Source organism: Pelobates fuscus, chromosome 4, assembly GCF_036172605.1.
Source record: "Pelobates fuscus isolate aPelFus1 chromosome 4, aPelFus1.pri, whole genome shotgun sequence".
NCBI classification, from domain to species: Eukaryota; Metazoa; Chordata; class Amphibia; order Anura; family Pelobatidae; genus Pelobates; species Pelobates fuscus.
This window is the reverse complement of record NC_086320.1, coordinates 206,470,865-206,615,043: the sequence shown is the minus strand read 5'-3', so window position 1 is coordinate 206,615,043 and position 144,179 is coordinate 206,470,865.

Here is a 144,179-nt window from a genome sequence, read left to right as displayed (position 1 = left end):
TCTCCTCTTTTGTACTTGCCACATAAATAATAATTGGATCTATAAATGTTTTATCATTTTTCCATTCCATAGATATGTTACACTCATTACTTGTGACCCAATATAGCCACATCACAATCCCTTGTCATATGGTTAAGGTATGCAAATCATGTTTAGGCTTGATTAGAAGATTATGCTTGTCCAATTCTAAATACAATAAAAATGAGGCTTAATTATTATTCTTTTGGTAAGTAGTAACGTTTCTTTTGGATATGATACTTGAACACAAAGCTAATGATCAAAGATTATCAAATAAATTAACTCATCAATTAAGAGGTACAGGCCATATGGTGGAAGTCAGTTAGTTTACATTGGAACTAAACATCCAGGCATTTAGTGTAGCATTTCACACCTTTCAAAGCCTTTGATTAATCAAAGGATCAATCCATGTTGTAAACCATCTACCCCTTTACACATTCATATACCTATTCTGTCATCTGATCTCTACCAAGTGGCCAATATATATGCAATACACAAATCACATTAAATGGCAAAATTCTATTGTGCAACAATGAATTAAGCACCCTTGGCGTGACACAAGGTATTCAAAATGGGGTATGTCCAGTCTTTTTTAGTAGCCACTTTGGTCAGTAACAAACACTGGCCAAAGTTACCATTCATTTTAGTTTTTTTGCCTTTTTCATACAAAAGAATTGCTATTCTTGTTTTAATTCAGCTATTTTCACTAAATTTGGTCCATGTCTGTAAATATACCTGAGGGCTTAAAAAAATACTCCAGACCATATATGAAACCCCAAAAGAGTAGAAATGTAAACGCAATGCCCATAAGTCTCTTCAAAAAGTTGACTGACTGTTCGTATTACAGAGAAGTAATTTCCCAAGCATGCATACTGAAATATCATGGAATATGCATGCATTAAGGCAGAAGTTCAGAAAATCTTTAGACAAAAGTAACGGTTATTTAATAATGACATAGTGAATCAAAATTAAAGGTAGAAATTCATACTTGTTTCTCTTGCAACTATGCCTCCATCATTGATTAGTGGCAATCTTTGTTATATGCTGTATCCTTTTGTACCTGGCAGTCACCATAGAGAAAACATACAGAATAAGGAGAAACTGCACAGTGGGCATTATACATAAGAAGTGTTGTGTTCTAAAAAGTGGTCTAAAGTACTAAAAGTGAGGCAATCACAATGCAAACCAGTGAAACCAGTTGGTACGTGTGTAGTGGGAAAATATTCATATTTTCTGAACTGGATTGTAATATAAATTGTTAAATATTCATGATACATTTATTTAAAAAATGAGCATCACTTGAAAGGGATTAACACACGTTTTAGCAGATTTTTCAAACAATGGTGTTATTTCCACCGAAGGGATGGGGTTCTCTTAAAATCAAGAATGAGCTCCATCTTTCAGTTGACCAAAAGACTTTATGTGGCATTGGCTTGACATATGGTTTCACTATGTATATCCACCAAAGCTATTTTTGGCTAAATGTGTTTGTACTAACACAAATGTTTGCTAGAAGAGGATGTTGTATTGCTTATGCAGATTTACTTAAACGCTATGTTGCATTAATCAGATGGTCTCTGTGTGACCACTGATTAAAATCGCAGACTTTTACTCAAGTATTTCATGGGAACGCCTCTAGTGGCTGTCATACTGACAGCAAATAGTAGCAGGTTAATCCTGCAAAGAAAACATTGCAGTCAGGAAGGGGTGCTAAGAAGAAGAGAGATTTAATTTAGGAAGGTAAAAGTGCTAGAAAGTGAAATTCCCAAAATAAACAGAACGCATGTTTGCAAAGAATGAGTACAGGAAGTGAGCATATGAAGGGAGTGGGGAAGCCAGATGGAAAGAGCTAGATGAAAAGAAGGCTCAGTTTGATGGGCATGTTTGAAGAAGACATAATCTTGATATATCAGCAGTGGGTGGAGTTTTAGAAGGGGGTCCTATGGAATAAGTCCTACACATAGGCGTGCGCACGGGGTGTGCCGGGTGTGCCTGCACGCCGTTCCTGCAGGCACTCAACGCAACTTAATGTCCCCCTTCCTCCCCCTGTGTCCCCCCTGTCCTTATCAGCCTCTCTCTCCATATCAGCCGCGGCGAGGGAGCTGTGAGCTGTGTGCTATCTGCTCCCTCTCGCCGCGCGCTGTTTGCTGATGCTGGGAGCCGGAATATGACGTCATATTCCGGCTCCCAGCTACTGTAGACAGCCCGCGCGGCGAGAGGGAGCAGAGAGCACACAGCTCACAGCTCCCTCGCCGCGGCTGATATGGATAGAGAGGCTGATATGTAGAGAGGCGCCTGCCCCACTGGACCCCAGGGACAAGTCCATGCCAGCACTCCAGGTAGGGAGGCTGGGTGGACAATTTTTTTTTTTTTTTATTAAAAAAATAATAATTTGTGAATGTGTGTCTGTGAATGTATGTGTGTGTGTGTGTCTGTGAGTGTGTGTGTGTGTCTGTCTGTCTGTCTGTATGTGTGAGTGTATGTGTGTGTGTGTGTGTGAGTGTATGTGTGAATGTGTGTGTGTGTCTGTGAATGTGTGTGTGTGAGTGTATGTGAGTGTGTGTGTGTGTCTGTTAATGTCTGTGAGTGTATGTGTGTGTGTCCGTGAGTGTATGTGTTTGTAAGTGTGTATGTGTCTGTGAATATATGTGTGTGTCTGTAAGTGTGTGTGTGTGTCTGTGAATGTATGTGTGTGTGTGCCTGTAAGTGTGTGTGTGTGTGTGTGTGTCTGTGAATGTATGTGTGAGTGTATGTAATTGTGTGTATGTGTCTGTGAATATATGTGTGTGAGTGTATGTGTGTGTACGCGTATATATATATATATATATATATATACACACACACAAGTGTATATTATTTTTTTTGAGGGGGTGGGAATCTTGGGAGAGATCCCACATATTATTCCCCAGGACTTGACCCCTGCCGGCAGGGGAGATCTCCAGATCTCCCCTGTCGGCTCATGCAGAGCTGGCGCTATCTGAGTGCCGGCTCTGCTCTTAGCCTCCATGGGCCGGCGGGGAGATCAACGATGTACCTCACCAGCCACAGCAGCATGGAGGGAGGAAGGAGAGGACCCGGGGAGCTCTAGACAGAAGCTCCGCCAGGTTCCTCTCGCGAGATCTGAGCTTTGCCGCGGCAATGCTCAGATCTCGTGAGAGTGAACTCTAGCCCCGCAGGCTAGAGTTCACTCTCCCTTGGACAGCAAGGATCCACCCTCCCTACATAAGGTAAGAAGGGAGTGGGGTTATTTACTAATCTGCCCCCACCTTCACAATCCCTCCAAACATACAGCACCCACACACACATACAGCACCCACACACACACACAGCACCTACACACATACAGCACCCTAACACAAACAGCGCGCGCACACGGCACCCTCACATACACAGCACACAAACAGCACCCTCACACACACAGCACACAAACAGCACCCACACACATACAGCACCCACACACACAGCACACATACAGCACCCTCACACACAGAGCATCTTCACACACACACACACACACACAGCACACTAAGAGCACCCTCACAAACACACACACACAGCACCCTTACAAACACACAGCACACTAACAGCACCCTCACAAACACATACAGCACCCTCACACAAACAGCACACTCACACACAGCACACTAACAGCACCCTCACAAATACACGACACAAACTGCACCCTCACAAATACACGACACAAACAGCACCCTCACACACACATATCACACAAACAGCACCCTCACACACAGCACACTACCAGCACCCTCACCCACATAGCACACTACAAACACCCTCTCTCTCACACACACACACACACACACACAGCACCCTTACAAACACACAGCACACTAACAGCACCCTCACAAACACATACAGCACCCTCACACAAACAGCACACTCACACACAGCACACTAACAGCACCCTCACAAATACACGACACAAACAGCACCCTCACACACACATATCACACAAACAGCACCCTCACACACAGCACACTACAAACACCCTCTCACACACACACACACACACACACATCAGTATATGTATGTGTGTGTATGTATATATATATATATATATATATATATATATATATATACATGCGCCGTGTGTTTGTGCTTTAGGGTGCACACCCTAATGTAATTGGCTGCGCACGCCTATGGTCCTACAATAAAGTGTGTGTGAGATATGTAGTCCTAAGACTGAAGGGTGGGTATTAGGAGTCAGAGGGGGCAATATAATATCCACTGCTTTAACCTCTATGACTCAAAGTCAGATTGAGGATAGTAATCTTCAGGGCTTCATATATATCCAGTTCTACAAGAGCCTGAGATATAAGGGGGAGCAAATACAATGTTCAAGTATTTATAGTAGCAGTTAAGTTTATGACATCACAGCATGACATCACCTATTTATGATTACACTGCTAAGGAGCAATTTTCTTGAGGGGAGTGGGGGAGGAGTATACTTATAGAAAATATGAAAGGGGACTTTGACAAAAATGTTAAATAATCAATATACATGTAATATCAAACTAAAGGGAAATACTGCAACCACAATAATTTTCTCACCTTTTCGTAACATTTGATTTTAATTCTATATTAACATGCATGCCTGTATTTGCAACAAAATACCAATACACTGTTCCACCATAAATTAAAACTTTGTAGCAATAATTGAGAATAATTGCTTTTAACCCATACCAGATCCCATCCGACTCCATCCAAATACAACCAACTAATTTCTCAAATGAGACACAAGTATTTATGCATGTTATTATTAAGTACATTTCAAATCATTTGTCAGTTTGCAGTTTCTGATGGATGAGAGGGAACTTCCATCAGAAACTGCAAATTAGAAATTAAAAAAAATATATATATATAAAAAAGTATATACGCCCACCAAAACCTGCATGCATGTAATAAACAACTTGCCTATTCCTTGTTTACAACCATTTTACATACTTCTCAATGCAGCTCAGAGAGAAGTATTTGCAAGGCAGGTCCTCTAAGCAATTGCTGCCTCTGGAGTTTTGCTCCACTGAACTAAACAAAACAGTTGTCTGACAGCTAGGGGGTGTAACAAGGCTAATTTAAAAATGTAAGTGAAACACAAAAATATACAAACAAAGTGGGATTAAGTGTGGTGGCAATAAATGCCACAGATCACCTGAGTGGAAACCCCTTACACCACTCTATAAAATACAAACATAAAATACATACAATGTAGGAGATGATTCACACTTCTAGAATGGTTCTGTAATATAAAAAGCAATATAGTGTAATATGCTAGTACAATTGTATCAATCGAAATGAGCGTCAGGTACTCACAAGCCTAGAGCCAAATTTCTGCATATGGCTCTCATGGATAGCGCTGTGGGACTTTTCAGGATGTCCCTCTCCTATTCCCAGATCACTTATATGATGCTCCGGTTGGGTAATAATCCAGGTTCCACAACTTGACTTGAATTTTTCAGGAGAAAACTTTATTGCTCCCCAATGTGGAGTAAAACATGGATAAAATTGAAATTTCGATAAAATAAATAAAAGATAGAGTAACTGTATATAGTCCTGCCAATTGGCAAAAGTCCAAATGTCCGAAACGCGTTTCGCCCCGTATCAGGGGCTTTTTCAATTGGTGTATGGGCTTCCTTCTCTGTTTGGCGTCTTCTTAATCCCCTTGTGTCTTTTCACTTCCGGGTTCCGGCTATCGCACGTATGGAACGCAACGTGCGTTCCACCGCTGACGGCATGCGTTCCACTTTCAAATGGCGCCGTCGCTATCAACTGACGTCACTGGAACGCATGTCGAGCGTATCGTGCGTTCCATTTCGGAATTAATGGGAATTTAGATAGCTTTAGTGGCATAACATAAAAGTGCTCAATTAATAGGAATTTGAATAGCATTAGTAGCATAGCATTAAAGTGCTGGTGTTATTAGCATAGCATTAAAGTGCTGGTGTTATTAATGGGAATTTAAATAGCATTAGTAGCATAACATTAAAGTGCTTAATTAAACATTAAAATGCTGATGTTGTGCAAAAAGTGATAATAGCCTTTAACTTAGATAATATTGATCACATTGAAAAAAACATCATATGCTGACATATTATATTAAAGTGCTAGTGTTGTGCCAATGGTGATAATCATTCTTAATCTTAATACTGGTATCTTTAAGGTGCTTATAGTTGTAGGGTATTGTTAACTTTCATTATAATATTAAATATTCATCACACAGGTGTCTCTAGGTGGATAACGAAGTGCTTTCCGTTTTAGAGGATTGCAAGTATATCAAATACTTTTAAAAGCCTGCTCTATGTAGTAGAAGGTGACAGCATTTTCCTGATATTATTCAATTTTATTCTAGCATAAAGATGTTTCTTACAAATAGGCATTTAGAAGAAATGACAGACCTCGAAGTCTGAATTTAATCCGTGGGGTATTAGAGTGTTAAAGTTATAGATGAATTTCATTTCTTCTATTCCGATTTTTTTGTTAAAGTCACCTCCCCTCCAATCTTTTTCTACAAGTTTAAGTGGGCAAAAAAATAGGTTCTCAGGTTCCTGGTTATGGTGGGTTTTAAAGTGCTTTGATAAACTGTGTGTCTCTAGACCTTTCTTTATGTTGCGCACGTGTTCCGAAATTCTTATGTGCAGGCATCTTATGGTTCTGCCTATGTATAATAGGCCACAGGGGCATTTTATCACATAAATGACTCCTTTTGAGAAGCATGTAAGTTGTTCCTTAATGGTAAATTCCTTATTGATGAAATCTTTAATATCGGTCAGGTGTCTCTTTTTGCTTTTGGTGGTCCTGCACGCCAGGCAGGTCCCACAACCATAGAAACCTTTATTATAGTTTAGAAAATGTTTTATTTTGGCTGGGTCTTCACTACTTCGAACTAGGGTTTTTTTCATATTAGTGGCACCTCTATAAATTATACGTGGTTGGGTCGGTAAAATAGTTTTTAAAACAGGATCTTCTTGTAAGATATACCAGTATTTCCTGATGGCTCTATTTATTTGTTTGTGGTTACCATTAAAATTGCAAATAAAAGGAATATTCTGGGTATACGTAGATTGTGTGTTTTTGGGTTTGTAGGTTAGTAAATCTTTCCTTGATGTGTTCATTACTTCTTCCATAGCTATGTTCAATTCAGTTTCTTCGTATCCTTTTTCTTTAAATTGTTCTCTTATTCTCCCTGCTTGTGTCTTAAAGTCTTCGTCATTAGTGCAGTTACGCCTTATCCTCAAAAATAACACCAGCACTTTAATGCTATGCTACTAATGCTATTCAAATTCCTATTAATTGAGCACTTTTATGTTATGCCACTAAAGCTATCTAAATTCCCATTAATTCCGAAATGGAACGCACGATACGCTCGACATGCGTTCCAGTGACGTCAGTTGATAGCGACGGCGCCATTTGAAAGTGGAACGCATGCCGTCAGCGGTGGAACGCACGTTGCGTTCCATACGTGCGATAGCCGGAACCCGGAAGTGAAAAGACACAAGGGGATTAAGAAGACGCCAAACAGAGAAGGAAGCCCATACACCGATTGAAAAAGCCCCTGATACGGGGCGAAACGCGTTTCGGACATTTGGACTTTTGCCAATTGGCAGGACTATATACAGTTACTCTATCTTTTATTTATTTTATCGAAATTTCAATTTTATCCATGTTTTACTCCACATTGGGGAGCAATAAAGTTTTCTCCTGAAAAATTCAAGTCAAGTTGTGGAACCTGGATTATTACCCAACCGGAGCATCATATAAGTGATCTGGGAATAGGAGAGGGACATCCTGAAAAGTCCCACAGCGCTATCCATGAGAGCCATATGCAGAAATTTGGCTCTAGGCTTGTGAGTACCTGACGCTCATTTCGATTGATACAATTGTACTAGCATATTACACTATATTGCTTTTTATATTACAGAACCATTCTAGAAGTGTGAATCATCTCCTACATTGTATGTATTTTATGTTTGTAATTTAAAAATGTGTCAAAATCTACTGAAATCTGCAATTTTTCTAAAATGAAAAAAAGAAAAACACTTTTTTACACACTTTAGCAAGAGCATGCTTCCCCAAACTCTGTCCCTCTAGATGTTGCTGAACTTCAACCCCCATGATTCTCAGCTTATTTGTTTTATTCATAGAATCATGGGAGTTGTAGTTCAGCAACATCTGTTGGGCTGGAGTTTGGGGAAGTCTGGTTTGGAGTATCTCGTCTGGTTTGGAGTATCTCTTTCAGGCCAAAACATATCTATCTTCATTATTATGACAAACGGATCAATAGAAAAAATGAGAGATAGTATACAGATAGAGGGAAAAATGCCTAGTATGCAACATTAATTTTAGTCTTTCATCATCGACCTCATGCTCATTGACTAAACACTAGATTGTGCTGTCCAAATGGAAATGCCCCTAGAAAAATGATTTTCACAAATCCAGACTGGAGGCATTTAGACTTTAATAAATAACCCTGACTATGCTTTATTTGCTGCAGAATTCTAAGTACTTTCTTGCACTTATCTATTAGTAATGTTCTAAATGTGCAATACACATAGTGTAAAAGTAAGTCCATCCCTAAAACAAGTATAAAAGGATGGATAAATATTAAACAGGTAGCTATGCAAAATATAACATCCACATCTTCAACATAGTTGCATAGTAACAAAAAAACTAATTTGTAGCCATTTCCAATTATGCCACAAAAAGGGGGAAAAGGTTCCTTCTTGACTATTTAACCCCTTAAGGACGGATGATGGACCTAGACCATCATGCTGGGGAAGCACTTAACGACGGATGTCGGACCAGGTCCGTCATGCGCTAAAATTAACCCCAGATCGCCGCAGTACAGCCAGTCAAAGCGGTCACAATGCTGCTGAGATTTTTGATCCGCCTTCCTCCACCTCTGTTGTATTTGTGAAGTGGAGAGAGATGGATTTTTGTTACTTTGTGTCCCTGAAGAGAATACATTTTGTGAAGAGATTCCAAATCCCCTTTACCCTGTGCTTTTAAAAAAAAAAAAATAACCCTTTCCCTGCTGACTGATCACTGCCAGCAGTGATCAAAATACAGATCATCGTACTTTTTTTTTTACCCTCAGTGGTTACATTTTTTTTTTTAAATAACCCTGAGGGGTTACATTTTAATATTTTATTTCATCAATTTGTGATTTATTTAGTTGGGGTGGGTAGAATTTAGTGCGAATTGGGGAATTTAGTGAAAAGCTATTTGCCACCAGATACTCTAATTTATATATGGCGAGCTGGGAAACTAAGTATATATATGACTACCAGGCATGGGGGACAAACTTGGTCTCCTACTGTAGATACATTGATGACTTGTTTTTTATATGGAAAGGATTAGAAGTACTTTTAAAATAATTTTTAGAGTCTTTAAATATTAATGAATGGGGAATAAGCCTTACAAGTGATTTTAGCACTTCAAATATAAATTTTCTAGATCTAAATATTTATGTGGAAAATTGTATTTTAAAAACAAAGATTTTTTTTTTTTTTTTTAAAGTAGACGCCAATAGTTATGTTATGTACAACAGCGGTCACTACACAGCTTGGCTTAATAACATCCCAAAAGGTCAATTTAGAAGGGTCAGAAGAAACTGAACAGAGGTGGATGTTTTTAAAAATCAGGTGAATATCTTAAAAGGAAAATTTATAGATAAAAAATACCCCACTAAACTTATAGAGGAAGCTTATGGAGATGCTTTAAAATATAATCACAAGGATCTAATTGTGAACAGAGCGAAAAATGCTGACTTAAAACAAAATAAAGTCCCCTTGGTATTTGATTACAATAGAGATTGTAATAAGATTAAATCAATTGCTAAGAAGCATTGGCTGTAACGGATCACCAGGCACCCCGACTGGGTACCTCCGTTGAAGGATGCTCCTAGCGCTTCCTGATGGCTCCAAGCACTCCAGCCGACACCATAACCACCGTAGACTCCTTCAGAGAGCAAGACAGGAACCAGCTCTTAAAAGAGCTTAGAAGTGATTATCCAAGGGAGCATGCAGAGCATAGCAATCCCTTGTAGTGATATAGCAATTCCCCCAATAAGAGACAGGACTCTAGATTGAGGGTGAAGAAATCTGGTTTAATGACACACACTCTGCTTTTATGCAATTCTCCCATGCAAGGGAGATGCCCACAGACAATCATACATTAGCCAATCAAACAATGGTTACAACCCACACATCTCCTCCCCTTAGCCTGAGAGGTAACACAATTAGCCGTACAGTTTAAAACATACTTTTTACCCAACTGTCATAACTCTAAAACTATACATCCAATATTAGTAAATAGTCACATATTATTAACCAGCACATTTCAAATACAAACATACCCAAAAATCATTCAAATCCATTCAGCCGTTCGGGAGATAGATATAAGACTTTTGACCGACCGCAAGCACATTTTCATGCCCAAAACAGTTCCATGAGTTACACTGAGAAAATGACTAAGTCCCATTCGAACAAGCGTTCGAATCTTCGAACGGGACTTAGTCTCCAGCCGCAGTGTCGAAGTAGAGTAGAAGGTACGGGTCAGCAGTGTTCGTGCAATTGGGTTGCCGGAAACAGTTCCATAGATTTGGCTGCACACACCGCTGACCGCGTTCGAATAAGTTAAAATGGCCGCCACCACGTGTTCGGTTTTCGAATGGCTGCCACTTTGACGACTTCGGCACTTCGACTGCATCCGAAGTGCCAGTTTAAAAGTACAAATCTTTTTTTCTGGGAATTAAAGAGCCAGAAACAGCATTCTAGAAATCCATTATGCCCAAATCAGTTCCTAGAAGGGCAATACATCCCAGGGCCATAGTCGCGGGGCAGGAGGCTTGCAAACAGGCCCCTTCAAAAACCAGTGGCGAGGTCACTTTCGCCACATAGGCATATTACAAAAAAAAGATAATTAAATCTTTGTGTACTTCCAGACACACCTTTCATTACTTTTAGAGGAGCGCCGAATTTTAAAAAAAGATGTTGAGTTTCAACCACCCCAGAAAAGAGTTTAAAAAAACTTTTTTAAATGAGAAGAAAGGTTTTTATTCATGTGGCTTATATATGGGTTGTAAATGTAGTAAAAATAGAACCCTAAAGGGTGTAAGCAAATTTATGACGAAATACACAAATGAGGATTAGTGATGTCCCGAACGGTTCGCTGGCGAATAGTTCCTGGCGAACATCGCTTGTTCGCATTCGCCACGGATGGCGAACATATGCGCTGTTCGGTCCGCCCCCTATTCGTCATCATTGAGTAAACTTTGACCCTGTACCTCACAGTCAGCAGACACATTCCAGTCAATCAGCAGCAGACCCTCCCTCCCAGACCCTCCCACCTCCTGGACAGCATCCATTTTACATTCATTGTGAAGCTGCATTCTTAGTGAGAGGAGGGACAGTGTAGCTGCTGCTGATTTGATAGTGAAATTGATAGCTAGGCTAGTGTATTCAGTGTCCACTTAAGTCCTGAAGGACTGATCTGATCTCTGCTGTAAGGACAGCACCCCAAAAAGCCCTTTCAGTCTGCTTTTTTTTTCTGTGTAATGTAATTGCAGTTGCCTGCCTGCCAGCCTGTGTGTCAGGCTCACAACATATACTGTGCCCACTTGCCCAGTGCCACCACTCACTCATTGGTGTCACAATAGCTTGCATTTAAAAAAAAAAAAACTTTTTTGACTGTAATATAACAGCAGTCAGTTTCCTTCACTAGTGTGCGTTTCAGGGCCTGCCCAGTTCCACCACTCACTCACTGGTGTCACAATAGCTTGCATTTAAAAAAAAACAAACTTTTTTGACTGTAATATAATAGCAGTCAGTTTCCTTCATGCGTGTGAGTTTCAGGGCCTGCCAGGGCACCGTTTCACACCAGTGCAACTCATATCTGGTGTAACAGTAGTGAACATTTAAAAAAAAAAAAACAATTTTGACTGTAATAGACTGAATAGCAGTTAGTTGTCTGCAAGCGTGTGTGTCAGGCCTACAGCGTCTACTCTGCCAACTTCTGCCAGTGCACAGTGCCACTCATATCTGTTGTCACAGTAGCTTGCATGCATAGTATCACTAATCGAAAAAAAAATGACAGGCAGAGGCAGGCCACCCCGCAGGGGCTGTCATGGTCGTGGTTCTGTGATTCCCTTTGGCCCTAGAATAATGCCCAGTGTTCAGAGGCCACGTACCCTGAACTCGAAAAGTTCTGAGGACATAGTTGACTGGCTAACACAGGACACCCAATCTTCTACAGCTTACGCTCGGAACCTTGACGCACCATCCTCCTCCAGCTTAGCTTCGGGCACCTCTCAAGTTACCACTCGCCCGCTTGCCGCCAGCACCAACACTAGCACCACAGCCGCTTCACTTGATCTGTCAGAGGAGTTATTTACACATCAGTTGGAAGAAATGAGTGATGCGCAACCATTATTGCCAGAGGATGTAGATAACAGGGATATGTCTCAGTCAGGCAGCATTACACACATGGACGTACGGTGTGATGATGATGTCATCAGTGAGGACAAGGAACGGGCCATGGCTAGCTTGGTATCCAACCTTGTGCAAATGGGGAGTTTGTGGTTGTGCAAATGGACTGTTTGCGGTTGTTTGTGGTGCGTTAATCGGGGAGTTTGGTCTGTCACTGGGAAGCGGGCGTAACCCTTACACTACCTGATCGATACAACATCATATCTGATGTTTTAAAGCACGTTATTCCAAACAATTTAGGAATGTTAGGTGATTTATGCCCTTTATGGCTTAAAACCAGACTCTGCATCAACTATGTAATTTTCCATGGGAGTTTTGCCATGGATCCCCCTCCGGCATGCCACAGTCCAGGTGTAAGTCCCCTTGAAACAACTTTTCCATCACTATTGTGGCCAAAAAGAGTCCCTGTGAGTTTTAAAATTCGCCTGCCTATTGAAGTCTATGGCAGTTCGCCCGGTTCGCCCGTTCACGAACATTTGCGGAAGTTTGCGTTTGCCGTTCGCGAAGGGAAAATTTTATGTTCGCGACATCTCTATTCAGGGGTTCAGAAATTCTATGGAAGTCATTTATTTGACCGACAGCAGACATGGTCCCATGCCCAAAACAGTTCCAGAGAATCAGGGCTTGCAGTCGGTCTAGTTCAGGGATAGGCAACCTTCGGCTCTCAAGATGATGTGGACTACATCCCCCATAATGCTCTTACACACATAATGCTGGCAAAGCATCATGGGAGGTGTAGTCCAAAACATCTGGAGAGCCGAAGGTTCCCCACCCCTGGTCTAGTTCGGTAGTTTGAAATCCAACAAACTGCCGAACAGAGTCAATAGTCTTACCCTTAACCACCGAACAGTGCTCTTCTAACTTGTATAGTACTTGTACAGTAACTTGTATAGTACTGAACGCAGGCAATGATGGAAGTCCAGCGCTGTTCGGGAGTTTCTGTAGCCGATTTTAGTGCCAGGAGATTCAAGCTCAAACACCGCTCTCTGCGTTTATGTGAACAAGATGGCCACCACCTAGTGGTTGTCCATAGGAATTGCAGCCACCCAGACAAACAATTAGAACACAGCGGTGAGAAACGTTTCAAGTTGTTAATAGGTGTTAACAAGCTCCAGGGTGGTCTCGGTTTGTGCGGTTGCTCGGTAAACAAACCATATAATCCCAATTGTACGAAGAGAGAACTTTACATTATTTTTTACAGGGTCCATAGTCTGTGGGCAGGAGGCTGGCAAATTCAGTTAAAAAGGGCAGTTTGTCACAACGACTCCTTCCAGTTTCGAGGCAGGGGACAATGGAGGCTGAACGGATCTCTCCTCTCTGACAACACCTTCACACAAAAAATAGTGGAAGCATTAAAAGACTACTTCCAATTAAACTATACTACAGACTCACCTGACCACATGGTATGGTTGGCCAATAAAGCAATGATCAGGGGCCTTTTCATCCAACACTCTGCTTACATCAAGAAAACATTACTGATGACCCTAACAGAATGTCACAAAAACAGTGCATTGTCCTCCAACCAAAACAAACGAATCACCTCTCCGGAATTAGCCACTCAACCTTATATATAAACAACTCACAGAGTTAAACGCAGCTAAAATTGGCTGCCAAATGTCCAAACTAAGGACACAGTATACCATACTAGCGGGAAAGCAAAAACACAACTAGCTTTACGGCTTAGACATAAAATGGCATTGTCTAAAATAAGCTACCTGACAAGCGACAATGGCTAAAAAAAAGTTAGGTCCACAGGGCATAATGTCACAGGGGTCGGTACGGATACCGGGACCCCTAAATGCCTAATGAGATTATAGGAGTCTCAGCGTGGAAAGGACTATCAGGGCCTGGTACAGGGTAACCACATGCCCCCTGGTTTTGAGCACCAGCGTTTGTGCGGCCACATACCAGGGCCCTGATGCAGCTCTGCGGATCCCAAGGGCTAGGTGATAATATGCAGACCTCCCAGAATATGGATAGGGAGGCTCTGCAGCAGATATGTATCCAGTACAGAAATAAAGCAAGACTAGAACAGGCACCTAACAAGAAAACAAGACAAGACTAGAAGAACTCAGAACCGGAGCAGGACAGAAAGCAGAAGCCAGGACATGTACACAAGACATGAGGGAAACATGAACAGGGCAGGACAGGACTGCACATGAACTGGGAAGAGAGAATAAAACAAGACAAGAGATGCAAGGCAAAACAAGAGGAGACATAACTAAGTACTATATATGTAAAACATTGGAGATTTAGACAAAAATAAATAGCCAAGATATATGCAGCCAAAGTACTCCAATTACAGTGGGTCCTAACTGCCTAGAAATGCATGACTAAATAAATAATAAACACACACACAGTACTTACCTGCAAAGAAAGGAGCAGAGGTACCACTGCTTGCAGGACCAGATTGAAAAAAAAAAAAGAAGATTAAATGGCAAAGGAACGGGTGTGGCAACAAAAAACAAACATTTAAAGGAATCCAGGAGACTGGGAATTCCAGGAACAGAGTAAAGGAATGAACCCAGAAAACCCAGCATAATGAAAACCAGACATAGAATAGAAACCAGAAAAAACAAGAAAAACAAAACAAGAATTGTAAAAAGAGTACTGGACACCAGATGCCAAGACCAGATATCTCCGCAGAACAGAACAGGATGTGACATATAAGCAGTGAATTTGCTAATTACTACTCAAAACTGTATAACCTAGCATCAGACGCTCAGATACACAACCCATCAATCCACAAAATTGACAGCTGTCTAGATAGGTGTGGCTCCCCACACTAGACTTAGAGGTCTTAGGGTCTTCCACAGGGCGACCGAATTGGATTCACTGCCACCTGAAATGTTGTTGGCAACTGTCATCACTATCCCCAAACCAGACAAAACTCCTGATATTTGTAAAGATTTCTCCCGCATCCCTCTTTTAAAAATGAACGCTAAACTCTATGCCAAGATCCTGGCCAATAGAATAGGTCCACTCCTCCCACAGCTGTTCCACAATGACCAAACTGGGTTCAGTAAGGGAAGAAAGGAGCAAGATAACACCCGTAAAATGTTTCTACTAATGTATAGAATGAGGGAAGTTATCCATGGAGGCCTGCTATTAGCACTGGATGCTGAAAAAGCATTCAACAGGCTCGCCTGGTCTTTCTTAGAGAGGGTACTAGACAAATAAGGGTTCGGTCCCCAGGTTACAAGACAAGTATTGGTCCTTTACTCCAAGTCAAGAGCACAAGTGCAGCAATCAGGCTTTCTATCCCCCCACTTTCCCAGTCACTAATGGTACAAGACAGGGGTGTCCACTGTCCCTGCTCCTCTATGTCTTGGCCCTGGAGCCCCTCTTACGATATATTAGAGATTACACCACCATTCGGGGTGTCAAAGTGCAAGGCAGAGAGATTAAGATCAGCGTGTTTGCGGACGACATCCTATACTTAACACAATCATGACAATCCCTGACTAGATTGATGTCCCTGATCACTGATTATGGGAAAGTGTTTTATTATTCACTTAATGCAACCAAGACACAAGCTCTGTGTATAGTAGGGATGTGCATGGGCAAAAAATTGGTTCGGTTCGGGACTTCCGAAATTCGGGAATTCGGTTGGTTCGGAACTTCTGAAATTCGGGACTTCGGCAATTCAGGACTTCGGCATTTCAGTTCGGTTTGGCACTTCCGGAATTCGGCAATTCAAGACTTCGGCAATTTGGCACTTCTTGACTTCGGCACTTTGGCAATTCGGGACTTCAGCAATTCCTTAACCCTAATCCCTACCACTAACCCTACCCCTAACCCCAACCCCGACCCCAACCCTACCCCTAACCCTACCCCCAACCCCAACACTAATCTTACACCTTTGCCCTACCACTAACCCCAACCCTAACCCTACCACGATCCCCATACCTAACACTACCCATAACCCTACCCCCAAACCCATTCCTAAACCCATCTCCAACCCTAACCTTACCCTTGTCAGGATTACTAGTTGATCCAGCACGTAGAATTGTGTCACACAGATGACTAATAGGTAATGTATTACCGGGCCTTAGAATGGCCGGACTTAATGTACCAAAGAGCAGTCAGGATACTTGCCGAGGTCAGGGGATACAGAAAGAGACACAACGATAAGGTAAAGCCAGAAGTCAGGGATACCAGGGAAGTCAAAATCAAAGCCAAAGTAAAAAAACAGAAGAAACTTGAATCAGGAACGCGCTCTCGGACAACCACTAGGGGAACCATGACAGGGCACTGAGCAGGATGAGAACTGGGCCTAAATACCCCTCCTCTGGATCTGATAGGCTGTAATCGGCCTTTAACCCCAAAGGCAGTTATCAGGTTCCCATTTGCATTACTGCTGCTCAGCACAAATCCTCATGTGAATTTGATTGCTGCTCGGCACAACTTTTTAGGGTCAGTGTGATGGTTAGATTCTTGTCATTATTCCCGTAATTTTCCCTCCCTCTCATGTTTTGCCATTTTTCAGAAATCCGAAGCACTTCGGCACTTCTGAAATTCGGCAATTCGGTTTGGTTCGGCAATTCATCAAAATTTACATTCGGAACGAAACAAATTGCACATGTCTAGTGTATAGGGATCCCATCCCAGACTCAAACAATACTCCAACAAACCTTTGCAATCGTGTGGTGTAAAGACACCATAAAGTACTTGGATTTAACAATCACAAAGAACCCTGCTGACCTGTTTCCAGCAAACTAGGGTAAAGTGTGGAAACAATGCACCCAAATACTCTTGAGGTGAAAGCCGCTATTGCTATCCTGGACTGAACGCATTTTAGCTTTTAAAATGTCAGTATTACCGAGAATTCAATATCTCTTTTGCACTCTTCCGCTACAGATACCAAATTCCTTCTTTAAAGGCATGCACAAAGACCTCTCGCCCTTCATTTGGGTGAACAGCAGGTCCAGAGTAGCTCGAGGTGTACTGTGGGAACCGATTAAAGAGGGGGATTGGCTGTTTCCCTTTACACTAACCCTATTACTCTCAGTGTGGGACAAACATAAATCACATTTAACCCAATCAACAAACTTGACTATTGCGACATCGATACTGGCCCTCCCTTATCTTATCCCTACGTTCCATGCCACACCGTGGCATAAAGAAGGGGTGACCCACCTGTACCACCTCTTTCAGGGGGAAACGCTGTTACAGTTTTACCACCTAAGAATATGAAACGACATACCCAAAACCTCACAATTTTCCTATCTACAATTAGGATCATACTTGAATAGATAATACAGGGGGGTGACACTCTTGGGTTGTCGACACCCTCCATTATGGCTTGGGAACAAATGTGCATTAACAAAAGACTGCCACCCTCCAAAGCAAACCTATCTCTCTATGCTACAAAATATTATCAGAATACATTACATATGCAGATTCGCCATAGGCGAAACAGTGGGAGAGGGAGTTGACAAGCCTGATAACCACCTACCAGTGGAAATCTATAGCAAATGCAACAAAAGGCCTGATAAAGTTCTCTGCCTATTATGAACAACACTGAAAATTATTATACAGATGGTATATGGTACCAGACAAATTACATAGCTTGTACCAAACCACCTCCCCGATATACTGGAGGTGCAGTAAAGAGCGGGGCACGATGCTGCATGTGTGGTGGCTGAAATACAACATGGCATGAGAGACATTCAGTAATGAGCATGATACAATAGCAAAGACATTAAGATCTCATAACGTAAATCCACTCGTTTTTTATTTTTGTGGCTAGGGTTGCCTCTCCTGTCAGTGCACGTCTAAGTGGTCTGTATCTAACAGGTTGCTGGTATGAGGCTTAAAGCGCCATGCAGCTTGTCTTCACAACGCTGTTAAACATGGGCTCATCTAAGGCATCTATGGGGTGAGTAATGGGCTTATTAGCCTTTAATATTTACGAGACACCACATGAGGAACAATTACTTGTTCGGAAGGCCTAGGTCATGGGGTATAGGAAAATAATCAATGGGTCTTATGCATCATAAAACATTAGTAGTGTCTTTTCTGCCGGTATACCTAGGGACTGGAGGAAAGCTGGTGCTTCAGAAAGGTGTGACATCATGTGTGTCTTGCCGGCCATATCGACCAGGATTTGGCATTGGCCTCACTTGTAGGGGATAGAATGCTTCTGCAGTAGCTGGGTAACATGCTTAAGGGAGCTTTGCCATACCCGGGTATCTCTGGAAAAGTCCAGAAAAAATATTAGCTGTGCCCCTTCAAATAACACAGTGGGAGAGCCTCTCATGGCCCCCATCATTACCCCATGGTCAGATTCCCGATTTAATTCCAGCAGAACATCTCTGGATGTGTCTTGGGCTGCATTGGAAGCCTTGGTAAGTCGGAAACAGGAGTCTACCACTATTTGTTTTGCCTGCTTGGGCATTAGCATTGTGGCAATGAGCCTACGAAAGTAATGAGGGAGTTCAGCTCCTGCAATGATTTCCGGTACTCCCCAAATTCTTAAATTTCGTGCTCTGGCCCTGTCCTCCATGGTGGCTATCTGTGCCTGTTGGTCTGTGCATTGTTTCTGTAGCGCACCTATAGCAGCATCAGTGGCCAATTGTGCTAGCTTGGTGCCCTCCATACCTTCCTTCTGTCACGATTCCGGGGAACCCAACACGCTAACACACACACAGACACACACACAGAAAGTGTGCAGTACCGGTCCTTAGAGTGGCCGGGCTAAGCACACACAGAATAGTCAGGAGACAAGCCGAGTAAGGGGAACCAGAAAACAGAATAACGAGAAACAAGCCGAGGTAAAAGGGTAGGAGAAAGTCACAAAGTCAGTATAACAAGCCAGAGAGTACGTAACCAGAAAGCACACGTTCACAATCAATACTATAAAGCAAAGACCACAACAGGGCACTGAGAGGCAGGAAAGGTAAGTATAAATATCCTAGCCTTAATTCTGATTGGATAACTTCCAATCAGAATTAACAAACACACGTGATTTTTGTACTGTTGCTTTAACGCCGGGTCACGTGAGTGACCCCGGCATATTGATATGGGTGCCGGCTCCCAGCGTGCAGCGTTAGACATGCTGCCACTGGGGGAAAGAGGAGAAGACACCGCTCGCCGAACGGTAAGAGGAGGGGGGACCGTGGGCAGCGACGGACCGAGGGTGAGTGCTGCAAGCGGATTGCAGCCTCCCCTCACCGCTGCCCGCGGAGCCCTGACACCTTCACTGCCTGCACTTTGTCAGTTAGCTTAGATACCGCCTTGCTGACTGGTGCCATGTCCGCATTAAACATAATCTTGATTTCCATCAAAAGTGCCTTGATATCTGCTTTAGTAGATGAAGCAGAGTCCTCCAGCTCTGCAGCTGTCTGTGGTGATGAGCGTGGGAGGGAAGAAGTCACCGATAGCACTGTCATCATCCGACGACATTGAGGTGTAGGCCCTAGCCGGCACCATCTTTGCCAATTCAGGCCCTGGGGTTGTGTGTAGGAAGTCCCCTACATCTCGGGATTCCAAGCCTATCTGTATCTTTTTCATTTTTCCCATATAGCTGGGCATCTGACGTGTACACTCTGAGTGAGTGTCACGACTACTAGTGTGGTCCAGCACGCAGAAACTATGTAAACATATACATAGACAAGAAAAGGAAAATAAAAGGACAGAGCGTAAACCGGACCTTAGAATGGCCGGACTAATATGCTAGAGACAGAGAATAGTCAAAGGGAAAGCCGAGGTCAAGGAAGCCAGAAAATACACAATACCATTTACACAAGCCAAGTCAGGGAAACCAGAATTCAGAATAACCAGGGAAAAGCCAAGATCAGGATACCAGGAAATCAGATTCACAAATATAAAGCACTCTCAGGAAACCAGGAACAGAAAAAAACAACAGGGCAAGGTACTGGAGTGAGCTAGGGATTTAAATATCCCTCTCAAAGGTCTGATTGGTCAGAGAGCGACCTCTGACCCCAGAACGTGTGTGGGCGTCGACGTCGTGACGTCACGCGCACGTCCGTATAAACTTCGGGGGCGGAGCTGAGTTTAGGCGCGACCATGCGGTCAGCGCCATTTTGGATCTGGGCACGACGGTCGGAGGATGCGGAGAAGCGGCTGTCGGCTCGCCGGTGAGCAGGTAAGCTTGTAAGCTTGTGCCGTCGGCTAGACTGTGCCGGTCGGGCACAGCTTTGCCACGCGGCGAGCCGGCAACCGCAACAGTGAGATAGCGGGGCCGATGATGGTTATTAGCCCGGTATATCGCAGAGGTGTCTCGATGTACATCCAGCTCAGGCAGGTGCTGGCTCCACCCCCGATTGGATAAACTAACACTTGAAAAAGTTTACTTTAAAATAACTTGGAAGGGATAATTTAAATCCATTATCATTACTATCTTTACTAACATTTACCTTTACTTCTTAACCCTTTTTGTGGTGACTTGTTAATATAATATATCTTAAAATAAAAGTAGAATTGCCCAAATGTTACCTAAACATTTGTTCTGACCAATCTGAATGCACTAGTACACTTGTTCAACTAACAATGGGCCATACTGCCAAGAACCTCTCATCCCTAGTTCATGTCTTACAAATTAATCACAACAAAAACAAGTTACATCAGATACCATCATATTTAGAAACCTATTTTCCCTAGTCCATACTTTTATAGACTTAGGTCACACATAATTGTGTACTATATTGTATAGTTAATATTATTTAATATAGCCAGCCAGCCATTAGCCTTTCTTTACAAGTAATATTTTTTTTATTGCTGATTTAATTTATATTTTGTTTGCTTTAATATTTCTCTAATCCAATATTTCTCTAATCCAATCTTTCTGTTGGATTCCTCTCCAACAGAGATTAACAATTGACCAAAATGAATTACTTAAATGAAAATTTCAAACATTAAACTTAACAAAATAAATAAATAAATTATCTATGATCCAACATTGTCTACTTTGATACCTCAAGCTTTAACATGCCCAACTCTTCCAGGTGACCCAATCCACAATCACAAAGCAGAAGTGAGAAAATAATCTTGGCTCTCCCACAAGACTTGCCTAGTAACATCCCCACTTGAATTGAACTTTAAGGTAGAACTGAAGGCTGCATATATGCATCACTACCTTTACTGTAGCCTCCCAGCAGCAAAGAACAGAACCAGTGAACTATAGCAATCAACCAAAATGACTGAGGAAATATGACCCTTCCCAGGCTCCTCCTACATCCTCATGTCTGGAGAGTTGATAACCTCAGAAAACCTTCAATACACACTAAGGAGTTGCTTGCGTTCCAAGCTTAGTTGCCTAAGTCCGTGCATGCGTTCCCTTTCCACTATTCGCGCCTGCATGTCCATATCTTTAGACCTATTTCCGGCACATGTGTTCAGCGCGCCAGTGTTCTGTCAATATTACAGGCTCTTCAGATTTCCATACTACACGTGACCTTTGGTGGCAGGGATCAGCTGTTCCCTATGTTGCACATGCATGCTAGCACTACTGAGGGATATGGAAATCTGACGGAGGCAACTCCTCCACAGCCAGACCCTGGAAGGTACCGTATTTTTCGCTCCATAAGACACACCTAGTTTTTAGAGGAAGAAACCCAGAAAAAAATATTCTGAACAAACTGTCCCATAGTGTTTCTTACTATGGGACAGTTTGTTCAGAATATTTTTTTTCTCCCCTGTCCCATAGTGTCCCCCCCTCCCATAGTCTTCATCCCCCCTCCCCATAGTCTTCATCCCCCCTCCCCATAGTCTTCATCCACCCCCTCCCCATAGTCTTCATCCACCCCCTCCCCATAGTCTTCATCCACCCCCTCCCCATAGTCTTCACCCACCCCCTCCCCATAGTCTTCACCCACCCCCTCCCCATAGTCTTCACCCACCCCCTCCCCATAGTCTTCACCCACCCCCTCCCCATAGTCTTCACCCACCCTCCCCATAGACTTCATCTCTCCCCCCTCCCCATAGACTTCATCTCTCCCCCCCTCCCCATAGACTTCATCTCTCCCCCCATAGACTTCATCTCTCCCCCCCTCCCCATAGACTTCATCTCTCCCCCCCATAGACTTCATCTCTCCCCCCCATAGACTTCATCTCTCCCCCCCTCCCCATAGACTTCATCTCTCCCCCCCATAGACTTCATCTCTCCCCCCCTCCCCATATACTTCAGCTCCCCCCCTCCCCATAGACTTCATTCCCCCCCTCCATAGACTTCATCCCCCTCCCCATATTCTTCTCTTCTATCCCATATTCTCCTCTCCCATACTGTCCCCCTCCCCTTGTCCCATAATTACTTACCTGTCTTGTAGCGTTGGCCGACAGCACAGGGCGCACCGCGGTACTGGAACTTGAATTTCAGGTTCCGGTTTCCGGCGGGACTGAAAGGAAGTGCGCACTCAGCTTGTGCGCACTTCCTTTCAGTCCCGCCGAAAACCGGAACCTGAAATTCAAGTTCCAGTACCGCGGTGCGCCCTGTGCTGCCGGCCAACGCTACAAGACAGGTAAGTAAAGCTTCATATTCACTCCATAAGACGCACAGACATTTCCCCTCACTTTTGAGGGGAAAAAAAGTGCATCTTATGGAGCGAAAAATACAGTAAGTAAAGCATATAATGTCTCACACTGACATTGTAGTTTGTGCATTCACTAAGCACAGGAAATGGGACATTTAAGGTTAAAATTAGGGTTTGATTTAGGGGGTAATTTTTTATTTAAAGATTAGTGTCATATAAGGATAAAACATTAAATTTAGAATCGTTTTGAGGGTTAATTTTATCACATGACAGGAGGCTTCATTTTTGCATTAACTTCCTTTACTACTCCAATAGCAGCAAAGAACGGTGCACTCACAAAGTGAGTGTAATGTGCCCAGGAGGCTCTCCTGCCCATTAGTTTGTGCAGCAACGTTTATTCGGGCCATAATTTTGAGAAAGCCACATAGGTGAAATGCGTATTTGGATGTTTTGTATTTACTTTTACTACTGACTGAATAAAGGAATTCTTTTGGACAAATAGACCTGGTTTGTGCCAATTTCCTTTAGATTTTATTTACCATTTTAAAATATATTGATAATATAATATATTCCCTTTACTACTTGGCTTTTTACTACTAATCAAAAGAAATCCGAGGTAGGGATTATACCACCAGAGCTGATACAATCGAACAGTAAGTCTGCCCTACACTGTTACTCCAAGTAAATCTGAGGTGGGGATCATACCACCAACGTTATATCAATAGAGCAGTGTTTCTGCTCTACACTTGTGAGTATTACTCTTATCACTCTTTTATATTCTATTTTATCACAATTGAGAGCACTATTGTTGCCTTTTATCTTCCCTTTGGAGCTTTGGATTACCAGACGGTGCTGACGGATACATCTTCCGACATCCCATAAACATGGAATATACTGCTGTATGCTCTTCACACCAGAGTGGGCCATAGCTCTTTAAAATGTGAGTTCTCTACCTGTTGTTACTTACTACACTTTTGGACTCTAGACGTACTGCACTATTGGTTGCTTTCTGCTTCTTCTCTGTTTCATATATACAAACTAACACCCTGAGACGTATCCACTCCAATTGAAGAGATTACGTCTTATCAAGTTTCCCTTATTATCTACTGCTACTCTAGCGATACCGCCTACCATCTCTAAGACTTTTCTTCCCTTGGGTTGCTGCCCATTCTGCATATATATTGTGTGTTGATTAGCGCTGAATTCCTGCTGTTTTCTGTGTGTTCGCCTATACCTACATGTCGAGCACGACTAAACACATGACGTTCGACAGATGGTTTCCCTTGGGTTTGAATGTTTGCCGCGAACAGTTGTAATGCCAATAGAAAAAAGAAGAAGAGTATACTGGCGCTACGAATGTAAATATATGCAAATGTATACAGTGCTATGCACAAAATATTTACAACAATAGCTGCACCAAGTGTAATCGCTCCATATACACCCAACAAATATACAAATAAACCAAAAGGTGTAGATATAGATATAGATATAAGTCAGTACATAAAAAAATACTTGACCTAGTATAGTACAGTAGTGCTGGTAGATATCGGCAGAAATGCCATAAAATAAATAAAACTCCAATAGTGTAAAACTAATATAAAAGTTGAGAGGTTGAAACTGTATTAAGAACCACTCACATTCTCCTGAGCTATAGACCTAACTCAGGGATGAAACGCCAACAGGTTCGTTTAGGCGACCTTCCCCTTCTTAATACAGCTTTCTGGTAGTCCTAAACTTGGACTTAAGCAGAAGACATATATGGTGCAATATTGTCTCTACCATAAAGTTGAGTAAAATATCTGTATATAATATACTCTCAAAGATGGAGCCGTCACTAGGCTCAATCACAGCGTATTGTGTAGATAAGAACTACACGCTTATAAGCAGGAACCAGTAGCCCAGAAATATATATATAATATACTTTTTATTAATAGGGTATATAACTCCAATTTAAACTGTAGTGTCCGATAAAAATCTTTAGAAACCAAACAAAAAATACAAAAATACAAAAAATAAATGATAAAATTGTAACGGATCACCTGGCACCCCGACTTGGTACCTCCGTTAATGGATGCTCCTAGTGCTTCCTGAGGACTCCAAGCACTCTGGCAGACACCACAATCACCGAATCCGAGAAACCTTTAAATTCTCCCAAGCGTATGAATGCTGTAGACCATTGAATAGGAACCATACGAATAGGCTTGTACTCCTAGCAGTCAACTGGAACAGCATGCAATAAATCCTTCCCCCAATAATGAGACGACACATCACTTTGAGGGTAAAACAGGAACTCTGGACTGGCTCATCCAGCCTGGCTTTTATTACAATAATACACATACAGTCCACACCCAGGGGGAGGCATAAAATAACCAATCACATACATGGTTCAGACCACACATCCCCTCCCCTCAGATAACATTAAACTCAATTATCCGGTACACTTTTTCAGCCAAGTTCTGGATGTACCCCAAAACCCGGGGGTACACCTTTAAATCCAGCATCGCTGGATAGCCCTTATTCAGGGGGACAACATATCCAAAATTCAAGTCATTCGGATGAACAGTTCGGGAGATATGGGGTTCCAAAGATTTGACCGACCGCATGGGTAAAGTATCCGAAAACAGTTCCATGCATTTTGGCCCTGCGGTCGGTCACAAACAAGGGAATGAAAACAGGCGAATTGCCTGTGTTATAGAGCCTGGAGAGGGTTTGAATGAATTCCCTTGTTTATGGGGTTCTTTCTACCGAACGGCGGGTCATTCGGTAGTTTCCATACGAATTTCTGGAAGTATGGAGGTCTCAGCGGTGTTTGCCTAGTCAAGTGTCCGATTTTAGTTCCAGACACTCGACGGCAAAACACCGCTGTTCGGTAGTTTAAGATGGCCGCCGCCACGTGTTTGTTTCCCGAATGGCGGCCACCCAGAGGACAAAGAATACATTACACTGATTGCCAATTACCCGTTTGCAACATTGTTGCAAACTGTAATTGGAGGCACACTTATTCCTGGGTCTGGTTGTTCGGTAGTTTCACTCAATATAATAAATGGAGTGATTCTACCGAACAATCAGATGAATGCTGCATACATATCCCAGGTTAAACTTAATACACATATAATATTACAGGCAGTACACTAGAATATGTATCACAGTCTTAAAGGGACAGTAGTCCCAAAAGTCCCAATATGTCCATAGATGCTGTTAAAAGGGCCAGTAGCAGCAATATACAGTACAATATGCCCCAAATAACCCAGGGGCCATAGTCAGCAGGTAGGAGGCTAGCAAACAGGCTTCTCCAGGGCCCAGTGGCGAGGTTGGTTTCGCCACATTTCTCCCCTTTTCCAAACAGACTAACAGGGTACCTGACCTCTTGCCGGTCAGTGCCCTTGTTAGTCCAGCAGCCCACCCACAAAACAGAAACAGCAGTACAGCCCACCCACAATAAATGGTTACTACACCTGAGTAAGAGAAAAACTTGTCCAGGTCCAGGTGCCTCACCATGGCTGTGTGGGGGACTGGTAGGCTGTTTTGGTGGGTTGCTGAGTGGGCAGAGCCCAGCGGTACTCTGCCCTGGTGCCAGCACTACCCCGGGAGTAGTCTGGTTGGAGCCTTGCTGGAGACCGACTGCCTCCCCTTTAGCTGCGCAGCTCTGCTGCTGGAGACCGACTGTCTCCCCTTGAGTTACACAGCTCTGCTGCTGGAGACCGACTGTCTCCCCTTTAGTTACACAGCTCTGCTGCTGGAGACAGACTGTCTCCCCTTTGGCTAAACAGCCCTGTTGTGGGGGGGCAGGACCGACCGTCCCTACCCCCTGTGCTGGAAGTGCAGAGACCACGGTCCCATCTGCACAGGTGTGGGGCTTACAGTCTCCCCCTGGTACATTAAGCTGTCGCTGGGGAGAGGTGGTAACCAGCTCCTCTCCCATTAGAACACTCTGCCCATCGATGATCCGTCGCTGGGGAGAGGTGGTAACAATCTCCTCTCCCATGCCTACTTTCAATCTTTGTGGAGGGAGACCGACTGTCTCTCCTCCCAATTCAGTGTCCTGCTGCTGGGGAATAGAGACTGGGCTCTCTATTCCCAAACAATCATGCTGCTGCTGGGGGGTAGGACCAACTACCTCTGCCCCCTGTAACTCAGCCTTCCGCTGGGGAGGGAGGACGCTGCTCTCCTCTCCCTGCACTTCACACTGCCTTCCCGGCATATCACTCTGCTGCTGGGGGTAAGGACCAACTACCTCTGCCCCCTGTAACTCAGCCTGCCGCTGGGGAATGGAGACTGGGCTCCCAATTCCCTGTGATTCACACTGCCACTGGGGAATGGAGACTGGGCTCCCAATTCCCAACAAATCACACTACCGCTGGGGAGGGAGGACGGCCCCTTCAGCTCCCTGTAACTTGGGCGCAGAGACCACGGTCCCATCTGCGCTGGTGAGGGGTTTTCTGTCTCCCCTTGGTGGGTTAGGTTGTCGGTGGGGAGAGGGGGTATCAGGCACCTCTCCCTGCACTGTAGACTGCCGCTGGGGATCAGGGCTGACCCTCTGTACTCCCTGTAGGCAGGGCGCAGAGACCACAGTCCCATCTGCGCTGGTGAGGGGCTTACTGTCTCCCCTTGGTGAGCTGTGCTGCCGCTGGGGAGAGGTAATAACAGGCTCCTCTCCCTGAACCGTAGACTGCCGCTGGGGATCTGGGCCAACTGCCCAGCATCCCTGTAGGGCTGGTAGAGAGATCTCGGTCCCATCTTCACCTGCCATCTGTGGGTCTCTCCAGGACCAGTCTATGAGGTCCCCAACTTCTGCAGCTGTAATGAAGCTGGGGGTACCTCAGCCACCTTTTCCCAGCTGTAGGCTAGCAGGTCTGGGTCTGCCACCCAGTTTTCCCGGTCTGCGTCCCTGCTCTGCGGCTGGCAGGAATTTAATAGTTCTTCATAGTCCATCTCCAGCTCTCGTTCCATGGCAGCGAAACGGCGGAGGTCTTGTCCCAGTCCAATAGATCTCGGGCCCTGTATCATCTCACCTCGGTAATGAAAGATAGCCCAGTACCGTGACTCTGCTGGACTGCCGAAGTCGACATCCTCCACTAAGGCTTTCCACAACAGGCCAGGGCTCGTGTAGTTCTCCCCCTCTGGCTGGATGCCCTCTGCCCTCCACGTCTCTGGCTGGACAGTGCACCACCACAGTGCCCGGTATGAGGTGTCCAAGCTCAGTTCCCTTTCCACGAGGTACTCGAGTTGTCTTACCCGCTGCCCTCCAGGTTGGTCACCCAGAAGCGGCATCCGCCAGGCCATTTGTTCCTCCAACCGGTATGCGACACCAGGAAGGCGCTGCTGCCGTTGATACTGGACTTCCTCCAGGGCATCGTACCATAATTCTATCCGGGCATTATCTCTCCATTCTAATTCACTCTCTTCCTCAGGTGTGTGTGTTGCCCAGGGGTCTACGAACCCCATTTTCCCAAATCTTTATGTAAACAGGGACGCTGTATGCACACCAGCGTCGCCCTCAATTGTAAATCCAAACGCACTGTGTCTCCGAGCTGCTTTACCTCGCACTAGGACGCCATCCCACCGCTGCCACCAATGTAACGGATCACCTGGCACCCCGACTTGGTACCTCCGTTAATGGATGCTCCTAGTGCTTCCTGAGGACTCCAAGCACTCTGGCAGACACCACAATCACCGAATCCGAGAAACCTTTAAATTCTCCCAAGCGTATGAATGCTGTAGACCATTGAATAGGAACCATACGAATAGGCTTGTACTCCTAGCAGTCAACTGGAACAGCATGCAATAAATCCTTCCCCCAATAATGAGACGACACATCACTTTGAGGGTAAAACAGGAACTCTGGACTGGCTCATCCAGCCTGGCTTTTATTACAATAATACACATACAGTCCACACCCAGGGGGAGGCATAAAATAACCAATCACATACATGGTTCAGACCACACATCCCCTCCCCTCAGATAACATTAAACTCAATTATCCGGTACACTTTTTCAGCCAAGTTCTGGATGTACCCCAAAACCCGGGGGTACACCTTTAAATCCAGCATCGCTGGATAGCCCTTATTCAGGGGGACAACATATCCAAAATTCAAGTCATTCGGATGAACAGTTCGGGAGATATGGGGTTCCAAAGATTTGACCGACCGCATGGGTAAAGTATCCGAAAACAGTTCCATGCATTTTGGCCCTGCGGTCGGTCACAAACAAGGGAATGAAAACAGGCGAATTGCCTGTGTTATAGAGCCTGGAGAGGGTTTGAATGAATTCCCTTGTTTATGGGGTTCTTTCTACCGAACGGCGGGTCATTCGGTAGTTTCCATACGAATTTCTGGAAGTATGGAGGTCTCAGCGGTGTTTGCCTAGCCAAGTGTTCCAGACACTCGACGGCAAAACACCGCTGTTCGGTAGTTTAAGATGGCCGCCGCCACGTGTTTGTTTCCCGAATGGCGGCCACCCAGAGGACAAAGAATACATTACACTGATTGCCAATTACCCGTTTGCAACATTGTTGCAAACTGTAATTGGAGGCACACTTATTCCTGGGTGGTCTGGTTGTTCGGTAGTTTCACTCAATATAATAAATGGAGTGATTCTACCGAACAATCAGATGAATGCTGCATACATATCCCAGGTTAAACTTAATACACATATAATATTACAGGCAGTACACTAGAATATGTATCACAGTCTTAAAGGGACAGTAGTCCCAAAAGTCCCAATATGTCCATAGATGCTGTTAAAAGGGCCAGTAGCAGCAATATACAGTACAATATGCCCCAAATAACCCAGGGGCCATAGTCAGCAGGTAGGAGGCTAGCAAACAGGCTTCTCCAGGGCCCAGTGGCGAGGTTGGTTTCGCCACAAAAATACACTATAAACAAGGGCATAAAGGTGATCTAGAAATCTTAACTGTCCCCAGGACGCATTTCGTCAAGTTTCTCTTTGGTTCCTCAGCTGGGTGAAATCTCTCTATGTGATCCTCCATGTATAGGGAGTCCTGCTTAAATACCTTCCAGTTGATGAGAACACGCTGTGTAGTTTAAAGTGTGCGTGCCAATTTTCTGGAGTGTGCGTTTCAAGCCTCTTTTTCACTGTCGGGCTCAGTTACTTCTGCATATGACGTAATTGCTTTTGCTTTGCCTTGCCGATCTCGTTTTTCAGTGCACCTTATCTTATCTTTTAATTGCAACTTGTCCATACTCAAATCATTTAATAACTTCCTCGGTCTTAAATGTGATCATTCTTCTTTTTTTGTTACCCGTTCTTTTGCAGGCCAAACACATCCAAAAAAATCCTCTCTCTTTATTCAGGAAGGTTTCAGACACATTTGTTTTTTTAATAAAACTCGCAGTTAAAATATTACGTAAATTCCTAACTCCTCTGTGGCGAAACCGACCTCGCCACGTGTCCTTGGAGGGGGCTGCTTGCCTGCCTCTTGCCTTTGGACTATGGACCCGACTTTATGTGAATGTGTTAACCCAGATAGCTATGCCATAGAGCCCATTCGTGTAGTTAAAGACTTCGGCTCCATGGCAATTGAACTGTGTGAATAGGATCTGAGCGCTATTCGGTAGTTTTGTGTGCTCAGATCCCAGCTATCTGGGGATATGTGAAATGTCTGTGTGTTATGTGTAAAAGGTGACTTTATGTATTTTAAAGTGTTTTACTGTCTTTGTGTCCCCATGTGCATAATGGAGTCTGGTCTCTGTCCTGGGAGGTAATTGGATTACTTCTCCATTATCTCCAGGATGGAAGACTCTGAAACCAGTTTGAGCCAGATAGCCATGTGCCAGACAGGGCCCATAATATATTTTACTAACTTCTGAACCCCTGGTCTGATTCATGCCATTTGTTGATATGTTGTTCCCCTGAATGGATTGATTGTGAATATGTAAGGTGAATTGGATGTATGGTTTTAGAGTTATGAATGTTGGTTAAAAAGTATGTTTTAAAATGTATGTATAATTGGATTACCTCCCAAGGGGAGGGAATCTGTGGGATGTAACCATTGTGTGATTGGTGTATTGTAAATCCCTCCCTTGCATGGGAGAATCCTTTATAAGACAGTGTGTGAATAAATCTGTTGTTCCTGCTTAACCCTCAAAGCGATGTGTCGTCTCGTTCTTTGGGGGAATTTGAATGTATGCCGATTGCCAGGAGTGTAAGCTGTTTTATGGCTTTTCCTGTTCGGCTGTTTCCAGTGTTCGTATGATTCCAGTTCGGGAGATTGGGTAATTCATGTATGTGCAGTTGGGAGTTGGTGAATTCGTGTAGTCTGCAGTTCGGAAGATTGGTGCTTACAGTAGCTGCCTGTGTATCTGGAAAGAGGAATATCGCCTAAACGTTTTTTATCCTCTTGTGGGCGAAACGGTCCGTTTCATCCTCTATGAATGAATCGAGGTTACTCTGACAGAACCCTTTCTAAAGCTGGGTCTTGAAGTAAAATCAGCCAAAACTGTTTGATAATTTTTCTAATTCTATAGTTATCTGTACTATAGTCGCAAATAAAAGGCACTCCTTCCATATTTTGCTTCCATAAATTGCAGAAATTTTCACTGATCCCTTCGTGAGTTTCCCTGCAAATCCTATATATGGTTTTGCAGGCTTTTCATGCATCGTGAGAGTCCCGGTGGCCTTTTTAAACACTGAGTGTGATTCAGAGTTTGTGCTGTGTGGACATATTCCCTCAGTGTGCTGTACTACATGTATTTTTTCCTCAAATATCTTGCTATTGCTGTGTTTACTGCCGGTTTCACGGACCTGCTACAGGTTAGTGAAAACCTTTAAGGGTGGGTCAGGTTCTTATACATATTACTCTGGGTTGGGGGGAGCCCCAATTTTTATTGGTGGTGCTAAGTGGAACTGTGCAGGCAGTCTCCTTTATTTCTAGATGAGCCCTAGAATTTGTCTGCCTATACAGGAAACAGCCATATATACTATAGGCAATTAAAATCCTCCTAGTGGTCCCTTCTGACGATCTACTGTAAGTGCCTATCCACCTTATAACTACAATACTAATTTGGGAAACCCAGAGTGTGTACTGAAATGGAAGATTCCCAAACGCCAGCAAACCTACATGCTCTTATTAATGCGGCTGTAGACTCTTCAGTTGAAAAGGCCTTAGCTAAGGCGCTACCGGTTACCCAAGAACTGCCAAAACCGCCCCCCAAGCACTCTCAAAGAGAGACAAGAGAGATGTCGGATGATTCAGATTTATCCTCTAAAGGGCTATTACGCCCGGCGAAACGCCACTGGAAGGGCGAAGGGTCGAAACAAAAGCCTAACAAAGGCATAGCAGCCTTAAAGAAGAAGAAACATGTACAAGCCGTGCCCCAGATGGCATACACCACTTCCTCGGATGAGGAGCGTGACATTCCCCCCTCATTGTCTGTCGGATGACGAGACTTGGGGTCACAACTCCTTAGTTAAGGAGACATTCGTGGGTGAGCCCCAGCAACAGGAGGACGCAGACAAAGTGGAGGTCTCTGAACAAACCATATGAAATTTATGCACGTCTGGTTAAGGAAGACACTGGACAAGGAGGTCCGCAAAAGACTATGTGCCGAATGCCCCGGACCTTCATTGCCTGACAAAGGTGCGCTCGCACCGGAGTTCGACCAGCTCATGCTGGCCTTCATGGTGAAAGGGGGCAGAGACCCCAGAAAAGGGGTTGAGAAAGACTTTAAGGGAGCCCAAGACAAGCTCCTAGATTCCATAGGGTTCACTGGCCTGTGTAATGATGCTGGCAGATGAAGCTTATGCACAGGCAGATTCCTTCACGGCAGATATGGTGCGTGACTGGGCGCGCAACATTCGTGAGTGAACCCAAAGATGCTTCTGCTTTGTGGAGAGAAGCCGAGTAGTGCTTTCTAGAATTGAATTGGTGGATCTTGGGGCCAAGGAACTAGGCCTACAGGCACACGACATACTTCGTCGAACCTTTTATGAAGGAGCTTATTGAATAAGTCGCAAACTTCAATGCACAGAGTATTTTGAGGTAATACCCCAAGAGGGGATTTGGCAGGGCTTGCCGTCAGAGGGGTTGTGCCGGCAGCGGATTCTGGCCATCAGGCCACCGATATCCATGGTCACAACCGTTCTACCCGGACGTTAGCGGACGTCAACAATTCCAACACTCACGGAGTTCCAACAGGGGCCGCGGAGGCCGTGGACATGGTCGTGGACACTTCTTGACAGGTAAGACACCGTTACACAACCATAATACCTTCTGTCTCAACTACAGCACCCCCAGTGGGTTGCCTTTCTTAATTTCTACAGAACTGGGTAGAACTAGCCACAGATGCATGGGTGCTACAGACAATACAGGGCTACCACATACAGTTTGAGGTCACTTTGACTCAAACCTTGCCACCTCGTCCACTCTTCGGACACCAGTCTTATAGATCTGGAACTAACAGATCTACGAACGAAAGGGGCCATACAACTGGCCACCTCCCCGGGATGTTTCTTCAGCAATATGTTCCTCATACGGAAAAAGACTGTGGAATACTGTCCGTTAAGCAATCTTCGAGACCTGAATGTACACTTTACCTACCACCATTTCAAAATGGAAGGTATACACATATTAAGAGATCTTCTCCAAAAAGGAGATTGGTTCATCCGCCTATGGAAAGTAACACCTTTGCAATTCAATTGCCTTCCATTTGGACTAAGCTCACCACTGTGGTGCTTTACTAAGATTGTGAAACCAGTGATGGCCCACCTTCGAGGATTGGGCATTCAATGCATAGTGTATCTAGACGACATACTTCTGTTCAGTCAGATACGACATCCAATGGTGTCACAGATGACATACTCTGTGAAGGTGTTCGAATCCCTGTTTTTCATCATAAACCGCATGAAGTCTGCAATGACTCCAGCTCAATGTGTACAATTCCTGGGCTTCGATATTGAATCAAGGTCTTGTACACTTTGACAGCAACAAAGGTCTCGGCAATCCGAAAGGATCCTGCATTGGGAATCGATACTGCTCCGTATGTTGGCACGTATTGTGGGCCTCCTATCCTCCTCCATTCAGGCGATCTTCCCGTGACGGCTGCATTATCGCGCCATGCAACACTTGAAAATATGTTTCCTCAGACGAAATCCCACCTATGATCAACCCGTCCCCGTGACGGAAGAAGTCCGACAGAAACTTCAATGGTGGCTAGATTGCATGCAAGCCTGGAATGGACAGGCCATCTTTGGCACACGTCCAGATTTGGTACTGGAATTGGACGCCAGCCGATGGACAATTAGCCACAGGTGGAGTGTGGATGGCGGACGAACTTGCTCTCCATATTAACTCCCTGGAACTGTTGGCAGATGCCTTCGCAATTCGAAGTCTAATGAAAGGCAAAACCGATTGCTGTATCCTACTGCACTTGGACAACGTCTCTGCAGTTCGATATATCAACCATCTAGGAGGCACCCGCTCCCAAACACTGGCAGACTTCATGAAGGAAATCTTTGAGTACTGTCTTCCATGCAACATAACGTTGATGGCGGAACATATACCGGGGATACCAACCTAACTGTGAACTGGTTCTCCTGGCACTGGCGGGACAGCAGTGACTGGCAATTGGATCCACGCATATATGCGGAGCTGAACGAATGGAGAAGCCCATTCGAGGTAGTTCTCTTTGCGTCTCGCACCAACCTCCAGCTACCAACCTTCTACAGCTGGTTCCCGGACCCAGAGAGTTCAGCGGTGGACCGCATCCTGCAGAATTGGCCAGCCAGAGAGGCGTACACCTTCACGCCCTTTGCTATGATCATAAGAGTACTCAACCACATCAGGATCCAAGTAGTGACAGTTCTCCTGTTGACACCTCTATGGCCGAGTCAACCATGGTTCCTGGACCTTCTCGCACTGTCATGCGTGGACCCTCTCCTCCTGCCAGTCAAATGGATGATGCTCAGAGACCCCATGAGGAACCCACATCTGATGCTCCAAGACGGGTGCCTGTCTTTGGTAGCCTGCACTCTTCCAGGGGTTCATGGTGCACCGAGGAGTTATCGGCAGAGGCTAGAGACATCCCCTGGGAGTCGTGGGCTCCTAGAACTAGGAGATGTTACCTCTCGGCCTGGCACTCATGGTCTAATTGGTGAGTGGGACAGAATCTCGATCTGTTTACGGCCTCTGTCTCCTCCATGTTGAATTTCCTGGCATCTTTGTTTTCGGAAGGTAACCGCTCTATTAACGTGGTTCGATCATGCTATATCAGCGGCTCATACTCCAGTCCAAGGGAAACCTATAGAGCAGGATCCTCTGATTTGTCGCCTACGTCGGCACATATGGATGTAGCCCAAGTCCTATACTACCTAAAAGAATGGCCTTCTAATGAGAACACTAAATAAAATAATGGCCTTCTAATGAGAACCTGTCTCTGAGACAGCTGTCGGACAAATTGACTCATCTCTTCTGTTTAGTCTCCTTCCACCGGGTGTCGGACGTTTGGGCTTTTGATGCAGATGCCTTTTCCTTTTCTCCACAGGGCGTCAGATTCCAGGTATCGAGACGTACAAAATCAATCTCGACGTTGGTTTTCTACCCCTTTTTTCCCATCGGAAACCCAGATCTGTGCGGTACAAACTCTTCATGATTATTTAGAGGCTGCGGCCATGATACGGCCTAGATCCTCTCATTAACTGTTAATCTCTTATGTTAAGCCACACGGTCCGGTTTCAGTTACCACCTTGTCGAGATTGGTGAGGTGGCTTTTATCTTTATCTGGTATTGACACTCTGTTTGGGGCACATTCAGTTCGGTGTGCGGTGGTGTCATCCACCTTTGAATGTCAAACATTCTAGCACCAGCGGATTGGTCGCTGGAGTCCACCTTTCGGACCTTTTACTTTCGTCCTCCTCCAAATGCCGCGCTCTCTCAGTTGCAGTAATGTTAAAATTGCAAAATATGAAGCCTCCTGTCATATGATAAAATTTAAGATTATGTTAGCTTTAGTGTACTAATAATCTTAATTTTAATAGTGACAGGAGGCGAGTATTTCCCCCCATGTCTTTCTCTTCCCCCCCCTGGGATTTAGGTTTTAGATCTGGCTCATTTGCTTTTTCCTTGCTAAATTGTTTAGTTGACTTTCACTGCCAAATGTATTCACATGTATGCAATGCATTTCTGGTGTATGTCTATTATTATTATCTTGTAGTATGCTATCGATGTGTTAGTCAGTTAGACTATATTGGATATTCAGTACATTTAACAAGTATTTAACAAGTAATGTTGCTAGCTAGCTAGACTGTGGTTGCTCAGGTTTTTACAAGGTTTTGGCTATACCACTAGAATGTTCTCGCTCTCATTTCAGCTTAATGCTTAACACCGCAAATTCAAAGTATTCATGAGAAGAGATTTCTACATTCCGGCTGTCATTTGGATTTTAAGAGGACAATACTTATTTGTTAGGACTTGTTGGACGTTTCCTGATTCGGAGTTATGATTCGTTTTGACTTGTGATGTCGCTATTTCGAGAGGAAGTGCCTCTCTTATTGGTCATTTATGTTTCTACGTTCTTTGCTGCAATTGGAGTAGTAAAGGAAGTTAATGCAAAATACTCGCCTCCTGTCATTATTAAAATTAAGATTATTAGTACACTAAATCTTCAATTTGCCCTTTACCCCAAGGGTTACGGTAAGGAGTGAGAGGGTTAAATTAGTTTACCTAAGTTGAGCACAAATGTAAAAGGGAGAGTCACCTATGGAATGTGCCTGCTGATTTCACTAATTTTCATGGTGATTTCCCAACCTTTTGTAATCTAGGCTGCTTTTTTCAAGACAAACACTTTGATACATCTCCCCAACAGTTATTGTGTCTCCTCCAATGTAGTAGAGGCCCTGGCTGTGCCTGGACTGAACTGAGTCCAGGAATATTGACATAATATGCACTGTGGTAGATTTCAGACAATTGCCACTTAGAAAAAAAAATGCAAAAATGTAAATAGATATAGTCAATAATATGTCAAGATTTGTTTTGGAATACCAGTTACAGCTGCTATATGTAAACAAGATGCCTCATATTATTCTGTTGGGTATTCAAAGGACCACTCTAGGCACCCAGACCTCTTCAGCTTAATGAAGTGGTCTGGGTGCCTGGTCCCTCTAGGATTAACCTATTTTTTTTATAAACATAGCAGTTTCAGAGAAACTGCTATGTTTATACTGAGGGTTAATCCAGCTTTCGGAGCCTCTAGTGGCTGTCTCATTGACAGCCGCTAGAGGCGCTTGCATGCTTCTCACTGTGAAAATCACAGTGAGAAGACGCCAGCGTCCATAGGAAAGCATTGTGAATGCTTTCCTATGAAACCGGCTGAATGCGCGCGCGGCTCCTGACGCGCATGCGCATTCAGCCGATGATGTCGCGAGGAAGGAGTAGAGGAGGAGGAAAGCTCCCCGCCCGGCGCTGGAGAAAGGTAAGTGTTTAACCCCTTCCTCTCTCCAGAGCTCGGCGAGTATGTTTTCCTGGCACTATAGTGGTCATTTAATCAAGTGACTGAATTCATACATCATAGGAATGTAAGGTAATTTAAAAGATGTTTTAAAACTATTGTATATAATTAAATACCTAAATCTAAAGCAAAGGTTAATACAAATTTGCTATTTGTAGGCACACATGCCTATACATTATTACTAAATTCACTCATGTCAGACTTTTATAGCTAGCAAGACCATGCTCAGATCAATACAAAGCAATACACTTATTTACACCCTTCCAAGGGTGATTGCTTCTTAATTTGTATGCTACTTAAAGATTCTAGCTAGTCAGCAATATACACTGTGTAAGTCACTTCACTGTTACACAGTCCTTAAAATGCTACATTTAATAAATAGAACACATTTTATACGTTTCATAACTGATGCTTTATTGAAAATATTGTAGAGTTAGTAGTTGTCAAAATATGTTTTTGCATACATATTTATTAAATTAAACAATCAAAAGAGATCATTATAATAAATCTGCATAAGACATATTTATAACAACATGATGACAAGTAATGCAAATAGCGGGAAGACAATTCTAACTCCTATTCAATTTATTAATATAGCGACAACATATTCCGCAGCATTGCAAATAGGTAAAATTATTCCAACAAAATACAATTGACATATGGGCAAATTAAATGAAGAGAGCACTGCCCAAAAAACTGACAATGTAAAAGGATGAGGGACAAATACACAGAAGGAAAGGGGGGAATCAAATGATCTGAATACACCTTAAAGAATGGGAGGTGTGTTTTGGAAGAGAGAGCACAGTAGTTGGAATGCAGTAGAAGGAGGTTGGTAAGGATGAGGAGTTATGGGGGCAGACTGATAGGTTTCTCTAAAGAAGGGTGTTTTTAATTTTTCGTTGTTTTTTTTTCATTCGGAAGCAAGCATCCTACTTCAAGAAATATCCAGTATTAACATATTGAAGGATGCTTTCCATACTGCTTATTATGGCTTATATTGTGACTCAGAAGTATGTGAACTGATAACTGTGTGCCGTTCCACTTTGATTTATACTTTTTGACATACTACTCTATGATTTTCCAATTTTAGGCTTTCTATTTAAGATTCATTTTAACAGGAGGGTAATGTTGTTTTATCTTGTTTATTGGCATTGGTTAACTATGATGCTTTGCCAGCCTGTAGAATTAATGGTTTTAGTTTTTAAGAACCCCTGCTGTATTGTCTTGGGCAACAGAAGCTGGCAGCAGGCAATGATTTCAAAATTACAAATATTTTAGTAAATATAAAAATAAAATAGTGTATGCCTTCTAGTGTGACTTGTATGAGCTATTATAATTTTATAATTCAATGGTATAACATTATCAACAAAATATCTAAATCCTTATATTTGCATGTTAGTGTGCTCTCCCTGAATATACATTGTATTGTGTGTGTATAGTAAAAGCAATTGAAGCTGACGTGTCACAGATAGATCTAATGCAGTTCCATGAGCATTGTTTTTGTGGATACGTTCTATAAAATATATCATAATTGACTAAGACAGTTTAACAATCCTTCCCAGAGGTGCAGTGATTTAAGAGTCTAATTCCTGAACTTGATGATGCATTTATAATAGAAATAAATTGTGATGACACACTTGGCACAAGAATAAATCATATTTTTCTATAGAAGGCCAAACAGGAGCTAGCGTTAGTGAGTGAATACATATATTTCCTCTTAGTGCATTGCCGTGTGTACAATATTTTGTTTATTTATAAGATGTTTTAGTATGAAAGATACACTCCCTAGCTTTCAAGTATGAGACCTCCCTAGCTTTCAAGTATGTACAAGACAGCCTATACAAATACATATATTACACATTTAGCAGGAGACACATACAATTGCTTTCAAGGTCAACATTCCATAATGACATGGTGCTTAGAGCTGCTGAAGCCAACTCCTTTTTTTTATGAAGTTCTGGAAGTGGAACAGATGGAGCTCATGGGCACTGGGGACATTAGAGGTGACCATACTTCTGTGCTAAAGAGGGATCATTCCAGATGAAGGGTATTCACATAGCCAAGAAAGATGTAGTTCAGACATGAATAAAAAAATAATTCTTTAAACATATGTTTAAAACACAAAGATGCATAGAATATTATACAGGGTGATGTATACATGATTATGATAGTATATCTTTCAATTGGATTTGACCACTGACAGTTAAAGTATTAATTTCCAAAATGTTACTTTAGCATCACATATAATAGTTACAGTGTACTGTTTTTACAGGCTTTGTAAAGGTTTCCTGAAGCCGATAAACCTGCACATTCATCATGTATACTAGGTAAACATTTGGTCCACCTTTCATGGAAATCCTCTTGAGCATTGAACAGATGATTACAGAAAAAATTTAGCCTTCGGACATAGTTACAACATAAATTAGTTAAAGGGACACTGTAGGCAACCAGCTTTGTCTCCTATTGGTCGGCACAGACTTCCAGGTGGCCAGCGGGACCACTGTAGCTGTGTAGCCAACTCACAGCCCCAGGGATCCCTCTGGGTCTCGCGCCTCTCTCCAGTGGCTACCTCCACTTAGGCAGCCTTGCCTCGTAGCTCCCGGGTGGGGAGGACAATGACTATAGCTCGGTTAGGACCTGAAACCAAGTAGTCATGCCAGTTTGGGATACGAATGCTTCCCCTGGTTGGCGTTTGGCTATACGAACCTGTGGCCACCCAGGGGAGCATTCGTTAATGATTTACCTTAGGTTTCAGAACGTTCTAATGAGCGTTCTAAATGGGAAATCAGGGTGAACCCGTTCAGGAGATGAACGGGTTCTGTTCATATGAGCTCTCCCGAACAGGCAAAACACACGAAATACATACAGATACAAGTGAAAAACACAGGATACAAGAGTACAACACACGAATAAGGGGTGGGCATGGTACTTAGTGACGGTGGTCCACCACAGGGTGACTGTGTGGTTCCTGGACAACTTGATTCACAGTTTTGAACCACTTTGAAATTCGCCAGGAGAGTGCTTTTTGGAGGAAGGTGCCTGAGACTAAGGGGAACAAACGCTACCTAAGAACCAGGTGGAGCACCCCGTATTGCGGTCACAGGAGTTCCTGAAAGTCCACTGGCAAAAGCATCAAAAGCCCTGGAACTATTTTTGTCATAGGACCACGTGCGGGCCGGTCAGAACTTTAACACGGTGGCGTTTCCCCTATACTCAGTGGCGTACACATAACCCATGGTGCCCGGTGCGAAAACTGATCCATGGGCCCCCCCGCGCTTACTCTGTGGGAGAGCTGAGGGGATTTCCTGGGGTTCAGTGGGGCTGCCCGGCGGCCGGTCACCGGGCTGGCTGGCTGGCGGGCGCGCGAGGGAGCACTCTCCCCTGAGTGCTTCCTGTTCAGCTCCCTCGCACGCTGCGTACTGATGCCGGAGCCGGAAGATGACGTCATATTCCGGCTCCGGTATCAGTGCGGTGCACGAGGGAGCTGAAGAGGAAGCACTCAGGGGAGAGTGCTCCCTCACGCGCCCGCCAGCCTGCCCGCCCGGTGACACCAGGAGAAGAGGCTGCCCACACTGGGTACATACCGGGTCGCAGGGCAGCCGGGCCCCCTAGTGGGGGCCGCGACCCCTGCGACCCCGGTATGTACGCCAGTGCTTATACTGCATGGATCTGAGCACTATTTGGAGAACTTGGGCGCTCAGATCAGGGCTATTTAAAGATATATTATTTGTGGGGTTATTAGATATTTTTATGATGTTTTGGGGTACTTTTATGTTTTTATATTTTTGTGTTTGGCTCTCTGTTCCTGGGAGATAATTAGCTTACCAGTCTTTAACGCAAGTATATCCCATGCCCAGAGATTCCTGGGAGGGGCTTGGGCTGAATACAATGGAGACCCCCTGCTGGGGGCTGTGCATAAAAGGCTGAGTTTGGCTCATTAAAATCAGTTGTACTCCCAGAACTTTGTGTCGTCTAGTTACTGGGAGGGGAAGGGCTATAATCACTGCTCAGCACCTTGTTCCAGCTCGTGGATGATTCAGCGGGGAAAGTTCTTGTAAGGACTAGAGCTCCCAGGACTGTGTTTTGTCCAGTCCCTGGGAGGGAATAGGATGGAGAGGCTCCAGGAGGACCCCCTGTCAAGCCACGGCGACTAGGGCAGAAGCGCTGAGGTTTTCCCCTGTTCCAGCTAGGAGCAGTCTTTGGCGGAGGTACCCAGCCTGGGTACAGGGGGCTCTGCTACACTGATACAATGCCTAGACCTTAGTTCTGAAAACAGTGTTGCTGTTCCGTTCCTCAAAATCAGTCTTAAATAGGTTGGCATAGGAAGGCACCGTATTTGTACTTATCGCATTGACTTTAACCCATTCCTGGATGTTAGTGAGGTACCCAAAATAATTCCTTTTTAGACAATTTTTAGAAGGGTGGTAACAAATAAACAGTTTCTCATCAAGCAAAACATTATACAGTTTATGTTGGACAATATTGAGACCATCCAGAGCGAGCAGTCAATATGGTATCTGAAGTAATTGTACAAATCTTTAATTTTGACCAGAAAATCCTTGGTGTAATTTATATATGATGATTAAGTTTGAACAAACTAGTGGCTGTAAGAACTAATCACTATAGATAGCAAGGGGCTGAAATACTGAGTTGGTTCCTGTGAATATGGGACGCCCTTGTGGGTTAGTAGGATCTTTGTGAACTTTTGGGAAGGTATGGAACACTGATGTGGTAGAAAATTGACTCTGAAGGAAGTGTGGTGGAATCTCAGTAAAAATAAATTTACTAGGACAAGATTGCCACGTGGTATGTGCACTTGCATATGTTGATGTATCGGTCGGTTGGTTGCACGTAGCTAAGATACAATCAACAGTGTACTGAGCAAGTGTAGGAATACAGGATATACGAGTATTTCCCCTCCTCCATTGTGCTGGGCAAGCCATGTGGTCAAACAGGAATTTAGTCTCTATTCGGTTGATTAGATAAGAGTATGTGTAGGTTGAACTGATTATGGGAGGAGCTACATGCCTATATAAGGGACCTACACTGTATGATCAGGACTCAGATCTTGTTGTATTTTGGTGACATTAGTCCCTCTGAGTCCCGGTCGGTGAATCGAATAAAGAATATCTTCCTTCCTGAAGAAACCTGTGTCCATCTCTCTGTGCTTGGCTTCCTGTCAGGGTACCTGTTGTCTCTACCTCTGTGGAGGTGAGACACTTGGACGTTCTTCCTCGCAAAAGGGTTGAATCACTTGTTCCTCGCGGTTCCCTCGGTCGTTTACACGCCGGCCGCGAGGGATCCACTTCCTTTTATGACGCGGCATTCAGTAGCCGACGTCATGATGACAACCCAACCCGATCTGTCAATCAAGCCCCAAGCACGAATGAGGATTCGTCGGGGGCGTGATTACCTGTTTGGAACCAGGGTATATAATAGGGCTTTCTACATTTGTTCATTGCCCTGTCGTGGTTCTAGCTTGTCTAGTCACTCAGTGCTCTTGTATTCTGTTAGTTTCTTTGGTTTTGACCCGGCTTGTCTGTTCTACCTCGTTTACCTCTATTACCCTTTGACTCGGCTTGTCTCGCTTACCTGCTCTCTCGTTCCCTCGACCTCGGCTTGTCTCTAGACCATTCTTTACTTACTACTTACGTTAGTCCGGCCATTCTAAGGTCCGGTATACGTACCCTGTACCTGTTTGTACTCTGCGTGTTGGATCCCTGTCCCGATCCTGACATTACGACAGGGCCAATGGATCCTGCAGGTACAAACCCTCAGGTTGGTCCTTCCGATTCTAGATTTGATGCCATGGATCACAGAATGGACCAGATGGCTCTAGCGCTGCAAGCTTTATTATCTCGATCTAGTAATCCACCGGAAGAGATGCGAGCCACGTCCATCTCCTCTGTAAGTTCAGGTCTAGAAGTAGCCACTGTAGGTGCTTCTTCCCGTATTACACCTCCTGTACGTTATGATGGTTCTCCGGAGAAGTGCCGTGGTTTCTTAAACCAAATTGGTATTCATTTTGAATTACAACCTCGCTCTTACCCTACAGATAGGGCAAAGGTTGGATTCATTATCACACTCCTCATTGATAAGGCTCTGAGATGGGCCAATCCTCTGTGGGAGAATGATAATAATGCCTTTGTCGCTGCTTTTAGAAGAACTTTTGACCCTCCAGGTAGAAAGGTCAATGCAGCTAGATTACTATTGCGCCTTAGACAAGATAACCAAACCCTTGTGTATTATGCACTAGAGTTCAGGTCTTTGGCGGCAGAAATTAAGTGGAATGAACAGGCCTATATAGACGTATTTGTAAACGGATTATCTGATGTAATTCTAGACGAGGTGGCTACTAGAGAGCTTCCTGAAAATTTGGATGATTTAATTTCTTTTATTTCTCGTATTGACGAACGTTTAAGAGAGAGACAGAACACTCGAGATAATATTTGTAGACCTTCCTTTAAACTAGCTCCTTTATTTCAAAATCCTCAAACCACTATCCCAGTTTTATCTGAACCTATGCAGATAGGCAATACTCGCCTCTCAGAAGAAGAGAGACAGTACAGGAGAAAGGAGGGGTTGTGTATGTATTGTGGAGTAAGAGGGCACCTTCGCCTAAATTGTCCTAATCGTCCGGGAAACGCTCGCACCTAAGTTTCTCTAGAGGACAGGCCTTGGGTGTTTCTATTTTGTCCTCTATACACAATTATAAAGATCACAGGCTTCTGCTACCTGTTTCTTTAGCATGAGAGAAGGGAGTAATAAAGACTATGGCATTGATAGACTCCGGAGCTGCTGAGAGCTTTATTGACCAAGTTTTTGTTTCTAAACACTCTATCCCATCTCAGCTAAGAGACACCCCCTTGGCCGTTGAGGCCATAGATGGTAGACCATTACCTGAACCTGTGATTTCTCATGAGACTATACCTGTTATTTTGACTGTTGGTATCTTACACGAGGAGGGTATATCCCTTATGCTTATCTCTTCCCCTTCTGTTCCTATAGTTCTGGGTTATCCATGGTTAAAGAAACATAACCCTATTATTGATTGGGAGCTAGGGCAGATAACTTCATGGGGTCAGGGTTGCCAGGACAGGTGTTTACAGAAAGTCTCACCACTTTGCGTAGGTAATACACCGGTTAACTCCACCCAGTCTACAGACTTACAAATACCGTCTCGGTATATAGATCTAAAGGCAGTCTTTGACAAGAAGAATGCTGATACTTTACCTCCACACAGGTCCTTTGATTGCAAGATTAATCTCCTACCTGGTACTATGCCTCCGAGGGGCAATGTATATCCTTTATCCACTAAGGAGAACTTAGTCTTAGAGGAGTATATCCGTGAGAATCTAGACAAGGGATTCATTAGGAGATCATCCTCGCCTGCCGGGGCCGGTTTCTTTTTTGTGAATAAGAAGGATGGCACGTTAAGGCCTTGCATTGATTACCGAGGTTTGAATAAAATAACTATCAGAAATGCATACCCAATCCCTTTGATTACTGAGCTCTTTGATCGTTTAAAGGGTTCCAAGATTTTCACCAAGTTAGATCTCAGAGGGGCGTATAACTTGGTGAGAATTCAGCAGGGAGACGAGTGGAAAACAGCGTTCAATACTCGATATGGGCACTATGAGTACACGGTAATGCCTTTTGGGCTCTGTAATGCACCGGCAGTATTTCAGGATCTGATCAATGAAGTTCTTAGGGAATTTCAACAGGATTGTGTTATTGTATATTTGGATGATATACTAATACACTCTAGAGAAATTGAGACCCACCACAGACAAGTCAGAAGGGTATTGCGCAAACTCCTACAACATGGGTTGTACTGCAAATTGGAGAAATGTAGTTTTGACCAATCTCAGATAAACTTTCTTGGTTACGTGATTTCTGGGGAAGGCTTTAAAATGGATCCGGATAAACTCCAGTCTATTTTAGATTGCCCATTACCCAGGGGTCTCAAGGCCATTCAGAGGTTTATTGGATTCTCCAATTATTATAGGCGCTTCATTAAAGGATACTCTTCCATTATTGCTCCTATTACCAATATGACCAGACAGGGGGCTGACACTAAGACTTGGTCTACTGAAGCTCTCGTTGCCTTCAAGACACTTAAGGAACTTTTTGCTTCTGCACCAATTTTAGTTCACCCCGATACAACTTTACCTTTCCTACTCGAGGTCGACGCCTCAGAGACAGGTATAGGTGCCATCTTGTCTCAAAGGTTAGGCGTGGATAAACCATTACATCCATGTGGTTTTTTTTCCAAGAAACTATCTGGGACTGAAAGCAGATATGATATTGGTGACAGGGAACTACTAGCTGTTATCATGGCTTTAAAGGAGTGGAGACATTTATTGGAGGGGACCTTGCATCCTGTTACTATTCTGACGGATCACAAGAACTTGTCTTATATTGGGGAGGCCAAGCGCTTATCCGCCAGACAAGCTCGTTGGTCCTTGTTCCTCACCCATTTCAATTACGTACTCACTTATAGACCTGGTTCTAAGAACTCTAAGGCCGATGCTTTGTCTCGCCAACATGAACCTTCTACTATATCTGAGACGGTTTTGTCTTCTATAGTTCCCAAGTGCAAAATTATCGCCAACACTAGCCTCAGGATTCATTCTCCGTTGCTTGCCGAGATTATGAAGCTACAACATCTGGCTCCTAGACAGAGTCCTGAGTCACGGTATTTTTTTCCTGCTGAACTCCAACTAGAATTGCTACAATGCTTTCACAATAGTAAGGTGGCTGGGCATCCTGGCATTCGTAAGACATGCTCCTTAATAGCCAAAGATTTCTGGTGGCCCTCCTTACGTAAAGATATTAGGGATTTCGTCGAAGCATGTGAGGTCTGTATGAAGACTAAACGACCTCAGACGCTTCCATGTGGGCTTTTGCATCCCTTGGAAATTCCCGAGAAACCATGAACCTGTTTGGCTATGGACTTCATTGTCGATTTACCTGTTTCTAAAAAACAGACTGTGATTCTCATGGTGGTTGACAGGTTTACTAAGATGGCTCATTTCGTGCCCTTACCTAAACTTCCATCTTCTCCTGAATTGGCTGAGATATTCGCTAAAGAGATATTTCGTTTACATGGGATACCTTCCGAAATTGTTTCTGATAGAGGTTCCCAATTTGTTTCCCGTTTTTGGAAGTCATTCTGCTCTCAAATGGGTATCAAATTGAATTTCTCTTCTGCCTATCATCCCCAGTCTAACGGAGCTGCTGAACGCACTAATCAAAAGATCGAACAATATTTGCGTTGGTTCGTTTCCGAACACCAGGACGATTGGGTTGGTCTGATTCCTTGGGCAGAGTTCGCACACAACAATCTCGTTTGTGATTCTACTCGTTCTAGCCCCTTTTTCATGAATTATGGCTTTCATCCCTCCATTCTTCCCTCGGTTTCTCCTTCCCAAGGAGTACCGTCGGTTGATGTTCATGTTGCCAATTTGAGGAAGTTGTGGGATCAGACTCGACAAATTCTTCTGCATAATTCCATGTTGTTCAAGAAACACGCTGATAAACATAGAAGGGCGGCTCCAGTCTTTGTTCCAGGGGACAGGGTATGGTTGAGTACCAAAAATATTCGCTTGAAGGTTCCTTCTATGAAATTCGCTCCTCGTTACATTGGACCTTACAGGGTCCTGACTCAAATTAACCCAGTTGCGTATCGTCTGGCTCTTCCATCTGCCTTACGCATTCCTAACTCCTTTCATGTTTCCTTGTTAAAACCCCTAATATGTAACAAGTTTTCCTCCACTGCATCCTCTCCTCGCTCTGTTCAGGTTGAGGGACAAGAGGAGTATGAAATCAATTCCATCATCGATTCTCGTATCTCCCGGGGGAAGTTACAATATCTGGTTGATTGGAAGGGATATGGTCCTGAGGAGAGGTCTTGGATACCTCAGGAGGATGTGCATGCGCCTCGCCTCCGCAGGGCTTTTCACTCCCGTTTTCCATCTCGTCCCGGTTCCTTCCGCCCAGTGGGCGTTTCTGAGGGGGGGGGTACTGTCAGGGTACCTGTTGTCTCTACCTCTGTGGAGGTGAGACACTTGGACGTTCTTCCTCGCAAAAGGGTTGAATCACTCGTTCCTCGCGGTTCCCTCGGTTGTTTACACGCCGGCCGCGAGGGATCCACTTCCTTTTATGACGCGGCATTCAGTAGCCGACGTCATGACGACAACCCAACCCGATCTGTCAATCAAGCCCCAAGCACGAATGAGGATTCGTCGGGGGCGTGATTACCTGTTTGGAACCAGGGTATATAATAGGGCTTTCTACATTTGTTCATTGCCCTGTCGTGGTTCTAGCTTGTCTAGTCACTCAGTGCTCTTGTATTCTGTTTGTTTCTTTGGTTTTGACCCGGCTTGTCTGTTCTACCTCGTTTACCTCTATTACCCTTTGACTCGGCTTGTCTCTCGCTTACCTGCTCTCTCGTTCCCTCGACCTCGGCTTGTCTCTAGACCATTCTTTACTTACTACTTACGTTAGTCCGGCCATTCTAAGGTCCGGTATACGTACCCTGTACCTGTTTGTACTCTGCGTGTTGGATCCCTGTCCCGATCCTGACACTTCCGTCAGTTTCTCCGGTATCAGAAGGTCTGCTAGGATTCTGTCTGTGACAGTCTCAATGATTTTTCATATGTACTGGTGCGGTCACTCTGAAGGTTTTTGTAGTTGGATCTGTCAAGAATGTGACACATCACTTCAGCGAAATAATTCTCTTAGTCTTGCATTGCTAACAAGCCACGCTTGCCAATTAATGTAAGGCCTGTTTCTCTCGAAAGGACATATTGTGCGAGATGATCTAAATGTGCCAAGGTAAAAGTTCTACTTTAGTTCTATGTACATTAGAAAAGTATTGGAGCAGCATTATTTGGGACTATGTGAGAAAAATATTTTTTTATTCTGAGAAACCTCCTTGTGCCCACTGCAGTGTCATTGCCTTGTGCTGACATTTCCTTGAGGTCCTGGGTTGCTTGGTCTTCAAAAAAGATATGTAAATTAAAAGAGCAGGAGAATTTTTGCAAATCACTTGGTAGTCAAGAGTGTCGTGGTGGCATTTTCAAATTTTAATTCCTTCCAATTCCTTCTGGAATTTTGAGACACTGACAGAGAATTCCTGGGTATAGTACTGGAAATTCTCTGCTTCCACTTGTGCTGTTAGTAGGTAAAAAAATTTCAATTTTCTTTGAGGCAATCTTATCCAGCTCCACCTTTAATATTGCAACAGTTAGTTGGGTGTGGTCTAGTGTACACTTATTAACATTTGATACAAGCGTTTGGAGTGATTTGTATTATCCTAGAAGAGTGTTGGGGACAATGGAACCCTTAATCCATGAGGAATGCGCTTTACGCCTTCACCCTTAGATATACAAGTGTGGATTTATGCAGTTTATAGTTAAACTATTTTTTAGGAAGAGACTAACCGTTTTACTTGGTCCAATGGAGTAAGTTTTCCTTAAAAAAGCATTAACACTAATGATAGCTTTTGAAATTAGCTATTTCAACCTTAATCATGTAGTATATTAATCTTTTTCTCTTGAGACATCTTCGGCAAGGATCTTAAGAAAGAAAGACTATGTGCTGTTTCTTCCAGTGGTGTGGAACACTGCCTTCTACTGATATGTCTGGGATCAAATAGGATCTTACAGCTGCTTGGTATGAAGTCTAGATTGGTTTTGTTCTTGTTTGATGATTGTGTAAATCAACAAGTGAATAGTTTAATCTCTGCTTGTTGTTCACTGTGGTAGTCTAAATAGCTGTCCCAAGTGCTCATCCTTTTCTTTTTTTTTTTTTAGGTTATGATTACCCGAGTATGACCTTTGTCAAGGGTGAGAAAAAGGTTGTTTCAGATGCTTAAAGGGACTCTATAGTCACCATATAAAAGCAAGAAAGACAGGTCCCCCAGCCTTCCTTCTTGCTTTTATATGAACTTTCATTAATTAAAAATAAAAATTCGGTGGTTTTATATTAAAAACTTACCTCCGTTCCAGCGCCGAGCTCCCCGCTAGGCCGCGCCCCCTTTTTCGTCAAAATGACGAAATCGCGGGGCCCAATGGGACGGCTTCGCGCTGGACCAATCGCGTTCTTCATAGAGCGGCATTGAATGCCGCCCTATGAAGAACCTGAGCGCTTTACCGCGCATGTGCGCGGAATGCGCGTTCGCGAGCTGAGCTGTCTGACTGACAGCTCAGCTCGCTTTCTAAAATTATCAATAAGGGGGGGGACCTACTGTCCCCCCCGGCCCCCACCCCTGTGCGGCGGGTGGGGGCCCTAAAATTATCAATGAGGGGGGGGACCTACTGCCCCCCCCGGCCCCCACCCCTGAGCGGCGGGTGGGGGCCCTAAAATAATCAATAAGGGGGGGGACCTACTGTCCCCCCCCCGGCCCCCACCCCTGTGCGGCGGGTGGGGGCCCTAAAATTATCAATAAGGGGGGGACCTACTGTCCCCCCCCCGGCCCCCACCCCTGTGCGGCGGGTGGGGGCCCTAAAATTATCAATAAGGGGGGGGACCTACTGTCCCCCCCCGGCCCCCACCCCTGTGCGGCGGGTGGGGGCCCTAAAATTATCAATAAGGGGGGGGACCTACTGTCCCCCCCCGGCCCCCACCCCTGAGCGGCGGGTGGGGGCCCTACAATTATCAATAAGGGGGGGACCTACTGTCCCCCCCCGGCCCCCACCCCTGTGCGGCGGGTGGGGGCCCTAAAATTATCAATAAGGGGGGGACCTATTGTCCCCCCCCCGGCCCCCACCCCTGAGCGGTGGGTGGGGGCCCTAGTTAACCCTCCCCCCCCAAAAAAATATCTCCCTACCTACCCCCCTCACCCTAAAAATAATGAGGGGGGACCATTAACTAAAAACCTGTAAAAAAGAAAAAATTAGATAAAATCAACTTACCATTCGATGTTTTCTTTCTTCTAAAATCTTCTTTCTTCAGCCCCAAAAAAGGCCAAATAAAAATCCATAATAACCGACGCAATTAAAAAAAAAAAAAAAAAAAAACGAGCGCAAAAAAAAATAATCCATCTTCACCCATGGAGGGCTCCGCGCAGACTGAGCTCCGCAGGGTGGGGAAGGCTTATAAAGCCTTGCCCCGCCCTGCAATTAGGCTAAGAACACTCTGATTGGTGGGTTTGAGCCAATCAGAGTGCTCTTTGTCATTTTACAAGCGTGGGAAAGTTCTTTGGAATTTTCCCACGCTTGTAAAATGACACAGAGCACTGTGATTGGATGGATTTCAAGCCATCCAATCACAGTGCTCTGTGTCATTTTACAAGCGTGGGAAAGTTCTTTGGAATTTTCCCACGCTTGTAAAATGACACAGAGCACTGTGATTGGAGGGATTTCAAGCCATCCAATCACAGTGCTCTTTGTCATTTTACAAGCGTGGGAAAGTTCTTTGGAATTTCCCCACGCTTGTAAAATGACACAGAGCACTGTGATTGGATGGGTTTCAAGCCATCCAATCACAGTGCTCTGTGTCATTTTACAAGCGTGGGAAAGTTCTTTGGAATTTTCCCACGCTTGTAAAATGACACAGAGCACTGTGATTGGATGGATTTCAAGCCATCCAATCACAGTGCTCTTTGTCATTTTACAAGCGTGGGAAAGTTCTCTGGAATTTCCCCACGCTTGTAAAATGACACAGAGCACTGTGATTGGATGGGTTTCAAGCCATCCAATCACAGTGCTCTGTGTCATTTTACAAGCGTGGGAAAATTCCAAAGAACTTTCCCACGCTTGTAAAATGACACAGAGCACTGTGATTGGATGGCTTGAAATCCATCCAATCACAGTGCTCTGTGTCATTTTACAAGCGTGGGAAAATTCCAAAGAACTTTCCCACGCTTGTAAAATGACAAAGAGCACTCTGATTGGTTTAAACCCACCAATCAGAGTGTTCTTAGCCTAATTGCAGGGCGGGGCAAGGCTTTATAAGCCTTCCCCACCCTGCGGAGCTCAGTCTGCGCGGAGCCCTCCATGGGTGAAGATGGATTATTTTTTTTGCGCTCGGTTTTTTTTTTTTTTTTTTAATTGCGTCGGTTATTATGGATTTTTATTTGGCCTTTTTTGGGCTGAAGAAAGAAGATTTTAGAAGAAAGAAAACATCGAATGGTAAGTTTTTTTTATCTCTTTTTATTTATTTATTTTTTTACAGGTTTTTAGTTAATGTTCCCCCCCTCATTATTTTTAGGGTGAGGGGGGTAGGTAGGGAGATAAATTTTTTTTTTGGGGGGGGAGGGTTAACTAGGGTCCCCCCCCTTTGTATTTAGGGCCCCCACCCACCGCTCAGGGGTGGGGGCCGGGGGGGACAGTAGGTCCCCCCCTTATTGATCATTTTAGGGCCCCCACCCGCCGCACAGGGGTGGGGGCCGGGGGGGGACAGTAGGTCCCCCCCTTATTGATAATTTTAGCGCCCCCACCCGCCGCTCAGGGGTGGGGGCCGGGGGGGACAGTAGGTCCCCCCCTTATTGATCATTTTAGGGCCCCCACCCGCCGCACAGGGGTGGGGGCCGGGGGGGGACAGTAGGTCCCCCCCTTATTGATAATTTTAGGGCCCCCACCCGCCGCACAGGGGTGGGGGCCAGGGGGGGACAGTAGGTCCCCCCCTTATCGATAATTTTAGGGCCCCCACCCGCCGCACAGGGGTGGGGGCCGGTGGGGGACAGTAGGTCCCCCCCTTATTGATAATTTTAGGGCCCCCACCCGCCGCACAGGGGTGGGGGCCGGGGGGGACAGTAGGTCCCCCCCTTATTGATAATTTTAGGGCCCCTACCCGCCGCACAGGGGTGGGGGCCGGGGATAATTTTAGGGCCCCCACCCGCCGCACAGGGGTGGGGGCCGGGGGGGGGGGACAGTAGGTCCCCCCCCTTATTGATAATTTTAGGGCCCCCACCCACCGCTCAGGGGTGGGGGCCGGGGGGGGACAATAGGTCCCCCCCTTATTGATAATTTTAGGGCCCCCACCCGCCGCACAGGGGTGGGGGCCGGGGGGGGGGACAGTAGGTCCCCCCCCTTATTGATAATTTTAGGGCCCCCACCCGCCGCACAGCGGTGGGGGCCGGGGGGGGGAAGGAGAGTAGGTCTCCCCCCCCCCTTCAACCACTATTGTGGACAGTAATCGTCCCTGTGGGTTCGGGCTTCAGCTGTCAGCTGAAGCTGAAGCTGTCAGCTGAAGCCACGCCTACAGCAGTGCTGACAGGCTGTCAGCACACAAAGCGCGTTCACAGTGCTTTGTGTGCTGATAGCCCGTCTGATGCATTCACCCAGAATGCATCGGACGGGAGGCCTTTTTAGGGCCTCTGAACTCGGAAGTCCCTCTGGTGGCCGTCTGATTGACTGCAACAAGAGGTGTTCCAAGCTTCCAATGTAAACACTGCATTTTCTCAGAAAATACAGTGCTTACAAGAAAAAGGCTCCGGGTAGCTGTAGCACTCACCTGAACAACCTCATTAAGCTGAAGTTGTTCAGGTGACTATAGTGTCCCTTTAATACATTGAATGTAGAGCCTGTTCTTTCCTGAGGATCAATTCCAGGTGTGGTCAGCTTTGCCTTCCATCCTTCTTATATTAATAAAATGAGTACCGTTATACAGTTACTGATTTGGATAATGTCACCTTGAAGACAACAGAGCTATATAAAATATTTTAAATGTATTATTATTATTGTGGTCATTAAATATGTTAGAGCATATACCGTATATACTCGAGTATAAGCAGAGTTTTTCAGCACATTTTTTGTGCTGAAAAACCCCAACTCGACTTATACTCGAGTCAATGTCTGTATTATGGCAATTTACATTGCCATAATACAGACAATGGGGCTGTGGGGGCTGCAGAGCGTTTACTTACCTCTCCTGCAGCTCCTGTCAGCTCCCTCCTCCTCCGCGCCGGTCCGTTCAGCACCTCTGTCAGCTCCCAGTGTAAGTCTCGCGAGAGCCGCGGGGTCATAGTGCGGCCGCGAGACTTACACTGGGACTTACACTGGGAGCTGCACGGACCGGCGCGGAGGAGGAGGGAGCTGACAGGAGCTGCAGGAGACGTAAGCAAGAGCTCTGCCAGCCCCCTCCTACACAGTGCCCATCCACTGGACCACCAGGGAGTGAGAGCCCCCCTCCCTGCCATGTATCAAGCAGGGAGGGGGGACAAAAAAAAATTAAATAATAATAAAATAAAATAAAAAATAATTATAAAAAATAATAATTAACCCCTTAAGTCCGGCGGACGTATATTTACGTCCTTTTAAAAGCGGCTCTAAACGCCGCAGGACGTAAATATATACGCCCGCCGTTTTTTTTTTAACTTACCCGGTCGCCGGTGGTCCCACGCCGGCGATTGCGGTTGGGGGGACTCCCAGGGAGCCCCCCCGCGGCAGATCTGCCTCCTCCGGTCCCTCCCGGTCATGTGAGAGTGAGGTCCTTGCGAGGACCTCACAATCACATGGCCGGTATAGCTGGCTCAGGCATTGCCAGCAGGGGGACCAACTGTAATGACAGTTGGTCCCCCTGCTGGCTGGAAATAAAATAAAATAAAGTTAAAAGTGTAAAAAAAAATATATATATATATACTTAGATCATATATATATATTATATATATATGATCTAAGTATATATATACACATATACACACACACACATACACCGTCTAGGTGTATTTTAATATTAATATATATATAATTATATATATATATTAATATCAAATTACACGTAGACTGAAACTGATTAAATATATATATAATTATTGTTATATATATATATTTATAAATAATATAAAAAAAATAAATATGTAAATACGTAAAAAAATTAAATAAAAAAATAATTAAAAATAAAATATAAAAAAATATATAGATGTGTTTTATTTCGTTCTAACTGTATTGTGATATTAATATATATATATTTATATCAAAATACACGTAGAACGAAATAATATATATATATCTATATAAATAAATATATACGTATATATCACTATATATATACCTATATATAAATAAAAATATTAAAAAAAATAAAATATATATATATATATACGTATATATACACATATGTATATATATACATATATTAATTCTACACATATATTTATGTAATAATTTTACATAATTAGGTATCCTAATTAATTACAATTAGCGGGACCTGCCTGACAACCCATGCCGAAAGTATAAGGAGTTTAATTTGCTAGCACTATATTTAACCCTATAACTTTCCAAGACACCATAAAACATGTACATGGGGGGTACTGTTTTACTCGGGAGACTTCGCTGAACACAAATATTAGTGTTTCAAAACAGTAAAATGTATTACAACGATGATATCGCCAGTAAAAGTTACGTTTTTTGTATTTTTCACGCACAAACAGCACTTACACGGACGATATTACTGCTGCAATACTTTTTACTGTTTTGAAACACAAATATTTGTGTTCAGCGAAGTCTCCCGAGTACAACAGTACCCCTCATGTACAGGTTTTATGGTGTTTTCAAAAATTACAGCGTCAAATATAAGGCTTGTGTTTCATTTTTTTCACATTAAAATTCGCCAGATTGCTTACGTTGCCTCTATGACCCTATGGTAGCCCAAGAATGAAGATTACCCCTATGATGACATACTATTTGCAATAGTAGACAACCCAAGGTATTGCAAATGGGGTATGTCCAGTCTTTTTTAGTAGCCACTTAGTCACAAACACTGGCCAAAATTGGCGTTTTTTGCATTTTTCACACACAAACAAATACTAACGCTAACTTTGGCCAGTGTTTGTGACCAAATGGCTACTAAAAAAGACTGGACATACCCCATTTGCAATACCTTGGGTTGTCTACTATTGCAAATGGTATGCCATTATGGGTGTAAATGTATTTCCTGGGCTACTATACAGTCTCAAAGGCAACGTAACCAATCTGACAAATTTCAATTTCAAATGTAACACGCTATATTTGACCCTGTAACTTCCCAAAACACCATAAAACCTGTACATAGGGGGTACTGTTTTACACGTGAGACTTTGCTGAATACAAATATGTGTATTTTATTGCAGTTAAAGCAAACAGTATTATGACATTGACAGTTAAAATGTCATGTAGAACTAAAAAAATAAAAAAAAAATCTTATTTTCTCCCATGTTTTTCATATTAAATTATGTTTCATAGCTAAATATTTGATATTAAATGAAAGCCCTGTTTCCCCTGAATAAAATGATATATAATAAGGGGGGGTGCATTTAATATGAAAGAGGTGAATTACGGTTTGACAGACATATAGCGCAAATGCCAGGTTTTGTTTACATTTTGTTTCGTTCACAACTTGTACATTTGGCTGCGGTGTTAAGGGGTTAAATAAAATAAAAAATAACAATAAAAAGAAATTATTAAAATAATTTAAAAAACTACTAATAATAAAATTGCCCACCCCACACCAAGGCTCTGCAACACACACACACTGCATTCATACACACACACACACACACTGCATTCATACACACACTGCATTCATACACACACTGCATTCATACACACACACTGCACTCATACACACACGCTGCACTCATATACACACTGCACTCATATACACACTGCACTCATACACACACGCTGCATTCATACACACACGCTGCATTCATACACACACACACTGCATTCATTATATACACACACTGTAAATAAATATTCAATTACCGTATACACTCGAGTATAAGCCAACCCGAATATAAGCCGAGGCCCCTAATTTTACCCCAAAAAACTGGGAAAACTTATTGACTCGAGTATAAGACTAGGGTGGGAAATGCAGCAGCTACTGGTAAATTTCTAAATAAAATTAGATCCTAAAAATTATATTGAATATTTATTTACAGTGTGTGTATATATACTGAATGCAGTATGTGTGTATGAGTGCAGTGTGTGTATGAGTGCAGTGTGTGTATCAATGCAGTGTGTGTATGAGTGCAGTGTGTGTATAAGTGCAGTGTGTGTATAAGTGCAGTGTGTGTATGAGTGCAGTGTGTGTATGAGTGCAGTGTGTGTGTATGAGTGCAGTGTGTGTGTGTATGAGTGCAGTGTGTGTGTGTGTATGAATGCAGTGTGTGTGTGTATGAATGCAGTGTGTGTGTATGAATGCAGTGTGTGTGTATGAATGCAGTGTGTGTGTATGAGTGCAGTGTGAGTGTGTGTGATGCAGTGTGTGTGTTGCAGAGCCTTGGTGGGGGGTGGGCATTTTTATTATAATTTTTGTAAAATTATTTGAATAATTTTTTTTTTTTTTTTTTAATTAAATTCTTTATTTGTGACGTGCAGAAAATAAACAGATACATAGAGGTGGCCACGATAGCCGAGACAAAAATCTAGCAAGTGTACATATAAAACAATGTCGTGGCACATATAATACAATTACATTAATAGCTGCACAGTTTTCATTTGTAGTAAACATTTGAAACTAGTCAGTGGTTAGTTATAACATATGGTTAAACAGTTTAAACGTAGTAGACGAGTCAGTGGTTATTTATGATATATGATAGCAATTGTGCTGGTGTGCATTTATACAGGTGAGTTTCGTTTTATGTTAGCGGGTGATGCCTTTCCATAAGGAGGCACTGAAGGTGGACCTCTTCTCTGCCGCAGCATGGATGGGCAAGTGATGTGCTTATGTATTGCTCTATTCGGGGGGCAATCATTGGAGCTGAAGGCATATATTTGTTATCGGCTGCCCTGTGCCGGGAACGAAGTGGTAGATAGTGCTAATTTGCAGTCGGTATAAGAAAGGCACTAATTGGACCCTATAACATGCTACGACTGCCAGGAATCTCAACAGTGCCTGGGTCTACAGGCATAGTGACATATAGAACATGTGCCGTCCTAAATATATTGTTGGCAGTTAATAATTATTAAAGCCCCATCTGTATTAATGTGGAACGTATTTAGTCTTGTATGATTGGCGTTTAGTGCAGGAGGGTTAGGGAGACACTTTCTTTGCCAACCACATCCACTGGCACCAGAGTATCTTTCATGACTAAGGGTTAGATGTTTCACGTGCTGCATAGATTCCCAGGCAAGTGGGGGGATACGATCTACGCTAGTGTGTATCGCATCCTGCCCTGTTGTACATGTAGTCTTTTTTTTTGGGGGGGTAAACTGGCGATTATGCTGATGTATGTCTGTATACATGAGATTTGTTCTTTATTATCTGATTTTGCCTTCCTGGGGGGAGGCACTGGAGGTGGACCTAGTCTCTGCTGCAGCTTGGGTGAGCAAGTGAGATGTCCATAAGTTTTCTATACGGGGTACAACCCTTAATGCTGCAGACATATATCAGGTATCAGCTGCCCTGTGCCCGGAAACGGAGTAACAGACATTACTAATTTACATGCTGCATAATAAAGTATCTGAGCAAATCCAGTGTCATATCAAGGCTATTGGGAAACAAACAAAACCTGGGTCAATATGCTTAGAGGCGTCTAAAGTATATGCTATCTAGGACATATCTACATTATCTAATAGTTAAAGCCCTGGCAGCAGTTATACGCCACGTATTTTGTCACATAGCCTAAACGCTTAGTGTAAACAGGTTAGGTAAACATATTCCATACATTCAATAGCAATTGGCAAGACAGAGGCATTCAAACTTTAGGGTTAGATCGCTCATTAGTTGCCTAGATACGCAGGTAGGCTAGGAGACACTGTCTACATACGTTGACTTCTTATCATGCCCTGTAATACATGCGGACTGCCAAGGGGACACTGGATGCTGAAAAAGCTGAAAACTGAAAAATTGAAAAACTAAAAAACTGAAAATCGGGGGTGGTCAAACACTGCGGACAAGACCTGACTCAGTGGTTTTAGGTCCAAACTACTCGTGTTTCGGAGCCGCTTCTGTCTCAGGTTCCTGCGGGGCCTGAAGTACTGGAGGTGCTTGTAATACGCGTAGCTGTGGTCCCCGTGCGACGGTGAGTGTGCAGGCTGTTATCTTTGCCCCTTTCAAGTCCGTGAGGGGTTCTGTGGGTGTTGTGTTCATGAGCTCGCACTGTCCCTGTGCCACTGTCACTGTCCATGGTGTCTCGTATGTCTTCCACGGGTTTCTGTCGTTGCAGCTGTAGGGCCCGAAGGAATTCCGCTGGGTCTTCGTCTGCCGACAATGTCAAGATTGAGTCTGTTTGTGGGACGACCAGGGTACCCGCCACTCCCCATCGGTACCTGATGCCCCTGTCTCTCAGTTATCTTGTAATCGGCAAGAATTTCCTTCTTTCCACTAGAGTGAGGAACGGGAGGTCAGCAAAGACTTGCACCTGGTGATTATCCTTTTTGATGGAGGGAGTCTTCCTGGAATAGGCCATTAGAGCGGCCTTAACCGCAGTATCCCGGGTAACGGCTATTATGTCCCTTGATGCGTCTGCTGGAGCGGTTGGGGCTTTGCGGATCCTGAACGCTGCCTTTATCGGCCAGGCGTCGCCGTCTTTTTTCGCCCCCATTAGCTCGGCCAGATTGTTGACATAAGTCAGCAGGGCCTCTGTGCCTACGTCTTCTGGGGCTCCTCGGATGCGGATATTCCGCTTGCGGTGGCGAGTTTCCAGAGCTGTTACGGAGTGGGTAAGTCTGTGGACTTGAAGTGTTAGCGTGTCAATTTGTGTTTTGGCTTCAGCCAGCCGAGTGTCCCTTTCACCCCCTTGCGTTTCAACCTTGTCCAACCGCTCTTTGATGCCCGTTACCTCAGTTTGGACCCCCGTCAGATCCGCCTTCCACAGTGCCCTTAGGTCCAGGAGAAGTCTTTTAATGTCTCCCTTTGTAGAAGGCGAGTCGTCAGGGTCGGATATTTCCGATTCAGACGGTTCTGCGTCCGGGTTTGCGGCCTGAGGGTTCTCCCCTTCTGCGGATGAGTCTGAGTCGCTGGAACTCCGAGGCCTGTCCAGCGCCATTTTAGGCTGTGGATGCGGTTGCGGCCTTTCGAACGATCGCCTGATATCAGGCTGATAGGGGCTCTCCAGGCGGGCGATTTTTTTATTCTTTCTACCCATTCTAATGTTGAGGGGTTTACCGCTTGATGTGGCGTGATTTTCAGGTGATTGCTCTTCTTTTTGCGGCAGTTATAGACTTTATTCAGGCGGTGAAGCAGGAGCTCCCTGAAAACACGTCTGCCATGCAGCTCGGCTAGCCACGCCCCCCTAATTTTTTTGTTTTATTAATATTTTTGTTATTATAATTTTTTATTTTATTATTTTTAATATTACTTTATTATTTATATTTTATTATTATTTATAATTATTTTCGTCCCCCCTCCCTGCTTGCTAGCTGGCCAGGGAGGGGGGCTCTCCTTCCCTGGTAGTTCAGTGGGGGCTGTGGGGGCTGCAGAGATGTTACTTACCTGTCCTGCAGCTCCTGTCAGCTCTCTCCTCCTCCGCGCCGTCCGGTCAGCTCTTCTGTGAGCTCACACTGTAAGTCTCGCGAGAGCCGCGGCTCTCCCAAGATTTACACTGGGAGCTGACCGAGGTGCTGAACGGACGGCGCAGAGGAGAAGGGAGCTGACAGGAGCTGCAGGAGAGGTAAGTAACATCTCTGCAGCCCCAGTCTGTATTATGGCAATGCAAATTGCCATAATACAGACTATTGACTCGAGTATAAGCCGAGTTGGGGTTTTTCAGCACAAAAAATGTGCTGAAAAACTCGGCTTATACTCGAGTATATACGGTAATATAATTCTTTTTAGGATCTAATTTTATTTAGAAATTTACTAGTAGCTGCTGCATTTCCACCCTAGTCTTATACTCGAGTCAATACGTTTTCCCAGTTTTTTTTGGTAAAATTAGGGGCCTCGGCTTATATTCGGGTCGGCTTATACTCGAGTATATACGGTAAATTGGTGCTTTGATCCATGTTTATGGAAAAATATATATAGAAATATAATATTAAAGCCTAAGAAAAGTATTTGCATTTAGTATCTTAATTAGCAAACAAGCTGATTTCTGGATTTACAAGTGCACTCCTTGCTCACAGTAACCTTAAAATATATTCTTCATAGCTATATCAGGTCCACAGGTCCTGCTTTGGCACAAAATAGTAACCTTATTTAGGAATGTAGCATTAATATTTATTTATAATTCCGAAATGCTCACTTAACTTAATTTAGATACTTCCCCCTCTAAGTGTCCCCGTCAGGGCCGGCCTTAGAGGTGTGCGAGGTGTGCGGCTCACACTTGGCCGGCCGTGATTTAAAAAAAATCTCGGCGGGGCTTGCCATGCGGCGGAAGTGGGGCTTACAGTGTGGTGGGGGCGGAGCTAAAAGTGCCGTGTAACTGCTGCAGGGGAAGCAAGAAAGAGTCCCTGCTTCCCCCAACAACCAGAATCCTGGAGCTGCACTATTCCAACCTCCATAATGAACAGAGATAACTATGTGTGATTGACTGTCTGTGTGTTTGACTGTCTGCCTGTGTATGTGTTACTGTATGTGTGTTTGAATGTCTGCCTGTGTGTGTGTGTGACTGCCTGCCCTTTTGTGTGTGTGTGTGTGTGTGTGACTGTCTGCCCTTTTTGTGTGTGTGTGTGTGTGTGTGTGTGTTTGACTGTCTGCCTGTTTGACTGTCTGTTTGACTGTCTGTGTGTGTATGTGTGTGTGTGTGACTGTTTGTGTGTTTGACTGTCTGCCTGTGTGTGTTTCTGACTGTGTCTGTGTGTATGACTGTCTGCCTGTATGTGAGACTATCTGCCTGTGTGTGTGACTGCCTATGTCTGACTTCTGGGCAGACTAGATGGGCCGAATGGTTCTTATCTGCCGTCACATTCCATGTTTCTATGTCTGCCTGTGTGTGTGTGTGTGTGTGTGGCTGTCTGCCTCTGTGTGTGTGTGGCTGTCTGCCTGTGTGTTTGTGTGTGGCTGTCTGTGTGTGACTGCCTGCCTGTGTGTGTGTGTGGCTGTCTGCCTCTGTGTGTGTGTGGCTGTCTGCCTGTGTGTTTGTGTGTGGCTGTCTGTGTGTGACTGCCTGCCTGTGTGTGTGTGTGTGTGTGTGTGTGTGTGTGTGTGTGGCTGTCTGCCTGTGTAACTGCCTATGAGTGACTGTCTGGGCAGACTAGATGGGCCGAATGGTTCTTATCTGCCATCACATTCTATGTTTCTATGTCTGTGTGTGTGGCTGTTTGTGTGTGGCTGTCTGTGTGTGACTGCCTGCGTGTGTGTGTGTGGTTGTCTATTTGTGTGTGTGACTGGTTAAAGGGGGGAAGGGGAGGGAAGGTGTGGGGGTAGGGGGGGCGGGAAGGGGTGGGCGCTGTGAAGATTTTTTGCACAAGGCACCCAAAGGCCTAAGGCCGGCCCTGTTCCTCACAAGTGAGAGCCTACTAGCCAATCCACTGCTTGTCACAAAGAAGCACATGAGCTGCAATCGCTGCCACCAATAGACTGCTTCTTATAGAGAAGCACTGAATCCAATGTTTTTATGTGAGAAGCCATCCAGAGCGAGAGAACCCTCATGGTTATCTTATTAACAGCTAGGAGTGTGCAACTTAAAAGTGGTTATTTCTCTTTTGAAATACATACTTTTATAAAGTAAGATAGAGTGCACATTCTGTTAACCTCTGAAGCACTTCAACAAGCTGAAGTGGATTTGTGGTTTGGAGTATTTCTTTAAGACCTAGTTTTTGATGATGGCAGTGAATGATAGTTGAGGATGATTTCATACTGGTTTTCCTTATTCATATGTTTCTTGTAGATATCTAGAATGATTTGAACACTATAGGCCTGGTAGCTCAAACTCATCCCTTATAATTTCATGCATATTTGTAATGCTGCCATATGTAATTTTTCAGTTGATCAAGTGCATTGCAAACATAGCAAACTGGAACCTGCACACTGATTACTTTGCACTTAAGCACTTAGTAAGACTGAGAATTCAACTTAGCACAATCTTCAAAGGTGACATACGAATAGGAGGAACAAATATTCATAACTCAAGTATGATATCAGTAAACATTGCAGACTTAGTAGTTTAACGTTTCTGAAGAGGTTAAACAGTTCTAGAATCTTGTATCATGTAATTGGCAAATTGCACACTATAATGCATGAAGATGTATACCTGATAACATTCACTATATTGAAATGGCACAGCGGCTTAATAACAGTGATTTGTGCAATAACAGTTGTTGCTCTATAATGTCTACAGCATTTGTTAAACCTTTCTCCCAGCTGCTGGTCGCTAATTAGAGCATCTGATAATGAATACAATGTTTGTCGACTTGATTCCCAGCAGTCAGCTCATTGTGTTTTTCTTAATAAGAGAGGCTGACACTACCCCAAAGTGCTTTCTGGAGCTCGTTAGTTCTTTGTTAGTGACAGCTATTCTCTTGATTCCTCAATAACTTATAGCGCAGGCGATAAAACACAGAGAATACATTACTTTGCAAGTGCTAGTGGTTTTAGTCCAGACACATTGTTCCTATTGTCTGGCAACATAAAATATTACCATTTCCCAGAAATGACAATGTTTACATTTTGTCTAAACCACTCATCTGGTCAGACAGAAGGACTTTAGATGTGCTTTCAGACTCTGAATTTGTCACTAGAATCAATGCTTCTGTATGAGTAGCACTGGATTGGCAGACCACAGCAAATGCTCAAAGTCTCAAATACTTATTTGATAAGCATTTAATTGGATAAATGTAATCAGAACTGATTATTTCATTAAAGATGGAGTTGTTTTGGCGAGGAGACTATCTTGGCACTGCAATACATTTTCAAACTTTTCTTTAAAAAGAAGAGGGGTCCCAGTAATCTAAACTAAAAATGTAACAATGTCAATATTAAAAATAAATCTATTTATTTATAATGTTAGAATCTAACTTTAATAGCTAAAACCCAAAGTTCTATTCTGTTTTTTTGTATGTCATTGGTTATATATTATCACAAAGTAAAATAATTCACATTTCAAACGACTGTTCAGTATTACAGTGTCTAAGAGGACTTGATGATTCCCTATAGGTGTTACTTGGTAGCAGAACCAGAATTACCAAAATACATTTCTTTGTGAAGTTCCCCTTACATAGCCTTTCTCTGCTTAAATGATTAGTAAAGGAAACACGGGAGTATGGGTATATTGATTCTGCTGCTGAAACACTGATTAGACTTGACTAAGCGGCTCCTTAGTTTGCTAAAGAAAAATATACCCTTTAATTAACTTATCATTAACCTTTAAATACCATTTGAAAGACGATGAACTTTTAATTGGCTTATATACATGCATATAATATATGAATCTAACAGGGTTATTTACTAAAGTGAGAATTCAAAGTGAAGTCAAAGGTTGTTTCAAATTTATAGACAAAATTGACAAATTGGTAAAAAAAAGCATCTAAGCCAACTATGCCTTTAGTTTGGCTAGTGTGGCCTTATTTTGGAAATTCACTTTGAATTCACTTAAAATTTTCACTCTAGTGAATGATCTTGATAAACTCTCATGCAATTTAATTTCTTATCTAACTTGTGGCTGGCGAAGATTAGAAGGTTTCTTATAATAATAATGCTTTAGGTCCATGTTAGTTGTCAAGGTTCCATAGTAACTATATATAAACATTTTCCATGCTACTATAGTAGAGTGATGCCTATGACATGCTGCTAAATAACACTAATTCCAATGACTATGCACCTGCTGGTGTGTATGATGAGTATGTTGAAGAAATATGTTTTACTTATATTAACATGAAAAATAATAATTTTTTTATCGGACTTGCCATTGTAATTCTGCTGGTGCTTCATTCCTGTTTCTATTCTTTAATGTCACAGAGGTATATGCTACTTTAACCCCTTAAGGACACATGACATGTGTGACATGTCATTATTCCCTTTTATTCCAGAAGTTTGGTCCTTAAGGGGTTAAAGGGACACTATAGTCACCAAAACAACTTTAGTTTAATGAATCAGTTTTTGTATATAGATCATGCCTCTGAAGTTTCATTGCTCAATTCACTGCTATTTAAGAGTTAAATCACCTTTGTTTCTGTTTTTGCAGCCCTAGCCACACCTTCACTGGCTGTCACTGACACTGCCTGCATGAAAACAAAATGGTTTCATTTTAAATGAGAGCAAAAAAACAATCAGATATAACTTTAAAAGGTTTCATCTCCTGCTCTGTAAATTGAACTTTAGTTAAATACAGGAGGCTCCTGCAGGATCCAGCAAGCTATCAACAGAACAGGAGATAACAAATTCTAAATTAAACATAATTTGCAACAAAGGAAGTGTAAATAGTTGATGATTCTTTACAGGAAGGGTTTTTGAAGGCCGTGTAAGCCACATCCGGCGAAGTGTGACTAGGGCTGCATGAACAAATTTCAAAAAGGCAAGCAGATATGTTTTGGATTAGAACTTGTACAACTGCATCTGTCCTTAAGGGATTAAATGTGTGTAAATCCCTAAAGTAGCACACTCAAACCTTTGATCGAAATGTTAAAATGTCGACAGGTACTCTGCAGAGACTACTTTGCTAAAATATTGATGAATATTAATCTTTTAATTACTATATAATGATTAAGCAATAAGTGACAACATTAATATTGGTATTATGGTCAAATTTGTGGATAGAAAATACACAAAACTTAATGTTAAATGTACATTTAATATAATATGAAGTAATAGACTATGATAGATGCTAGCAGAGTATCAGAGTAGATTTAGTCGCTGTTACTGAGACATGGTATAATGAAAAAAATGACTGGGACATAGCAATACCAGGGTACTCTTTATATAGAAAAGACAGGGAAGGCAAGAAAGGGGGAGGGGTGGCCCTGTATGTGAAGGATAGCATAAAATCTAGCCTAATAAAGGTTAGTGAGACGAACATAGAGTCCATTTGGGTTACGTTAGAATTTGGTAATCACACAGTAGTTCGTGTAGGTGTGATTTATAGGCCCCCAGGACAAATTGAAGAGTTAGATAATCTACTAGTTGAAGAAATAGCTAAAATGACAATGAAGGGGGAAGTTATCACCATGGGTGACTTTAATCTTCCTGATGTGAATTGGAAAACAAAAATAGCTACTTGTGCCAGAAGCACACATATTCTAAACTCCCTACTGGGATTGTCTCTAAAACAAGTCGTTGAGGAGCCAACTCGTAAAGAGGCCATACTAGATTTAGTGTTAACAAATGGAGATTTGGTATCAGATATTACTGTAGGTGAAAGTTTAGGATCCAGTGATCATCAGTCAGTGTGGTTTAATATAAGAACAGTGACTGAGTCACACCACACAAAAACAAATGTTTTAGACTTTAGAAAAACAGACTTTTCTAAAATTAGAATATGTGTAAAGGAGTCATTATCAGACTGGAGCAACTTAAATGGAGTCCAAAATAAATGGGATTATTTAAAAGCTGCACTACTGAAGGCAACAGAAAATTGCATTAGGCTTGTCAGTAAAAGCAAAAAATTCAAGAAACCACTGTGGTACTCCGCAGATGTGGCCAAAATAGTAAAAAACAAAAAGTTAGCATTTAGTAATTATAAAAAAAACCAGAGTGAGGAAGACAGAATGACCTATAAGATTAGGCAGAAAGAGGCTAAGCAAGTTATAAGAGCTTCCAAATCACACACAGAAGAGAAAATAGCACAGTCAGTAAAAAAGGGGGGCAAAACTTTTTTTAGATACATAAATGAGAAAAGAAAAGTAAAACAAGGATTAGTTAGATTAAAAACAAAAGAAGGGAGGTATGTAGATGAGGATAAAGGTCTAGCTGACTGCCTCAATGAATATTTTTGTTCGGTATTTACAGCTGAAAATGAAGGAAAGGGACCTCTGTTAAAAAAAAGGATAAATGAGTCATTTATTACATGTGAGTTTACAGAGGAAGAGGTTCTATTTCAACTGTCAAAAGTAAAGACAAATAAGTCAATGGGACCTGATGGAATACACCCAAAGCTATTAAAAGAGCTTAGTGGTGTACTAGCAAAACCATTAACAGATTTATTTAACCAATCATTGTTAACAGGAGTAGTCCCAGAAGATTGGAAGTTAGCGAATGTTGTGCCCATTCACAAGAAAGGTAATAAGGAGGAGTCGGGCAACTATAGGCCAGTAAGCCTTACTTCAGTAGTGGGGAAAGTGATGGAAACCATGTTAAAGCATAGGATTGTTGAACATCTAAAAACACATGGATTTCAAGATCAGAGACAACATGGGTTTACTTCAGGGAGATCATGCCAAACTAATCTTATTGATTTTTTTGATTGGGTAACTAAAATTATAGATCAGGGTGGTGCAGTAGACATTGCTTACCTAGATTTCAGTAAGGCTTTTGACACTGTTGCACATAGAAGGCTTATCAATAAACTGCAATCTTTGAGTTTGGATTCCAATATTGTTGAATGGGTAAGGCAGTGGCTGAGTGACAGGCAACAGAGGGTTGTACTCAATGGAGTATATTCGAAGCTTGGGCTTGTCACCAGTGGGGTACCTCAGGGATCTGTACTTGGACCCATTCTCTTTAATATTTTTATTAGTGATATTGCAGAAGGTCTTGATGGTAAGGTGTGTCTTTTTGCGGATGATACTAAGATATGTAACAGGGTTGATGTTCCAGGAGGGATAAGCCAAATGGCAAATGATTTAGGTAAACTAGAAAAATGGTCAGAGTTGTGGCAACTGACATTTAATGTGGATAAGTGCAAGATAATGCATCTTGGACGTAAAAACCCAAGGGCAGAGTACAGAATATTTGATAGAGTCCTAACCTCAACATCTGAGGAAAGGGATTTAGGGGTGATTATTTCTGAGGACTTAAAGGTAGGCAGACAATGTAATAGAGCAGCAGGAAATGCTAGCAGAATGCTTGGTTGTATAGGGAGAGGTATTAGCAGTAGAAAGAGGGAAGTGCTCATGCCATTGTACAGAACACTGGTGAGACCTCACTTGGAGTACTGTACACAGTACTGGAGACCATATCTTCAGAAGGATATTGATACCTTAGAGAGAGTTCAAAGAAGGGCTACTAAACTGGTTCATGGATTGCAGGATAAAACTTACCAGGAAAGGTTAAAGGATCTTAACATGTATAACTTGGAGGAAAGACGAGACAGGGGGGATATGATAGAAACATTTAAATACATAAAGGGAATCAACACAGTAAAGGAGGAGACTATATTTAAAAGAAGAAAAACTACCACAACCAGAGGACATAGTCTTAAATTAGAGGGACAAAGGTTTAAAAATAATATCAGGAAGTATTACTTTACTGAGAGGGTAGTGGATGCATGGAATAGCCTTCCAGCTGAAGTGGTAGAGGTTAACACAGTAAAGGAGTTTAAGCATGCGTGGGATAGGCATAAGGCTATCCTAACTATAAGATAATGCCAGGGACTAATGAAAGTATTTAGAAAACTGGGCAGACTAGATGGGCCGAATGGTTCTTATCTGCCGTCACATTCTATGTTTCTATGTTTCTATGTATCAATTTTAGCAATGGATTACAGTGCAATATGAAACTACTTCATATTGCTTACAAATGTCCCCAGCCCTTGGGGCTAATGAGTCAGCTGATGGTAGTCTACATTTCTGTACAGTCCAAGAAAGAGAGGCAGTGTCTGTCTTACATCTGTTTTTCATTCCCAGTGGGATGATTTCTGGGAGGTAACTTCCCTAGAATAGGCTGGCCTGTGTGCCAAAAGCACATGACTTAAGAAAACCATATAATGGAAATCAGTCCTACATACTGCCCTTAGTGGTACCTCTAAAGCATTAACCTTATTATGCTTTATGTATGGCATACATCATTATTTAAAATCATTACAATTATATTTTGGGGGTTCAGTGACTGCTACTAAAGTCGCTGTTTTAGAAGAACTCCATTTACAATTATTTAGCTTGAAAACTGTAGTTCGCTGCTTGTAGTATTTGTCCTTCAACTTCCAAAAATGATAGGCAGTTTAAAAATAAGGTGTAATAACTCATTCTATTTGAAAGTAATTTTCATTAGTTGTACTTAATTGTATTGTAGAGAAACAGTACTGTAAAGAAACAGAGTATCAACTAATGAATTGACCTTAACAATCTAAAAAACTGAGGGATTTCATTTTTCTAAGTAAAGAAAGTAAAAGAAAAGATAAAGTAAGTATCATAAAAATCACTAAAAGGACAACATTAGACATAAGTCACAAACTGGTAATAAGATGCAATAAATTAACGAACTGGTGATAAGATGTAATAAATTAACTGATTGCTGATAAGATCGTTCTTAAGAAATATTACATATATTATTAGCATTGTTGAACTGATAATAGTGAACTGACAATAAACAACTTCCTTTATATATATATATATATATATATATATATATTTATATATATATATATATATATACACACACACACACACATATATATATATATATATATATATATATGTTGTATGACATAATAATGTAAAATTGTCACTTACCAGAAGCAGCTAAATGTAAAAAGTGAAAGCAAAGAAATATAAGAAAAAGAAGATTAAAAGTTTAAATCACCCTCCCAAAAAAATTGTAAATAAATATGATTACATTAATTATTCAAGTAGCAAGACAAACTACTACATAAAGAGAAATAAGAAAGGAAGACCCAAAACTACTTAACGTACCAGGAAAAAAAAGAAGAATAGGGAAGGAAACAGAAAACAAAGAAGCAAACAAAAATCTAAACTAAACAGTCAAAGTCTGACAAAAATAAAATAAAAAAGGAAATTTGTTTGAGACAGTTTTTTTTTTTGTTTTTTTTTAAGAATGAAAAGGTGAAGGGAGGTGGAATAGGGAAAAAAACGGTGACCAGAAAAACAACTTAAGAAAATAAGCATCCTAAAAAAAGAAAGAGGAATAAAAAGCAGAAAAAAGGCTTTCAACTTTTTTTTTCAGCAGTAGATCAAAAAACAGAAAAATAAATTACAATGTTGGAAGATAACAGTATACATTTACAAGGTAGATATGTAGAAGAGATACATTTACAAGTAAATACAGAACCTCTGCAAACTAATATCCTGAATATCTTCAAAACAGCTTTTTTTTTTAAAAAATGAAAAAAGAAATAGAATCAAGATTTGACAAACTAAGAATCAAGATGACAAAGGTGCAGCTATGCACTGAAACGCGCGTTGGGAATTTTTATTTATTAATTGTTTATTTTTTTGAGCACTCTTATTATGGCACCTATTTAGTCTTGTAGTTTAGTGGTAGTGTGATTTTCTTAGCTCAGTTTACCTATAGATGGAAGTAGGTTGCTGTCACTTCAGTAACTGAGGTATTCTCTAACCTTTTCTTATTTATCTACTGTCAGGTCCCCTGCCCCCGCACTGCTTGCGGCGACCTTTCTTACATTATCACAGCGAGCGGCGTCATCTGGTCCCTGTCTCCAGACTGGCAGTGTGTCTGATGCTGCATGCACCAGAGCAGCTTCCTTATATGTGTGCTGCACCCGGTCATGTGACCAGGCACACATTGGTGACCTCAGAGACCACAAGGGAGGGAAGAAATTTCTCCCACGTGTTGTGGTTAACACTGATTGGAGTTAACCTCTCCCTTGCCTCAGTGCCCTGTTGTGGTCTTTGGTTTACCATTGAGCGTTGCACTTGTTATTTGGATTTCCTGGTTACTGATATTTGGCTTTGTCTCTCGTTATTCCGTCTCTCTGTTTCCCTTGACCTCGGCTCCCTGTTTTTTCCTACTACTGCAGTACCTTGAGATTTATGGTTCCTTTTCAAAACCCCTTTAGATATGTTTTTCACTAGTAAGTGGGATTCCTAATTTAATTGAGGGGAGTTCTATGCTTCAAATATACTGCCCCCCTCATCTGTTTATTATCTGAGGAAACTGGTATCCATCTACTTTTAGTCTTAAGCCCCCGTGTATTACTTATTTATTTTAATATAGGTCTCTACCACTACACAACGTTATTTAGCCATTGTTGCCTTGTACATTTGATCACACTTAATAAAGTCTGTATAGTACATTGTAGCTATTTCTGTCAATCTCCTCTATACCTTCACCTAATTACACTACTTTTAGAAACAATTTAGAGAGAATGATTGTATGTAATTTCTTATCTACCTGCCAGGGTGCTCTGTCTGTCATGATTACTGATAGATACACTGTGCAGCACTTCCTGGTTCACCGATCAGGCCCCGACTATGCTTCTGATTAGTGATGTACCGAACTGTCCGCCGGCGAACAGTTCCCGGCGAAATTAGCGTGTTCGCGTTCGCCGCGGCGGGCGGACACATGCGCAGTTCGATCCGCCCCCTATTCGTCATCATTGGGCAAACTTTGACCCTGTGCCTCTCGGTCAGCAGACACATTCCAGCCAATCAGCAGCACTCCCTCCCTTCCACACCCTCCAACCTCCCTCCCAGCATCCATTTTCGATTCATTCTGAAGCTGCATGCTTAGTGAGAGGAGGGAAAGTTTAGCTGCTGCTGATTAGATAGGGAAATTGATAGCTAGGCTAGGGTATTCAGTGTCCACTACAATCCTGAAGGACTCATCTGATCTCTGCTGTAAGGACAGCACCCCAAAAAGCCATTTTTAGGGCTATAACATCAGGCTGCTTTTTTTTTTTTTTTTCCTGTGTAATGTAATTGCAGGTGCCTGCCTGCCAGCTTCTGTGTGAGGTTCACATTGGATACTGTGCCTACTTGCCCAGTGCCACCACTCATATCTGTTTTAACAATAGGTTAAGCTTTACATTTAAAATAAATATTTTGTTTTCACTGTAATAGAAGAGCAGTTGCCTGCCTGCAAGCTTCTGTGTGAGGTTCACATTGGATACTGTGCCCACTTGCCCAGTGCCACCACTCATATCTGTTTTAACAATTGGTTAAGCTTTAGATTTAAAATAAATAATTTTTTTTCACTGTAATAGAAGAGCAGTTGCCTGCCTGCCAGCTTCTGTGTCAGGTTGGATGCCTTGCCCATTTGCACAGTCAGTGCCACCACTCATATCTGTTTTAACAATTGGTTAAGCTTTAGATTTAAAATAAATAATTTTTTTTCACTGTAATAGAAGAGCAGTTGCCTGCCTGCCAGCTTCTGTGTCAGGTTGGATGCCTTGCCCATTTGCACAGTCAGTGCCACCACTCATATCTGTTTTAACAATTGGTTAAGCTTTAGATTTTAAATAAATAATTTTTTTCACTGTAATAGAAGAGCAGTTGCCTGCCTGCCAGCTTCTGTGTGAGGTTCACATTGGATACTGTGCCCACTAGCCCAGTGCCACCACTCATATCTGTTTTAACAATTGGTTAAGCTTTAGATTTAAAATAAATAATTTTTTTTCACTGTAATAGAAGAGCAGTTGCCTGCCTGCCAGCTTCTGTGTCAGGTTGGATGCCTTGCCCATTTGCACAGTCAGTGCCACCACTCATATCTGTTTTAACAATAGCTTAAGCTTTAGATTTTAAAGAAATCATTTTTTTTCACTGTAATAGAAGATCAGTTAGTTGTCTGCAAGCATCTGGGTGTCAGGCTTACTTCAGCGTGTGCTCTGCAGACCTGTGCCAGCGTGCTTTGACAGTTGCCAATCATATCTGGTGTCTCTTTAGCGTGCTTTTACAAAGAAAAAAGGTTTCCAGTGTAAGCTAATAGCAGACAGTCAGTGTCCTTCAAGCGGCTCTGTCAGGCCTACTTCAGCGTGTGCTCTGCAGACCTGTGCCAGCGTGCTTTGACAGTTGCCACTCATATCTGGTGTCTCTATAGCGTGCTTTTACAACCAAAATGTTGTTTCCACTGTAATAGAAGAGCAGTTGCCTGCCTGCCAGCTTCTGTGTGAGGTTCACATTGGATACTGTGCCTACTTGCCCAGTGCCACCACTCATATCTGTTTTAACAATTGGTTACGCTTTACATTTAAAATATTTTTTTTCACTGTAATAGAAGAGCAGTTGCCTGCCTGCCAGCTTCTGTGTGAGGTTCACATTGGATACTGTGCCCACTTGCCCAGTGCCACCACTCATATCTGTTTTAACAATAGCTTAAGCTTTAGATTTTAAAGAAATCATTTTTTTTCACTGTAATAGAAGATCAGTTAGTTGTCTGCAAGCATCTGGGTGTCAGGCCTACTTCAGCGTGTGCTCTGCAGACCTGTGCCAGCGTGCTTTGACAGTTGCCAATCATATCTGGTGTCTCTTTAGCGTGCTTTTACAAAGAAAAAAGGTTTCCAGTGTAATAGAAGAGCAGTTGCCTGCCTGCCAGCTTCTGTGTGAGGTTCACATTGGATATTGTGCCTACTTGCCCAGTGCCACCACTCATATCTGTTTTAACAATTGGTTAAGCTTTACATTTAAAATAAATATTTTTTTTTCACTGTAATAGAAGAGCAGTTAGTTGTCTGCAAGCGTCTGGGTGTCAGGCCTACTTCAGCGTGTGCTCTGCAGACCTGTGCCAGCGTGCTTTGACAGTTGCCACTCATATCTTGTGTCTCTATAGCGTGCTTTTACAACCAAAATTTTGTTTCCACTGTAATAGAAGAGCAGTTGCCTGCCTGCCAGCTTCTGTGTGAGGTTCACATTGGATACTGTGCCTACTTGCCCAGTGCCACCACTCATATCTGTTTTAACAATTGGTTAAGCTTTACATTTAAAATATTTTTTTTCACTGTAATAGAAGAGCAGTTGCCTGCCTGCCAGCTTCTGTGTGAGGTTCACATTGGATACTGTGCCCACTTGCCCAGTGCCACCACTCATATCTGTTTTAACAATAGCTTAAGCTTTAGATTTTAAAGAAATCATTTTTTTCCACTGTAATAGAAGATCAGTTAGTTGTCTGCAAGCATCTGGGTGTCAGGCCTACTTCAGCGTGTGCTCTGTAGACCTGTTCCAGCGTGCTTTGACAGTTGCCAATCATATTTGGTGTCTCTATAGCGTGCTTTTAAAACCAAAATTTGTTTTTCACTGTTATAGATTGAATAGCAGTTACTTGTCTTCAAGCGGGTGACTCAGGCCTACAGTGTGTGCTCTGCAGAACTGTTCCAGTGCACATTGCCAATCATATCTGGTGTCTCTATAGCTGTCAGGGTACCTGTGGTCTCTACCTCTGAAAGAGGTAGAGACTTAGCTGTTCCTCCATCCAGACGGCCTGATGGCTCCCTTCTCCACGGTCTATCCGGTCATGCAAGGCCGGCCGCGAGGGAGTGACTGCCTTTTACAGCATCTAGGCAGGAAGTTGTCATCAGGACACTCCTCCGGAACGACCTGTCACTCAATTGCTGCAGGACCAATCAGGACGCCTCGGAGGCGTGGTTACTGCTCTGAACAGGGTATTTAACAGAGCTTCTTTCATTAGCTCATTGCCCTGTCGTGGTTCTAGCTTGTTCTAGTCACTCAGTGCTTGTGTATTCTATTATCCCTTTTGGTTTTGACCCGGCTTGTTTACCTTACTCTGCTTATCTCTGTTACCCTTGATTCGGCTTGTCTCTCGCTTACCTGTCTTCTGTTACCCTCGACCTCGGCTTGTCTTTGACCATTCTATACTGTACTACTTACGTTAGTCCGGCCATTCTAAGGTCCGGTATACGTATCTGGCTACTGTTTGTACTCTGCGTGTTGGATCCCTGTCCCGATCCTGACATTACGACAGGGCCAATGGATCCTGCAAGTACAAACAGTCAGCTGGCTTCTCCTGATCCTAGGTTTGAAGCCATGGATCACAGAATGGATCAGATGGCGCTTCCGCTACAGGCTCTATTATCTCGTGCCAATAACCCACCAGAGGAGATACGTAATACCCCTGTTTCTCCTGTCGGTTCAGGTCTAGAGGTAGCCACAGTGGGTGCTTCTTCTCGCATTACCCCCCCAGTACGCTATGGTGGGGCTCCTGAGAAGTGTCGTGGTTTCTTAAACCAAATTAGTATCCACTTTGAATTGCAACCTCGCTCTTATCCTACAGATAGGGCAAAGGTAGGATTTATTATCACCCTACTTATTGAGAAAGCTCTGAGATGGGCCAACCCATTATGGGAGAACGATAACCCATTAGTTTATAACTATAACGCCTTTGTAGCTGCTTTTAGAAGAACATTTGACCCTCCAGGTAGAAAGGTTAATGCAGCCAGATTACTGTTGCGTCTGAAACAGGAGAACCGAACACTGGTGGATTATGCACTAGAGTTCAGGTCTCTGGCGTCAGAGGTCAAGTGGAATGAGCAGGCGTATATGGATGTATTTTTGAATGGCTTATCTGAAGTAATCCTTGATGAGGTTGCTACCAGAGAACTCCCCGAGAATTTAGAGGATTTAATTTCGTTCATCTCTCGTATAGATGAACGTTTAAGAGAGAGACAGAACACTCGAGAGAGGAACCGGAGACCTTCTTTTAGGTTAGCCCCCGCTTTTCCAAGTCCTGACTCCACGGTATCTTTGCTTCCTGAACCTATGCAGATAGGGTATACCCGCCTCTCTGAGGAGGAAAGACAGTACAGGAGAAGAGAGGGTTTGTGTATGTATTGTGGAGCTAAGGGTCATTTACTCTCGAACTGTTCTAACCGCCCGGGAAACGCTCGCACCTAAGTCTCTCTAGAGGACAGGCCTTGGGTGTTTCTATATTGTCCTCAACTCCTAATTATAAAGATCACAGGCTTCTGCTACCAGTTTCCTTAACTTGCGAGAGGGAAGTAGTAAGGGCTATGGCTTTGATAGATTCCGGTGCTGCTGAGAATTTTATCGACCAAGCCTTTGCTAGTAAAAACAATTTCCCATCCCAGCTAAGGGAGACACCCTTGGCCGTTGAGGCCATAGATGGTAGACCACTACTAGACCCTGTTATCTTTCGTGAGACCATACCCATTGATTTAAATGTTGGTATCCTACACGTGAAGAAGTTATCTCTTCTGCTCATTTCGTCTCCTTCCGTTCCCATAGTTCTGGGGTATCCATGGTTGAAAGAACATAACCCTATTATCGATTGGGAGTTAGGGGAGATACTCTCGTGGGGCCAGGGCTGCCAGGATCGGTGTTTGTGCAAGGTTTCTCCATTAGCTAATATTAACATACAGGAGAATCCTACGCAGTCCACAGAAAGACAAATACCAGACCTTTACCTAGACTTAAGGGCAGTGTTTGACAAGAAGAATGCCGATTCTTTGCCGCCACACAGGTCATTTGACTGTAAAATTAAGCTTCTACCCGGGACTATGCCTCCGAGGGGCCATGTATATCCTTTGTCTGTTCAGGAAAACTCGGTTCTAGAAGAGTATATTCAGGAGAATTTAGAAAAGGGATTCATCAGGAGGTCTTCTTCTCCGGCCGGGGCGGGGTTCTTTTTCATTAAGAAGAAGGATGGCACGCTGAGACCTTGTATCGATTACCGAGGCTTGAATAAAATAACTGTCAGAAATGCCTATCCTATCCCACTGATTACCGAGTTATTTGATCGTCTTAAGGGCTCCGTGTCTTTAATAAAATCATGACTTTACGTCATGTTAATAGTAAAATCTAGGAATTTTATTAAAGACACGGAGGCTCCTATTATGCACTTTCAAAGCTGAGCAATAACTCTTTCCGAAAAATGTTGGATTGGTTTAAAGTAGAAATTCCGGAATGTGGATTCCGTAGACCAATCTGCGGCCTTCAGGATATTTTCTAATCGACATCCTATCGTCGATGCTTTAGAAGCCATAGCGCCTCTCACCGAGTGGGCTGAAAAAACTGTTATGTCTATCCCGGCTGAAGCTAATAACCACTTGGCCCAACGGGCAAGCGTAGGTGTGGTTTCTTTTGTGAAATAAACAATGGGCCTTCGTTTGATGGTCGGAGGGAAGAAGTACGGGATTCGTATTCTTTCAAGCACAGTACTGGGCACAGCTTCGGTTGGTTCGGGAGGTGTGGATAGAAAACTTGCTTAGTCGCTGATTTAGTTCTTCGTGAAATATCAAATGACACTCCCTCCGGAGTGAATGTGCGGGCTTGCCAGTCTAAGGCTCGTACATCTGATACTCGTTTACAGGATAGTAAGCATAAAATCATGAGCAATTTAGCAGACAAATGTTTAAGTGAGAGTGCCGTGTTGTCGGGCCACTCTTCTAAGAACTTGAACACAATGTTGACATCCCAAAAGGACCCGTATCTGGATTTTTGGAGGGCGTGCGAAACGTATGCCTTTGAGTAGGCGACAGATCAGGGGGTTCTGTCCGATAGGACTTCCGTCCACATTATCGTGACCTGCCGAGATAGCCGATCTGTAGATGCTGACTGAACGGAACGCCTTGCCCGATTCGAATAATTGAGTGAGGAAGTCTAGTACCATCTTCACAGGAGCTGATATGGGATCCACTGATTTTTCCAGGCACCAATCGGACCAAGCTCTCCATGCCGCAGCATATGTGCGCCGTGTTCCTGGTGCCCATGCGTTCGCCAAGAGTTGGGTAGTTGTTCTCGAAACTTCCGTGATTTCCCAGGGTCCCCTGAAAGGAGCCATGCCATGAGACGGAGGATTCCCCGTTCTATCAGGTCGTGGTTCTCCCCATCCGGATTGGTTAACAGGGACGTGTGATCCGGCAGTAGTTGTGGGAAGTCGATTGCCATTTCCAGAAGGTGAGGGAACCAGGGTTGAGATCTCCAGCATGGTGTTATCAAGACCAATGTTGCTTTGAACCGTCGAATGTACGCCAGAGTCCGAGCGATCAGGTTGAACGGGGGAAAGGCGTATGCTCGTCCCCCGGTCCAGTCTTGAAGAAAAGCATCTGTTGCCAAGGCTTCCGGGTCCGGTCGCCAGCTGAAAAATTGAGGAAGTTGCGTGTTCAGTCTGGACGCAAAGAGATCCACACTCAATGGACCCCATAGTCGCGCGATCTTGGAGAAGACCTTCGGTTGGAGTCTCCAATCCCCTAGATCCCTCAGGTATCTGGAGTTCCAGTCCGCGGCGTAATTGTCTAGTCCTGGTATGTGTTCCGCGGTCACCAACACATTGTTTTGCAAGCAGTAATGCCAGAAGTCTCGAGCCAAAACCGCCAGGATGCGAGATTTGGTACCTCCTAGATGATTTATGTATCTGACCGCCGAGATATTGTCCAACTTGAGGAGGATTGAGCAAGAGACACCCCTGGGAGTTAGGCTGCGGATGGCAAATGAGGCTGCCAGTAGTTCCAGTGAGTTTATGTGTAGGAACGATTCGTTTACTGACCATCTGCCTCCTGTGGAAATGGAGCCGCAGCGCGCGCCCCAGCCATGTAAGCTCGCATCCGACTCTATTATTATATCCGGAGTGGAACCGAAAATCGCCCGTCCGTTCCATGCTTCCATGTGGGTTAACCACCAGTCCAGCTCTTCCTTGGATTCTTCGTCCAGAGTGACGTTGGACTCGTACGACTGCCCGTTCCTTAGGCAGGATGCTTTCAGGCGTTGTAACGCCCGATAATGGAGTGGTCCCGGGAAGATCGCCTGTATGGAGGCCGCTAGTAAGCCGATCACTCGCGCCAGTTGTCTCAGGGAAATATTTGGACGGCTCATTATCTTCCTGATCTCCTTCTTGATGCTGGACATCTTGTCCGAAGGGAGGCACAGAATTTGTTGTACGGAATCGACTCGGAATCCCAGGAATTCCATCTGTTGAGAGGGTTGTAGCACCGATTTCTCCCACTTCACTAGGAAGCCTAGGTTCTGTAGGAGGTGAAGAGTCCATGACAGGTGCGAGAGCAGAAGGGATCTCGTCCCTGACAGTATGAGGATATCGTCTAGGTAGATAATGAGACGAATTCCGTGTAATCTGAGGAATGTAACCACTGGTTTCAATACTTTCGTAAAGCACCAGGGGGTGGAGGATAGACCAAAGGGAAGGCAGCGGAAGCGCCACTTCCTTGTGCCCCATTGGAATTGTAGTAGATTCCTGTGAGTTGGAGTTATCGGGATTGTGAGATATGCATCTTGCAGATCGAGTTTCACCATCCAGTCTCCTGGGAGAAGGAGGTCTCGGAGGCAGTGTATGCCCTCCATTTTGAAATGATGATATTGGATAAAGGCATTGAGGGGTCTTAGGTTGATAACCGGGCGGACACCCCCGCCTTTCTTTGGTACCAAAAACAGGTTGCTTACAAAACCTGGGGTATCTAGAAGAATCTCCTCTATGGCATTTTTGTTGCGAAGGACCTCTATCTCTGCGGAGATGAGGTCGCGGTGGGACTGTGGCATGTGTGGTACCCATGGAGGGGAATCCTGAAAGGGAAGACCCGTCAGTTCTAGGTGGTAACCCTCTACAGTCTGTAACACCCAGCTGTCGGATGTGATTGTGGCCCAAGTCTGTGAGAACAAAGCCAATCTGCCCCCCACATTTATATGGTAAAAATGGGGAAAAATCGTACTCACCATAAGGGCGTTTTCCTGGGGTCGTTCCTCTGCCGCCGCGGGCATTCCAAGCTCTTCCCTCGAGAGGGGAAGAATGGTGTATAGGAACGTTCCTGGCTTTGCCTCTGTGTGTTGAAGGAGCCTCTGCCCGGTCTAGAGAAACCTCGGGGGTTGCAGCCGGGTAGACGGCTCCTACCTCTCCCGGCCCCACCGAAAACCTTTTGGTGGAAGACCCTTTTAATAGATGATTGGGCTTTATCAAGGGCTGTGAAGGTTTTTACATAGGAGCCCAGATCTTTGACGAAGGAGTCGCCAAATAACAGGCCCTTAGCTGCGGTCCCTGGTTCAGAGGAGGCCATGCTAGCCAGTTTTGGCTCAATTTTTAGCAGGATAGCCTTCCTGCGCTCCGTAGACATGGCAGTATTGGCGTTGCCGATCATGCAGACCAAGCGTGGGAGCCAGCCAAATGCCACCTCAAAGTCTAAAGGTGCCTCACCCGACTGAGCTGCCTCCAGCATTTCATAAAGTTTCGTAACGGGACCCAGGGTGTCGAGGAACTTGTCCTGACAGTTACGGAGGGAATAGTCCAGTCCCCTCTTAGGTTTCCAGCCTGTCTTGGCCAGAAACTGGGCTATCTGGGGGTCCACTTCTGGGGTTTTTGCCACAGCATCAGGAATTATGGGTCGGGGGCATTCTGCTCTCAATTTATTATGACCCTCTTGAGAGAGGGACTTACGTACCCTGAGGGCCAAGTATTGGGCGATATGTTCGGAGGGTTCCCACTCAGCAGAGCGAGGGTGTCTCAGGTTGTCTGGATCGAAAAGCGGAACCTCTTTAGGGTCGCATTCAGTATCTGCCCCGGGTGCCCCTGAATGTGCCAAGGCACGTGTTGGTGCTAAGGGGAATTGTTTTCCCTGGAGGCTTTCGCCCTCTGAGAGCTCGTCCTCGTACGGATCTGAGTACGGGACATCAGACCCCTCATCCCCCTCCTCGTCTGAGTCAGACATTAAATCTTGGGCTCTTGCCCGTTTCCAGTCTCTGGTAGCCGTAGCTCTCCCAGAAGCTCTACTGCGCGGTTGTTGCGCGCCATCTTGGACAGCCTGAGGCATGTCAATCAAAGCAGGTTCAACCTGCGTGGGGGGGGTCCTGTGAGTGCTTGCGTTTGCCTAATGATTTGCGCCCCGGTAATGTCCCTTCAGGGGGGGACTGGGTCAAGGCCGGGGTAGTGTGAGGCTGTACTTGCCTGAGTGCGAGTGCAATGGAGTCCGTGATGGTAGAGGACATAGCGCCCATGGCCGATGATATGGCCTTAGAGATAGAGTTGGACATGGTGGTGTCCAGAAGGCATTGGAATTCTTCTGAGCCCATAAGTCCAGGGTCAACCTGGGGGTCAGTATTAGTATTGGGCATAGTTGGGCTAATTTTGCCAGGGAATTTATCACCAGATTGCATGATAGCTAGTGAGTGCAAGTGAGAAAAAATAATAAATGAAATCTAAGTGACAGGCAGTATCAGGATTGATTAACCCAGATACAGGATTGGAAAGGACAGTGAAATGGATGGTAACTCCAAGGTAGAAAGGGTAGGAAAAGACTGTACCCGTCTGGAGGAGAGAGTAACGATAGCCAGCGTGTGAGGAACCAAAACCGCGATACATGCTTCATAAAATGGCCGCCGCCTTAATCGGCGACCAGAAACCAAAAAGATGGCCGCCGCGAGCAAACTGCGCATGCGAGCCGCTCGCGAGCGGCGGGAGCTAAAAGAAAAATGAAACCGCCGTGCGGACAAAAGTAGTTCCGGCCGGCAGTAGAGAAAAATAGTGCCGGGAAGCGCCGCGGGGTGTTAGACGAGCCCCGCCGGCGAAACCCGGTAGAGTGTGACCGGGGGGAAAGCCCCACCCGGAGGGGGAGGGGGTGAGGGAATGGAACACCAGCAAAAAACCCAGAGGATGAGTTGAGGGTAGCCCGGTCACACAGTGAAAAGGGGGAACACAGTAATACAGAGGTAAATAAATAAGTCAATAATTAAGTAGATAAATAAGTAGGTAAATAAGCAAATAAGGTGGGATAAGGGATAGCAGAAGGGAATATCCCAACAGCAGAGTAAATAGCACAATATACAACAAACTAATCCCACCAGAGCACACCATAAAAAAATTAGAGTGTACTTATCTGAGGGAGCAGCGAAGAAAGAGGGAGAAGCAGGAAGTGCTACACCTTATATACTAAGGGGGTGGATACCCATGATAGCACTGTCAATATGCTAATGTTATTTGTTCTTTTTTATCTCTTTTGCATATATCTCTCTTCGCTGCTGAGGGAGAATTAAAGAAAGAGAAGCATAATAGGAGCCTCCGTGTCTTTAATAAAATCTTGGATTCTTGATTTCATTATGGTAAACTCCAATACCTAATCAGTTGGAAAGGTTATGACTCTGAAGATGATACATGGGAAGATGTAGAAAAAAATACATGCCGACTGTTTAATTAATTCATTCCATAAAAAACACCCTGATAAACCACATGTTTAGCACACAAAGTGTGCTCCTTGAGGGGAGGCTACTGTCATAATAACTGATCGGCAGATACACTATGGTCTGTCTGTCATGATTACTGATAGATAGAGATGTCCCGAACAGTTCACCGGGAACTGTTCTCTGGCGAACATAGCTTGTTCGCGGTCGCCGCGGCGGGCGAACATATGCGATGTTCGGTCCGCCCCCTATTCGTCATCATTGAGTAAACTTTGACCCTGTACCTCACAGTCAGCAGACACATTCCAGCCAATCAGCAGCAGACCCTCCCTCCCAGACCCTCCCACCTCCATGACGAATAGGATGCGGACCGAACATCGTATATGTTCGCCCGCCGCGGCGACCGCGAACAAGCTATGTTCGCCGGCGAACAGTTCCCGGCGAACTGTTCGGGACATCTCTACTGGTAGATACACTGTGCAGCACTTCCTGGTTCACCGATCAGGCCCCCACTATGCTTCTGATGTCACCCACACCTGTGTTAAAAGGAAGCTGCAGGTAATCTCAAGTGCTTAGTCAATTTCTTCCAAATTGTACCAAGTGCCGTTTGACCGCACTTATTTATTTAATTTATTTATTTATAAAATATTTTACCAGGAAAGATACATTGAGATTTATCTCGTAAGTATGTTAATAAAGTCTGTATAGTACATTGTAGCCATTTCTGTCAATCTCCTCTATACCTTCACCTAATTACACTACTTTTAGAAACAATTTAGAGAGTATGATTGTCTGTAATTTCTTATCTACCTGCTAGGGTGCTCTGTCTGTCATGATTACTGATGGATACTTTAGTGTATTAGCATGTTATATATTCACAAATGGCTCTCAGACATTGTAGTAAAATAGAACTTCTCTTTACTTCAGTACACACACATAATGCCATAACACAAAAGAGACTAAACACAACAGAACAAGTGCATAACTTCACTATGCTGCCATCTACTGGAAGGTGGACTGCATAAACCTCAATACATAACACTCCTCCCCCCTAGACCTCAAAGTCTTTGAGATAACTTTGGTTTAATATTTCGTCTTGGGCGCCCTAAAACCATGTTTGGAACTGCTTCACCTGGACCTTCAGTTGTGCCCATCCATCCCTTCTTCCTGTGCTCTGTCAGATGGACCACACAGAACTGGTTCTTCAATAGCAACTCCTGGAGAACTGAGGCCTGTATCATCCAGTGGTTCCACATCATCTGGTATCACAGAAAACCCAGTATGGCTGGGACCGGCAGCAGGCACAATCCGAATCTGATCGACATGCCCGAATCCCAAATCTGATCGACATGCCTTCGTAATATTCTACCATCAGGAATTTGTACTTTGTATGACAAAGGTCCTGTGGCCATAAGTACTTTTGCAGGTATCCATTTAGGCCCAGAAACATAGTTCCTGACATAGACATCACTGTCAGGTGCAAATACTCTGACAGTAGAAGCATTATAGTTCTTATTGAATTTCAATTCTTGCTTCTCTTGTAACTCAGTTGTCAAATCAGGATGTAAACGATCCAAACAAGTTTTAAGACGCCGGTTCATAAGGAGCTCTGCTGGACTACTACCGGTGCTTGAGCAAGGTGTCACATGTTGTTGCAGAAGGAAATTTGCAAGTCTACGATTCCAATCTCCTTCAATAATTCTCTTTAATGAGTCTTTGGTAGTCTGAACCATACGCTCAGCTTGACCATTTGATGATGGGTGAAATGGTGCAATAGTAACATGTCAAATAAGATTACTTGCCATGAACATTTTGAATTCTGATGAGGTAAATTGTGTTCCATTATCAGACACAATTGTATCTGGCAACCCATTATAGGCAGATAGTTCATGTTGACGCACTACAAATGGTTTGAACTTGTCTTCCACTTTGGATTTTGGCCACCCCCTCCAAACCCAGTTGAGCACACGGGACAGCAAAGGATCCTTGGCAGACATACAAGCAATGTCACTTGCATGTAACAGAGGGTTTGGAATGGATTCCAACATGAGGACCTCAGACATAGGAGGAACAAGGAATTCAGGAGAAGGCAAAGGTAATCGGCTTAATCCATCAGCATGTGTGGCAAACTGCATTTCAAAACGACATGTATTACGCCTGTGTTTTCCACCGCAACTATAACAAGTTCCTTTAAATGGAGCTGTGACATCAGTGTGTGGTAAAACGGTGTTTTGATTTAACATCAGTCTTCTTCACTAGATTTATTTCAGGTGAGTTATCTTTGCTGGAGGAGGATTGTATCTCTTTTGAATGGACATATGCAGCCTCATTTGCGAGCGCTTCCTCTTGTGCAATAATAAAAGTTAAATTCTGTCTTGCAAGCAATCTCCTCTGCAGTGCTTCATCTTGCACCCCACACACAAGCCTGTCCCTTAACAAGGATTCTAAGCTGGTACCAAAATTGCAATTTTCAGACAGCCTGCGCAGTTCTGCAATGTATGCTGCAATGCTTTCACCTGGTTTCTGATTTCTTCTATTGAAATGGAAACGCCTCACTGTTTCAGATGGGATGGGTGCTAAATGATGTTTTAACAGTGCCAGTATTTCTTCAAATGAGTAGTCTTGTGGTTTAGCAGGAGATATCAGGGAGCGGACAATATAAAAAGTCTTGGATCCAATAACACTCAGTAACACAGCTCTCTTCTAAATAGCATCCACCACCTTATTAGCTTCCAGGAAAAACACTAACCTGTCAGCATATGAGTCCCATGAGGCTGGATTAGCCAGATCAAATTCCTCCATGTGTCCCAGAGAAGCCATGCTGGAAATATTTGTAGATAAAAGAATTCCCAAAAAAGTTTTACTTCCTCACTCAGGCTGATTTCATTTCCTTTATATATATTCTGCAGTGTCCATTTACTGAGATCCCATCCTCGTCGTCAGTTTAGTGTATTAGCATGTTATATATTCACAAATGGCTCTCAGACATTGTAGTAAAATAGAACTTCTCTTTACTTCAGTACACACACATAATGCCATAACACAAAAGAGACTAAACACAACAGAACAAGTGCATAACTTCACTATGCTGCCATCTACCTGAAGGTGGACTGCATAAACTTCAATACATAACAGATACACTGTGCAGCACTTCCTGGTTCACCGATCAGGCCCCGACTATGCTTCTGATGTCACCCACACCTGTGTTAAAAGGAAGCTGCCGGTAATCTCAAGTGCCGTCTGAGCTCCATGTGTTACCAAGCTGTGTTCCGTACCTCTGAACCTGCAAACCCGACATTGCTGAACTATTTACTCCCTGGACACGGAACATAGTTTGGCTACTCTCATCTCTTTACTTCAAACTGATATTGCTGAACTACAGACTTCTTGAACACCGAAAGGACTCTCTCTAATCACCAATCTTCTCAAGCAAGCTAAGTTCTTCTGTTATACTGGGAATTGCTGTTTTGTTCATGTCATTCTGTTTAATCCTCCCAAAAGGTGAATTCAGTCAATACAAAAGTCAGTTCACTGTGCTTCAATATATTCCTGTATTTAAATTGCACAGCTCCTGCGTATATACTTCTAGTTTATACTCTGCATATAATTCTATTGGAAATTGTTTAAATATTCAAAAGGATTTGCATACTTTCTATAGCGTAATCCCTAAAGATTGAATTGCTATTGAAGGTTATTCTGTTATCTCAAGACCTAAGCAATAAAACACTTACTTTAAATATTCTTAAAGTGACAGAATATATGTATTTCTAAATCTGCAACTGAGTCCCAACAAACTTTAATTCTTAATTCTTAAGTATTACATTGTCTTTGGATAGAGCATTCTCCAGTTTATATATATATATACGTCCCAGGTCCCAGCACTCAATGCTCCCGGTCTTTTAATGCTCCGGTGTTGTCTCCAACCAGATTGTATACGATACCAGTAGAGAGCACTCAGGAGTCCTTTAAGGTAAATTTCATCTGTTGCTTTATTGAGCAATTACAAATTCACACAACGTTCCAGAGGACGTTTCAGTTGGTCTTGAAAAAAGTATTTTACAGACTGAAACGTCGACTGGAACGTTGTGTGAATTTGTATTTGCTCAATAAAGCAACAGATGAAATTAACCTTGAAAGACTCCTGAGTGCTCTCTACTGGTATCGTATATATATATATATATATATATATATATATATATATACACACACACATATATATATATTTCTATATATATATATATACACACACACATATATACATGGGCGTCCACAGGAATTTTTCCGGGGGGGGGGGGGGGGGGTCATAATTGTAATGACATCCATGCTTGGTACCTTTTTGACAGTGTCATGAAAGGGAAGGGCTATAGTCATTATCACATAAAGCCAGGGTGAATAGCGTTTTCACAACTATGGTGTCAGGAATACATGTTTGTATTCCTGATACTATAATGTTCCTTTAAGCAAATTAAAGGAACATTCTGGTCACCATAACAACTTCATCTAAATGAAAACGCTATGATGCCAGGAAGCCCCTGGGTGCTCTCTTTCCTTTAAGGGGTTAAACCACTCTTAAATGGTTTAACCCCAAAGACTTCCTCCAGCTCCAGGTCGCTCAGTGGTATTCGGCTTCTGAAACAGAGTGTCAGGAAGTGCAGATGTCAGGTATGGGTGCCGCTGATTGGCTAGAGTGGACAGTTGATGCTCTAAGCCAATTACTAGTTCCCGGTTCATAAAAATGTGGAATGGGGAGCTACTGATTGGCTTGAGTGCCAGCTGATCTCTCTAGCCAATCAGCAACACCCCTACCTAGCAGCACTCTGTGCTTCCTGACACTCAGTAAATAAAAGTGAACACATTAACACTGATATTTTTTTTTACCTGGGGAGATGAGAATGTCCAGAGTTTCCCTGCCAGGCCCAGGTACCGAAGCCTTATGATGTGGTGTCCAGAATAAAGTGGAGGGTTCACTTCATTTGTCCTCCCTGCTCCAATCTCCTTTTCTTCTCCTTCATTTGACAGTCTTCTTTTTCTTCTGACACTGTCTTTTATCCTTGGCTCCTTCTGCTCCTTTACCTTTCTGCTACTTTCTGCTTATTTTGCGCCCTTCTGCTCCTTTCTCATTCTGATCCCTTTATGCCCCTTGCTGTTCCTTTCTGCTCCTTCTCCTACTTTACCTTTGTGCTCCTTCTGATTCTTTCTGCTCCTTTACCTTTGTGCTCCTTCTGTCCTTTTCTGCTCTTTGCAGACCCTTCCTGATCCTTGCAGACCCTTCCTGCTCATTTCTGCTCCTTCTCCTACTTTACGTTTGTGCTCCTTCTGCCCCTTCCAGCTCATTGCTGACCCTTTCTGCTCCCTCTACTTTACCTTTGTGCTGCTTTATATTCCAGCTCCTTGCAGACCCTTACTGCCCATTTCTTTTCCTTTGTGCTCCTTCTCCTACTTTACCTTGTGTGCTCGTTGCTGTCCCTTCCAGCTCCTTGTAGCCCCTTTCTGCTCCTTGATGTCCCTTCCTGCTCATTTCTGTTCCTTCTCCTTTCTGCTCCTTGCTGACTCTTCATGTAGGCTGTCTCCCCCATCCCTCATTTACTTGATCTATAGGCTGCCCCCCCATGCCTCACTTCCCTAATCTATAGGCTGCCCCCCATGCCTCGCTTCCCTAATTTATAGGCTGTCCCACCCACGCCTCACTTCCCTAATCTATAGGCTGCCCCCCATGCCTCAATTGCATAATCTATAGGCTGCCCCCCACATGCCTCACTTCCCTAATCTATAGGCTGCCCCATGCCTCACTTCCCTAATCTATAGCCCCCCCCCCCCCACATGCCTCACTTCCCTAATCTATAGGCTGCCCCCTATGCCTCACTTCCTTAATCTATAGGCTACCCCATGCCTCACTTCCCTAATCTATAGGCTGCCCCCCATGCCTCACTTCCCTAATCTATAGGCTGCCCCCCATGCCTCACTTCCCTAATCTATAGGCTGGCCCCATGCCTCACTTCCCTTGGAAAAATCCAGGAGGGGCAAGTGCCCCACCTTATCCCCCCCCCCTGTGGACGCCCATGCATATATATATGTGTTTGGCCAATCAGCCTGGCCAATCAGCATCTCCTCATAGAGATGAATTAGATCAATGCATCTTTATGAGGAAACTTCAACATCTGCATGTAGAAAGAACTTAGATCAGATAATGCTTTCACAGCAGGGTTTAGCTCGGGAAAGCTGATGGAATCTCTCCGTAAGAGGAGTCATAGATGCCTTGTGGACCCCAAACCTTTAGCATGCAGTTTGATTGCTTACATAAATGATGTGTTATGTATAGAAACAAGTTTTTGAAGAAAACCTATTCTGTCCTGTAAAAACAGTTTATAATATATGAAAAACGTATTTGAAAAACATTGACAAAACTAGAAGATATAGAAAAAATCAACTCCGCTATTATCACAGCTTGTCTTTTTATGCCAAAGTATTGCAGTTTGGATTTTATCTCACTACAATTAGATTTTTAGTGAAACAACCTCATTAGTGTACTTATACAATGTATGTGAAAATGTAGAGCTAAATCTATCAAAATATATTTTACAATACATAATCATATATTTAACTGGTAGCCACAATCATACCAGGATATCACATATAAAAATAGTTAAATTATATTTTTCGGTGGGTGAAATATATGGCATAATATATATTTTTATATATTTATTTAAGCCAAAATGTTAAAATGTAGTCCTTTACTTATAACTATACCAGTGATCAGCTAACTATGGAGTTGCTGCCTTCAGGTGCTGACACTGGGATTGATAATTTCTGAGAATGTTGGCAGTTGGGAGCCTCAGGGAATATGCATGCTTTGTGCTTTCTGATGAAAATAGCATGTCACGCTGTTGTACCTTTATGCTCTTTTGCTATGCATGCTCTTTGGTGTATAAGGTTGGCAGAAATTATTTTTAAGATTCCATGATAATTTAGATTTACTCTTTAAATAAGCAAATGTAGGTAGAATGTAGATAGACAGACAGATGGTTAATTATGTTTGTAATACTGTTGTTGGTGGGATGGAAGATAAGTCATTAAACATATAACAAGTAGTTTTAAATAGTAATGGGTCAAACGTAGCAATTACTTATTAATGAACAAAATAGACTTGTGCATGTGAATTCAGCCAAATACATATGTGTTCACATTGTGGGCAATTCATCCATTTGTCCAAAACATGAATGGCCAAATTTCCATTCTAACGGGGCACACAAAGAATGAATTGCTTGTTGAATGAAAATTCCCCCATGCAATTTGTTCGTTATTTGTATATCAAATTTTATGGAGGGAGCTACTAACTCCCTTCTTCAAATTAAATTCTTGAGAAAACTTTTCGATAAATGTGCTTCAGAACTAAAATTTTTAGCCTTTTTTGTGTGAATATCATTTATATTTTATTTTTTATGACATTTTTGAAGTTTAACACAGTAGAACATGCAGGTCTCCAAATCAGATAGGTATGTCCGGCCATGTAGGACTATTCATAAGAAAAGCAGGTCCTTACATAGTTATAGATCCATTTACGTTCAATAACTGTGCCTGAGAAAGTATAAAGGAAAACAAGTTCATGTATAAAAATTCACAAACTAAGTCACATAAGTGAAGATGTAACATATCTTTGGTGACTCGTAAATTGCAAGTCAATACTGTTTAACACAATACTGTTCCCAGGGCAAGACTGGCCCACCGGGATACCGGGGAATTTCCCGGTGGGCCGCGGCACCTGGGGCTGGGCTGACAGCCCCATTCAGGACTGAACAGGCCCTTGTGATCCCGACCGGCTGTGTGCGAGCTCTGCGGCCGCACAAGACCCCATGGGAGCAGGGGGAGCCAGGCGGCCGCCACAGCTCACACATGGCCGGCCGGGATCATAAAAAAAATAAAAAAACTGTGATGGGGGCTTAGCATGCGGCAGGGGCAGGGCTTAGTGTGCGGCGGGGGGGCTGGTTAATGCATCATGGGAAGCAGAAAGGAGTCCCTGCTTCTCCAACAACAAGCCTCCAGGAGCTCCAAGGGATGTGAAGGTAAGAAGCAGGTCAGTGTGTCTGTGTGTGACTGCCTGTGAGTGTGTGACTGTCTGTGTGTGTGTGACTGTCTGCCTCTGTGTGTATGTATGACTGGCTGTCTGCCTGTGTGCGTGACACTGTGTGTGTGTGACTGTCTGCCTCTGTGTGTATGTATGACTGTCTGTCTACCTGTGTGTGTGACACTGTCTGTGTGTGTGTGTGTGACTGTCTGCCTCTGTGTGTATGTATGACTGTCTGTCTGCCTGTGTGTGTGACACTGTGTGTGTGTGAGACTGTCTGCCTCTGTGTGTATGTATGACTGTCTGTCTACCTGTGTGTGTGACACTGTCTGTGTGTGTGTGACTGTCTGCCTCTGTGTGTATGTATGACTGTCTGCCTGTGTGTGTCAGGATCCCGCGGGCGGCTGTGAGGGGAGGCTGCAGTCCGCTCGCGGCACTCACCCTCCAGCTGTCCGCGGACCCCTTCTCCTCGTGCGCTCGGCGAGCGCCATCCTCCCAGCCTCGGATGCCTCCCGCGTCTTCCTCTTCGTCCCCCAGCGGCAGCATGCATGACACTGCACGCTGGGAGACCGCCCAGTTTTGTAAACGCCGGGGTGAGCCACCTGACCTGGCATTAAATGCACAGTGCCTCAATCACAGTGGGAGGTATAGATATCTCCCACGTGTGATTGTTAACTCTGATTGGAAATCATCCAATCAGAGTTAAGCAATGGGTTTAAATACTTACCTTTCCTGTCTCTCTCTGCCCTGTTGTGGTCTTTGCTTTCTACTATTGCTGTTCTACTTGTGGTTCTCTCTGGTTTACGTACTCTCTGGCTTGTTTATCCGACCTTGTGACTTTCTCCTACCCTTTGACCTCGGCTTGTCTCTCGTTATTCTGTCTTCTGGTTCCCCTTACTCGGCTTGTCTCCTGACTATTCTTTGTGTGCTTAGCCCGGCCACTCTAAGGTCCGGTACTGCACCTTTTCTGTGTGTGTGTTAGCGTGTTTTGGTTCCCAGAATCGTGACAGTGCGTGTGACACTGTGTGTGTGTGACTGTCGTGTGTGTGTGACTGTCTGCCTCTGTGTGTATGTATGACTGTCTGCTTGTGTGTGTGTGTGACACTGTGTGTGTGTGTGACTGTCTGCCTCTGTGTGTATGTATGACTGTCTATCTGTGTGTGTGACACTGTCTGTGTGTGACTGTCCGCCTCTGTGTGTATGTATGACTGTCTGTCTGCCTGTGTGTGTGACACTGTGTGTATGTGACTGTCTGCCTCTGTGTGTATGTATGACTGTCTGCCTGTGTGTGTGTGTGTGACTCTGTTTGTGTATGTGTGACACTGTCTGTGTGTGTGTGTGTGACTGTCTGCCTCTGTGTGTATGTATGACAGTCTGCATGTGTGTGTGTGTGTGTGACACTGTCTGTGTATGTGTGACACTGTCTTTGTGTGACTGTCTGCCTCTGTGTGTATGTATGACTGTCTGCCTGTGTGTGTGTGTGACACTGTCTGTGTGTGTGTGTGTGTGTGTGACTGTCTGCCTGTGTGTGTGTGACACTGTCTGTGTGTTTGTGTGTGTGTGTGACTGTCTGCCTCTGTGTGTATGTATGACTATCTGCCTGTGTGTGTGTGTGTGTGTGTGTGTGTGGCTATCTGCCTGTGTGTGTATGACTATCTGCCTGTGTGAGTGTGTGGCTATCTGCCTGTGTGTGTATGACTATCTGCCTGTGTGAGTGTGTGGCTATCTGCCTGTGTGTGTATGACTATCTGCCTGTGTGAGTGTGTGGCTATCTGCCTGTGTGTGTGTGTGTGGCTGTCTGCTTTTCTCTGTGTGTGTGGATGTCTGCCTCTGTGTGTGTGTGTGGGTGCCTGCCTCTGTGTGTGTGGATGTCTGCCTTTGTGTATGTGGATGTCTTTGTGTGTGTGCATCTGCTAGTGAGTGAGTGAGCTTCTGTGTGTGTGTGTGTGTGCGCATCTGCTAGTGATATATACCTGTATACTTTCGCTCGAACTGTATTTTGATATTAAAATACATATATATTTAAATCAAAATACATTTAGAATGACGTTATAAATACATTTATGTATATATATATATATATATAAAAAAATATATATATCTATATATAAATAAAAATAATATAAATATATGTATATATATATATATATATATATATATATACACATATTTAAATTCTCCATAAATATTTATATAATATTTTTACTTGATTAAGTCATTTCTTTAATTACAATTTGAGGGACTTGCCTGACAACGCAGGCAGAAAGTCCAGAGAATATGGTTCGCAAGCCTTACATTTTACCCTTTCCAAGACTCCATAAAACATGTACATAGGGGGGTACTGTTTTACTCGGTAGACTTCGCTGAACATAAATATTAGTGTTTCAAAACCGTAAGACCATACGGTCTCAAAGGCATCATAACCAGTCTGGCAAATTTCAATGTGTATAAACTAAAAAATGTAATGTGCCAAATTTCACCATGTAACTTTCCAAAACACCATAAAACCTGTACTTGGGGGGTACTATTTTACTCGTGAGACTTCACTGAACACAAATATGTGCATTTTACTGCAGTAATAGCTAACAATATTATGACATTCACAGTTAAAATGCCATGCAGTACTAAAGGAATAAAAAAAATCCTTATTTTTAAAAATTTTTTACATTTTATTCATAATAAATTATGTTTAATATATAAAGCCCTGTTTCTCCTGAACAAAATGATATATATAATAAGTGTGGGTGCATTTAATATGAAAGAGGTGAATTACGGTTGGACAGACATATGGCGCAGATGCCAGGTTTTGCTTACGTTTTGTTTTGATCACAACTTGTACAACTGGCTCAGTCCTTAAGGGGTTAAAAGCTTCTGTTTTTTCAGAACACGTCTTGATGCACAGATTCTGTAGCAACTGAAACCAATCAATGTTGCTTCCTTAACACATCATTATGTAATAGATGTTGTTTCAGCAGAGTTTAAACTGTTTTACAGTGCAAAATACTATCAGGGCTATTCCCAAAAGTGAGAATTTAAAGTGAATTTTAAAAAATAAAGTGAAAATAGCCAACATGGTAATGCTTTCAGATCAGCTACTCTGGTCTCAAATTTGAAATTCACTCTGACTTCTAACTTTAGTTAATTACCTTGTATACAAAAAAAACACTTAATTCAGTACTACCCTTTTCATATACTCATTAGGCACATTACAATACTATATGTGAATGCAGTCTGGAATCAAATATTGGTGCCTTAATAAAATACATATATGATATATTTATCTCCCTAATATCCATATTAATATTAACATAACTTAGAATGGATATTAACTACTGAATATTTATATGATCTCATTAAAATAAAAAAAAACATCTTATTTTAATTATAGACATATTGTCTTCATTTACTTACCGTATTTACTCGAGTATAAGCCGAGTTTTTCAGCACATTTTTTATGCTGAAAACCCCCAACTCGGCTGATACTCGAGTCAATTGTCTGTATTATGGCAATTTACATTGCCATAATACAGACAGGGGGGTGTGGGGGCTGCAGAGCATTTACTTACCTCTCCTGCAGCTCCTGTCAGCTCCCTTCTCCTCCGCGGTGGTCCGTTCAGCACCTCGGTCAGCTCCCAGTGTAAGTCTCGCGAGAGCCGCGGGGTCAGAGTGCGGCTATCGCGAGACTTACACTTGGAGCTGACAGAAGAGCTGCACGGACAGGCGCAGAGGAGGAGGGAGCTGACAGGAGCTGCAGGAGAGGTAAGTGCTCTCTGCCAGCCCCCTCCCCCCCACTGAACTGCCAATGCCACTGGACCACCAGGGAAGGAGAGCCCCCCTCCCTGCCATGTATCAAGCAGGGAGGGGGGACGAAAAAAAATATATAAATAATAATAAATTAATAATAATTAAATAAAATAAAAAATAACAATACAAAATAATTATTAAAATAATAAAAAAATATTAATAATAAAATTGCCCATCCCCCACCAAGGCTCTGCAACACACACACACACTGCACTCATACACACACACTGCACTCATACACACAATGCACTCATATACACACACTGCACTCATATACACACTGCACTCATACACACACACACTGCACTCATACACACACACTGCACTCATACACACACACACTGCACTCATACACACACACACTGCACTCATACACACACACACTCAGGGCCGGTGCAAGAATTTTTGCCGCCCTAGGCAAAAAAAAATTTGCCGCCCCCCCCATACATCACAATGCCCGCCCATATGCTCTGCCATATGGGCCAATGCAAGTCTTCACAAAGTGTCTTTTATCTGAAAAGACAGTGTGTTTACATTAAAAAGCCTACAGGTACAGGCTATAGACACCAGAACCACTACATTATGCTGTAGTGCTTCTGGTGTCTATAGTATCCATTTAATGTGAGGTAAATTAGAAATGAGTGCCACTAATAATATATTGGATTGCCTACTTACCACCAGATGAGGACAAGAGGCTGATGATGGGCTCAGTCTGGCTCCACAGGTCTGGTGTAGAATAGGCTCTCTGGAGTTTTTAACAGTGCTCACAACAATTAACGAACAGGAAGCAGCTCAATTTTTTAGGGCCCCTTACACAGCTCAAGGTCTGGGCCCCCAGGGCTTGACCGTGAGTATGCCTACAATACCCACCCATAAATCCACCTACATGGCCCATCCATGAGTTGGGGATGTTTTATGTGTGCAATTTGTGTAAGGGATGTAGTGTGTTTATAGGGATGCAGTGTGTCTTTGCGTATAAGGAATGCATTGTATGTTTCTGTGTGTGTGTGTGTGTGTGTGTGTGTGTGTAAGGGGTGCAAGGTTTGTTTCTGTGTATGTAATGTAGTTTCTGTGTGTAAGAGAATGAGTGTTTGTGTGAATGTAAGGGATGCATTGTGTGTGTCTGTGGGTGAGTAGGAATGCATTGTATGTTTCTGTGTGTGTGGGGGGATGCATTGTGTATGTGTGTAGTGTAAAAGAGAGGATTTGTGGGGTAGGATAGGGACTGAGAGGGGAGCAGCTCTTCATTTATTTTTTTAAAAATCATAGTGCTTTCCCCTCCGGTCAATTATTGATTTCCCCTTCCCTTCTGTCCCTCCATGTTCTCCCCTTCTGTCCCTTAGTGCTCTCCCTTGGCCCCCTGTCCCTCTGCAGTCCCCCCTTGGTGGTCTTCTCACTCCCACCTCCCCCCCTTAGTGGTCCTCCCTCTCCCAAACCCCTTAGTGGTCCTCCCTCTCCCAAACCCCTTAGTAGACCTTCCCCTACTCCCCCCACCCCCTTAGTGGTAATCCCCCCCTCAGTGGTCATTATCCTCGCCCCCCCCCTTAGTGGTCCTTACCCTCCTCCCCTCTCCTTAGTGGTCCTCCCTCCTTACCCTCCTTTGGTGGTCCTTCCCCCCCTTAGTGGTCCTCCCTCTCCCAAACCCCTAGTGGACCTCCCCTCCTCCTCCCTCAGTGGTCCTTACCTCCCCACCCCCGTTCCCCCTGTGTTCCTTCACCCCCCTCCCCTAGTGGTCCTTACTCCCCCCTCCCCTCCCCTAGTGGTCATTACTCCCCCTCCCCTCCCCTAGTGGTCCTTACCTTCCCCTCCCCTAGTGGTCCTTCCTCCCTCCTCCCCTAGTGGTCCTTCCCCTCCCCTAGTGGTCCTTCCTCCCCCCTCCCCTAGTGGACCTTACCTTCCCCTCCCCTATTGGTCCTTACTCCCCCCTCCCCTAGTGGTCCTTACCTTCCCCTCCCCAGTGGTCCTTCCTCCCCCCTTCCCTAGTGGTCCTTCCTCCCCCCTCCCCTAGTGGTCCTTACCCTCCCCTCCCCTAGTGGTCCTTACCCCCCTCGTGGTCCTTACCCCCCCTAGTGGTCCTTATCCCCCCTCCTCCCCTAGTGGTCCTTATACCCCCTCTCTCCCCCCTAGTGGTCCTTATCCCCCCTCCCACCCCTAGTGGTCATTATCCCCCCTCCCCTAGTGGTCCTTATATCCCCCTCTTCCCCCTAGTGGTCCTTATCCCCCCCTCCCTCCCACCCCTAGTGGTCCTTACCCCCCCTCCCCTAGTGGTCCTTATCCCCCCCCTCCCCTAGTGGTCCTTATCTCCCCCCCTCCCCTAGTGGTCCTTATCTCCCCCCCTCCCTCTACCCCTCCCCTAGTGGTCCTTACCCTCCCCTCCTACCTATGTAGCGTGGCCGGGCAGCGCGGAACGTGGGACAGGAACCTCTGTTTCCTGTACCTGGCCGCCAGCGGACTGAAGGGAAGCGCTCACTGAGTCATGCTACATAGAGAGACCGGCAGGAGGGAGTGCTCTGTGCTTCCCTTCTGCCGGTCACTCAAACCCGGCCGCCCTCCATGCAGCAGTGCTGCGCCGCCTGAGGCTTGTAAAAGCGCTCAGGCGGCGCAGCATAAGGAGCGACACCAGGCACAGGGATCCGGCGCCCCCTGCTAAGTTGCGCCCTAGGCGGCTGCCTAGGTCGCTTTACAGGTAGCGCCGGCCCTGCACACACTGCATTCATACAGACACTGCACTCATACACACACTGCACTCATAAACACACTGCACTCATACACACACACACTGCACTCATATACACACACACTGCATTCATACACACACTGCATTCATACACACACTGCACTCATACACACACTGCACTCATATACACACACACTGCTTTCATACACACACACTGCACTCATACACACACACTGCACTCATATACACACACTGCACTCATACACACACTGCACTTATACACACACTGCACTCATATACACACACTGCACTCATATACATACACATTGTAATCATACACACACTGCATTCATACACACACTGCATTCATACACACACTGCACTCATACACACACTGCACTCATACACACACTGCACTCATACACACACTGCACTCATACACACACACTACATTCATACACACACACTGCATTCATACACACACTACACTCATACACACACTGCACTCATATACACACTGCACTCATATACACACACATTGTAATCATACACACTGCACTCATACACACACTGCACTCATACACACACTGCACTCACACACACTGCACTCATACACACACTGCACTCATACACACACTGCACTCATACACACACACTGCACTCATATACACACACTTCACTCATACACACACTGCACTCATACACACTGCACTCATATACACACACACTGCACTCATATACACACACACTGCTTTCATATACACACACACTGCACCCATATACACACACACTGCTCTCATATACACACACACTGCACTCATATACACACACACTGCATTCATACACACTGCACTCATACACACTGCACTCATACACACACGCTGCACTCATACACACACGCTGCACTCATACACACACACTACATTCATATACACACTGCATTCATACACACACACTGCATTCATACACACACACACTGCATTCATTATATACACACACTGTAAATAAATATTCAATTAATATAATTTTTTAGGATCTAATTTTATTTAGAAATTTACCAGTAGCTGCTGCATTTCCCACCCTAGTCTTATACTCGAGTCAATACGTTTTCCCAGTTTTTTGGGGGTAAAATTAGGGGCCTCGGCTTATATTCTGGTCGGCTTATACTCGAGTATATACGGTACTGTATATTGTACAAAATTATCTTGTTTGGTACTTCAGCCTAGAATAATTCCTGCAGACACCTGTCTATGAAATTCAAGGCCATAAGTCAATGAGACTATGACCTCTAGATGGTTAGAATAGATACAGAAAACTGTGTTCAATTGTTATGTAGTATTATATAACAAATATCTGTGACCTTTCACTGGGCCAAGACTGCACGGCATACTAAAATAATACACTAGAGTGAACACAATTAATGATTTCATATACTTTTATAATCTTCAGCCATAATCAAGTCTACATTTTTGCTTTGTTTACAATAGACATCTAACAGATGCAAGTAAGCTTTATCGGAGATCATTTATGCTGTTAAGTGATAACATAGTAAATCTCGTCTCTCTCATTTAATACCAGCTCCATCATTTAATACAATATTAATCCTTATAAGTATGAGGATTACAAAGAGATTTGCATGGCCCGGGATTCCAGTCATCAAATCACTTACACTTTAATCTCTGAGGTAGGCATCACGTATCCAGGGTATGTGCAATTCCTAATACATATTTTATTTATGATAATGACATTGTCTTTTGACTGTTGTGTTTGTTCTACACAGGCTGTTTAAATTTCAGAAAGTTATGTGGAATAGTGTTCATATTATTTTTATTATTTTTATTATTATTTTGTATTTTCAAGATTATGGAAAACATGACAACCTGCACAAAGTTTTGCAATAAGAAATATCTCAAAATGTCCAAAAATAAAAAGCACAGTCCTAGAAACTAGCTGCACTTAGACAAACATTAAATGTATAACTGGCATAACAGGGTGAAAGTACAAACACTCCTTGCAAAGGGGAGAGTTAGTATGGTTGAAGTATGCAAAATGTAGATCAAGTCTTGTTGTTCCTTAACAAATTAATTATAGAAAAATATTTATTTCCTATAATTCAGATAACAGAACTGAACTATGGTTTTACAAATTTACCTATGGTTCATATTAGTGCGAAAAAAAATTGGTTCTTCGGTTAGCAGAAGAAATTAGTTTGTTTTGCTGTTCAGCTCAGCCATTTAGACAGCCAAAACAGCAGAGTATTAGTCTTTTGAGGCTCAATGCAGTATTCTGTGACCTTAGCACTAGAGATACTAGACTTTAGGCATTAATCTACAGTAGTAAAGTAGGCTACTTGATACCGTTAACCGAGGTTCCCTGGTGAAAGTGTGGCAATCTTTACAAATAACTTATTTCAACATGGGGAGGAGGGTGAAAGTCACTAGTCAGGGGAGCCTTCTTACTTTTAAAGTCTCTCTTTTATTAGTATGTTTTGAAAAGGGTTAAGCCCAAAACACACCTATTGGTATCCATCTGACTATCGATGTCTTTTGCCCTGGCACTTTTTTGCAGTTATCTATTCAAACGTTGAAATATCAAAATGAACAAAAGCTGTTTTCGAATATGGATTTCCATACTTAAGGATACCTAAATAAGGAGCTATCTAATATACACAGCTCCTTCCCAAATCTAATACCCTTAAATATGGCAATCCCAAAAAGAAAGATTGGAGGCATTCCATTTGTCCAAATGGAAATTTCAAAACAACAATATCAGACAAATTTCATCCAAAATGAATCGACTAATGACTAATAGGCGAAATTTGCTTTGGGCAAAACAAAAATGTATTTCCGTCCAAATTAATTCAGACAAGCTGAAAATATTCACTGTGCACAAATCTTTTTTTTTTTTTTGTCTGAACACACCCCACTTGAAAAGGATTGTCTTTCTCCAAAGAATAAAACAAACCAAAAAATCTGTCAAACTGTAAATTGGTAATTCCAAATTGGTGTTAGGTAGCAGTAGCTAGCAGTGTGACCCTGCCCTAACTATACACAACAGTGTCACATTTGGATGAATAAGCAGGCTATCTCTATCACTCAAAGTTTGAGAGTGTGACAATGTGGAGGTAGCTAGGCAAGAGGAACTTTTTTATTTTTGTTTCCCGAATAACACTCCCATTGAAATTTTTTATTTTTTCACTAAACACTAAACAAAAAAACATCAACAACAACAAACTGTCAGACTGTAAAGTGATGATTCCAAGTCGGTGTAAAGTGGCAGTGGCTAGCGGTGTGACCCTGCTTTAACTGTAACTTTAACAACACTGTCACATAGGATGAAAGAAGCAGGGTATCCAACTAAGAGAAAGGAACATTTGTCTTCTCTTATTGTTTTTTGCTTCTTACTCAACAACACCCACCCCCACGCCCCTCCAAAAAAGATTTTTGTTAACAACTGTTAACAAATTTTTTTAAACAAAAGAATATTGCTAACAAAGTCTCACACTAGATTAAAATACAAAATTTCAATTTTATATCTCATACTGAAAGTTATTTCAAGTAGTACCTGCATTAGATGGCTAGATATATCAGCAGGCTAAACCTAGTCTTACACTAGAATCAATAACCTAGGCTATCTCCAATGCACACACAGCTTTATTTACTAAGTTCAAAATTAAAATTTAAAATTTAAGGCCTTTCATGGTTTTGGATTTCCTGTAGAATACCAAGTGCGCTCATCGTTCTGGTTCCTTTTGCCTACCTTAGTGCATGTACAGTTTGTTGTAAATGTTGTTGAAGAAAGAGAGCTGTCATTTACAGTCCATCTGCAGAGATACAGAGGAATGTATCAGGACCCTAGAAGAATATTTGGTTTCTCTGTAAGGTAAAGCTCAGCGTTAGAGTGAACAGAATGTACTATTATGTGTTTTCTTTAACTTTGCATGTCATTTTTTTAATATAGGCAATACGCACCACCACCATCACAATAAAGAACAAATAGATTGTGTGCCATTTAATTCAGTGTCTAAATCCATAATGTTCCACAATATTTTCTCACTTCTCATTGCAATATAGCGTGCAGTATACTTAGTCTGCATCCTTGTATAGTTTATTTTACGCAATATAATAGGGAACATTGACGTCTATAAATTCTATTAGACATTACTGTTGTTTTGTATTCCCTGGTATGTGTTGCAATTGTTTGACAGATGTGCCTATTTATCCTTGATTTTCCACTTAGCCTCCTACACATTTAGTGTCACTAATACAATATATTACTAAAATACATCTACTTGTATAACATGCTGAGCCATAATCTAATTGTTCATTAAATATCATGAAATGCAGGCTCCTGACAGTGAATTCCTCTAAATTACAATGGATAGGAATAAAAAATCCTGAACACAACATTCCTTTAAAACATCATTTAAATGTTGTAAGTTCTATGATAGCAGTAATCGATAAATGGTTATTTTTGGATGGCACAACTGACATACCGGTATATATGTATGTTAGTGCAAGACTCATGTTCAAGATTAATAAACCAGGTAGGAACATTGACAAAAAAATTGTAAATTATAGTTCAATCTGGAAAAAAATCTCCAACTGATATTCTATTTAGGCCAGAAAATTGCAAATCCGTTGTTACTTCTTAATTATCACCAGTGTAGTTGCTAAATATCAGCTGTAAGCTGGTGTTCTTACTAGCACCTGGTAGATGTTTGAGAACAAATCTTACTATGTGATCTCCAAGCTCCAGGCCAATGGTAACTACAAATGAACAGTATAAAAGGCTCAACCTGTGCATGAGATGAGATCAGCCATAGTGGGATAGATCCAGGAGATAGTGGCGGTGTATACTATGTGTATTATACAGCAATGAACATTCATCTATCACTCACAGTAATAGTGATAGAGCCTACACTTAGCCACTGTTCTTGTCCCTCAGAATCTTTTATTTGTACTTACCTCAAATTTCTCACTCACTTAACAAATTACGAGGACAGAAGTTCAGTAGAAGGTCTGAAACGTCTCAACTTTTCCCCTCATAAAAAAGAGTCCCCTTACATACGATGGCTTGCTCAAATGCCCAAAAACAAAACAAAATTTGAACTTAGTGACCACTGCTAAACTTATATACTCATCTTGTCAAAATCGTAACACATTTAGCCTTGAAATTAAAATGAACTCTCTTTTGAAATGTGACATGTAATAGCAAAAATATGTGTAAATTGTAGAATATGAGATACTCTCAAAATGAAAAATGAGTATCTCTGTCTGGCCGAAAGTGGGACTGTTCAGAGGCCTGTAAAAGATGCCAAAAGTATCTTTACATAGCTCAGTTATTTTGTTTCCATGTATGATACAAAGTGGCAACCTGAAGACCTGAAATAATTTCCTGTGCACAGACCCTTGGCTTTCCTCTACAACTATCCGATCCAAAGCTTGCCCACAGACTGTAATTGACCACGCTATCTGCTTTCTGATTCTATTTGTAAGTCCCTGCTCCTACTTAGGCATACAGCCTCCAAAATATATCCAATACCTCTGTGATACTACTATTTTTTTTTCTGGTCTGCTACTGATCTATAACTGTGAAGATTACTGTTCTAGACTCCTAATCACATCAATGATGTCTGAACAAAATACCAGAACGAAGCCTTCTAGAGAGTACTTTTTATCACTGAAGGTATATTACCTATCCTTGATACCACTCTTTTCCCCAGTTTCTTACCTGATGTATCTTTCAACAAACTTAAAGCGGCATAATCATGGCCCCATCCCCCTCCCCCCCTCCCAATTCATCTATATTTTATTGTCCCATTAGTCACCCTCAAATGCCTCTAGGTCCCCTATTTCACCTTTTTTTACTACTTAGTTTTATCTTTGTTCTATGTCCTTGGGGACGATATCTATGCATTCCTGGATGACATGTATTCCCGGGCCTTTATCTGCCCACACTAGTTCATATTGTTAAATTCAGGCCCTAATTTCGGCTATTTGTAAAAATAGAATCGGTGCGTAGCTGTGTTCCCTGCTACATCCTAAAATTCCATGAGGGTCAATATGACCTCTGTAGTAGCATAAGGGAGGTTAAAGTCAGTGGTTGCTCATTGTTGTAAAAAAAAGACACCCCCAATTCAGTAGTGGGCACCTATTAAAATAATTAATCAGGGCCTGAGAGTGGGGGCTAAAGAAAAAAAATAAGACATCTAATGGTGACTGTGACAAACGCTCCTTCCCACGTACGTTTGCCACGTGGAGGAGTGTGGAAGCTGGCCTCCTGCCCACAACTATGGTCCAGGTCTTGGACACCATTTGGGAGTTACCCTGCCCAGCCGCCATTAGCAGCTTTTCCTGGGTGCCCCTGGTTTGCACTTTCCCTTCTTGTGAATGAAACCAAACGCTAGCTCCCTTGCGGTTGTTCACAAGAACCAAACCTACGAATATTCCTCAGTGGTACTTAGCCATGACCGCTATGGAACTAATTTCATCATGAGGACTTTGTGGGTTCTCGCTCACCTCAGCGGGACTTAGCCGTGAATGTTATGGAACTGTTTTCGGGATGAGGTGACCGTGTGGTTCCCAGACAACTTGGTTTGCGGTTTTGAACCACTTTTTGGAGAGGAGGTGCCTGAGACTAAGGGGAAAAAACGGTACCTAAGAGCCAGGAGGAGTTCCTGAAAGTTGACCGGCAAAAGCTCCAAACGTCCTGTAACTATTTTAGGCATAGGACCACGTGTGCGAGCAGTCAGAACTTTAACACGGTGGCGTTTTCCCTACACTGCATGCATCTGAATGCTATTTGGAGAACTTGAGTGCTCAGATCAGGGCTATTTAAATATGTATTATTTGTGGGGTTATTTTATGTTTTTATTATGTTTTGTGTGTGGCTCTCTGTTCCTGGGAGATAACTACCTTACCAGTCTTTAATGCAATTATCTCCCAGGCCCAGCGATTCCTGGGAGGGGCTTGTGCTGACCCCATGCTGAGGTCTGTGCATAAAAGGCCGAGTTTGGCTCGTTAAAATCAGTTGTACTCCCAGAACTTTGTGTTGTCTAGTTACTGGGAGGGGAAGGGCTACTAGGGATTTTGCTATTAGGAAAAGACACCTGATCAGGGCTGAGTCCTTATGGATTTTTAGGTTAGACTCCCTCATACCCAATGGCCTAAACGAGGAGATAGAACTTTTTTAGTTTGAGGTCCCTTTTCTATATCTAGTTGGTTCATTGAGGAAAATTATATAGCTATATTATTGAGATGTAACAATAATATAGGGGGCATCTGCACTGCATTCTCTTTGTATGGAGATGTTTTTTTCCCCTGACCTAGATTTTTGCTGTCTAATAGAATTTATTATAAATTTCTTTTATATTATGTGTATAGTTTTAATGGAGCTTTATATGTTAATATTAAATCAGATTGTGTGGAAATAATTCGCTAAAAAATTTTTTTGTTTATATGCTAATGTTAAATCAGATTGTGTGGAACTAATTTGTTAAACTGTTTACCTGTGTGTTAAACTGTCAGTTTAGTGTATGTATCATTAGCACCTGTTCTATGTTTAACAGGTTTCACTGATGTAGCTTGATTACTGATAATTATCCACTCCGGGGTTCACCTGCTGGTTTTATCTTGAGCAGGTATTTAAACCCTGGGTGGTGATCTAGGCACAAGTACTGATCTTGATAAAGTCCCACAGTTTGGGACGAAACGCGTTGATCTGTGGGCTGCTGGCTGTTCCTTTCTTTCCATTTCCCCTGGGTTTGACGTCCTGTCTTCATCTTTGGCTGAATACCGCGGTCTTTTTTGAAAATACCGACCGCGGTTTCTATCTGCTGGTTGCTGTCTGGGCGGTTGCTGTACCACTCTGCACCTACTTTGTCCATCTTCACGGCTTCACCTCCACTGTGGTCTTTTTTGAAGATCCCGACCGCAGTGTGAGAGAGTTGGAGTTCCCATAACGAGGGTTTATCTGGTTGCTCTTTGATCCGCCCAACATCACCTTTATTCTGCCTACCCAGGGAGGACTTCCGGACAATTACTGTTTTTTTTCATTTTATTTTATTTCACTTAGTATTATTGTTTCTTGTCTCTTGTCTTTTATTTTTATATATCTCATTTATTCATCTTCTGGTTATATCTACCTCAGGTGGGGGCCCACACCGAGGACAGATATATATTTTTTCCCATTTATTATTACTATTGTGTTTATTGGTATATAATTTTTTTGCTTTTTTTTTTTTTTTTTGTGTATCCACCCTACCTTTACTTAGTGATCGGACCTCTATATATATATTCTTTATATTGAGGTTATTCCATCTTTTTGGCCATTCAGTGCAGTTAGTTTGTGGATACATTTGGTGTCATTTAATTTATTTTTTTTTTTTTTTTTTTTTTTTTTTTTTTTTTTTTTGTTATTCTGTTTTATGAGATTTTTGTATTTAATTGTCCGGTTAAGGTATAACAGTGGTGATCGGAATTAGTCCTTTGCTGATTTATTTTTTACTTAATTAATAAATTATTTTTGATAATTTTTATACTATTTATCTAGTTTTATAATCTTAAGCGCACACACCCTATTTTCCATTTCTGAGTATATAACTCATCAAGTCGCTAGAGTGGGTGTGTAGCTGCTACTCTTCTTTTTTATTCATTTACTGATTTATTTGTGGTGTTATCACTGCATGTACCGTTTTCTATAAGGGGAAGGGCTATAATCACTGCTCAGCACTTTGTTCCAGATTGTGGAGGATTCGGCAGGGAAAGTCCTTTTAAGGACTAGAGCTCCCAGGACTGTGTGTCGTCCAGTCCCTGGGAGGGAATAGAGCAAGTCCCCTATCCTACTCCAGGACGGAGAGGCTCCAGAAGGACTCCAGTCAAGCAACAGAGACTGTGGCAGAAGTGCTGAGGTTTTAGTGCTGTTCCAGCTAGGAAGCAGTCGTTGGTGGAGGTACCCAGCTGGGGTACATGTAGCTCCGCTACAGTGACCAATATTTTTTCAGGTGTTTAGTTTATTGCACCCCCATTGCTATTACGCTTATGGGACAATAGGTCCTCCCCTTATTAGTTAGGGCTTCCACATGCAACTAATGGTTTGGGGCTGGGGCACACTAGGTTCTCTGTTCAGTTTTAGAGTCCTCACTCGTGGGGCATGGGTGAGGGCGGGAGGGGGACACTATGTACCCCCCACCCATTAACTATTTTAATAGGTGCCCCACCATTGGAATATGGTGGACCTGTGTCCAAATCCTGACTGCCAAGTGTAATAGGTTGAGTCTGATACAAAGGGCAGAGTGCCACCAATGTGCCTCTAGCTACAGTGCACTTGGGAGCTGTGCATTCCATGCACCTGCTCAAGATTGGCTCTGTACCTAGAGATTGTTGCAGGCCACATAAACCCCTTCATGGCAATGGTGTTCACTAATGGCAGTGGCCTCTTTCAGCAAGATAGTACACCCTCCCACACTGCAAATAAAATTTAAGGAATTGTTTGCGGAACATGACCAGGCCCGGACTGGCCATCGGGCAAACCGGGCAAATGCCCGGTGGGCCGCAATGGCCGAGGCCGGCAGGAAAGATCAAGAGATCTCCCCTGCCGGTCCATGTGCAGCAGCACCGGCCCCAAGATGGAGTTCTATCCCATCATGGGCCGGAGGGGAGATCGGTAAGTGAGCCGGTCTCCCTCCGCGCACGGCGAGCAGCTTCCTTTCTTTTCTTCTCGCGAGCTCCGAGATTATCAGAGCGTTGCCATGGTAACCCGCGGCAACGCTCTGAAAAAACGGCGCACGCGAGAGGGAGAGAGACCTTGTCTGTACCCTGCGGGGTACAGACTGAATTACCTGCCGCTGGACTGTCAGGGATGTGTGTGTGGCGTAGCCCCCCCTCACTGGACCACCACGTATGTGAATGCTCCCTCCCCCCCTGCAAAGTTAAAAGGGGGAATACATGGATTTGTATTTTTTTTTACTTTTTAATAATAATAATTTAAGGCCATATACACACACAAGCACATTACACACATACAAACACACTACACACACTGCACCCCTGCACTAACACTCACTGCACCCCTAACACACACACATTCTGCTCCCCTGCACTAACACACAAACACACACTGCACTAACACTCACTGCACCACTAACACACACACATTCTGCTCCCGTGCACTAACACACAAACACACACTGCACTAACACTCACTGCACCACTAACACACACACATTCTGCTCCCCTGCACTAACACACAAACATTCTGCTCCCCTGCACTAACACACAAACACACACTGCACTAACACACACTGCACCACTAACACACACACATTCTGCTCCCCTGCACTAACACACACTGCACTAACACACACTGCCGTAACACACAAACACACACTGCACTAATACACACTGCAGTAACACACAAACACACACTGCACTAACACGCACTGCACTAACATGCACTGCACTAACACGCACTGCAGTAACACACAAACACACACTGCACTAACACACACTGCAGTAACACACAAACACACACTGCAGTAACACACAAACACACACTGCACTAACACACACTGCACTAACACACAAACATACTGCTCCCCTGCACTAACACGCACTGCAGTAACACACGCACTGCACTAACACACAAACATACTGCTCCCCTGCACTAACACACTACACACACAGCACCACCTGCACTAACACACAAACACACTACACCCCCTGCACTAACACACAAACACACTGCATACACTCTATACCCTACATACACACTACAGCCCCTGCATTAACACACAATACACACTCTATACCCCTATATCCACACTGCACGTCCTGCACTTACACACAAACACACTACACACACTCTATACCCCTTATATACACACTATTCCCCTGACACTCACATACACACAATAAACACACTCTATACCCCATAAACCTACACTACACTCCCTGCACTCTCATACGTTATACCCCTATAAACACACACATTACACCCCCTGCATGCACCCACGCTAATTTATATCCCCTATAAATACATTTTCTGCACCCCTTGTACACACTACACCACCTATGCATACATTATCCGCCCTATACACATGTGCTCTACAGCTCCTATATGCATACACACACTAGAGCCCCTAGATACACTCACAAACACACAGTACAGCTCCTTACATGCACACACTCCACAGGCCCTATATAAATACACACACACAAACACACATACTTTACAACCCAGAGACACACACACTACAGCCCCTAGCCACATGCAGTACGCCACAAACAGACCTCTTCACACACACAAGGAACATCCCCACACATGCACAACACTCTTTAACAGTCCGGTTCCTGTTTTGATCTCTGGTGTCCCACTATTGAGGACACCAGAGACAAATCGCCAGCAAACACAGCACAAACTCAACCCCGCCTTCCCCCCCCAAAAAAAATCATGGCATTTATTTTAGCCAGGAGCACTGGATGCTCTGGAGGAGCGTCACATTAACATACTTATTTGGTGGGGGGGAAGGGGGTGTGCGTGTCAATGGTGGTGACATGACATGCCCCCTTTCTGGCCCCGCCCCTAATAGTGGGCTGCTCTGCCTTTAATTGCCCGGGCTGAATTTTTGTCCCAGTCCGGCCCTGAACATGACAAAGAGTTCAAGATGTTGCTTTGGCCTCCAAATTCCCTAAATCTAAAATCAATTGATTATCTGTGAGATGAAAAACAAATCCGATCCATATAGGCTTCACCTCGCAACTTGCAGGACTTAGAAGAATCTGCTGCTAATGTATAGGTACCAGATACCACAGGACACGTTCAGATGGCTTGTGGAGTCCATGCCTTCACGTATCAGAGCTGTCATGGCAGCACAAGGCTGATCTACACGATATTAGGCAGATATTAGGTAGGTGGTTTTAATGTTGTGACTGATCAGTGTTTCTTGTATAATATGTCTATCTGCACTGCATGAGTATAAGGGAAACAGAATGGAGACTTGTATAACATGTAAAATACTGTTATCTTCAAGATACAAAACAGCTCTTGTCATGACGGAGTTAAAACCTTCTTTTAACCCCTTAATGACGAGTGACGGACAATGTCCGTCACTCAGGGGAAACCCTTAATGACGAGTGACGGACCTCGTCCGTCACCCGTTAAAATTAACCCCAGATCGCCGCAATCGCGGCGATCGCGGGGTTAATGGTGCTCCGGTCTGCCTCTGTATTAGAGGCAGACTGGGAGCACCGGATCCGGCTGTCCCAGCACATGTGCCCGCTCTGACAGCATGTCAGAGCGGGCACATGTGCTCAGTATACTCACCTTCCACCTCCCTGCACTTCCGGGTTCACTGTGAAGTGCAGGGAGACGGATAATAAAAAATTAACCCCTTCCCTGCCAATTAAACACTGACTACAGTGATCAATTGGCAGGGATTTCATTTTACTATGATCTGACTTTTTTTTAACCCCTGAGGGTTAATAATTTTTTTTTTTAACCCTCAGGGGTTAAATTTATTTTTAAATTCTTTATTTTGTTTGTGCATGAGGAGTTACAAGCATATATCAAGTGCCACAACAGCACACATGGATTAATCACCAGTATTGACAATGTGGTACTCAAAAAACTGCACTTTTTTTTTTTTGTACGTTGTAACAATCTAGTAACAATTTTGACATGTAGTAAAAATTATGTTAGAACAGTTAGCGCATCTGTGTTTCAAGCTAAATTCAAACACAATATTTATGAGATGCAATAAAAAGTTAATCGCAGGCGTGTTATATTTGTTACATAGTTACATAGTTACATTTGCTTATAGTCTCCTACATAACATATAATGGAGTGATCACCTGGAGAGCAGGGAAAATAGGCATAACATACAGGCTTATACTGCTGGAACAGGTCGCATAGTTAGACATTTCTGTGATTGCAAGATTTTCATCTGTACCCATCTAAGTTATGTAGTACAAGCCCTGAGCTATTGCCGTTACAGTTAGACTGTGAGGTCGCTTGTCTGGTCTGTTTATGTTGCTTTATAAGAGTGAGTAGGTCTAACGCTTAAGGTTAAGTAGTTTGTATGTAGTGCGACATGTATGTCTCAAAAAGCATAGTGATGTGTGTAACACGGTGTCAGGCTAGTGAACGCAGCATCGCACTACGCTAGACAGGTGATAGTAGTTTAAGGTTCTGCCCGCTATTGGGCACGATTCACATAGTGTAACTAACGTGTGCAAAAACAAAACAAAAAAAAATACACAAAAAACAAACAAAAAAAAAACAGTAACTGTGCCTGGACACTTCAGTTATTACTCTCTTGGCCACTAAACGCAGTGAGACATAACAGGATGAAGCCCCCTGTCTTTAAGTTCACTGCGAGATGCAGTTAAGTAATATATTAAGTAAAATAAAAATTAATAACACATTGTGCATGTACGGTACGCAGATTGTTATGCACTATATGTGACATAAGGATAGCCATGGCATCATACACAAAAAAACAAAATGGTACCGTTCTAAGCTAAAGATCGAAAACAGAGCGAGGGTGGGTTGTCGTGTAAATCATAGGCTAAGTAACAGGCTGCGGGCATGCATTTTGGTTGATTATATAACATATAACATATTCTTACATCCAGTTGTGCATTATGAAAAAGTAATTTTCGAACAGAGTAATAAATGTTAGTTTTAGCTTTTGTGCAAGAGTAGATAACGTTTATGCAATCTGATTTATAGGTAAACATGCTATGCTATGGTAGTAGGTCGTAAAAATTGCGATAGGAGTATACTGTGCATACAGGATACGAGATAGGCATGAAAAAAATCAAATTAAATAAGCATTTGTGTCTCTTGGCGTTCAGCTAATTGCAGCACTTTGAGAACGCCTGAAACTATCAGGTATATGTATGTGCTAGCCTACGGCTGTGGTCTCATGGGGACTGAGCGTGGAACATTCAAAGTAATATAATGCAGTTATAACTATCAAAAAACAAAAAACAAAAAAAAAAAAAAAAAAACAGTCCACTGTCAAAAGAGGAATCACAATAAAAAAGAAGAAGAGTTCCATTCAAGCCAGGCAGTGATTAGACGGGCCCAGAAGGAAAGTCATTTGCAGTTCTTCACGTGTTGGCCGTGCTTGCAGTCACTCTGGCCGGTAGCCTGAGTACGAATTCCGCTGCCCTGGCCGGGTCCCAGGACGGTGGGTTCTTGGGTCTTTCCGCCGGCACTGGTAGCGGGTCTGTGGGTAGGTCCAGCTGCCTCAGAAGTGCCGGTGCCTCAGTTATACAGCGTGCTGAGAGTGTGGTGTCCCCCTTAGTGACCAGCAGGGTGTGTGCCGGGCCCCAGCGGTAACGTATGTGGTGAGCCCGCAGGGTGGAAGTTAGCTGTTGGAAGGTCCTTCTCCATGCTAGGGTCACCCCCGAGAGGTCTGCATAGAAGGTAAGATGCATATCTTCGAAGAGGTAGGGTGAGTTGTTGCGGACGGCCGCCAGGGCCGCAGCCCTGTCCCTGTAGGTCTGAAATTGTATCACGACGTCTCTCGTGGCAGCAGTCGGCGCTTTGGCGGGTTTTGGGACCCGGAAGATGCCGTCGATTGTTCCAGCTTTTACCATCTTTGGTTGTAGTAGGGCCGTGAGAAGCCGCCGGACGACATGAGGCAGCTCAGCTTCGGGTATGTTTTCACTGATGCCCCTGACCTTGAGGTGTTTTTGTCGTCTTTATCTTCGAGTTCTGCAAATCGCATGTCACTCAGAGACATTTGTTGCCTTATCTCTTGTACCTCCTGCTGGAGCTGACAGAGTTGACCAGTGTGGGTGCTTGAAGTGGTTTCTACAGCTCCCAGTCGTCCAGTGAGGCCCCGCAGGGTGTCCCTAAGCGATGCGACGTCCGCTGAGATTTTGGCATGGTGGTCCGCCATGAGGTCCCTGATGGCCTCCATGCTTACTGGCGTGGGTGCCGAGTTCGGCAACTGTTGTGTCCTCGCTGGCGGCGAGGGTCGGCTTGCCTGGATGTGTTCCCCCCTCTTCCTCATCCGACGTCTCGGTATAGAAATCCGAGCATCCGCTGTGTAAGGACGCCATGTTTGAACCTGCGGCTCCTCGGGCCTGCCGCCACATCTCGTCGATGTTCATGCTGGCCGCAGGCTTCTCAGGTTTGAGCTTTTTGTTTTTCTTCTCCATTGGGAGCGTGTGGACTTAGTGATTGTTCTGGGGAGATTCCAACCTTTAAAGGTGGGTATATTGGGTCAAATTCACTATCTTCGCTCAGAGCCGTGCCGACATGCGACCACTCTCCTCCGTTGCTTAGCTCCGCCCCCGGTTAAATGTATTTTATTACTTAATTTAAATATTTTAAAATTATAAATTTAGCTAGCTGAGGAGGGTAGAAGTTAGTGGGGAATTGGGGGATTTAGTGTTAAGCTAACTAGGGGTTAACGTTAAAAAAGTTTTAAAATAAGCTTTAAAAAGTTAAAAAATTAAGTTAAAAAAAGTTTTCATAACGTTAAAGTAAAAAATAAAAAACACCCCCCTTTACCCAATGCAAATAAAAGTTAACCCCTTCCCTGCCAGTCGATCACTGCCTACAGTGATCAAAATACAGATCACGGTATTATACTGTGATCTAATTTTTTTTAACCCCTGACGATTAACTTTTATTTATTTTTTAACCCGCAGGGGTTACATTTATTTAATTAACTAATTTAAATATTGTTTACACCTGGAACAAACTAGAGAAAAAATTATCCCACGCCAAGGTTCAAAATATGCCTTTTGAATTACCCCAGGGTGTATTCTTTAATAAATAGTATGTGTTTGTGCGGAAGTTTCAATAACCAAACATCTAAACTACTCCAAATTGGAACATGGACACAGCGTAAAACATCAAAGTTAGGAAAAAAACTGAATGGCTGCGTCTCAAATGTGCCCCTTCAACATCCACATATACCTGGCAAAGGTACATACGGGGGTATTTTTGTACTCAGCAGACATAGCTGAGCAACATATGAAGTATTATACTGTGGTAGTACACATAAGGTTTGCAAAATATACTGTGCAAACTCACTTTGTGTGTCAAAAAGGCAGAAAAACGCTTATTACCACTACACTTGGTACAAGCTAGCGGAAAAATGATCCCACGCTAAGGTTCAAAATATGCCTTTTGAAATACCCTGGGGTGTCTACTTTAAGAAATGGTAGGCCTTTGTCTGGTAGTTTGAATTTAAAACCCGCGAAGATGCTTGGAAATTGCACATATGCCCAGCTTCAAAATTCAAAGTTCGGTAAAAACTGATATGGCTTGGTCTCCTATATGGCACTGTAGCTTCACGAAATAGTTCCAAAGACATTCATTTGGGGTGTCTTTTTACTCAGAAGACTTAGCTGAGCATAATGTGGGGGGTTTAAACTTAGTGGCACATATGAAATATACAAAATGCCCAGCAAAAATGCAATCCGTATGTAAAAAAATGCACAAAATTATTTTTTACCACATTCTTTGGCATATATTGGTGGTGAAATAATGGGGGCATGTTAAGGCACAATATGCACCTTATGAGATACCCTGGGGTGTCTACCTTTACAAATGGTAGGCCTTTGTGGGTTTTTTTGAACAGTCAAACTACTATAATACCCCAAATGGAAGCATAGGCTCATTAAATCCGTCTCTCAAAATTCGACTGTGAATACTGAAAAGGACAGGTCTCCTATATGGCACTGTAGCTTCACGAAACAGTGCCAAACACATACAATGGGGGTACCGTTGTACTCAGCAGAAGTAACTGAACACATAATAAAACTTTGTACAGGAATAGCACACACCAACTTTACAAAATACACATGAGAAGTTCTTTGTTATAAGTTTGTGTGCCAAAACCCCCCAAAAAACACAATTTTACTCCAATATTTAGCAGAGGTTGGCGGTAAAATGGCTACGTAGAAAGTGTCAAAACAACCTTAGGTAAATAGCCTGTGGTGTCTACTTTATATAAATATATACTTTTGTGTGGCAATTTTGTTTTCTTTTATGGCTATTAAGCTTACAAGACAAACATACCAAATTCTAAAATCGCTCCACATTAAATGTTTATTTTACTCCTTGTGCTTTGTGACCTGTAACTACGAAAAAAAACTTAAAATCCCAGACACATTATATATTCTGTAAATCAGAACAACTAAATGAATTTATTTTTAATTACTTTCCTTAACCTGCACTAATTAAGTACGCATTATTATTGCAAAAAACTGTAAAAAAAAAGCATTTTTCTGTATTTTTTTATAATAAATAAGCATTTATGTATATATATATATATATATATATATATATATATATATATATATATAGAGAAAAAACGGGTCGCAAGAGTATTCTGAGAACGGACAGCAGCTGAAATAGCCTGCCCTTCGGTGGGTCCCCGCTCAGAACTCAAGCTGGTTTTAGCTCATCTTGTGCCATTACAGAGAGAACATATCTGAAGCATATCAGACTGGTCCCACCCATACGGGCAGTCCAGATCCGAAATGCCAGCAAGTTCTGTCTGCACGAGAGATACAGCAACCCCAGACGATCGTTTCAGCCTTGTTAGGCATCATCAGTGAGGCATAGCTGATATCTCTCTAGGCACCGTGAGCAAGGGGTCCACGTCTGGATTACCCTTTAAACTTATGGAGAGAAAAAACGGGTCGCAAGAGTATTCTGAGAACGGACAGCAGCTGAAATAGCCTGCCCTTCGGTGGGTCCCCGCTCAGAACTCAAGCTGGTTTTAGCTATATATATGTTACATCAAATTAAAGCCCTTTCTGTCCTTTAAAAAATGGTATATAATATGCGTCGGTGCAATAAATTAGTAAAATGCAAATTGCAGTTGAACGCAAACAGCAAAAAATGCAAAAAAAATGCCGTTGTCATTAAGTGAAAGACAAGCTTCTGAAGATCTGTCCTTAAGGGGTTAAGTGTGTGCATTGTTTGTTTTTTGTCTGTCACATCATTAATTATCCTTTGTAGAGTTGAAACATGTCTGCTTTGTTGATATGAATGTTAAAGCATTAAACAAATGTATTCTATGTAGTGTGAATGTCTAGAACAGAGGCACAGAGGCAGTGATTAGTATTGCCTGTTATTTCCTGAGGGCAGAAGAAATATTAAGCAGGACACATTTCTATCAGGATTTCTTTTTTCAGCCTACATTTGTCATTTATCATATTATTGAAAAGCCCCCCTAACTTGCTACTGAATATATTACTAGTTTAGAAATCAATTTTGATTAATGGATAATTGGGTGAAAAAACGGAGAATTCGTGGCAGCTAAGCAAATAAGGCTGTTCTTTTTGAGGTGCAATAAGGTTTCATTTTTTACTCGGGTACACTCTTTAACATGAATATGATTTCTGATACTTGAACATGTGAACACAACAGTACAGAACATGGAATATCTGATATGTTTTGCTTGCAGGTCTGAATGGCTCCAGATTGCAGTCTCTATGTAATCCACACCTAATGCTGTTTAATATGCAAGCACATAATCACTACTTCAACCAATTTGCGCAGGCTGTCCACTGATCCAACTTGAATATCAGCTTGTCTTGATGCTGAAACATGACACTAAAGGAACATTCTAATTAAATACAAAATAGCTGTAGTCCTTGAAGAAACACTCCAAGCGCCATAACCACTACATTTCCCTTGTTACACAATATAAAGTGATGAATTCATAAAATGCTATTGTTTCTCTTAAAACAGTGGATGGGGATGATAAGAAGGTGGAGTCGCAGGAAGAAGAGCAAGACCTTCCTGAGTGCTATTTTGAGCTGGTGGACCAAGTTGAGACTAATCTATTAGGGCCACGTGAGGATTAGGAGGAGCTTCTTCTCACTTTTGCCAACAGGACAAACGTCTCACCTTTCTCCTCCAGGGAGACCTATGACTCCAATGGAGACCACCACCTTCTATAGAGGCACCACCTGTGGCTGTTGCAGTAGATCTACTGCCTTCAACAAAGCCTTACTGATTTTCTGGCCCCTACTATTTAACTGAACAGAGGGTGCCATGCCCCCCCCCCACATCAGGCCGTCCCCAACTGTTGCCCCCTCCCCCCCCCCAAATGCATGGATGTACCCAGTGCTTCCTCCTGTCATCGAAGTGGCGAAGGAGCCACCTGGAATATAACATCTGCTCTCTGCATCAGCAGCCAGCCAGCAAGGGAGCAGAGCAGAAGGATTACAGCTCCATCGCCGCCTCTGATGTGCTCAGAGCCACCAGCCTCACTGCAGCCTCACTGGACCTCAGGGACAGATCTACTCCAGCTCTCCAAGTAGGGAGGCTGGGTGGACAAAATTACATTAATAATATTAGTAATTTGTGAGTGTGTGTGTCTGTCAGCTAATGTGTGTGTGTGTCTGTAGTGAATGTGAGTGAGTGTGTGTGTGTGTGTGTGTGTCAGTTAATGTGTGTGTGTTTCTGTCTGTCTGTCTGTCAGTGAAGGTGTGTGCCTGTTAGTGTCTGTCAGATCAGTGAGAGTCTGTGTTTGTGATTGAGTGTTTGTGTTTTTGTCAGTGTGTCTGTCAGTAAATGTGTGTGTCAGTGAGTGTATCTGTGTCTGTCAGTGAATGTGTGTATGTGAAATCAGTGAGAGTGTGTTTCTGTCAGGGACATCTGTGTGTTTGTCATTGAATGTTTGTGTGACTGCCAGTGTATGTGTCTGTCAGTGAGTGTGTGTATGTCAGTGAGTGCATGTGACTCTGAGAGTGTGTTTGTATCAGAGCGTGAATCCTAGAGAAGCCACTGCCTCCACATGTGATGGCCTCACTGCCTCCACTTCAGACTTACTGATTTGTTGGCTCCTGCCATATGGACTACATGCATCCTCATAAACCTGCTCCCAACCCACCATCATTCCTGCCACCACTGGCACACCAACTGCAAGTGTCCATCCTGAAAAGAGAAATTCTATAGGAAGCTGAGAGCAGTGCATCAGACCAGTTGCCCACAAGGAAGAGGCAACTGCCGCAGCAAGACCTACTTAACGACATCATGGCCTGGATTGCAAACTGCCATAAGGTATCTGGCACCCTGAGAGCTGAAGTGCTTTATTTTTTATTTTATTTTTCATAGCTTCTATTATTTTGTTAAGTACTATTATTATTTTTACATAGTTTTATTACATGTTCTAGCTTTACTCAATATAAATGTGTATACATACTGTCGATTTGTAGAGGTTATGTTATTAATGCTGATATGCGTCACTCTAGCTCCATTATGACAAGTATTGTGTCAGACATATGTGCCATTAGTTTTCTAAAATAAGTGGGATTCTTTAAACTATCAATTGCAATGCACACTGTTTACTAATGAGTCATGAGGTTACAGCCTAAAATTATTTGATGAGCAGGTCGACAAGAAGTCTAGTTGCTGTAATTCGTGAGTGACTATATCTCCTTGTTTATAGCCTTTTTGAATTGAAATGTATTGCCATATAGCTAAAGTGTATTTTTTCCTATAGCTGGGGTAGGCAACCCTCTGCACTCCTAATATTGTGGACTACATCTCCCATAATGCCATATCAGCCATAATGCTGGTAAAGCATCAGGGGATTATGGCAATATCTGGAGAGCTAAAGTTTGCCTACTCCTGTCCTATATGATGTATTAAGCCCTTTGCAGATGCTAACTTTTTTCCTTATAAACCAGTTTGTATGTAACTGTTATACTCTATGGGAGCTGTTAAAAGTGACATCATCCAGTACTTTAGAGATCAGTGTCTGGCTAGTAAATCTTTTCAACAAGATTGGAAACAAGCACCAAGTCAGCTATTATTGCCAAATATAAAAAGTTGCATGCATTATAGGAATCAAATAACAAAAGTAGACATCAATAATCCAGGAGGCATTATGATTATGGAATACTTTTCTGCATTATCACCATGTCTTCATATATAGACGTTTACACTTGTATTGATGCAATCATTTTCAATCTGTGTTTATTTAGTTGAAAAAGTATTTTATATATATAGATTTATCTTCTTTGGTTAAAGGCTTGCCACATTAATATACATCTACATTAATGAAAAGTGCAATACGCAATCTGACTTACGGTTTCTTCAGGTTTATTCTTAGTTACTGATACATAATAAAACAACAAAGGATTATACATGATCATGGATCTTCAACAGCAGATGGTAATTGCTGGACTCCTGAAGGGAGAGCTACATCATTACATAACTGTACTGGTAGAAGAGCCAAGAGAGAGACCTTGTGTCCCTTTGTTCAGTTACTATATAGATGTGCCCATACTGACATCAGAGTATAACTCTAGCCTATAAGGACAAGACCCCCAATCCACATTCCAGAGTTCTCATACAAGAAAACCTTGTGACTTATTGATACCAGCTGTTACTTATGTCAATTCAGACATCCATAAATAATCAATAGAAACATAGAATATGCAATATTCTACAACTGACATATAGGCAAAAAAAAATAGCTGCATGCTAACAATAAGATATGCATAGACATAGGTAATTTTTTTATAAGAAAAAAAAGCTGTTGCTGATTATAGTTTTACATTTTCTTTTAAGCTTTTTCAATACTTCAAGACATATAATTACCAAACAAATTTGGTAGAAAAGTATTTCATATTTGTGGTAATTCAAACAATCTTTAAAATTTATGCTAATGCTCATGTGTATTGGACATTTTGCATGGATATAAAACTGAGCTACAAAAAAAAAGTGTTTCAAATGGCAATAGTGTCTGTATTTGTCAAAACTTGGAACACTTTAACCTCATTTCTTTCTTTGAAATAATTATTACTTACTGGCCTGTGTTTAAGAATATTAAAATAGACAACATATTCTTGGAATTTTAGCCTTTTGACAGTTGTCTCCAACTCTCATGTTTTTAGAATTCAGTGTTCTGAATTTTCTGCTCTATTTAATTGTTCAGTTATTAGCTCTAACAACGACATAAAATGGTTTTGCTAACCCCTTGAAAATATTAGTTATAGTTCACATCCATTTCACACATAGAATGTTTGTAGAATATTTGATTTTGTTTCCAAAAAAATGTGCAAAAGATTTTCTATGTATATGTTATTCTAGAAGTTTAAAGGAACGCTCCAAGTACCTTAACCACTACAGCCCACTGGCACCATTCAGGTAAAGAATTAAACTATTTCACAATTTTCCTGGATCCCCCCTTTCTGCATGGGAAGTTGGATGTCTCTTTAACGCTATGCTTGGACCTCGCTCATTGACTCAGTCTCCATTGAGTGTGGTCCTGCATGGCTGTGCTTGGCTCTATAGATTCTCCTTCTAGGCTTTTCAGACTCTCTTCTGTTTCATCGCTTGTGCTTCCTTGCTGCCTGCCCTGACGTTCACATCTCTTGACTTAGCTCTTTGCTATGCACATCTGGAATTGCTGCCAGTTATGTTATTGTGTAGCTAATTAAAAGTATTCAATTGTGTTTCTATGGATAGTTTTGTGAGCCTATTGGTAATAATGTGAGTGGCTTGTATGCCTAAGCAATGGGCTGGTTATTTTGATTTTGTAAATATTTAATTTTGTGTGCATGTGTTTGTGGTTTATAAGGTGTGTATAAGTGGGGGCGGGGCCTGACCGCCATGCTGACCGGTCGCAGGCTTGGGGCTCCGGCAAAACCTATTCTCCTTAGGCGCAATATCGAAGTTTATTACCTGCATTGGAGCCCAGGAGATATCCCAGGTGTCCGGGTAGCTGCCGGCGGCACTGCGGTCCACAAGAGCTGAAGTTTTGGAGCCTGTGGTGGCGATACGAGGTTTGGGGGCGTGTGGCCTGTGTGGGTGAAGAGCGGGACGGACGGCCGCGTCCTGTTTGTGAGCCCGGTTGCCATGTGGCGACCTTGAGATGTGCCTTGCAGGTCCCGCTTCCCCCCCCCCCTTGGGCCAGGGGAATTATCCCAGTCCCCACTGGGGAGAATCACAGCCTCACCAGGCTTACACTGCATGGTGCACTTTTGTGCCTGAGCACCAAAATGGCAGCAATGCGACCAATGCTGACAACTCTGCCTGCCTGCAGACGCCTCCGCCCGTGCCCTGAATCAACCTACTGTACCTGACTCACACACGATGAATCCCCGCAGAAGTTCCTGCCCACAAACTCACTGATTGGAACTGGCACCCACAGCTGCCTTCCTGTGCACGGAGCCCTCAGAGGTAAACCCTCGCACCACAGCCCTACACCTGAACATTTCACCTCCCCCAGGACTCCTGTTGTTAGCCATAAATAGCCGAAACTGAGGGCGTAAGTGCCGGGCCTACGGCAGGGTAATATCAAGACCACACACCATGAAGCTCTATACTACTGATGGGAGACAGGAGCCGACCACAATCAAAAGACACGGCAGCTTAGTCTGTAAGCGTACCCCTGGAGGCCTCAGGCAATGGCCAGACAGCATGCCCCGGCAACCTACTACACCCACTGGACGCAATTGAGCTCTGATAGTTTTATTTTGCTTTTGGCCTGTTGCTTTATGTTCTATTATTTTATTGTCTTTCAAATGTTGATGCTAGTTCAGGTGGGGTAAAAACTGCAGTGACAGGCAGAGACCCTAGCTTACTTGTTTTATCATATCAGATGTAACCAGCATTATTGATGATAACCCAGGCTCAATGTACCCCTATATGTCTCTCAGTGTTGTGTTCATTCGATTAGCTTAATCTAAGGGAGAAATGGCCTAGGGGCATGTTAGTGGCTCACCGTCCCCAAGCGTAGAGCTCATCTTGTCTCTCATTACCCTCTAAGGCAACACTGCCAGACGCAGACCTACCCCTCCTGGCATGGCCACCAGCAGCATGGGATGGAAAACACAAGCAAAAATCTTAATTAGTTAACATCCTAATTTAGCATCTAGCTTCCAGCGATGCAATGCCACCTTCTACCAAAGATAGCCTGAAAGTGCGTCCCCCCAGTGGTCCTATAATGTGTTGAAGAAAGCTATAAATAATCATTTACAATTGCTATAGAGTCTAGATTAATTTGAATACCCTAAGAACCTATGTTATGATCTAACTCTATAATAGTGATACCAAGCATGTACCTACTCTTGTCGTTGTAACTTTAAAAAAATTTGCATATTTTCTCACTGCCTTACTGCTTACAAGCTGTGTATCTTGTCTCCTTTGTCACAAGCTGTTGGGGCGTGACAAATTGTATATAATTAACTGCACTTCAAAAATAAATAATTAAAAAAAATAAAAAGATGTGTATAAGTGGCTAATTCGCTGTATGTGGGCAACTAGTAGGTGTGTGGACGGCGTGACTTCAGCAGGTGGATTTTGCTTGGTGGAGAAGCACCAATTTATTCTTGAATCCAGGAAGCAGAATGCCTTGAACAAGATTTTAGTATGAGAAATTATGTTTAAGTACCTCCATATTGTTTCTTTTTTAATGCTCTGGATCAAAAAAAATCCAAGACATTTGGCAATTAAAGAATCTACATGGACTAGACTTTGATTACATATTAACATTGTTAAAATCATTTATTAGAGTGTTTACTACACATGTTAATATATTGTATCAACAGCCAAGAACCCTAGCCTTGCTGTACCATATTTATGTAAATTACAAAATGTCCTTTTTAACATGGATTGAACAGGTCAGGTGTGCTCAGTTCTAGTATTTAAAGGAACACTATAGTGTCAGGAATACAAACATGTATTCCTGACACTATAGCCCTTATGTGGCTGTTTAGGTGACCAGCGCCCTTAATCTCAGTAAAAAGGTGATTTTACTCACCTTTTCTCCCTTGCTGTGCCAGTCTTGACATGGCTGGCTCTGCCTGGCACCTCCACCATTGCAGAGATTATCAATCTTGATGACCACATTGAATCCCATCGGAAAGCATTGGGAGGTTATTGTGCATGCACAGCAAAGTGCCACTCGGCACCAATAAGCATCTCTCCATAGAGATGCATTGAATGAATGCATCTCTATGAGGAACCATGCAGAGGGTGGAGACGCTAAACGCCAGTGTTGCACACTGTGAAGCACTGCACTAGAAAGTAATTCTAGTGACCATCTGAGTGACTGCTACTAGAGGTGAAACTAGGCAAGTAGGCAGCAATATAAACAATGCCTATTTTCTGAAAAGTGACAGTGCTCAACAGCCAGGGGTTATAGACACCAAAACAATTACATTAAGTGGTTGTGGTTATAGTGATTATAGTGTCCCTCTAACACAAGCAGCACATACATTTTTACAAATACAAAGCATATTATGGTAAAATTGGAATGCAATGGAAATAGAATCTTAGCCAAGATGCTGAATAATATATTTTGAATAGTTCATACTTCTGTACTCACAGAACTGTCTGGATAGATTTCTGCATTCACTAAATATTGATCCTGGTTAGGTGGATAGAGAGCAATTTTAGTTAATATCACTATTTTAACATGAAAGGTTGATTACATTATTTATACTCTATGTCAGTCTTTAAAAGGAAATTATAGAAAATAATGATTCCACTGCCAAATAACTATCTAATTGCATCATACGTTACTCTAGCTTTAATAATATTACTGTTTGTAATATATTCCTTTTACATTACACTCATGTCTTTTTACTTATCTCTTATGTGCCCACTGAGAATTTAAAATATACTGTTTTTATAGAATTCAGCTGCATAAACTGCAATTTCAGAACCTCTAGATATTAGAGACAAGAAATTGATATTACAATGAAATATGACAAGTAGTACTTTGTTTTCTCTTTATACCCAATATACATAAACATTACATATATAGTGCATTTACAGATCAAAAAGGAGCCCATTAGCAAAATGTATTCCTAGGGATTCCGCAATAATAAATTCCCTATTTAGCAGCCGTATATATTGTCCATAAGGTTGTTAAGCAGTCTTTTAGCCACTACACTTCTGTGCCTCAATTAGATCCCATTAGACCACAGTTTATCCTTTCATGGCCCTTACAGCTAGGTTAGTCTTTTTAATTGAGCTCCTCAATAATATTATGGGGTATTTTCATAAAAAGTCAAGAAGTGATTTTGAAACTAATATTAGCTGTAATGGCAGACTATATTACATAGTTACATAGTTACATAGCTGAAAAGAGACTTGCGTCCATCAAGTTCAGCCTTCCTCACATATGCTTTTGCTGTTGATCCAAAAGAAGGCAAAAAACCCAGTCTGAAGCACTTCCAATTTTGCAACAAACTAGGAAAAAATTCCTTCTTGACTCCAAAATAGCAGTCAGATGTCTCCTTGGATCAAGCAGCTATTACCCCACTAATTAGAAATTGTATCCCTGTATGTTATGTTTTTGCAAGTATTTATCCAATTGCAACTTAAACATTTGTATAGACTCTGACAAAACCACCTCTTCCGGCAATGAATTCCATATCCTTATTGCTCTTACTGTAAAAAAACCTTTTCTTTGCCTTAGATGAAATCTCCTTTCTTCAAGCCTAAATGTGTAACCTCGTGTCCTATGTATAGCCCTGTTTATGAATAGATTTCCAGATAATGGTTTGTACTGGCCCCAAATATATTTGTATAATGTTATCATATCCCCTCTAAGGCGCCGTTTTTCCAAACTGAAGAGATTTACATTTTTTAACCTTTCTTCATAACTAAAATGCTCCATTCCTTTTATCAATTTTGTAGCTCGTCTCTGCACTTTTTCTAGTGCCATGATATCCTTCTTTAGAACAGGTGCCCAAAATTGCACAGCATATTCAAGGTGTGGTCTTACCAGCGATTTATAAAGAGGCAAAATTATATTTTCATCTCGAGAATTTATGCCCCTATTTGTACATGACAAAACCTTACTGGCCTTAGCAATTGACATTGCATATTGCTACCTAATTTGTTGTCTATAACAATTCCCAAATCCTTCTCGTGTGTGGTTATCCCTAGTTCACTACCATTTAGGGTGTAAATTGCTTGTGCATTCTTAACCCCGAAGTGCATAACTTTGCATTTTTCTACATTAAATTTCATCTGCCATTTTAGTGCCCAGTCCCCCAATCTATCCAAATCCCTCTGAAGCAAGGCAATATCCTGCTCACATTTTATTACTTTACAAAGTTTTGTGTCATCTGCAAACACTGATACATGGCTTTCAATGCCCATTTCAAGATCATTTATAAATATGTTAAATAGAAGCGGTCCCAAAACAGAACCCTGAGGGACACCACTTACCACTTTTGACCAGCTTGAAAATTTACCATTTATGACAACTCGCTGTACTCTATCCTTAAGCCAATGTTCTACCCAAGAACAAGAATATTCATCTAGACCAATTTCTTTTAGTTTGAAGACTAACCTATTGTGAGGAACCATATCAAATGCCTTGGCAAAATCCAAGTAGATTACATCCACTGCAACACCCTGATCTATATTTCTACTTACTTCTTCGTAGAATGCAATTAGGTTAGTTTGACATGACCTATGTTTCATAAAACCATGCTGATTATTGCTAATAACACAGTTCTTCCCAATGAATTCCTGAATATTATCCCTTAATAGCCGTTCAAATAATTTCCCTGTCACAGAAGTTAAGCTCACAGGTCTATAATTTCCAGGCAAGGATTTTGAACCCTTTTTAAATATAGGAACAACATCTGCCTTCCTCCAATCCTCCGGTACAATACCTGAAACAAAAGAATCTTGAAAAATTAAATACAGAGGTTCACTTATTTCCCCACTTAGCTCCTTAAGTACTTGTGGGTGGATACCGTCAGGCCCCGGAGCTTTATTTACATTAATTTTCTTTAATAGCTGTAGCACCTTGTCTCGAGTTATCCAATCACAAGTTATCTGCAAGTTTGTTGCAGCAATCATATGCATATCTCTTGCCATAGGATCCTAATTAATATATACCGAAGAAAAATAGTTATTTAAAATTTCTGCCTTTTCCTGGTCTTCATTGACTAACAGACCCATCTCTGTTTTCAGTGTACCTACGCTTTCATTTTTTGTTTTTTTTTAGAATTAATGTACTTGAAAAAATGTTTGGGGTTGGTTTTACATTCTTTGGCTATCAATTTCTCATTTTCTAGTTTAGCCACTTTAATTGCCTTTTTGCAAGTATTATTGGCTTCCTTATATCTTATATTGGATGCATCTGATTGGTCCGATTTAAATGCTTTAAAAGCCCTTTTCTTATTTTTAATCTCTTGTTTTACTTCTATACTAAGCCACATTGGTTTTAATTTGTTTCTTTTATATTTATTACCCAATGGTACATACTGTGAAATGTACCTTTCTGATATTTGTTTGAATAGTTTCCATTTTTCCTCAGTGCTTTTATCACTAAGGCGTTTATGCCTTAGTCTAGTCTAGTCTAGTTTATGCAAAGTACAAACAAGTCTATTAGGGCATACAAGAGATAAAATACAAATATAAGTAAATAGCTGCTGTTTACCAGACAGGATACCATCTACCTATCAAATTGTCACTGGAAGACCACAATAAATAGAAATATGAACAACTGTGCTTTCAATAGCTAATACAATCATAGTCAAATAAAATATTATTATGACCTATTAAACAATATCCAGTTCCATGGATAAGTCAGTTCTGTGTATATAGTCAACCTTAAACTCCATAATTAAAATATAGGTTCTTCATATATAATTGATCAACACATCTGAAAGTTGTAGGTCACATGAAAAGGTCTGCCCATAGTAGCACCAATCACTTTGCACATGGAACTTGCTGTGTAAAAGTAAAATAATGGAATACATGGATACATTGAGAAAGTCTAATGTAAAGACGAAATATGTCTGGTTGCGAGGACCCTGGTAAAGGAGGAAGTTCTGGATTCATAAGAGGACACAGAGATATATATTATATCTTATATATAACGTCATACTAAGTGTATTTTATTAATATATGCATATATTAATATAACAATACACTTAGAGTAAAATTACACACGTGTATATATATATAACTATATATAGTGTATATATTAGAAATAATTAATAAAAATGATATATGTAAGTTTGTTCTAACTGTATTTTGATATTAATATATATGTGTGTGTATATATATATATTTATATCAAAATACACTTAGAATGCAATTATATATATATATATATATATATATATATATATATATAAATAAATAACAATGATACGGAATATACATATGTCCATATACACAATTACATAAATCATTTCAAAAATATACACGTAGACTTCAAATATATAAATATGTATATATATATATATATATATATATATATATATATATATATATATATATATTATAATAATTATTAGTTACATCATTAAGTAATTTGATTGATTGCAATTTGCGGGACCTAGCTGACAACCCAGGCAGAGTCCAGAGAATTTAATTTGCTAGCACTGTAATTAACCCTGTAACTTTCCAAGACACCATAAAACCTGTACACGGGGGGGGTTACTGTTTTAATCGGGAGACTTCGCTGAACACAAATATTAGTGTTTCAAATACCTTGCGTTGTCGTCTTTTGCAAATGATATGCCATCATGGGGGTAATTCTCATTTCTGGGCTACCATACGCTCTCAAAGGTAACATAACCAATCTGGCAAATTTCAATGTGACAAAAACGGAAAATCGAGCCTTATAGTTGACCCTGTAACTTTCAAAAACACTATAAAAACTGTACATGGGGGGAACTAGTATACTCTGAGACTTTGCTGAACACAAATATTAGTGTTTCAAAACAGTAAAACATATCACAGCGATGATATTGTCAATGAAATTTTTGCATTTTTCACACATGAACGTCACTTTCTCTGATGATATCATTGTTGTGATACGTTTTACTGTTTTGAAACACTAATATTTGTGTTCAGCAAAGTCTCCCGAGTATACCATTACCCCCCATGTACAGGGTTTATAGAGTTTTTAAAAGTTACAGGGTCAAATAAAAGGCTTGATTTCCCATTTTTTCCACATTGAAATTTGCCAGATTGGTTATGTTGCCTTTGAGAGCGTATGGTAGCCCAGGCAAATTACCCACCCCCATGATGACATACCATTTGCAAAAGACGACAACCCAAGGTATTGCAAATGGGGTATGTTCAGTCTTTTTTAGTAGCCACTTAGTCACAAACACAGGTGAAAGTTAGTGTTCATACTAGTTTTTTGCATTTTTAACACACAAACAAATATAAATGCTAACTTTGGCCAGTGTTTGTGACTAAGTGGCTACTAAAAAAGACTGGACATACCCCATATTGAATACCATGGGTTGTCTACTTTAAAAAAATATATACATGTGAGGTGTGATTCAGAGATTTATGACAGATAAGTGTTACAATGTCACTACTGATACATTTTAAATATATATATTTTGAAACAGCAATGTCCTACTTTTACTAATAGCCCTATAACTTGCAAAAAAAAAAGCTAAGAATATGTTAACATTGGGTATTTCTAAACTCAGGACAAAATGTAGACACTATTTAGCAGGGAGGTTTTTTGGCGGTTGTAGATGCATTACCGATTTTGGGGGCCAAAGTTGTTTTTTTAATTTTTTCATCATATTTTGTAACTTTTTCTTATAGTAAATTATATGATTTGAAAATAATGGTATCTTTAGAAAGACCATTTAATGGCAAGAACAATGGTATATAATATGTGTGGGTACAGTAAATGAGTAAGAAGAAATTTACAGCTAAACACAAACACTGCAGAAATGTAAAAACAGACCTGGTTCTTAACGGTAAGAAAATTAAAAAAACGGTCTGGTCACTAAGGGGTTAAGTAGTTAGTAACCCATATCTGTTTGCTAAGACAGGTGATTTTAAGTAGCCTTGTAAAATTTAAACTGTATTTTTTCACATGTGCCCTGTTCCTTAATCTGCATTTTGTATATATTTTGGTCTTTACGGCAGTTCCACTACATAGAAATGTGTGTCCTGGGTGTTTCCCCAATTCCCCTTATTCTATAGTTTGAGAAACACCCTCTTGTGTCAACATAATCTATAAAAATAATTGTGTGCAAAAACAGTGCAAAACTGAATAGTTCAAATTTTCTAACGATATTTAAAATTGGAATCTCACTCACAAAAATAGAGTGGAATAAGTAACACTTGCAACTATCCAGCTCAGGCAGGATCCTGAGAATTGTCTTGAGTCATTTTCACCAAATGTTTTTGTGGCCAATATACCGTATTTTTCGGACCATAAGGCGCATCGGGTTATAAGGCGCAATATCATTGATTGACTGCTAACGGGTTTATTTTCATACATAAGGCGCACCGGGTTATAAGGCGCACGCATTAAATGAAACAAAACGAAATGATTGGAGACTGTGCAGGAAGACTGACAGGTCTCCCTGCAGCTGCTGGCAGCCACACCAGCCCCCAGCTCCTCCCTCCCCTCGGACTGACAGGCTGGCACAGTCCGATGGGAGGATTTATTATAATAATCATTAGGGCTGTCAGCCCGGCCCCAGCTTAATGCGGCCCACCGGGAAATTTCCCGGTATCCTGGTGGGCCAGTCCGGCCCTGCAAGCAGTGCAGCTTTGTAGCTTACCAAGGCCGTGCTAAAACATGTTGACAGATTTTTGAGCGCCGTGTACCACATTAAATCGGTTCTAGGACAGAAAGCACAAGCATACATTAGGCGCACCGCATTATAAGGCGCACTGTCGATTTTTGAGAAAATGAAAGGATTTTAAGTGCGCCTTATGGTCCGAAAAATACGGTAATCTATGTCTATACTACAGAGAGACTGTCCTGAATCTCCATGTGGACACAAGTTACACTGATCAATAACCTGCTATTGGAATGTCTTGCTCCTGATAACTTCAATGAAAGTAATAACTTTAGTTCACCCACTTATGAAAATTATAATATATTTATAAATATCGCAAAATGTAAAATCTGCTCAAAATCGTCATTCCACTACTTACAGTATTTGCAAGTACAGCATATATAGACAGGCATACTTACCATCTACACATTTCCTATATTATATGATTAATTTTTCAAAACAGATATTAGAAGATTCATTTTTCAAGACACTTTTTTAAAACAAGACATTTTATTACTATTACCGCACTTAATGAGCGTTGGTTCTTATCAAGGAAACAGTGTATTCACAAGGTGATTAAGGAAAAAATTGTGATTATGGAAAACGGAAATCAGATAATGTTTTTTTGTAATATTATAAAAAAGAAAAGTGTAACATATTTTACATAGCTGATTTAAATTAGGTTGGCACAGTATTGAGCGTTTGAGAGGTAAGTGTGCAGAGACCTGCTGATTTGTTGCTAGCTATATATATTTGTATCATGCAATTCGTAAGCAAGATAGAAAATATCAATTATGTAAAATTTAATGATTTTTGAAGAATAATGAAGCTGACAAAAGTCAAATTAATAATATGTCTACTAGAAAAATAAATGAGAAAATCTCTAAAAATGAGATGACATTTATGAAGAATGTCACCAGAGAACAAATCTCACTATTATTTCAGCCGGAATAAGCTGCTTCTGTCACAAAATGTATTGAAATCAAAGAGTGGCTTTTGTATTAGTGTAGGCTTGTAGTGTACATATATCTGGCAAAACATTGTTGAAGATTCTCAGAACTTCTAATCTTACAAGGTTTCTTAAAACCAAAATGACCTATCTTAGCAAATAATTAGGGGGATTTAGACATGGCCGTACCATGATAAGTCCAACACCATGTCACAGTACTCCAACATCAGTGGTTCCTACACTAATTTTAACATGGAGACAAACATGTTAACTGCATTAACAGCTCAAGATACTCTCCTCAAATGCATGCTTTCCTGTGATCAGGGCCGTATTAAGAACCCATTAGCCCTGGTGCTGACAGTTATGATGGGCCTAATTACCGAATCTTAAAAACTAAAACAGTTATACCTCCCAAGCATCATGTATCTGGTGGAGGTGGTGCTGGAGGGAAACTCACAGGATATAGCTATCAAAAACATATACTCAATGCTAATGTTTCGCTTTCATGATTCAAGTAAATCCATACCCCCCCTAACAGCAGCATCTAGTGAAGCAGGATTTCGATGGGCGGGTTAAAAGGGTGGGTCACTGATGTGAATCACATAACCAGAACTACCCAAAGGGACAAACATGCCCAAAAAGGGGGCGTGTCTGCACAAATAATTAGATGGTCCGCCTGGCGTGAATGCACATCAGGCTCCCTGCCAATAATGCAGGATGACCAACCAAGGGCATACTGTGCAGACAGCACCATGAGCTGGGCATAAATGCGTCTAATGATGCTCTAGCACTAAGCTTTCTAAGGACTGTCCCCTAGCACTCGCTGGTTCACTCCTCTCCTAACCTTTTACTAGCAGGAAGAAGCTCCTATTATATAGTGGGGGACAAAAAAAACGTGCACATGGTGAGTGTAGAAGAAAAGGAACATGCCACAATGTTAGAGAGACTGAAACAGGAAGAACATTTGCATAGTGCGCAAAGTCAGCTTTACCTTAACTAATTTCATTGTCAGCCAGTCCACACCAGTTTTGTTCCCCTACATCCCTGTTACGTTTCCGTACTTAAGCAAGAGTAGATGCTTATGTGAAGAGGCGCACCGACATGTGCCGTGACAGGGCTCCCGAACATGTGGCTGATATGGGACAAGCACGTATCATGGTTGGATATGTCACACTGAATGCGTGGCGTAATTGCACATGGATACGACACCCAAAAGATCTTCATGTGCTGTGCACAACTGTGTGATGGAGCCATCCAAATGCCAACCATCAAAGATTGACGCGGGATACGTACACAGCATAATAGCAACGAAGCAAAAGGGGAAGGTATTACCAATCAACTGCCAAAAATAAAAAAAAATAGTGATAAAAGACTCAAAAATTATAGGGTATATAAATAATAAAGCCATACTAAATATACGTATATGCACAATAAATTAATTGTATCTACATCAGGTTAAAAACGAAAATTCATATAAATTAATATATAAACAACATATTAACAATAGTATAAGGACATAATGTGCAAATATACTGACATGGATAAAAACATATGTAATCATGTGTGTAAAGGACACACATTTTGTGACACAAAATGTTATTAATTAGAAGTAAATAAACATGTAAAGTGCAAAAAAATACATCAAATATTCTTATCAAATGACATAGCCATCATTACACTAAAATAATTATTTTATTTCTCTTATAGTGCAAAAACATGATTAGTTGTACTATAAAGTCCTTAAAGTTGCATGCTTCTGTGTATGTGTGCAAGGGCTGCATTGTGTGTGTGTGTGTGTGTGTGTGTGTGTGTGTATGTGTGAGTAAAGGATGCATTGTGTGTTTCTGTGTGTGTAAGGGAAGAATGGTGTGTTTCTGTGTGAGTGTGGGATGCATTGCATGTTTCGGTGTGTCTCAGTGTGACACCCTTAATGATCTCTTTCACTCCCCCGTCCCTTTGTGGTCTCATCTCCTCTTCTCCCCCTGTCCCTTAAATGGTCTCCCTCCTGTCCCTTAGAACTCTCTCCTCCCTTCCTGTCCCCTACTGTACTCCCTTCCCCTCCTTTCCCTTTGTGCTCTCTCATCCCCCCCTATCCCTTAGTGCTCTACCATCCCTTAGTGCTCTCCCACCTCTTTGTGATCTCTCCTCCCCCTCTGTCCCTGAGTGCTCTCTCCTGCACCCCTGTCACTTAGTGCTCTCCCCGCCCCCTGTCCGTTAGTGATCTGCCCTGTCCCCCTGTCCCTGAGTGCTTTCCCCTCCCCTCCCCTCTCCAGCTGTCCCTTAGTGCTCTCCCCTGCCCCGTGTCCCTTGGTGCTCGCTCCTGCCCTTTAGTGTGCTCCCCTACCTCTTTAATCCTCTCCCCTGACCCTTCTTAATGCTCTCAGCTTGACCCTTAGTGCTTTCCCCTGCACCCCTGTCCCATAGTGCTCTACCCTGCCCCCGCCTGTCCCATAGTGCTCTTCCTTCCCCCCGTGCCATAGTACTCTTCCTCCCCCCTTGTCCCATAGTGCTCCCCCCCAGTGCTGTCTCCCCTCCCTTCCCTAGTGTGGCTCCTACATCTTTGTATTGTGGTCGGGTGGTGCTGACCGCGGTAAAGGAACTTCTGCTTCCTGTATCCGGCCGGACTGACAGGAAGTAATCTCTTAGTGAGACACAACACTGAGTAGCGCTGTGTGCTTCCCTCCTGCCGGGTCACTCAAATATTGCGCCCCCTGGACCGGTGCACCCTAGGCGACTGCCTAAGTCGCCTATAGGATGCGCTGACCCTGTTAATTCTCTTATCCAAAAAGCTTCACATAACAACAATCTCCTGGGGGTTCTATCGCCTCTTCTTATACTCTCAATGACATGTTCTATCATCTGAAATTACAGCTATAAGACATTGTGACGTGCTTCCAAAACCTGCGCTATCAAGACTTGTCCTGATTGTCAACTTATGTTTAGAGAACCTGTCCTGTCGGTAGTGTTCTGCTTCTTGCTGCCCCCTCTGACCCATCTTCCCTGGAGACCTCCCTTATCCGAGGGGGGGGGGGTGTTTCCCCTAAAAAAGAAAGAGAATTGTCTTGTGAATAATCAGCATTAACACCTGTGGATGCAACATCACTAGGTTTTTTTCTTCTCCCTTTAAAAGGAATTGTCTTTATAGGTTCTTTTAGGCAAATGGTCACAAGTATTTTCTATTGGTATGCTATCCAAATGCGTTACCATTTTTATATTCCATAAAATCTTTCAGGAATGTAATCCTTTTCCTCCTCAGGAATCTTCCTCGCATTCCTTTATTTGTTTTGTTTTTTCAGACTCAACATTGGACCCAACCTTATTTTTGGCTTCCACTAATTTGTCATTTTGTAGTAATTTCCCCAACTCTGTTTCCAAATGAATACTTTCTTCTTTAGTTTTAGTGATAGCTGTTTGTAGAAATCCAAGCTTTAAAAGAAGCCAATCAATAGAATATATGGCTTCTTTGTGGGTAGAAATGTTGCAGTAACTTTGTTTAAAAAATTTGCCTTGCTGAGCTTGAGAGTGCTTGGATCTTCTCTTCTTGTTTTGGATCTACCTTGTGGGGATTGTGCCAGCCCATGATCTGTTTGCACCCAATTGTATTTCAATAAATTGAGTGCAGATCCTTTAAACCTGGTTGGTACATAGAGTCTTGAGGTTTGGCTTCATAAATCCCTGCCATCTCTCTGTATTATCTGCAGAGCATGATGGCATTCACAGAAATGACTGACAGGCCCTGTTTCCTGTGACTTAAGTTCTACCAATGACAGCTAGTGTGCATTATGAATGTCATTATCACTGTCTTATCTCACTATATAGTCACTTGTAAACACCTCCACGAACATCATAATATGGCAGCCTAGTTAACCACAGATACTATAGTCCACAGGGGTCCAGTATAAGACTGGAGATGGAGAACACTGAGATTACAGACCACAAAGGCCCTGTTTCAATTCTGCCTAGTATCTCTCTTCTGATGTTAATTGCCGAAAGATATATTCTGCTATTTTAAACTACAGAAGAGTGGTGAAAGGCTGCAGTAATCCCTGTAAGTTAGTGCCTTGAGGATCAATTGCCCCCCGGCCCCCCTTGTTAGCCCTCCCATGAATATATATAAACAGAGAGACAGATGTGTTTCATTCTAAAAACTCCATGGATAAAAATATCTAGATTTAGAAAATGCCATTAAGACTGGATTTTCATAATATATAAATATAAAAAAAAACAAGTAGCAAAAAATAAAAGTGAAAGAATTTATAACAAATTAAATCACGTTCATCCTAACTGTGACGCAGCATAAAGTGGGATAAGATTGAGAGATCCGAATTATCTAGATCTGTGACTGTGAATACAACAATGGTTCATGTTATCCGGCAAGTAATAAGGAGTCATATAGCACTGTAGATCATGATCTTGCATGGCTGATATGTGGATTTTACCATTTGAAGTTTTTCATCGGTATGTTTTCTGGAGCTTTTGAAATTTGTGCGCATTCAACTTTACAGCTAACTTAGCAGTGACCTTATTAAAAGTGCAACCAGCCATGTTTTGTGTTAAATTTGACATTTTTCAATGTGTTCTTTTATTTCTTTTCCCCTTGAAAGGCTGAACAAAAAAGAATAACCAATGCCACACTTCAAAATGAGACATTGGCCCTTGGTCATTCTTTCTTGCAGAATATGTGTAAAAAAAGCACCAGAATCAGTTCTTATATGACTCATTGACAGTTCATTGCTTACAGTTTAGTTTTACACTGCTGAAAGTGATCAGAATTTAACGCGTCAGAAGTCACAAAGTGACACTATTGAACGAAATGAATTAAATAAAATACAGAGGTGTGTTGCTTGTTATTAATAAACAGGTATCTTATTTCTGCCCTGATAGGGATGACGAGTTAAGGCAGGAGTGCATTTGCATTAAAATGGTGAAGAAGAGAAAAATTAGTGGGGGTAATTAACCCCTTAGCTGCTAAGCCATTCCACACCCATGTATGTTCTATAGCCATTTTTGGGTTTGCACTTCACTGCAATTATACACCTATAACTGGTAGTTACCCTCACAAATTATGATATCATGACAGCATCGTAAATATTTAAAAACACCCATTATGCTTCTATATTTCATATTATTGCTGATTACCCAAAACAATCCAATTTTTGATTTTGTACTAATATTGCTTAATAAAAATTAGCAAGTGAAAATAAAATAAAAAATGATCTTATAAGTATTTATTTATTTATTTATGCAATAAATTTATAGGAGTAACGGAGGTTAAACAAAAAGTGTCTAGTTCTGAAAATGCAATGTGCATACTGCTTCCACTGGTTTTCAAAGTAACTGCCCCACGTTTAGCACTGTAGACCAGTGTTTCTCAACCTTTTACCAAGAATTACCCCTGCAGGTCGAAAAACATTCCTAAGTACCCTGTCTCGAAAAAGTAATTTTTATTGATTTCAATTCCAAATGAGATGTGTAGATACTGATTTTAAAGTTAATCCAATAAATATTACACACTGATCAAATGTTTCAGAGTTTCTAGTAGTAGATTCTCTAGGTCTGCGGAAACCATAGAAGGCTAGGTATACATCACCAAATGTATATGTGCCTCAAAAGGTGATGAGTGTAGCAGGTCTGAGAGGAAATGAAAAAGGTTATCGTTGATAGGTAGTCTTTTGGGAACCTGGGTTTTCTAGACCGCTTAGTACCTTCAAGTATATTATTAATCTAGTATGATGATAGGAAAGCTTGTTTGGAAATAAGTTAAGCATGTGGTGTTGAACTCCTGTAAGGTATAATCTGATGTTGCAGAACGCTCTATCATATGATAGTCTCAAATTGTCGTATTGTGCCAACTATGCCAGTTTCCTGCTGTGTGACCTGAGGCTATTTTAGTCTATGATTAGATCTTGAAAACTATGGGTTTCTTTTACTTGCCTGGAGACAGTTGGATGTGCCTTGATAAAATCCTGGAAATTAAAACAAGATAAAGCATCAACTGCCACCTTTTGGACACCTGAGACATGATCACACATTAGAAAAAAATGGTCAGGTAGTAGATAACCAGGTCAACCTCCTGGTAAACCTCATAATGGTCAAGGAGGGAACATATCCTTTATTTAAGGAAAAGCAGCCTGATTGTCAGAAAAACATTTAACCATCTGGCAGGACAACAAATAGCCCCAGGCTTCAGTTGCCACTACAATAGGATAGAGCTCAAATAATGATGAGGTACTCTTAAAAGCTTCTAGATTCTTAATTTCTGGAGATCATTGTCCCCACTATCTCCCAAAATTGCCGCAAAACCTGTTGTGGCTGCAGCATCAGAGATGGAAGAAACATGGACTTCCCATTTCACTGAGCTAGATACCTCTGTCACATACAAAGATCTGCCTAAAGTGACTTGACTATTGTTGTTGGGGAGACCTGGTAGAAGACAAAGCAGTCTATAAATGAAACAACGGCCCTGAGGAATGATTGCCATAGCAAAACATAATGAACCAAGTAGTCATTGAAGTTGTTTGTGGGTACACAAAACCTACTGCAGACAAACATTTATACATGAAAGACTGCATATTTTTTTTTTCCCTAGGGAGACTGCCTTCCATACTCACGGAGTCTAGTTGCATACGTAAGAAATGAATTCTAGTACTGGGATCTTATGATTTATCAAGTGAAACTGGAAGACCAAGTTGGGTGAATACATTAATGGCGTGCCCTGAATGCTGTGTTGGGGCTTAGTATTATTTTCAAGAAATCATCCAAATAATGGATGGTGGTTGAACCCAGCTGAAATGATAGTGTTAGTGTTGTCAATGGTTGCATAAGACGGAATTATGGCTAGGAAGCAGGCAGGTAGAATGAGGATTATTTTTTTTATTATTAGAACATTTGCCAGTAGCAATACCTATAGGATATGTTCGCCATGAGATGAAAAGGGGAACTTGAAATGGGAATATCAAGAAACCCTGTTCCAATTTTTTGTCTCCAAGGGAATCGACTGTGGTTGGATCTTTTAATGCAGTCTGAAGATTATTACTCTCTAAGATGGGAAGAGATAAAATACTTGTGTGAAAACCCTCGGTGAAACCGGTAAATGTAAGTTACAATGAAATATACACATAACAGAATAATACTACTGAAAATAATTCTTCATAGATGTAGAATAGTGCATATAATGTACTATAGGAAATCGGCTCTGGATTCAAGATGCTCTTGCATTATACGTTGCTTGGGTGGGTTCCGTGTTGCACCTTAGGAACTTAGGAACTCCAAATCTTGATTACTGAAGAGAATGGCATCAACTTGCATCAAAGTTGGTCAGAAGAAAAAAAAGTGAAAATACAGAAACACTATTTGAAAACAAGAAGATATACACAAACTGAAAATGGTGCTAGTAGTATGGTAAACATAGGGAAATTGTAAATATATCAGTCTTGTAGAAAATATATTAATGTTTATTTGAAACCAAAATCCTTGGAATTGTTGCTTTAAGAGTAGAGGAGAGTACCACACATCTTCCAATAGTTGATTTAACTGTATCCCTAGGGACAAACTGACAAGGACAGGAATAGGCAACCTTCAGCACTCTAGATGTTGTGGACTACAACCCCCATAATGCTCTTACACCCATAATGCTGGCAAAGCATAATGGGAGGTGTAGTCCAAAACATCTGGAGTGCCGGAGGTTGCCTATACCTGGACTAGGATATCATTTATTAGGAATGGGCAGTAATATCAAGACTGACTTAAATTCTTTATTCAGTATAAGTGTGCTATAAGTTCATGAATATTTGTATTCAAATTCTTGGTTAATATCTCATTCACGGGTTTTATTATACTTTTTGGTTTCAGAACAGAAGAATATCTGTAATGGCCATATTTCTGTGTATGTTTGATAATGTCCTTTTTTTATACATATTTATATTGTTGAGGATAAAGAAATATTTTCCCTTTTCAGTTTTTATTCTATACCCATTCTGCTTGTTGATATTCCCAAAGTTTTTTTTTTTAAAAATGTAATAAAAATTATTTGAAAAGAACAGAAGAATATCAAATAATATAACACTGAGAAATTAAGATGAGTTTTAAAAGACTAAAATTGTAAGTGGATCAGTATTGCCCACAACACTGGCAAATAGCCAGTTTTTTGGAAATATATTATTTTATTTTATTAGTTTTCTCATGAATACACATGTATATAACACATACACAATTTGACTTGCATATCCAACAATGCAGTAAAAGGTTGATCTCGAAGGACCTAAATGAAATGTACATTAACAGTAGAATCTGAGACTCACAGTTCTCTTATATGATAATCAAAACACAACAAACTTGGATAGCAGTAATAGTGTAACATTGTTAATTGATATGCCAGGCTATTTTTATATTGGACGTTGATCCCTTCTAGGCAACTAGGTCACCACCTCATATTCAGTAACCCAAGTTTTTTGGGGGGGTGAAGATGAATTACCAATTAACCAAGTGCATTGGCTGAACCAGGAGGAATTTAAGGATAGGGGTGAAAAGAACGGACAACAGTAGAGGACCTTCTTTATCCTCTACCTGGTCTGATAGGAATCTGCTCACTGAGAGCAATGAACAGCTTCCTGTCAGACTGGGTAGATGATAAAGAAGATCCTCAACTTCCACGCAGCCACTCTACATTCAGGGTTACTTACTAAAGCGACAATTCAAGGTGAATTTACAGTGACTTTCAAATGTAAGGTAAAATATAGCTGAACTGGAAAAATCATCTAAGTTAGTTATGATTTAGTCCAACTACTCTGGCCTTAAATTTAAAATTCACTTTGAATTCCCACTTTAGTGAATAACCCTGATTGACACGATAAAGCTCACAGGTTGGGGTGGCATTCTAGAAATTGGATAGAATATCATTGAAGGTGTTTTGCAGTGACACAAAATGGTCCCTATGGGTTGCTCCCTATCCTGTTTTTATTATGAGTGCTTTAGCACTAGTGCGAAGGGAAGCAGGTTGGTCCATGACGAGACTGTGGGTCCAGTTACGTGCCTTAGTTTCCTGGGAATCAAGATCGATTCCGTGGCTGGGGAATGTCGGTTGCCCCTGACTAAGGTTCAAGACCTCAGGCAGGAGGTGGCACTGGCCCTGGGGTGACATAAGATTCAGCTGCGCTGCCTACAGTCTCTCCTTGGTAAGCTGAACTTCGCCTGTCAGATTTTGCCCATAGGGCAAATCTTTAACAGGCATCTGGCAGCGGCGACGTGGGGGGTCAGGATGCCCTCAGCACTTTATTTGGCTTACTAGACCGTTGCGGGATGATCGAGCAGTTTGGGATTCCTTCCTTGCCTCCTATAACAGTAGAATGTACTGGCAGGCCCCGGAGATCTCTAACACCAACCTTCACCTGTTTACCGATGCAGCAGGCTCAGGAGGTTTTGGGGCCATTTGGTGCTCTCAATGGTGCGCTGCCTCATGGCCGGTGGGTTGGCAAGTGGCAGAGCTAACGCGGAATCTGGCTTTCCTAGAGCTCTTCCCTATTCTGGTGGCATTAGAGGTGTTGAGTCCCCAACTCCCAGACAGGCGGGTAGTTTTCCATTGTGACAATCTGGGGGTGGTGCAGGCAATCAATCAGTTGACCGCATCCTCTCCCCCAGTGGTACGCTTGCTGCGGCACTTGATTCTGCACTGTTTGGGTCTTAATGTGTCTTGTAGGGCTGAGCATATCCCTGAGGTTCGCAGTGTAATGGCCGATGCTCTCTCTCGTTTGCAGTGGGACGTATTTCGGGAGGTGGCTCCTCAGGCCGAATTGGAAGGTGTCCCGTGCCCTTTGAAGATGTGGTCGCTTGGTCTGGCAGACTGATGGAGCTGGTTTGTGGGTCAGTCTCAGCGGCCACGTGGGCTCGCTACAGTAAGGTGTGGAGTGAATGGGATGGGTGGGAGCATTCCCTCTGGGATTTCCAAGATTCATCCGTTCATCTACAGGGTTTATTACATCTCTTATGGGCTTGGGAGACTGCTGGGTTATCTACCCCTCCTCCCCCCCGCGATTTCTTCGTGCTTTGCAGGGCTCAGCTTCCTGTTCAAGTTGCAGGGATGGGAAGATGCTATCAAGGCATTCATGGTTCACCAGGCCCTAAAGGGCTTGAGGTGGGGTGTGTCCTCTCAGGACTCAAGGTGTCCTGTCTCAGGCGCTCTCTTGGCTAGTTTGTGTGAGTCGTTACCAAAAGTTTGTCATTCTTCTTTGAGGCCCGTCTATTTCGGCTGGCATTTTTCCCTGGCATTCTTCGGGGCCATGCGGATTGGGGAGCTGGTGTGCCCTAGTCGTCGGTGTGTGGGGGAGGTGCTTTTTGGTGATGTTACATGCACAGCAGACAATATTTCCTTCAGGATTCGCCACTTGAAGACTGATGTCTTTGAGAAGGGTAAGTGGGTCCACTTAGGTGCGGTTCTGGGTTCCGGCATTTGTCCCGTTTATGTTTGCCCTGACGGTCTCCTACTTTTATTTCTCTCTGCAGGTCCAGTTCCCCCCAGAACATGGATAATGGGACACTCCTATGTCTGTTGGGCCAGGAGGCGTGTTGCGGTCTGGCCTGGAGGCGAGTGGTTGGGTCTTATGCCTTCTGAAGCGGAGGTTTGGGTTTTTTTGCACCAGAGGCATGAGAGGCATGGTTCAGCTGTCCCGCCTCCTGGGGGTCCTGAGTGTCCTTGTCATCTATCTCGGGGGGAATGACCTAGGTTCAGTGCACATATGGGATTTAGTGTCTGCTGTTAAGCGGGACATGGCATGCATCCTAGTTTTAGTCCCGGATGTACGCCTGGTTTGGTCTGAGGTTATCTCCCATAATTTCTGGCAGCACGCTTGTATTCAGAGTGCCATGGAGCGCTGCCATCGGAAACTGAACAGGAGGGTTTCTAGATTTGTTTTTGCGTGTTTGGTGAGTTCCAGTTCGCCATAGGGTCTTTGTGCAAGGATTAAAGTCAAGTTACACTAATTAAATGAAAAAGTGCAGAAATCAAAACCAAAAACAAGAAATTCAGGCTCCCTGGACAATGGCAGGGGTGGACTAGAAGGCTGGACATGTTTGGTGCCAAGAGCGTTCTCAACAGTTTGTTCCTTTGAATTCTTATTATCTCTTTCCTTGACCTTGGTTGCCTTCATAACGTGAGTTCCTCTGCCATTCTGATCTCCACTTCTACCCTAGGTTCCTGATCTAACTTTTCTAGTGGGTAATTCCTTGTAGTAGTCATACAAACTAAGGTAAGTTCTAGAGCTCAATCTGTGCAAAATGTATTTTCTAGTGGAAATTCTGCTGGGGTAATTGATTCTTTATTTTCTGTGAAAGGCATGACAACTTTGACATATGTCAAATTTTATCTTACTCTCTTCATACAAATAACTGTCATAATATCCAGATAATATATTATGCTCATTCCATATTCTGAGATTTTGTCACATTCGAAGATGAAAAGAATGTGTTTCTTGCAAATCCACAAGTTCTGATGCAGAAAAAGAAAAAACTATTGTATAGAAATTCAAAGCTAGATAGTTGCAGTATTCAATATTTGAATATCCTGCCGGGTTAGTAATATCTTACTACAGGGAGTATGTTGCCTTTAGAGGTGACGTTTCAAGGAGATTCTCTCTATAGCCTTTTGCAGGTGGATACCTGCACGTCTACCTCTGTTAGACTTCATTTTAAACTCAGATTGCCATTAAGCACAATAGAATCATTAACTTACTACTGGAAATAGGGGATGTAGGGGAAATAGGGGAAATAGGGGATGATAATGTTAAACAAAAATAATCTTTATAATGAATATTTTTTTCTGGATTGTAGTTATGTTTGTATGCACAGCATATACTATTTACTGCCAGCACATGTAAGGTGTTTTTCTGATTTTTGATATTATTACACCATATTTGAATTGACACACTATAATTTTTTCATAATGCATAGATTCTCCATTTTACAATGGATGGGTATTTCCCTTACCCCGTTTCTTTTTGTATGTTTGATTTATTTGTTTATTTATTTATTTTTATTTTTTCTTGCAAAAAGAAGATGGTAGAAAAATGGGACATCTAATTGTATTTTTTTTTTATCTTTTAGGTATTTAATTTATTGCGCTCCCCCCCCCCCACACACACACACTTTTATTAGGGTGAGGGGGTATATAAGGTACTTGCTGATTGGGAGGAGTTACTAGGGGCTTGGGGAACATTAGTCACTTGGGTGGGAAGTCATTTTCACAATTAGTTGCAGTAGCCACTAATGCATGGGAGCGGAATGAACGTGTAGCCGAAATTCGTTCCAAAATTCAGACAATTGTGAATACCTAAGTAATCAACTAGGCATGCACGCAAATTTGACCGTGCAATCTATTGTGGGCAAATGATATGTCCCACAGGACCTTCACCTGCAAGCACTAAGATGGCGATAATTAGGACATGAATCAGACCCAAAAATAAAAAAAATGATGAAATGGCAGACCTAGAGGCAATTGGGGGATGTGGCCATGACAGTGCCGCTTTAACATGGCATCCAATTGCGCAATGAGACTGCACAGACATGATCTATATACCAAAAGTGTTACTCTAAGCATCATAACCACTACAGCCCAGTCACCAGTAATGATACCAGTGATAAACGGTTTGCTCCTTTTATGTTTTCTCACTGGTTGTCCAGTGATGCATTTAAAAGATTCTGCAGAGTTGCAGAACCTGAAAGTCACAGCAGTTCACATTCACTGGCTGAGATTGTCAGCTGATAGATCTGAGCCAATGACTGACATTCTGTACAACTTGTGTTGCACAGAATTGACATTAACCAAACAGGAACTCTAGCCAGCCCTCTTGACATCCCATTGAAGCTACTGGAAGTGGAGCTTCACCTCCAGCAGCAGAGGGGTTAATCTCTGTATGTCCAGCATTTCAAAGTGAAAAACTGCCCATACAGACTCCAGGCATCATGACCACTTCAAATAACTGAATTGGTGCTTACAATACCCATTTAAAGTAAAACTGATTTGGTGCTTAGCGTGTGCTTTAAAATTTGAAATTAACTTTAAATTCTCAAAAAATCTCACTTTGGTGAATAAGCCTGTATGAGTGTTCTGCTCTACCTTAGCAAAGTGATGTTTCAGAAGATATGTAAGTTCATTTTGGGATTATATACCTCTCATACCTATGCATCTAGGAAGGTAAAGGGACACTGTAGGCACCCAGACCACTTCAGCTAATTTGTGCAGTGTCCCAGGTCCCTTAACCCTGCAAAGGTTTTTAATAAACTGTAATAATTACCTTTGAGGGTTAAATCAACCTCTAGTGACTGTCTAAAAGAAAGTCACTAGAGGGACTTTCGGGTTGTTAGGCGACTTTTGGTCGCCTAACTGACGCTGGACATCCTCACACTATAGAAGAGGACATCCAGTGTTTCAGGATCTTACCTGATGTGGAGTCCGATGTGCAGAGTTATACAATCACCCTTGCAAATAAACACAGACCAAGGTGACAAGGTAAGAAGCCACCTGGGCTGTGAGTCTATGCACGGGAGCTGTGCAGGAATAAAGCTCCAAGTCGCAGTACAGGCAAGGGCAAGCAGAAACGTAATCGTGGAAAGCCGAAGCCAGAGGTCAGAATAAACAATGAGATAAGCCAAGGTCAGGAGCCATCTGGAGAACACTGGATCAAGATACACAAATACATATCCCCTGTTGGCCACTTCTGGGACGACCACGTCTGGATATTACAGTAAGAACTGTGACACAGTGTCACCCAAAACCCCATATTAAGGCATTATACAATGCTTTCCTTTGGGAGAGGTTCTAATGGGAGCATGGCCAATGCCGCACATGTGCATTAGATCTCTCCCCACCAGCTGTTGTCAGTGAAGGAGTGGGTTCTGGGATCAGGTAAGTGACAGAAGGTTTTTTTAACCTGGGGGGCCGCAAGGGAGGCTGGCACTTTAGGGAGCTATAGTGCCAGGAAAACAACTATACATAGTATAAATAGTTTCCCTTTAATCTTCCTCTAGAACAGGACAACCTTCTGCACTCCAGATACTGTGGACTACATCTCCCCTGATGCCGCCTACACCTGCTCTAGAAACTATAGCCTCATATAGTTACTGTCAAGCATTTATTGAATTTCCAGTCCTTTCACAAAGAGTTTTGCCCTCTACTCATACAGTTGTTAATTGCACAGACTATACTCCACATACTTGCTGATAACTGTAAAACATATTTGTGACAGACCATCCTGTCCCTGGATTATTAAAACTTTTTGACCCATTCGTGTGTTTGTCGGTTCTGATGTTGATTTGGAAACCCCTTGTAGGGGCTGTTGCATAAAAGGCCGTGTGTGGCTTCCAATAAACCAGTTCACCCCTAGCATTCAGTCTCAACTAATGTCTGTGGGGGAAAGCTATACCTGCTATACCTGCTTTGGATTATCGCTATTGGGAAACTCGACTTTGGATTACTACAGCATCACTCGCCCTAGGGGGGAAAAGAACACCTCTGGTGGCGAAACCCTTGTTCCTACTTGGGTGGTAGCCACAGTATTGTATTTTGTTTTCAAATGTGTGTGTTTAAAATTGCATTTCTCTTATCTCAAAATATAATTCTGTCGTGTCCTTTCCATCATTCTATTTCTTCCCAGCTATCAGAAAATATATACTGCATTACCATTGCAATATTCATAAACACAACTGTATGTGTACATTTGTCATCGGAAAATATACTGACTAAATACAGCAATGTTTGTCCTATTAATTTCGATTGCTTTGGTTAGGAGTAGATAGCTGGAAAAGTGGATTAAAAGGCTAAGTTTCTTAAATCCTTAAAAACATTAGACATACTATCAGGAGAATATCGGATTAACTGAAAGTGTATGCAAAGCATTCTCCTCTCAGATTTTGGACAAAGTCCCACTTGATTTGCTAATATGCTGCCTTCAACCGGATGCTCTCTTAAAACAGGAGTGTGAGAAGATATAGTGGAATTGTTTCCTCTGTTTGGAAGTACAGAATCAGCCTGGCAGTCATCATATTATGCATTAACATAGAAATGTAATTGAAAAGGACCTGGGAAGGCAAATAACAATCACCACTGCTATGGGTCTAGAATGCCAAAAAGGGGAGTATGGTGTTAAATCCCTAGGAAATGGCAGGGGGAAAAAAATAATATAAATTATATAATGTTGTTACTATAATGTGCCAACAACCCCAGAGAAATAAATTAAATGTCAGAGCCTATTTATCTATAGTGTTATATTTCATTTGCAAAGTATGCAAGGCTGCAGATGCACACATGGCTTCACATGGATGTGACAATAAATATGCTAACATAAATATGTTTTTATTGGTTGCTTTACAGGCAGGCAGCTTTTTAGGATTTGAGTATAGCTCCCAAAACATGTTATTTTTAACCTGCAGTCCATGTTTTTAAACTCCATACTGCATAGGGCATATGAAGTCTGGTTGGTGAAGAAAGGGAGCGACAAGCTATTTAAAGCTTTTGCAAGCTTTGTTTAAGATATACCAGTAGTGAAAAAATACATAATTAAACGCATGTATGTTTTCATTGGGGGTATATCTAATAAATAGTTGTCTTTACTAATTGAGCGGTGAAGTGTCCCTTTTATGTTCTGTGGATCCCCTATTCACTATCACACTAGGATCTAATTGCTGACATTGCCCAGGCCTGCCAGTATACATAGCCTCAACAGTCAGAGCTAGATACATATTAATATTGATGCATATTTTCCTTCCTCAATTGCTGAGGTTTGTGCACCTTCACAATTCCACCTATAGAAGATTTTTAGTATAATACTCACAGGTCAGTCTGACTTATACATCCCAACATGCAGCCTCTACAAGTCAGGACGGATGAGCGAAGTCCTTGGGAAGGCATCATCAGCTCAGAGCAGAGCGTTCCGTGACCCACCCCCAACAGCTGACTGGT